Here is a 124,918-nt window from a genome sequence, read left to right as displayed (position 1 = left end):
AATAGAGGGTTAAAGAAAAAATGTTCAGTACTATAAGTTATTTACTTGTAAGAGCAACAATGTCTCATGGCAATGTTACTGTTGAGCAGTAAACTATTCTTTTCATCACACTACTGTTTACAAACTGAGGTCGTAAATTATAGAATGCAAAAAAAGTATTTAATTGTCTCCCAAAGTTATATCTTTCTTTTCATTTTTTTATAAGCAAGAAGCATATAGTATAATTTTTTGCGACTTGACAAAGCACAATTCAACACTCCTTTAATGCAGGAAAATAGGAATACTTGTGTCTCATTGATCGCCGTCTCCAACAAGCCGGAAGCGCAGGGGAGGCTCCTTCTACGAAATTACGCTATGCTTGAATTTTCACAACTTTTTTGATATGAGGTAGACTGCCTGAAGGCATGGCAGTGACAACTTTGAAAGGATTAGTGCAATCCTAGATTAAACAAGTCTAGTGAAGCTAATAATGACAATCCTGAATCCACATGCTCTCAGCTATCTTTCATGCCAACAAATGTGAAGTGTACAGAAAATTAAAGCACAGTACCGATGTAAGATAAGTGCTAAACACCAAACTGTGTTTATTTGAGAGCAAATATGAACATATACCAAAATTGTTTTGCACTTGCCCTGTCTACATCGTTTTTTTCTTTTGTCTGCTTTTTTTATTTGAAGTCGTGCGTCTTTGTCAACCTGCCCGATTCGCCCTTCTTGGCTCTTGGCTTACTGGTAACAAAAGAAGCAACCAGGTATGATTTCTTCAGACAAACAGAACTGTTTCGTATGTGTGAGGCCTTATCTTGCAGTCTCCATTAAAGAGTGCAAAAGGCAAAGAGACCCAAAGGGTCTCTTTGCCTGAATTCTTTGCAGGCTTTGTTGACTGACTTTAAAGTGAGGCTTTGGTATTAATTGTAAAGTAGCTGATGAAGTTCCTATAATTATGGCAGTGTTTTTGTAAAAGCTCCAGTTGCCACTTGTGTGTACCCGAGTGTATTTGACTAACATGGCTTATACATTGTGCGATATTAGGCTTAATATTCTTTAGGGTATCGCTAGACGTGTACATGTGTGCTTTCTGTAAATCGCGCACATGATGTGCATTGCACAACAGTTGGGTTCACAAACTATCAAAGTCAATTCACCGTTGGTCAGCTCGCCTGTGAGACGTCCCCCGCTACGCCACCGATTACCAAAGAGAGGGAAGACCACTCAACCCCTTGTCTATCCGGTTCCCTCTTGGCTATGTGTCTCAATCACTTCTCACATACAGGGATTCGTGCTGGGGCCGGGAAGTAAGAGACGCTACGACCTGTTTCTGTTTACTGATTCATTTAATTTATAACTAACTGCAAACACCGTATACCCGCGTACATCAACCACCGCACAAAATTATAACACATGATCTACACACTCGCGACGTGCGACGCAGGATACATAAGGGAAATAACTTTGACAATGCAATGGTGCGACGATACAAAGTAAACGCATGATGACACAAACACGATGAAGTTATCAGTTACCAAAACCCCGCAATGTCTCAACACGCCACCTCCCTTTCCGCAAAGCTAATCTAAATAAGACGCATAAAGTCCGTCTCACGAAAGGTCCATGTTGACGGGGGCCTCGGAGCTGGCTGTTCGTGTTCGAGTCGGGGCTAAGGGCTTCTTCCTGGGGTCATTGCCCAATTCGTCAGCGTCTTCATCATCTTCGTCGTGTCTCTCAGGGATTTCCATCGTAGCTCTCTTTCGTAACGTTCCATTCACTCGCCTCCTATTCCTAACTTTCATTTCTCATCGTACCGTCCTTGCCCCAGTCATCATCTCATCGCCTCTCATCGCTATCTCTTCGCACCGTTATCTTCCTTTTCCATTCCGTCTCTCTACCATCTCGAGCTTATCGCATCGTATCTCCGACTCTCCTCGCTTCTTCTCGTAGTCCCTTTTAGTAGGCCCCGACTCCGCCATACCGGGGCACCAAAGCAATCGCCACTTTCGACGCGGCATATTTTCTTGTCAGTCGGAGTGTGTCATCTTCGACGGCCGCCCCCGCGGCCCACATCAGCGGAGAACCCTCTCCCAAGCAAAGCCGAGCAAGTAACAATGTTCAAACTCAAGCCTCAGGGAGAGAGAGGGACGAGCCATCCGAAGACACTTTAATTATGGGCGAACAATGGTCCCGATGCTTCCGACAAAGTGCGTCGTCTGTAATGGCCAACGTCCGGAGTTTGCAGTGTTGTGCCAAAATGTTTTCGGCCGAACCAACTGCCCCGGTTTCTGGTACTTGATGAGCCGATGTCCAGAACGAGTCTCGACGTCTCCATGCAGCTCGGTGTCTCTCGCGAAATTCTCCGTAGCCGCCGCTTCTTTGTCATACAACGCCGCGGGTGGCCATTCGCGCGGAACGCAGTAATGAGCCCTGGAGCCACGGAGGCTGACGGAAAGTCAGACCGGACCCGGCACAGGCGCTGCGGCAGGGTCGCATTTCTCGAACCAACAAAAGGTGCTCTGCTGCTCCCCCATGCCACAAATCTGAAGGGTGCGCGTGGATTATTGCCACCGTACACTGTCACACTGTTTGTAGACAACAAGGCGCCGCCCGGTCCTCGTGTTTGCGCGGGGGGGGGGGGGGGGGGGGCGAGAACAGTAGAAATAATCCTTCCAGGTACTCCACTCCGGAATGCCCATTCGTTACACCGAAGGTTTTCTTTTCCTTTTTTTAATGCGTGGGTTTAAGAAACGAGCGTAAACATCTTGAAAGGACCGGGGTTCAGTCCGTGTTTGCGGGGACGTCACAATCCCTTCATCTTGCAGAATTTTCCCAGCGGGGAAATTCAAACACGAGAAATGCGGGCGCATAGCGCCTTCGGGTTGCGCAGCGAAATTGAGACGTTGCGGCAGTCCTAAGAATACGGTAAGCGAACACAACACACTTGCGATTCAGCCCTGGCGGCAGCGCGTCGCTGAGAGGAACCAATCTGTGATTGTCGCTGATCACCCACCACGAAGCAGTTTGATTCCGTGTTTCTACCGCGCACAACACACTTGAAACCTTCAGAATCACTGCAGAAACTCGTGGATGACGCGTGGACAAAACGCACAGTGGTCACAGCTGCTCGTCGGATGGTTTGGCACGCAGCGTTCAGTCATGTGTGCGGAAGGTTCACTACCATGCGAGCACATCACACACTTCGCCTGCACTGTCCACTCTCGGCACAACTGAACAGAGGATACACACATTTCAATACGCTTTCATTCCACACATGCACAAAATTTTAAGATCTTATCGAACATCTCAAACCAAACGAAAAGCGGGATGGCGGGAGAACATAGGTCATACAGGCATCAACATTGAATTACCCTCGCGTACCATCTCCTGCCCGGCCTCTGCTGCACCTGTCGGTGAGGGAAAGGCACCTTCAACGCGAATTGCGTCTTCGGATTGGCTGAGAACGTAGCGTATATGCTGTCCTATGCAACTGTGACATTGGGCGTTGTACATCAATACCGATCACGACGCCTCCTAACGAGGCGCGACACTTCCGTGCGGGGAGACGCCGTGAAACCATTTCAATTTAAACTTTCACCTTGCCTCGTCGATACCGGGGCTGCTTCATCTCTTCCCACAAGCCAGCCCTCCCCGCCTCCTATCGAGGCACGACACTATCGTGCAGGGAAAACGTCGTAGCTTGTCCGTTATATTTCCTTGTCTCATCTCATCACTTGTTGCAGCGTCTATTGGTGTAGCTCGACCTACCACCACGCATAATCCACCTAACTTGGGCCACAGATGCCAGTCACATATCCTGTCTTGCTAAACCTTCTCGTTTCTTAAAACAGTCCCTTTTGCTCATTCCTCTCCGACAAGTGGCGAGATCTCGGTTACCTCACATTCACGGACTCTATGTTCTCCCTATCATTATAGGTGTCAACCGATCTCCGGTGGTACCACTCACTCAGTGATCAACATCAGATACCGTGCAGGACAAAACCACAATAACCGAGTGAACTACCTGCCTCATTTCGAAACACACTCAACAAAGTAAAACAAGAGCACAAGCCAAAACAAAATAAAAAACTGGTGCTTCGACACAAGGTCTCCACTTAAGTAACGAGCACAATGACCGAGCAGAAATCATAGAACATAAAATGGCATACAACATTGCGTACTCTTATGACCCTAGCCGATCCCCTAGCGCTCAGCGTCTACCCGTATGCAGGCCTCTTCCCCGACTCCGAGTCCCGGACCCTCGTTGGATGGTCCGAACTTCCACTTACTCAACTCAGTCGCGGACTGGGGCATGTGAGAGGCTGTCTTATAAGACCACCGCTGCGCATGTCCGGGTTTGGTGCGGTGTACATAGAGTGTGCTGCAGTTCCCCTTTGGCCCCACAAAAACCACCCCGTTGCGATCTAGGCATTCCTCAATCTCACTTACTCTCTCTAACTTTCGGTCTAGCGCCGTGTCGACCAAGACTCCGACAACTGCATCCTCAGAAAACCCATTCTCATCCAACTCCACATCTGCCACTCCTACTGGTAATGCCTCATCGTCTCGTGGGACCTTCGAGGTAGAAACCGCAGCTAAACCGTCTGTATCCACTCTAGCAACCTCGACATCGACAGCATTTGTTTCACCCAGTGGCACCGGCGTGCCAGCGTTCCCCCCAAACACACATTCGCTCAATGAAGGAACATTCCCTCGATCACGGAAATTACATTAACCACTTCCGCACACGGTAAACCATGACTCATTTTTACGGAGCTTGTTTCCTCGCGAATATTTACGACCGCGATTGACCTCTGCGCGTCAACGTCATGAGGAGGAGTTGCGTCTAGGTTTCCAGATTCGAATTTTCCCGCCCTCTCCTTGCCTTTGTGAATGCGGCTGCCACCCGTCCAATTCCACTTTCGTCGTCGATACCGGTGGCATTCTCGCCAAATGTGACCAAACCTGCCACAGTTATAGCACTCGCCAGGATAAAGGAGCTGCTTCGGGAATTCCTGCCAATTCTGTTTCACCTTATTGCGTACTGCCAAGCTCTCCACAAATTTTTCGAGGCGGTCAAGGCGGCTATGCATCTCATGAATATCCGTGTTCTCTTCTGCGTATCGAACGAGTAACGTATGGCTCCACGACACTTTCTCATTCTGTTCCTCCTTGACCACTATGCCAATGGCCTCGTCAAATGTTTTTGGATCCCGAGAGAGAACAAATCTGCGGACCGGATCCCTCAGGCCTAATAAAAATTGCGAGAGTAATTGTTCGGCTAGAATTTCGCGGCACAGTGAAGCTTTCACCGGATCCTGACTATCGGAGCTCGCCAGGGTGGCGGTCCCGAGGATGCGCAAGCGACTTTCAAATGACCGCACCTCCTCATCTGCCCTCTGCCTCGCGTTTAAAAACCTTTCCATTTTAAAGATAAGTGGCTCCGTATCAAACCTCTTGAGGGCCAAATATTTGAACTCAGAAAAAGTTGCAGCCGCAGCGACGTCATCATCCCACCACGCAAAATCGTGCGCCACGCCTATAGCATGTTGCATCGTGCTATGCAGACCAGCTCACTATCCCGCCATGCACCCAAGTGACCAACCTGCTCCAAATTTTTCAAGAAGACCCCACCATCCGGACTCGTATCACCTCTCGTAAACGACGGAACCATGTCCGCTAACATTAACGCGCTCATGTCTAGTGGGTCGTCTCTGTCGGTTATCTTGGTAGCCTGCTCGTTCATTTTGCCGCCTCTCCTTCCCTAGTACGAAGGTGAAATCTCGCACCGTTGCCCCAGCAGTAATCCCACCACTGCCACCACTTGAGGCGTCCCCCGCTACGCCACCGATTACCAAAGAGAAGGAAGACCACTCAGCCCTTGTCTATCCGGTTCCCTCTTGGCTATGTGTCTCAATCACTTCTCACATACAGGGATTTGTGCTGGCGCCGGGAAGTAAGAGACGCTACGACCTGTTTCTGTTTACTGATTCATTTAATTTATTACTAACTGCAAACATCGTATACCCGCGTACATCAACCACTACACAAAATTATAACACACGATTTACACTCACGCGACGTGCGACGCAGGATACATAGGGGAAATAACTTTGACAATACAATGGTGCGACGATACAAAGTAAACGCATGACGACACAAACACGATGAAGTTATCAGTTACCAAAACCCGCAATGTCACAACACGCCACCTCCCTTCCCGCAAAGCTAATCTAAATAAGGTGCATAAAGTCCGTCTCACGAAAGGTCCATGTTGATGGGGGCCTCGGAGCTGGCTTTTCGAGTCGGGGCTCAGGGCTTCTTCCTGGGGTCATTGTCCAATTCGTCAGCGTCTTCATCGTCTTCGTCATCGTCGCCTTCGTCGTGCCTCTCAGTGATTTCCATCTTAGCCCTCTTTCGTAACGTTCCATTCACTCGCCTCCTATCCTTAACTTTCATTTCTCATCGTACCGCCCTTGCCCCAGTCATCATCTCATCGCCTCTCATCGCTATCTCTTCGCACCGTTATCTTCCTTTTCCATTCCGTCGCTCTACCATCTCGAGCTCATCGCATCGTATCTCCGACTCTTCACGCTTTTTCTCGTAGTCCCTTTTCGTAGGCCCCGACTCCGCCCTACCGGGGCACCAAACCAATCGCCACTTTCGCCGCGGCATATTTTCTTGTCAGTCGGAGTGTGTCATCTTCGACGGCCGCCCCCGCGGCCCACATCAGCGGAGAACCCTCTCCCAAGCAAAGCCGAGCGAGTGACAATGTTCAAACTCAAGCCTCAGGGAGAGAGATGGACGAGCCGTCCGAAGACACTTTAATTACGGGCGAACAATGGTCCCGATGCTTCCGACAAAGTGCGTCGTCTGCAATGGCCAACGTCCGGAGTTCGCAGTGTTGTGCCAAAATGTTTTCGGCCGAACCCATTGCCCCGGTTTCTGGTACTTGATGAGCCGATGTCCAGAACGAGTCTCGACGTCTCCATGCAGCTCGGTGTCTCCCGCGAAATTCTCGGTAGCCGCCCCTTCTTCGTCATTTAACGCCGCGGGTGGCCATCCGCGCAGAATGCAGTAATGAGCCCTGGAGCCACGGAGGCTAACGGAAAGTCAGACCGGACCCGGCACAGGCGCTGCGGCAAGGTCGCATTCCTCGAACCAACAAAAGGTGCTCTGCTGCTCCCTTGTGCCACAAATCTGAAGGGTGCGCGTGGATTATTGCCACCGTACACTGTCACACTGTCTGTAGACAACGAGGCGCCGCCCGGTCCTCGTGTTTGCGTGGGGGGGGGGGGGGGGGGGGCGAGAACAGTAGAAATTATCCTTCCAGGTACTCCACTCCCGAATGCCCATTCGTTACACCGAAGGTTTTCATTTCCTTTTTTTTTTTAATGTGTGGGTTTAAGAAACGAGCGTAAACATCTTGAAAGGACCGGAGTTCAGTCCGTGTTTGCGGGGACGGCACACCTGCAATTTAATGAGGAGCATTACAATACTGTGATCAGTGCATCAATTCTAACTATCGCTAAGTACCTCTTGTCATTTATTTTCCACATCAAATGAAAAAGTATATTGATGGAATGGAAAACTAGTAGGAGATCTCAACATTTCTAGTTGTGGGGCTCTCCAATTTTTTATTCCTCTTTGGTCAGCTTAATTACTCAAAATTATGTTGGGAGGACTGCACTTTGATTCGTACATTCAAATTGATAAGTACCTCTAGTTATTTCTCTTCTGAAGCGTGTGAAAAGCATATTGAAAGGGTTCATGAAAAAAAAAGATCGGTGTTTGTATGGATAGAACACTAATATTTATTAGATGTGATTAGGCGATCATTAATTGCCACATTCGCTTTTCCCGTTTTGAAACATTTCAATCTCATTTGCCCGGAAAGTGCGACGTCACCTTCGAAGACGACGGCAGTTTGTATTGTTTGTGTAGGTGATGAATTGATGGGCACGACACGTGCGACAATACTCGGCAGAAATTGGATCACACGTCGCTTACGTGCGTTTGAGCTGACCCGAACCACATATATCTCGCGAATCGACCCTCTCAAAAACCGCAGGTGTCGTCCAGGAGACGCGGCGCGCTATTATCCATTGTCCGCGAAAAAATCCGCGCGGAAAAGTTCAAACGTCGCATATGCGATCGCGCCCCGTGCGCGGCGTGGTGACAAAACAATCGCGCATCCACCCTCCGTAACGCCTGGCTTTTTTTAAAACGACAAAGCGCTCCTCGCGGTCGCTTTATGCAAACGCGGCGGGAAGGCCGCTTGCTTGTTCAGTGAGAGCTAGAGGCCGGATGAAACGGCGCGCGTGTCTTTTTTTCACCGTGGCCTTGCAACAGTCGCTTTACAGCGCGTCATGGCGCGTGTTGACGCAACGCCGCCGCTTGCCAAGGTTTTTCCTAAATGTTACTTAAAACACTATACGTCAAACCTAAAAATTATTTTGTATGCTACATACTTAAGCTAGCAAGTGCAGTGCTATCTAGAAGCACAAACACTGAGTGCAATTGCAATATATTGTTTCAATTTTTGTCAATTTGTAACATATTTTTTGACTACGAGATGGCGCTGCAATCTGTAAGCAAAAAATTTTGACTCTAAATGAGGGCGAAAATTTACGCAGTTTTAGGACTTTGTGCGCGGCTGAAGTGATAGGGTGGAGCCGCCCCGTGAGCGACGTGCTCCTCCTTGTCTCTTTGTCGTCGTTCTGTTCTCGCGCTACAACTATCATCATCGCGACAGCGCACGTTGCGTCGTCGTTTCAGCAGTCCAACGTAGTTGCTGGCAACCGTGATTCTCGGGAGGGTCTTCCCCGCCCTTCTCTCCTCAGCCCTTTTCCTTCCGCTCCACGCTTTTTGGTTGTGATTACTTGACAGGTGCAGAGAGTCGTTCTGAGGCGTGCGTTATGCGCGAGTCGACGACGCGAGCTGCTTCAACAACGCCAGTGGAAAAAGAGCGTCGGAGAAGAAGCATGGCGCACTGCTCGCGCCCATGTGTGTGTAAACAAGGCGCTCGGCGCGGACGCTTCCCGGAGAGCTGAGAAAAGCATCTTCGCGTGGTGCTGGCTCGCGCTAACGACGCATGTAGTGCGTAGCAGCAGCGTGGTTTTGCGTGGTGGTGCGTCCAACCAACAGTGGAGAAGAGCGTGCGATCCAAACCACCGCGCGCGCAGCCCCCCCTCATCGCGCTCCTCGTGGAGAAAACGGAGGCGAGTTTGCGAGCTATCGTGCCCGATCCACCGCAGGACTTGGTTGTGCTCGCGCTGCGCGATCCCAAATGGTAATCGACGGTGCTCCGGCGCTCATCGTGGTTAGCACCAGCTCCCGTGGCCCCTGTGGCGTCGTCTCCAGCGGTGGTGGTGGTCGTCATCATCGGACATGGAAACCGCGAACGGCAACAACAACCACGGCGCTCGCGTCGACACGACGGCCGTGTTTTTGGACGTGTTCGGGGATCGGACCGAGTTTTCGACTTTCGACGAGTTCAGCGAGCTGTTCGTGCGCTTCGAGAAGAAATCGCGCTACATCTTCCGCGTGAAGAATTCGAGCAGTGTCGAGGCCGAGAATCGACGCAGGAAGGACAAGATTGACGCTGCCATCAAGTACTCCGGGCTGGTGCTGTGCTGCGTCAACTGCGGAGACGCCAGCAAGACCCTCAAGAGGGTCCAAGAAGGGTGAGTAGAAACCCCTTTTTTTTTTAATTGTCGCATGTGCACAGCACCAGCGCGGAAGCGCTTTCTTTTTCTGCGCCTGTTGATCGCCCCACACCGCGGAAACGCACCCAACGCAAACGCATTCCGCGCGGTTTTGTTCGTCTTTTCGCGCGCCGCTTATTGCGGATAGCACAGCGCGAAATTCCGGTTTGAGTCACAGGGCGTGTGTGAGCGCGCGCTCCCGCGTGTTGCGTAATGTTTACGGGCTTGGCGCAGTAGATAGCAGCAGGCCCGAACAGGAAGTGTGTGCTTGCGATTGCGTTTTGCTGCAGGGATAGCGAAGCCCGTGTTTTGCCTGCGCACCACCGCGTGCCTTGGAGGAAAAGGGAGAAGAAAAAAAGTCACGTGTTGCGTAAGAGACGCGCATGCAACTAGTTCCGCACTGAGAGGGGCCCCCCCGCTTGCGCCTTCCTTAGTTCGCGCACGTGAGGAACTGACGCGCAGTGCGTCGTTGCAAACTCGTGCCTCGTTTCTTTTTTTTGTTTCAAAAGGGGGGATGTTCGACACACCCGAGTTTCTTTTTCACGTGATAACTTCACCCAATGCTACTCGATCGTTGACCGTTCTGGCCTCGGAGATAAATAAAGCCAGCTCTGCGAAAGCCTCACCGCTGCAAGTTTTAAAGTCTTCGAAGTTGATGGCGCTTTGTCTTACTTTTTTGTTGTTGTTGTTTAGCGTGCGCTCTTCTGGGAAGGGCGGGTATTGCGTGGTGCGCCTTTGCGTTTGGTCTATTTCGTAATTCACTGGGACCTGCCTCTCTCCGAAGAAGGGCAAAAAGGAGGAACTAAATGGAAAACAAGAAAATGCGGAACTTGCAACGCCCCGAGCTTAGCGAAGCTACTCTTGGCGTTGCTTCGCCTGGTTTGGAATGCGCTTGTTGCGAAATTGCGCTGGTATAAGGGAGGGGGGGGGGGGGCTGACTCAGTGTCGGTAGCACGTGGATAAAAAGGCGCGTGCGCTGGCCTGTTCCGCATTTTCTCTCTCTCCTTTTATTCCTCCACTGGCGCGTTTGTCTCTGCATTTCCTCCTTCCCATCACTTCTACCATTTTGTAAGCTTTTGTCCCTATGAAAAAATGTGACTAACACGGCCCGTCACCGCGGTGTCAGCTGTTAAACGTCCGTGTGCCAGGTGTCATGGTCATGGCTACGCGTAACGGCCAAGGGGGGACCTTGGGCATCTTGCGCGGCCATCACTGTGAGCTGGAAAGTATAAAGAAACAAAAAAAAGGCTAGTGCCGATTATATCTCGTGCCGCGACGACTCGGAAATCGCTGGCGCAATCCGAGTTGGCTCGCTTTGGAGGCGCGCGTACCAGGGCGACACGCGGAAACAAAAGACTTTTTTCTCTTCATGGCGTCGCAGCACGGCGGACCACGTGTTTCGAAGTGGTAGCGTGCGCACTTCGAGCGCCGTTCGCAACTTCACTGTACAACGAGGAGTTTTCCGGCGCTGTGGAAAAAAACAAAACAAAAGAAAACGTTGTGACTCACTGCATTTCGCGGAAGTCTGACATTGATTCATGCCGTGTTAACTCAGTTGAGAAAAAATCATTAGAAAACGATTCCCAGATTTTTCCAGGTGAGACGAGTGAGAACAGTGCTACCCAGTGGCTTGTCCTAGTTTATTATTCGTTTTTTCGTTACTATTCGTATTTGTTGAATGGAGTAGTTCCACTATAACCTTGGTAGTTTTAGCATTACAGCTGGAGGCATTCCTTCGGCTTCATTCCACAATAGGGAGTTTTCTGGCACAGCAGAGGGGAAGAAAGTGGTGAATCACTGCATTGATGGAAGTCTCGCAGCAGTACCTGGTGTAGGTAGTACTTTTATTCGCCTTTTCACCAAGCCCCCTCCCCCACAAGCTTCAACAGGATCACTTTGCGAAGAATATACAATGTATAAGTTCACTTAAGCGAAAGCAACAAATCATGATTTAGGTAAAAGCAGTGAAACAATATTGTCAGCTAGAGCGAAAATGACGTACAATAACCGGAATGCAGAGATACTCATCTGTAAGGGTACATCACATAACTATCACAAACGTTACATTAGCTATCGAACAGTGTGTGCGTGATTTAATGGGTAGGACTAACTAGTCGTAAAAAATGGTCGTTACTTCATGACAAAACAATACTTTATGACAAACCTCAGTTTAAGAAATTAAAAAAAGGGAAATCACCGTTTTATTTTCACGTAAAACGAGAGAACGCTGCCACATAGTTGCTGCCGTATCCCAATTAATTATTCGTTTTTCCCGATTTGCTTTTTGTCGAATTGAGCTGTATTCCATTCGCAAATAATGATAATCTTTGTCATTTTTGGCATTGCAGGGAACTGCCGGCGTTCCCTCAGCTTCATTGTACAATAGTGAGCTTTCCGGCACCGTTACAACAGTTGTGGCTCACTGCATCACGAAAGTCTCGTGCAGTACATGACATATGTTAAAAAAAGAAAGAAAATCTTTTTGAACAAAGTTGTTGTTCCCATCTAAAACAAATAAAAGTAACAGTGCTTCGCAGCTGTTGCCTTATTACAATTTATTATTCGTTTTTTACAGTTTGTTCTTTGTCCAACTGAGCCGTATTCCTCTTGAAAAACAACTATCGCCTTTGCCTTTTGCCGTTTCACCCTCCTTGCAAATATCAATCCATCAATTTTTTTTTTGTCTTCCAATTTTTGCGCTGTCTTCGGCCAAGTCGCATTTTCATTGAAAAGATCTTTTGCGGGTGCATTCTTTTAAGCTACCGCGCCCTGCTCAGCTTGGCTCTCTGGTGTCAGTGGGGGACTTTATGATAAATACGTTAGTCATGATAAAGTTCATTTCGGTTGCATTTCTTAATGTGCTTGCATCACACTTTCTGGAACGTTCGTCCCTAATCAATATTTTGAGACGTGTCTTTCAATATCGACATAAGCTCTTAATAGTAACTTTGCCACTTCAGGGATAAGTGACTTACATATCACTTATGACTGCAGATTCATATGTGAAATGAGTGATTTTATAATTACAGCAATCATAAACTTGCTTGTGTGAGCATGAACTGGCTTTTATTCTTTTCTGGAAATGTATTATTATCATACTGTCATTACATTTGCCCCAGCCTACTGTGAATGGTATGCTGGATTGGGCACAACGCTGAATTGCCTTGTTTGCACAGTGCTTGCAAAGCGAAGAAAAATAAAATAAATTGGAACGAACGTTAACTCGTCACATCTGGAAGCGCTCGCTTGATGCAGGAATTTTCGTTCACTCTGTGCCAGTTGGTGCTTTCTCTGTCATCTAAAAAAAAAAAGCGATGCTGAAAGTTAACATTGCTGTCGTAAGCAACAGCTGCATTCCCATTTGCGCAGAGTTGCGCACAAAGCGCGCGTGAAACTCGTTAACCTTTTGTCTGAGATAAAGCATTTATACGGCTATATACTTACCAACAATGTTGGCTACCTTGAACAAATCTGCGTGAGAGCAGTTAGAGGGGACAGTCACTTGACGTCATCCATATGTGGGCTAGTGTAGCCCACCATGATGCCGTGCTAGACCGTTGCAGTTTCACGCGAGTTGTTATGTAAGTCTCTGGTAACACACACACATCTTTATCCTAGCTTGCTCAAACCAAGCAGACATCTGCGGTTCAGCTTGGCCACGACATCAAAGTTCAGCTCTCTGACTTACGAATATTTTCAGTTCGGAAAGGCTGTGTGCGTCAGATTGTAAGTTGGTGCTAGCTATTCAATATTCTCTTGTGAACATCCTGGAAAGCCGCTGGCAAGCTTTATCATGAGACATTCTGATTTAGGTTATTTAATTTAAAAAAATATTTTTAGAAATCGAACTTAGTCTTTTATACTTTGAAAGGCCTGTGCTCCTGCAGCTAATTTATGCTTTTCAACTGTGGGAATGGTACACCCAACCCGAATTAATGCACTGTGGTGAGCTGTAAACCTTTGCAAATGGCATTCGCCCGTGCTTCACGAAAGCTTTTGTGTCATTTACACATCCACAGTGTATTCATAACCTTCATTAGTCAGGTCATGCAGGTATATACACTGACAAAATGTTTCATTTATCAACAGTCTTTGAAAGTTCACCTCCGCAGGCTTGACATTTTAGGAACGAACCTCCTTGAGGTGTGGGTCGTGCGTATCCTGTATGTTGTAACCGTCCCTGGTTTTAGTCCTTGGAATGTCCGCTGGATGGCGGTACTTGTATATGATGAAAAGATGCGAGATGGCGGTACTCGGACTATTCACTAGATGGACAGAGAGACATACAGATAGACGGACATGGGGACAAACATACAGACAGATGGATGGACAGACAGACACACGGATGAATGGACAGACGAACGAACGCGGCCAGCGGATAATCGACGATTTGCCGAACAAATCCTTCGAAGCTTCGCCCCACTCTTCATCATTCACTACGTGGTGATGCTGTGATTTTCCTTTTTCCTCATCAGAAAAATATCTTAGCCTAGCAAGTGCCTGCAACCTAGGTATGCAGTTACCGGCACAGTTTGCCAGGAAAGACATGGATGTAGGGCAAAAAAAAGTTTACTGCACAGATTGTGACGCATACAGCAAATAGACCTGCTGTGCATCACGTTCAGAGTATTCATCTGGAGCTGATCAAGCACATATCAGGCTGTATTACATCATGCTAAATATGTCTAAAACACTGCTTCAGAATACTCGAGCTTCAAGCGCCTGAAAATTGTCTCAAGCTGAGTCAAGTGAGCCGTTAGCCAACTCTGATTGCTGAGGATGCTGCTGATGCCATTACTAAAAGATGTGTTGGATTCCCTTTTAGAAGCTTTTCACAGCAGTTATTGAAGTTTTTTTGAACTAGTATTTATTGCTGAGTAGTTTTTCATGGTGCACTTCGCAGAGCTGTGCTGTTTGCAGTGCGAAAGCGATGGGGCGTTTCCCTCCGATTGCCATGCTGACACAGTGCGTGACGTGCATATGGAAACTCGTCTCCACACCAAGTGATGACGTTCGCAGGCCTGCGCACTGGTTTAGGTCGACACGTGTTTCTTTAAAGGGCGGACAAGTGAATTACCATAGAAATAAGTCAAACAGGTTTCTATGTCTTTTTTTCTTTTCCTTTTTCCATTGAAATATTCCTTGAAACATGCCCTGTTTGTCTATTGTGGCCTTGAGTACGTATTCCAATGCCGATTAGCATTTGTGACGTCACTCCCACCCCCAGCTCGTGCACAGTGGCAACGGGCTCTACCCCCCCCCCCTTTTTTTTTTTTTGATCGCGCGCCCGTCCATTTATGAGATCTTGGCACTGGCGGCAGCAGGCCTACTTGGCATATAGGTATTTTTCTTTTTTCTTCCTTTTACGGTGAAAAACGAGCAAATCCTTCCGGACTTCTCGCGTAGCACTGCTCTTGACGCTAGGCCCAACCACAGTTTCAATAAACCACATGCTCGCGCAAGGAAAGAGCCTGCACACACACACACACACACACACACACACACACACACACACACACACACACACACACACACACACACACACACACACACACACACACACACACACACACACACACACACACACACACACACACCAAAAAGAAGCTTATTGCGAAACGAATCAAATGGTCGGGTCAACAGGAAACCTCGTGTGTGGTTGACTTCAGAGAGCTGGCACGGTGTAGTGGCCGCAGCGGAGAGGGTGTATGGGGGAGGGGGGATGACGAGGTGATGCGAACACCACTTTCTCAGTGCGAGTGTAGCGCACAGAGCAGAAGTTGCCGCGAGGAATAGGTAATCAGGTGCGCATACGTACGGCGAGAGGAGACGCCGCATTTTAATCGTGCCTTTCTTGGCACATGCCCCCCCCCCCTTGCCTGGCAGTCCCGAAGAACTTGGCAACGCTTGCAGGGTCTCTTCTCTCGTGGTGTAACCTTGAGGCTGGATTCAATTGCTGCCTGTAAAAAGGCGTACAGAAGGAGAGTGCCGCTGGGGAAAAGGAAGGCAAATCTGTGTTTTCTTAGTGGTACACCCTCAACGACAGGAGAGGGTGTTGAGTGCAGGGTCAGGGTTTTTTTTTTTCAGCCGTGCACACCTGTTTGGCCCTTTTCCTGCACTCTAGACTGGGTGCTTTACTGGGACAAAATGACACGGTGTAAGTCAGGATGAGGTGTGGGGTAGTTGTCGTAAAGTGCAAAGGCATTCGTGGCAGTGAAGCAGTGCCCACAGAATTTCGGAAAATTTGTGTTTTCGGACAAATGTTAGAAGCATAGCAGACAAGAAGACGACAGCACCATTAGGCCTGAATGAAGCTCAGTTCTAAATGCACTAACAGTGACTTTGTGACCAACACTTAAAAGCGCACTTTGGCCCCGCCGCGATGGTTTAGTGGCTAAGATACTCGGCGGCTGCATTTTTGATGGAGGCGAAAATGCTGTAGGTCCGTGTGCTCAGATTTGGGTACACCTTCAAGAACCCCAGCTGGTCAAAATTTCCAGAGCCCTCCAACTACGGCGTCGCTCATAATCATACGGTGGTTTTGGGACGTTAAACCCCACATATCAATCGAAGGTTAACTTTCACTTCCTGTGAGATGGATGAAAAGCGTGTTTGTTCTTGATGAGCTTCCTTGTGTGGCCTTTCTACGGGGTTAAGCAGCCATGCTTCTCTTGAAGTACCCCGCAAAGGAGGGTGATCGAAAAACCAGTTTTTAATTGGCTACCGGTTCAGTTGGTTTATCTACTGGTTTCTCTCCAGTTTTGGTTTCTGAGCTTGGCAAAAAATGGGTTAACTGGTAGCAGTAGCGAGTTGTAGGACCTCTTTTTTTTTTTCTTGATGCGTAGAAAAAGCACAGAATTGTGTAAGGTCCATTTGCAACACTCTGCAAAGAAACAAGTTAAAAGTGAAAAAATAAAAAAGGAGCAAATGACGTGCTTGTTGTTTGGCAAAGGATCAACTCCAGGACGAGTGCTTAAAAGAACTGGGATACAAAGTGAAAGTTGGAAAACACGGAAGTCCTGGTTAGAGAAATGAAAAAGAAGAAGAAAGTAACAAAAAGACAGGTCGAATCTTCAATGCCTGACACTGCTTTTTCTTTCTGTAGTACGCGCCATTAGCAAAGATACCTGCGAAAGGCGCGCGACGCTGAGGCAATATTAGCCGCAGTCGTCACGCGCCTACGGCAGTGAGGACACTGGTGGAATAATAAGCGATGACCCACAGAGCGGCCGCACTTGGCGAAACGACCCCCCCTACCCTTCGCCTCCGGGTTGGTTGTTTCAGGAAGCTGGCAGCAGGAGCAGTTGTTTTTGTTGCGCACTGTGGAGAGGGGACAAAAAAAGTGAAAGGAGCATTAGCGATAAGGGGCGGCGATGTGCTCGTACTTCCTTGTGTGTTGTAACGCCTTCCTGCTGTGTCTTCGAAGGTCTTGGTCAGGGATACGACGTGGAGGAGAGGTGGTGCTCGAGTCGAGGAAGAATGAAATAAAGGAAATGAAGAAGAAGAAAAGTGGCTGCTTTGTAGGCCAGCCGGGCTTTGCTTCTGGAGATGTTTGCCCTCTCGTCTCGTTTCTGGAGAAAGTGCAGAAATCCTTGTCTTGCACGCGGCGGAATGTTGGCGCTGTTTTAGTGAAGTGGGAAGCACAAGCATGTTTGTCAGAGATATCTTATCTGGGTGAAGGTTTTTATGCTTGTCCCTGTTTGTAGAGTTTAAATGTGAGAGGCTTGTCCACCTTTTTTGTTTCATATCGACTTGTGGTGATAGAAGTGCGAATGGGGCAGTTTCGCTTACATATAACTCATACTAAAAGAGATCTTGAAGAATGAGGGTAAGGAACGGCAACTTTGGAAGTCGCTTACCACGATATCAGAGTGCGGTTGAACACGGATTTATTGAATCGAAGTAGGATCATGACAAGTTTGATATACTAAAGGGACACTAGAAAGAAAGAATGACTTGGATTAAATGCACAGTGTTCACTCTGACAACTCTATTGCCATATTTTTTGCTATCATAGGTTCATTATTAGTGGAGAAAATCAAGGTTGAAGTTTCTTCTTTTGAAATTTCACACTGATATATTCATGCGTGATGTCAAACTTTTCAAAATGCATTTTTTGCTACATTAACTTGACGAATTCTTCTGAAACCTTATATGCAATGTCTGTGGCACCCACAGATGACAATGTACTTCATTTTTAGAAATCACAGGCCGTGTAGGACCCAGTAGACGTCTTAAAAATCTGCGACATCATGGTGTTTGGTGCGGGAATCTTAACATTGCGTCTCCACCCACTTTTCGCACAAATTTCTTGCTTATCAAATGTGTCGCGGTAAGAGTGCTGTTTTCGGGATTGTGAAATTGTACTTTACTAACTTGCAAAATATTGTTTTGCTCTTCAATGTTGCTTTAAAGCTGCATATGTCGAAAATTCGGGGAGATTGTACAACCGTTTGATATATGCAATAACTAGTTATACGCTGTTATATTTCGCTTCTGAATTGTTTTGGTGTTTGCCCCCAAGTTCGTCTACAACATTTACGTTTTATTTGCGTAATACTGTTGTACATGCCAACATGCTACACATGATTAGTGGGAAAAATCAGTATTGTGTACTGAGAAGTCTTCAAACATGAATTTCATCTTGCAGTGCCTTAGCTGAGTGTGACTACAGACCAACACAGCTATACTTTATTCAGCGATTGATCGAACATTGACCAATTCATCAGCGATGTTTGACAGAAAAGGTCTTGAAGGGTGTTAAGTGAAAATGCGAATAATGTTAAGTGCCTTAATCTGTAGAACTTCATGACCAGAAAATTTGCTGCCCTGTATTGAGCTTTAATTTCAAGATGAGTTTTAATCTTTTTGCCATAAGTTTGTTTTAAAGAAAATTTTGATTGTAATGTTAAAAAGACATATGCCTCTATATATTGGTATATTGAAAAGAAAGGCTTTCTTTCCTTCATTCTTTCAAGCACTGATGACAGCTATCACAGCATTATGAGCTGCATAAACTAGGACAACCGAAGCAGGCCAGATCCATACATAATAATAGTTCTGAAATATGTTTGTACGTTGTTGATATAACTATTAGCAACACACTAGGCATCTTGTAGCAATCTGTAAAAAGTCAAAAACGGGTGTATCATAATTTTGTGGTTTATGAAATTTTGGTATTTGTATTAGTCTGCAGATAGAGGGCTATGAAATTTGTGGTTAAATATCCTTTTTTTAAATTTTCAAAATGTAAAAAATTCTCATGAAAGATTTGAACTTAATGAAAATTGGGTTTACTTGCACCTTGTTTATTGTAGAAGGGTACCAGGACTTCCAAAAATTCCAGTTTCAAGCGAGTCAGTATTTGCACATATGCTATGAAACTTGGGGTTAAATATTCCTTTTTTGAATTTCCAAAATATAAAAAATTTTCATGGAAGATTTGAACTTAATGAAAATTGGTTTTACTTGCACCTTGTGGATTATAAAAGGGTACCAGGACTTCCAATAATTCCAGTTTCAAGCAAGTCAGTGATTGTGAATATCCTCAAGTCCTGGTTAGAAAGGTGTTGAGCTCGAATTGAAGTAACTAGGAAAATGAGAATGGGGTGGAGCACATTCGGCAAGCGCTCTCAAATCATGACTGGTATTGCCACTATCCCTCAAGAGGAATGTATGTAACAGCTGCATCTTGCCGGTACTTACCTACGGAGCCAAAACCTGGAGGCCTACAGAGAGGCTTCAGCTCAAATTGAGGACGATGCAGCGGGAGATGGAAAGGAAAATGATAGGTGTAACCTTAAGAGACAAAAAGAGAGCAGAGTGGATCAGGGAACAAACCGGATTTAGGGATATCGTAGTTGAAATCAAGAAGAGGAAATGGACATGGGCCGGGCATGTAGCGCGCAGACAGGATAACCGCTAGTCATTAAGGATAACTGACTGGATTCTCAAAGAAGGCAAGTGGAAGGCAAAAGGGAGACAGAAAGTTAGGACAAATGGAAGTGCCCAACTTGACAATCCGTGCATTGAGGCAGGAAACATAGATTATCTCAGTTGGCGTGATCTTGGCCTGGAGTGATACTTTGCACGAACACATTTAACGGGCAAATGATCCTTCGAATTACCGAGCATAGTTTACAAGGAAGTCTTGTGTCTACTTCTGGAATATCTACGAAACGCTGAACATGTGTGCAAGTAGTAGGATATTTGGCAACTGCGAAAGAGGCGCATGTGCTCAATGCCCGAGTCTATCACTTCGCCTCGATACAGTTGGTTAAACGTTTTCAGGTATGACTTAACGAATGTGATTTACTTTGTCGTGACTTATTTTAATTTTCACTCCTGTAAAGCTCTCTGTTGCAGTTATACTAACACATAACAAAGAAAATTTAGGCACATATTTTTCTGTTCGTAACTCTTGAAGCTAATAAGACACTCGCCAGAGTGAAAATATAGTATAGTAATATGCATGTATTACTTTACTGCATTGTCCCCAGAGGGGGTAGCCTACAGGGGCCATCAGTTAGCCCAGAGTTACCGTATATACTCGTGTAAGGGCCGCCCTCGTGTAAGGGCCGCACCCCAACTTTGAAAGCGGATATTTCGAAAAAAAAAAAAACAAAAGTTCAAAATGTCCCGCCAGAAAAGTGTAGTTAGTTCATTTACAGCCAGATGGCGCTGCACGCTTTTCCGCTTTTATTCTACTTCCGCCGACGCGCCGACCACGCTGTTGACAGCGCGCCGCCATATTTGCCTTGTGCGGCCTCTTTGTTGGCATCGTTCCTAGCATCGTGTCGATACGTTGGCAGCGCGACTTCAGATCGGTGTCGTCGGTGTCACTTTGTTGGTTGTAGTGAACCCTGCAGAAGCCAGCGCACGTGACGGACGATGGGCCGGCATCTGAGATCATTCACTGCAGCATTTAAGCTGCAAGTGATTGACTATGCCGAGGAGCACGGGAAGCGGGAAGCTGGACGAAAGTACGACGTCGATGAGAAGCGCGTGCGTTACTGGATGAATCAGAAAGATGCCCTCGCCGCTACTAACAGGAGCCGAAAGGCGTTTCGCGGGAAAAAGTGCAAGTACCCGCAACTCGAAAGCGAGCTCGTCAACTACGTCGTCGACACACGAAGGGACGGCTACGCCGTATCGACTGACATGATACGCGTCAAAGCCCTCAGCATCGCTCGCCACATGGAAATACCCCCGGCACAATTCAAGGCAAGTCGGGGCTGGGCTACGCGGTTTATGAACCGTAACCAGCTTTCTATTCGGCGCCGAACGACGATTTGCCAAAAACTGCCGCGCGAGTACGAAGACCACGTCATTAAGTTTCATCGCTTCGTGAATGCTCTCAGGAGGGAGCATGAATACGACCTGTCCCAAATTGGGAATGCGGACCAGACACCTGTGTGGTTCGATGCACCGGAAAGCACCACAGTGGATTTAAAAGGTGCGAAAAGTGTGTCTGTGCGCACGACTGGTGCAGAACGCCAAAGGTGCACTGTGATGTTGTGCATCACGGCAGACGGCAGGAGGCTTCCGCCGTACGTCGTATTTAAAAGGAAGACTCTCCCAAAAGAGAAGTTCCCTCAGGGAATCGTCGTACGTGCGCAAGAGAAGGGCTGGATGTCCGAGGAACTGGTCGTTGACTGGATTAAGACCGTCTGGGCAAACAGACCTGGAGGGCTGTTACAACGGAAAGCCCTCCTTGTTTTGGACAGCTTTAGGGGCCACTTGACCGACCGCGTCAAGAACCGAGTTGCCGCAACTCGTACGGACTTGGCCGTCATTCCCGGTGGCCTGACGAGTGTGCTGCAGCCGCTCGACGTATGCGTCAACAGACCATTCAAAGTGGAATTTCGCCGATGTTACTCTGAATGGATGGCTGGAGGCGTCCACGAGAAGACCCCTACAGGACGGCTGAAGCGGGCGTCGCTCCAACAGGTGTGTGAATGGATTTTGAATGCGTGGCGTGCCATGTCAGTAGAAGTAGTTGCTAAAAGCTTCAAGGTAACGGGAATTTCGAACTCCATGAACGGCACCGAAGATGACCGTCTCTGGGAAGACGCGGACGCCGAGGCGAGCTCCTCCGAGAACGAGGACAGCGAAATGGAATCCGAATAAAAACATTTCTGGCATGTCATTTGTGACTCTTGCACTCTGCTACTGTTGCATAAACAGTACAGACCTTTGGCCTGTACTGCCTGTACTAAATCGGCCTGATTCGTGTAAGGGCCGCACCTAGCAAAATTTTCGAAAAAAAAGTGCGGCCCTTACACGAGTATATACGGTATTCAATTACACGAGTTGTGAAACTGTGTTTCAAAATCCAGACACGCAGTTGGCCCGATTTTTTCAAAGTTAGCCGACGTTTGCACCTCCCAAGAGCGGCAACACAAAACACAAATAATGCCTTTAATAGTGGGCATGCAGGTCCACAGGTGGCACGACACTCTGCTCACTCTTCACAAGAGGGCCAATGACGTTTCCAGATTTCGATACATGGAGCCTATGGGGAGTTTTCCAACTCCGATGATTAAATAAGTCTGATTCAGTTTACATAAGCCTATGCGAGCTTGAGTTGAGTAAATACAGTAGGCTTGACAAAACCCATATTCTCTTTAAATGTTAATAAACTTGTAGCGTACATTCCATCGTTATAAGTTTATATGATATTTCCACGTCATAACTTGACATGACTGGAGGTGTCGCCTTCCATTCTATCTCAGGTAATAATTATTTTTTGTTTGTTCATTTATATTCTAACCCACAAGTGACATTTGAAGTCCCATTTCAGTACCAGTAGAATGCGTCACATTCACAAGGGTCAACACAGCGATCTGCCCTTTTTGCCTGCACTTTTGTCTGGTTGTTTACAAACACGCAGCTTGTGTGCTTGCAGTCGGCACGGATGTGCGACGTGATTGAGCGCTCATACGGGTTTCTTTTGTTGAGACTGGTAAACATGGGACTTTTTTTTATTAGTACATAAGAGCAAGTGTGCTCTTATAAATTGAGAATTTATATTTTTTAATTTGTGAAGCTGCTTTTGCCCTAAAACGGACACTGCAGTGAAACGGTGAACCAGTTTAGATGGACAAACTGTACTCTGAGAACTCTGTTGCTAATTATACCATCAAGTTTATTGGAGGAGAAAATGTATGTCGAAGTTTGATTTTCAATCTTGCGACGAAATCTCTCGATGTGATTTCATGGATTGCAGAGATTATTTGTTGTAATTTATGGGCACCGGCTCAGCAAAATTTACTTAAACTTAACGAAGTACCCAGTTTGTGGGCCTGATAGTTGGTGTGGGTTCATGGTGAAGAATGGCTCAAGAGCACGACACACAAACAGAGAAAAAACAAGGAGCGGTGCCTGTCCTTGTGCTTTTTTCGTTTGTGTATCGTGTTTTTGTGCCGTTTTCAACTGTCAGCTTGTGGTGCCCAAAGAGGTCAGTGTACTTCATTTTTGCCGACAAGGAACAACATAGCACGTAGTAGACACCATGAAAACTTGTGCGATTGCGTTTGGTGCAGGAATTTTAAAATGGCGTCTCCACATAGACTTTTCCTTTTTGCCCATTTTCTCGCTTACCAACCGTCTTCTTGCGGCAAGCATGATGGTCTTTGAATTGTGAAAGAGTAATATTCTAATAATATTAAAAGGGCCATTTTCCCCTTTGGTATCCTTTGGAGTAACGCCTTTCTGTGATTTGACTATGTATAATTGTCGTAACCACTAGTGCGCGAAATACTGCATCCTTAGATTGATGCCACAGCACTGTTAAAATGGACATAAATGACAACTGTAGTTAAACTTAATTTTATTTCAGAATTCAATAGTACTTATATACTGGCATCATGAGTACGGTACACGGAAATATACAGCAAAAACATTGTAAATACACAGCAAAGACCACTGCATATGCAGACTGTAGCATTTTTCAGAAATGCAGCTTCCTTTCTTCCCAGAGCAATCGATAGGGCCACTGACGCATTAAACATCTTCTTTTGCCATCGAGATTGCCCCACCAATTTTTCCCGTGCCAATATCATGTTTCTATGCATGTTGGCGCGGTCCCTCAGTGTGACTTTAGTACCTCGTGTTTCATTGAGCCGTCACCAACTTGAATGCCACAGGCATGGTTAGCACACATTTACATTGTATACTCATGCTCTCGGTTGTAGCTGCAGTGAAAAAAATTTTGAACTTCTTTCGAACAACAATCTGTCAGCCTTGCCTTGAAGGGAATACTTAGTGCCTCTAGGCACACTGCGAAGTTTGATCGAATGTTGCCATTACTCAACTAATAAGCAGTACTCGCGGATTCATCGTGACTTTCTCTCTGTCTTTTTTTTCTGCCATGAGAGTAGCTGTTAACTAATTTCTCGTGATAGTCGTGTCATTGCTGCCAATCTAGCGACTAAAGGTAACTTTGGCTAGCTCTGATGCAAGCGTCTGGGTCGAAATCTTGCCAATGTGACACAAGCGGTCAATGCTAGAAAAAAATAGGATGACATTTAGCTAGCCCTACATTTTTGCGCTGAAATTCGTGAGGTCTGTTCACCAGCACCTCGATGTTCTCCTGTAGCTAGGTGCGCTTATGCAGTAGATAGCAAAGTGAGAAGTTGATAGACTATTGGCAGCCGCTTGAAAAGATACAAGTTTAGATAACTCATAAAGTTGTAGCGAACGAGCAAAGCCAGACGAAACAGCGAGAGAAACCTTCAGATTTTTTTTTCTTTTTTGCAGCGCTTCATTCGATGATTTTTCAGTACATGCTGGTCGAGCTCTTCAACTTTATCCTAACCAAAATCAATACAGAGTCTCGGCTTGAAACACTTGAGCCTTTTTGCCTCACTCGAGAAAGTCTCGTGGTCCTGTTAAAGTCCAAATAGGTGTCGGGTTTTATCTCGCTCCTTATCTATCGTATGGCCCCAAATCACTCTTCTCCACAATAGTCGGCGGGAACAGCTCAGGGGCAACAAAGTCGGGTTGTGCAAAAAGTCTTTCGCAATTGCACTTGACACCTTGGCACTAGAACAGCAATTGTAACTTGATGAAAAGAGGCCCTTCCTGGTTGCGCAGTAAGACTTTGAGTTGGCCTCTGTGATCTTATCGCTCCTCGTTGCAGTAATTGAAACGGAAAAACCAGGTACTGAAAGGAGGTGTCCTTGTCTGTTTCTTGTTTTATTACCCGGCCTTAACGTCTCTCAAAGTCCTAAATGTGGATCTCTTTCGACAACATTCTTTCTAATTTTAAAGGAATTATAGCGGGCCGTCTTGAAGCTCTTGGCAGGATCTTGCAGTGGGGTGAAGTTCTATTGAAACATTGTGTATCTATTGTTGATGAGCACGGGGAAGGTGCGAGGGAAGATTCGGACGCCACAGTCCTTAGTTGTCCAACCATATTACTCAGTTGCTGATGCATTGCCAAGATTTCGGAAAGTTTGCTTCGTCCTTCTTTGGGAAGGTTGCACTGAGCTACATCAAGCCTTTGAGGAGACTGAAAGTTCAAGAGGAAGTCTGCCAGGCTACACCAAATCTGTAGCAAGAATTGGCCTCCTTAAGGGGGTGAAATTTTTCACAAAGAGAATCAACAACTTGTGGTGAATCCTGAAGCGAGCCGTGGTACCTGTGTGAGTTTTGCGGCAGCTCTGTCACTTGCCTTACCTGGTTTATTTTTATGGCCATTTTGGTTTGGAAATGCTTGACACCACGCTTGACCCTGAAGTAGGCGAGGTAAGATGTCAAGATAGGCACTCAAGTAGCCAGCTTAGGCCACAAACACATCTTATCTTTCAGTCAAAGCAAAAGAACTACGTCAGCAAACAGGGAATAGCATTAAAAACTGAGCAGAGATAACTTTATCATTTAGGAAATGTAAACTAGGGTAGATGAATTAAGTTGATTGTTATAAGAACAGAGTTTACTATCATTACACTTATTTTTTTTATATGCTACATAAATGCACATACAAAGAACATAGAGGAAATTAGGGAAGCAGGTTGACAACCGTCGATGAGAGGTCATGGTATCCAGTTTACTTTTTCGGTGAGATGAAATAGAAACAGGGAGCTCAAGAAAGGGAAAAAAGAAAGTAAAACTTGTTTTCAGAGCATGTTATTTTTTAAGGCACAGTTATGTACGAACTGTACAATGCAGAAAGAAGACGGAACCTATGCGTCATCTTCTTGTTTTTATTGAAAACGATTGCATGTGTCTCACCAATGTGCTTCTTTTCTGCTTGCACGTTTTCTGCTAGATCTTTCAAGCGAGTTGCGTCATTCCTCGGCTGGCCAGTGCCCCAGCAGCATGGTGGGCATTGGCTTTTCACTTTCTTCTGTTTCACCCCCCTTTCGCTGCTTGCTGTGTGGGGTTAATCTTATCTCCAGTTTACAGAGGTGGAATGGGAGCTCTGCTGAGGGGGGGTTACAGTTACACAGGAGTGCTGCGCAATCTCCCCTTTATCATCGCGGAGGACAACAACACACTGGCTTCTCTGCAAAAAAAGAAAGTAAAAAGCCCTGTATGGGAAGACAGAAGGAGGTCATCTGACGTAGTGGCGTAGTATTGTTGTACTTGACCTTTGGTAGTGGGGGACGAGATGGCCCACCCGTGTAATCACGTGACACCTGTTTACCCTGCCATGGCCATTCTTAATCTCTTCTGATGCACTCCAGGGAGGTCAACACTGTGTGAACAAAAGAGGAATGGAAAGCCAAGAAAGGGCCCGCAGAGTGCCAAGAAGCATTCTGATGTCGTTGTTCGCGTCGGAGCATCAAGAGGCACTGCTGCGCAGTAGTTGCTCGGAATACGTCCAAGTCCGCCTCGATTACAGAAGAGTCGTCGTGCAGTCCTGGCATGGGAATTTTTCTTTCGTGCGTCATTTCCTGTTTTCTTCTTGCGGTGATAGCAGACAGCTCACTGCCGTAGTCGATGCAATGTCTGCCATCTGGGCCGTAACCTGCACCTGTAGGGGGTCATCTCCGCACACCGGTGATGCTGATGACATTTGTCAGACCTGGTGGCGTCACTAGCGTCACCTTTTTGGTATGTTGGGCTAGAAAAGATCAACTTTATGCACCTGTGATGCTGATGACACTGGTCACATATGGCTGGGTGGTCATTGCCACCTTTCCAGTGTGCAGGGTCTGGGGAATGTCTACATGCAGTGTGGGGGAGGGTGATCCACATCACACTGGTGATGGTAGCCTTGGCGAGGGTGTGCTTGTCCGACCCTACTGGACATATATCTGTGAAGGGACTTAACGGGGCTGTGCGGCGTATAACTGCTTTTGTAATTCCTGCCATCATATAACCAAAAAAAAGTTCTATTAAATGTGTCTCACTAGTGTTTGTGTACCCATTTTGTTACCAGAATTTATCCCTGACTTTATAGTACTTCATGATAACACTATCTTAACTAGAAGGATGAACGTTGAAAACTCCCAGTTCAATGGTGATGGCTTCTTCAAATCCATGAAAAGTGAGTGAGTTGTGAAAGTGAAACAAACATTTCCTTTTTGGCCTAAAGTATGCCACACATGCGATTTTCATTCAGCGAGAATAATGGTGATTTTTAGGGAATGGCCCCATCTCAATATCTGGTGTATTTTGCATGGGTTCAGCGTATTTTTAAGGTATTTGCGGATTTTTATATTTGAGCAGTCCATGAGATTCGCACACGAAAGTCACTGTTGAGAAAACAGGCCACTGACCAGTGTCAAAATTAACAAAGAGTGACGTATAGGGATCCATACAGAACCCCCTTCACCTTCATCTTCTATTTTTGATACTGGTCAGTGACCTTCTTTTTCAACAATGCCTCACACTGACCAGATGGTATTCCATCGAATTCTCGACTGTGAAAAATTCATTACAAGGCTTGGTATTTCGGACAAAAGCAACATTAGGGGGGGGGGGGGGAGGGGGACCCTCTGTTGGGTTTAGAAGCTTCATTTCAATACCGCTGTAGCTTCTGCACAGTGTTTCTTTAGCTGGGTTAGCTGGTTATGACTGTCAACTGATCGTGACTATCTACATTAGCAACAGCAATATGACAATCAGATGATTTTTAAATGGAAATGTCAATATTCATATGCAAGGCGGAGATCCAGGAACAACAAGCTGGAAGCAGCGCTATCTGGAGGCTCAATAGAAATCATGAGTAACTTGTTAAATGTGCGAATTCCGGTTTGTTGTTAACTGGTGGGGGTTATACTACATGTCGGCTATAGTAAAGCATTCGTTGAGATCATTCGAACATTACATTCTCGTTCTGTTCAAGGAGTTGGCACTGAAGCGCGAGGTCGACTTCAGTGGTTGTAGCTTTTCTGCACACATTGTGCATGTGCTTCTTTAAAGCGTTGACCTCGTGCCAGTTGAATTGGGTGGGCTCACGGAAGAATAAACGGACAATGCGACGTGTGAATGACCGACTGCGGGCTAGCCTACGTCCCTCCATTTTTGCTTCTTTGTCATTACAGACAACCAGCCTCGTCTAGGAGGAAAAAAAGATAAAAGAAAAGAAAAAAAGATTATAGAATTTTAAAGAATGGTGTGATTGTCATGTGTCTAAACAACATTGGCCGTCGTTTCTATTGTGCAACGGATTTTTGCCCCCCCCCCCCCTCCGCTTAGGACAATTCATTCTTGCCTCAAGCCACCTGGCAATTGTGAATTGCTCAAAACATGCAGAAAAATGTGCATAAATATATAGAAAGGGGCTGTCCAACTGTCTTGACTGAACATTTACACTTTCGGAAGGCATGATCTGAACAGACGGTTTCTTCATTAGTAGTAATAAGTGTTAATATTCCTCAATATAGGGTTTACCCATGCATGCTTCACTCGAGCATACCGCGATATTCCAAGCGAATGTTCCCGCCCCATGGTGGAAGATAATCAGGCAAGATTTGGAGGGGGGGCCCTTGCTCGGTCGCGGACGAAATTCAAGATGGCAGTCACCTCTGAGGAAAATGCACAGCTGTACTTTCAATAAAATGATTTTTTGAATACGCATGCATTCTCTGTTCAGAGTAGAAATTGCCCCCATGGCATTCCGTTGCACAGAGCGGGTTGCGAAAAATTGCGCGGGAGGGGGGATGGGGGACTTGACTGCACAGTGGTCAGTGGTGCAGATTTCAAATCTTTCAAAAAGGGGAAAGGGGGGCTTGCTCAGCATTTTTCGGTTGGTAAGACCTTTCACCTTCACTAGGTAATTTGCACATTTCGTTTAGTGGGAAAGTTTCGAACTCACTCTACGGTCAGGCCTGTTTGCTTTTTAGGATAAATCGATAAAACCGATAATGCAGTCAAACTGTTTTTCTGTGTTGGACTATATTGCAGGGCGAGAGGGAAACTTCGCGTCCGCATGGGGTGAACTGGACCTACTTTCATGGAGAGACACTTAACGAGTCTGATGCGCAGTTTCCTGATCACTGCAGTCACTCTTTGTGGCCCACTTGTTATCAACAAAGCAGAGATATGGCTGAGGCACGGGTGGGAGCTGTTTTGCCAAGCCAACTCTGGTGGGAGGGGAGAAAAAAAAAAGCGCGTGGGACGTCGTGCCAAGCCGATAAAACAGTGGCGCCTTTTTTCACGCACTGTTTGCGTCTCGAGCGAGAGGTAATTAAAGATGTCACGAGCCGTTGCTGTCTTGTCTGTCCCCTCCCTAACGTAACAATTTTTTTTCTGTTGTTTATCGATGTTGAACGTGCGCAGACATGCTTTAACGCTGTCCTTTAATAGAATGGTGGAATGACTCCACAACTGACATCGTCCCACTTGTTGCAAGAGGACGATCTTGGTGGATATTTAGGATCACTTGCACTCTCAAAAGAACTGCGTCTTTAGGGTGTCAGTTTTATTAGTTACATGCACATCAAGTACATAACACTTGTATACAGATGAGGGTGCCAGAGTATATAAATACTGAAAATGGGACCCTCAAATAAAAGCTACAACAAAAGTGAATCAAAAACAATTGGCAGATTATTAGCAGGTGGTTGTAAGGAACACGCACAAGGCAAAACAAGCAGTAACATGCTAAAACAATTGAAAAAAAAAGTCAACAGGCACAATACGAAAAATAATATAAAAAGCAATGCAATCCAAAGTCAAATATGACACGCAGAAGTAATACGGAATAAAAGTAGAAAATGTGCACAAGAAATGCAAATTTTACTCGGGAAACGGAAAAAACACATGAAATAAATAAGACAAGTGGAAAAAGAATATATACCATAACTAAGGTGAGCAATCAGGAGTTAAAAGGAAAGATTTTGATGATGATTTGAAGAGTGAAAATGAGGGCAAAGATCTGCTATTCCAAAGATGAATGTGTCTTTCTGGCTCGCAACAATAGCTGTTGCATGGCTTCCTTGAATTTCTTTTCTCAAAAGCTGCCTGGTCACCACCATTTTTCTATAAAAAAAATGCCGTGTAGCGCCGCACCACTTGCGCTGTTAGAACATAAAGAGTACTTGTGTCTTTCCGTTGCTAGTCATCCTCCCACTTGGTTGCACTTTCTTGTTCGAAAACAGTATGCTTACCCTGACCCCCTTTTTGTGACTTGGCTCATCGAAATACGGTGGGGCTCAGAAAACGTCGCCACTTGCACATCCTAGTTAAAAGTTTGGGTGAATGTATAGATGCTTCCACTGTTAATGGGAACACCTGAGGGCACTGCATGTTTAGATTTCTCTATGTTATGGAAGCATTATAGCTTAGATATGCATAATACTACTGGTGGTTGAGAGTTCTTATTCCTTTTGGCAGACTAGTGATGTACATGAGGATTGGTTTACTTGACCGATTGCTGTTAGAGGGCCAGCAATATGAATGGTGTGCATTCGTGTGTTCCCTTCAACAGTGGACGGTACTGCACATGGGCGTTCCTTCTGTGCGCTACCACAATGAAAGAAGTACTTATGGTTATGTAGATAGGATTGGTTTATGTTACTGAGGCTGGGGATGCGCTAGTGAGGCAGTGGCATGCCTTCATTCATTTTACTTGGCCTCCCACTGTATCGTTTCTTTTGTTTCATGAAATTTAGTTACATTTCACTTTTAAAAAGCGCTGTTTCACACAGGCTGTCTGAGGATGCAAAGTTAAGAAAAGCGGTTTGGCCAAGGAAATTACCTGTGTTAATGTATAACTTTACCTGCAATGCAGGTAAAAAGTGTCGCTTGCGTCTTGCAAAAAAAAAAAAAGAAAAAAAGGACGCCATGAATACAAGCGGTAACATTAAGGTTGCATGTGAAGGCTGAAAGGAGTATAAAAGTAATGGAGTTTTTAAGAAACAGCATATACAAGCTGAAAGGTGTCATCACAGCAATCAGGACAGTGCATTCAGCAAGGCTACTTTGGCTTGCCGTATTTCAGGTACAAACAAATGAAGACATATAATATTGAAACCATGCATTTAGTGACACAAATGAAATTCGACAAAAAAAATTTGCATAGAACAGATTTTTTTTCAGTTTTTTTTATTATGAGCTTTTTGAAAAAACAAGCTTCTTTATTTTTTTTCTTTTATCTAGCTGTGCCTAAGAAAACAATCTTTTGCAGGCATGTTGAAAAAATATTGCTTAATATTGGCACTTCTTGCTTAATATTGGCACTTCTTTTGTAATTTTTGCATGAAGTAAATCGCGCATCAAGGTGCATCACAAGTTCTAAACTTTTTTATTTTGATCAATTTTGCCATTTTTCAGAATATTTTGTTCTGCAGATAGCTTAAGGAAAGCACGGATTTAATTCACTGTATTCCATATTAAAACAAGTAGAAAAACATTTCGACACAACAGTGCGCATTCAATTCGCATGCGAAATCGGGAAATATTGCGACAAGCAATAGTGGAACCCCCCCGTGTAGTCACCTTCAAAAAATTTTTTTGGTGCACTTCGAATGTACCCACAAAATGTATAAAAAAACTGACAAAACAAAAGTATCGTCCGGACATGCATGTTCGATCTCTCGTGTAATTGCCCTGTAATAATATCTAAGCATTTATTAAGAAAGCTAGAATTTCAAAGATGTGTCCGTGCTTCCATTTAGAGTTGCAGGTGTGAGGTGAATCGTGTAATTGCCCTGTAATAATATCTAAGCATTTATTAAGAAAGCTAGAATTTCAAAGATGTGTCCGTGCTTCCATTTAGAGTTGCAGGTGTGAAGTGAAAGACTATTGGAGTGGTTGCATGTGTGGTCGATCCAATTGTACCCAGTCAAGTTGTTCATACTGTGTCGGAAAGCAAGGACAATGAGTTTTGGCATTTGCGCATGGCAAAAAAACCAAAATATTAAGAAGTGTTTTTCGCAGAAGTTGAATAGCACTCGTGGTGCAAGTAACCTTTCGCAAAAATTCGCGAGTTCAGTTTACACAAGCTGACCTTTGCATGAACTTAAATAACAAAGTGTTCGTTGCTAGGAGATGGAATGCCTTTCAAAAGAAAAAAAAAAAACTGGAGACACGGGTGTTGTGAAGCTTCTATTCGGAATTAATTCTGAAACTGCGCAAAAGAAATAGATACTTGGTTGACAAAGGAGCCAAATGCGCAGTGCATTACTTTCTTCTTTGCTGTTTTCTTTTTTTCGTGCATCGTTACACGGTGACGTTAATGCCACTCCAGCGCCGCTGAGATATTCCGGCGCGTTTGTTAAAACGTGCTCGGCGCGACCTCACGTGTGATGCGACGTCATTGTCTTTTGCACGGTAAATGTCACGAAAACAATACGTACTGTCAAGTTGCTGGAAAGCCGTGTGTGTGGGGGGCCATCTGTGAAGAGATTACAACTGTGGTTACATGCTGTGAAAGAAAAAGAAAGGCATGTAAGAAGTCTTGATCTTGTTCTTCGTCGTCCGGAGCTGTTTTGCCGTCGGGCAGCGAGGTGTAAAGAATGCCATTGCCATTAGCAAGGCAGGACTTTATTTTTCTTCGCCTTTTTAGCTCTTACATCGCTGGTGTACGCATGCACTTCAACTCGTCGATATCGGAGCGAAGCGAGTTTTTTTTTTTCCTGTTCTTTATTTCATTGATGACTTTATTTTGTTGAGCAGTTGATAATGGTGTTCTGGGTAGAGGCGTCATTTTACCAGTCCTTTGGTGGTCTCTAAATATAATCTGCAGCGTTGCTACCGCTTTATAAGGAGATGGGATTGCAAAAATTGTTTTTCTCGGCGCTCACCTCACGGAGTTGGATGATGTTCTGTTACTTCGAAAAGAAAAATAATAATAATAAAGTTTAGAAATAGTAGTTGCAAGACATGGATATATTGAGCCTGTCAGTTTTTTTTTAGGTAAAAATTAAAAAAAATAAACTGTGTTGCGATTTTGCATATCACAGTTTTGTCATTCATAAATTGGATATACCTAAAAAAAAGTTGCATACATGAAGTAAACAAACTTCATTTAAAACACCGGCATTAAATTGAGTTGCATCATTAATTTTCGAGCAGGGCCTTTGCAGTAAAACGACTGTCACAACAAACTACTGTATGCTGCAAATTCATATAGTACTAGTCCTATAGATGCTCTAATGAATATAGCTTACTTAACTTCAGTGTTTCTTTTCGGTGCAGATTTATGGACCCGTAAACAATATTCTTCAATTTTCATTCGTTTTGCTTACTGATTTTGGGCAGTTGAAATATAATATTTCTAATCATAAAGGAATAGTTTGCTTCCCACAGTTACTAGAACTTGACTGCTGATAATTTTAAAATTTCACTTTTGGTCAGTGAGCTGTGAGCAGGTCGTTGTGCAATCGTGGTGCCGCTTTTTCTCAACGGGCCATATAAAGATGTAGATGCACGTTTCCGGCTCCGTCGCTGTGGTCTTGTGGCTAAGGTGCTCGGCTGCATTTTCGATGGAGGCAGAAATGCTGTATGCTCATGTACTCAGATTTGGGTGCACGAAAAAAAAACCCAGGTGGTCGAAATTTCCGGAGCCCTCCACTACGGCGTCTCTCATAATCATATGGTGGTTTTGGGACGTGAAACCCCCACATATAAATCAATCAGATCAATGCACGTTTGCGCCTGTGAAACTTTTACCGAGGCTGTGCAGGTTTCCATACATTGTGCACTGGTAGTACTCGCATCAGCAGTTCGTCAATGCACAAGTAAAAAGCTTGTGCCCCCTCTTCTGCGGGCAAGCTGACTAAAGAAACAAAGCAAGACGGGTCGCTATGCAGTTTCAGAAGGTGTCGTGTCAGGGCCTCTCCTTGTTCTTCTTTTGTGCACTGCTTCAAGGTCATTCTGTAGAAAGAAAGTGTTTAAGTAAAAAAAAAAAACTGACAGTTGTACGTAGTGGACGCTGATGAAACAGTGAAGCCTTTGTTTTGCCTATTCTTTTAGCTGGTTGAATTATGGAAGATTCTAAAGAAGTGGGCTTTGAACTAAGTGGGATTTTCGTGAGGGCGGCGAATGGAGTGGTGGAGGTAGTTGTGGTTGTAGCAGTGGGTGGGGGGATCTGTAAGCAGTGTCACTTACTCGTTCCCTATCCACAGTGCCCCCCCCCCCCCCCTCCTCCTTCAAACATGAAAGGCTCGACCATGAACAGCTTCGCCGTTAAAAAAAAGATGAAGAAAAAGGCGAACACAAATGTGGCGTAGTCTGCGAAACTGCACAGCAACTCTGCGTCACCTGTAATGAATATGGCAGTTGTCGTGTAATCGGCCAGTGCTTATTCAAATGAGTACTCTTGAAAAAAAGCTTCTATACGGGCAGAGATGCCTATTTTATATTTTGTTGGTCATTGAGAGGATTCTAGAATTGATGTACCGTATCAGCTAACTCATTTTGCTTAAAGCTGGTTTCGACTGCCTTGTGCATTGTAGGGCAGCTAAGCAAACATCCAATGGGGGGAGGGGGGGAGACCTTCCTAGTGCTCACTGAAAAATATACGTGTTTCCTAAGTGTGGCAAGGATCGGTTGTATTTTCCTATTTAAATTAATTAGCACATGGACCTCTGCAGTCATTTTTACTTTAATGTTGTTTACAGTGATGGGCATTTTGTACAGCTATTACAGCTGTTTGTGCCCACCTGTTTTCTGCAAAGGACTCTCCAGCACGCATTAACATGCCGTGCGGCCCTCGTTATTATTTTTTTTTTAATCCCATGCTCAAAGGATGAATTGCCCTGGGATCTAGTTCCAGGGAATTAAATCTTGACTCATCACTTCTCTCTCTTTTCCACTTCCGGCACTAGGAACGAATTATGGGGTATGCCTGCCTGTTGTCCGTCACAAAGCCTGCAATTCGAGTGAAGGCCGTGCTTCCCCAACCTCAGCTTGTGCGCACTTGTCTGCTTTGTACCAGCGTGCTATGCAATGATCTCTCTTTTTTTCACGTGTGTTACAGCATAGCCACCATGCCTTTCTGTTTTCTTTAGAATTTATTTAGGAATCATGTCGCTGTAGCCTCTAACGATGAGGCTCTTTGACATAGCGATGAAACACGTGTTAGTTCTATGTATCAAGCTGTACGTGGCTATGTAATTATTAAAAGTCATCAATATGGGGAGTTGTAAACAGGTATCATGCAGTCTGTTATCCGAAGGTTATGGGTTCGGTTCTTGGCAACAGTAGGTCCGCTCATTAAAGCCACTAATAATGGCCCCCTATGCTTCCATGCTTTTGCTGTGTTTTGGCCAGGTTAGGTTGCATCTAACAATGAAATGGGCCTCATGAACCATATCTTGTTGCTTCATTCTATTCTACTAGGGCCATTTACAGATAATTGTGGAAAACTGAGTATTTATATCTTGCTTTAGGGTCGCTGCTTGTGTATGCAGAAAGACACCCTACCCTTTCATATATAAAGGGAACGGCCATTATAGATAAAATAAACCGAGGGACCAGATTACTTGGATGTTTCTTCATTTTGCCCCCATCGAAGTGCGGCTGCTGTGGCCAGCACTTAAACCTATTCCTCTGAGGTCTTGTAGTGAAAAAGTATTTGGACGATCTCTTTTGCGATTTCTTTTGCTCTGCCTCTGGTTGGCACGTGTATCTCTTCCGAAGAAAGTCACTTATTTGCTACATTGCTGTGAAATGCGGCATTTTACTTGGAACGTAAACATGTTTTCTCAGAGCTATCTTTCCGCGTTGCACTGTGACGTTAAAATGCCATTGCAGCTCGCAAGTTCAGTAATCATTCACGTTGTGTTTCTGAGCCAAAGGGCAATGTCTTAGTTGCGAGGTGGTTGTTCTATCGTAAGTGCATTAGCATTCAGTGCGCACTCAGTGGCTCGCATTTTCTTAAACAGAGGCATGAATCATATTTGACACGAGGCCTTCATGAATCATAGTGTTTTTTCGTCCACGTCTGGCTCTGTTATTCATGCAGCACTGAAAATATTTTCGTTGCTCTATTGCAGTGGGCATTTTGTTCCTATCATTTTTTGTCGTGATGTGTGGGATATATCGTAAGAGAATTTTTTATGAACGCTAGGCATTTTTGTGTTATCTTTACTTCGGCATGTCTGACGAATTGTAATGCACTCGCGAAGCATTGTTCACGAACACGATTGTTTCCTGGTCAGATCCCGGAAGAATCGGCTCTTATTTAGTTTGCTGCATGAACACTCATAATATGATATGGCGCGAAGTTATTCCAAGCTAACGTTCTTCAAAATAGTCGGAGCATTCAACTTACGATCTGTGCTATGTCGGCAAGCGCAGCACTTCTCTGAACCCGTCATCACAATTCTTGTTTTGCCTGCTTAGTGGTGTTACTGACGTAGCACCTGAGACGTCACACTCTGACACATTTGACATTTCTACTATGCATTATCTTTTTAACTGAATATTCGAAGCCCACGTGTGCACTAAAACCCACCTTCTCAACAGTGTCTAAGGAAATTGATGTTATTCATAGGTTAAAAAATTAAGTTCTCAACCCTGCTGCAACATAGCCATTATGCACACTGTTTTAAATTGAAATTTAGTGCACACCTACCTTTTCTTCATGGTGTCGGGATCAAGTGCAGTTTTTTTTTTGTGTGTGATTTTCAGCTCTTTCTATTTTGTTTTAATTTTTTTTTTGCTGCCGCTTGATCATATGTCGAGTGTATGTGTAACTGCTTCATCTCCGTTTAATCTGTGGTAGTGAAGTGGGTAGGGATCACGCAGGACAGGGTTTTTTAAAATATACAGATTTTTTATAGCAATTCTATTGCTATCAGGTTCCTGTTCCTTTTGCTCACAAACCCTACAAGGCTTGACTAACTTTGCCATAACTGAGGTGACCTAATTAAGGTGTCTAATTAAGAACATGTTAATTACCTTCCTAATTACTCACTTGCCAAACGTAAGAGAAGTGACTTGCCACCTCCTTGTCGAGACACTGCCACGACATGCCTTAATTCAGTTTTGCCATTTCTTTATTAGCGAAAGTTTTGTTCTGATGTAACAGAGCGGCCATGTTTTGCTGCGCGCCGGGTGCGGTCAGTTTTGGTATCGGTCTTTTGAATTCGATGACGAATATTTCAGATTACATGCCACCTTCGTCATTTCTGAAAAAAAAAATAAAAAATTGGGCACTTTAAAAATTACAACAGCCCACAACTTTCCTACATGAACAGTGGCCCCCACATTAATAATTGTAAAGTTAATTATCAAAATTTTGTTAATTATTCCCATCAATGTCATTCTATATAGAAGAAGTTATGTGTGGTTCAACGTAGAGTTTGTTTGCATAGATAACAGTGTCCTGACTGTTACAGAAGTCTTGTAAAAATCTACTTAGTCTTCACAGAGCATAGCCTTGGGCATATTGGTTTTATATTTTACTATTTTAGCACCTTGTTAAACTAGACGGTGGATGGCAGAACGATACGGGCACTGAATTAACTTCTAACATTTTTTTATCTATTTGTGAAAGTCTCACACCAATATACAGGCTGAAAAGCAGTGCACACAGGAGCATTTATAAGGAACACAATATGAAAGCAGCAAGGACTTGCAAACATGGGCACATCTTGGCTTATTGGTTATTGACAATGAATTTCAGATAACACAACAGTCTGTACAATGGTGAGGTCTGGAGGTATGTTATCGCCAGTGCGCTAAGCAGTTTATTAGGATAGGAAAATTTGTCTAAAAAGTCACCGATGATTACGATACCGTCTGAAGCGAATTCTGAGCACAGCTTCATGTCGGGGCGAGGCCAGCGTTGTTTGAAGCTCTGGCTTTCTACAAGGTATGATACCGTCTGAAGCGAATTCTGAGCACAGCTTCATGTCGGGGCGAGGTCAGCGTTGTTTGAAGCTCTGGCTTTCTACAAGGTATGATACCGTCTGAAGCGAATTCTGAGCACAGCTTCATGTCGGGGCGAGGCCAGCGTTCTTTGAAGCTCTGGCTTTCTACAAGGTATCAACTAAGCCAAGCTTAATGATTTTAGTGGAATAGGGTACACTCGCTACAACATTATTTGTGTTCCTGCGGATAAGCAAGGTACCCGCTACACATTGATAAGGTATTTTGCGCACTTTGTTGATGCTTCAGCATGTGGCTGATGACAATGATAAATTATGGCTGAGTACTTTGCAGTGGCTGGGAAACGTTAAACCACACACTCGTGCTGTTAGCATTGTGTGATGACTGGTTGTTACTTTACTTCTTTTGCCACGCTATATTACATTGGTTAACGCGATTCGTTGCCTGACTTGACACCTGTATAAGTTTTTTTTGGCAAACCAGTTTCAAGCGCCAAGGTGACTCTGTCAATTCAATCCTAGGCTTTTTTATTTCTATTGCTCATGCCACTGGTGGCAACGATGGCGGCACCACTGAACGCAGAAACGCGTGCCTAAACGCTGCGCTCTAATTAACACCTTGAAACATAGCGTACACTTCATGGGGCAAGCTAGGCATACAACTATGCTGCTGACCGCTTCTAATGATGAAGTGGACAGCATTCTGCTGTCCGCTTCGTCATTATTTAATGCTATCTCCCACATGTTACAGTATTATTCACTGCTCGAGGATGTTTGCTGTGAACATATGTGGGAAATATCCCAACCAAAAGCCAGTATGCGCTTGTAAATGATATCCCTCTCAGCAGTCCTTTAGATGAAATGAATGTTTATAAACTTGGAACTGTAATATTTACGATTGGACTTCTGTGGGCTACATGCGAAAGGCAAAATTAAGGGAAGAGGAGGTTTGGATCATATGCGCTAAAAGTTTTTAAAGGGCATTAAAGGAGAATGTTGGAACACTACATGGCTGAAACCCAAATTTCACAAATAGCAGCTCATTAATATTCCTGGCAAGGAAACGGTGTACAATAGGTTCGTTTTATTGGCACTAGGCTGTGGGGCAAAAGCTTGGAATATTACGAAGATGCTTTAAAGGGGTACTGACACAAAAACTTTGGCCTCGGGTTTTTCTGCTGCAATGTGTTGCTGGGGGCCTGTTAGTTATGACACGACACATCATTGGCTGCAGCACACGACAGGTAATCAATTACAGGCCCCTCATTATCAATCAGTTTTAGTTTCGGTTTGAGAGAGTTAAAAAAATTGGGTGCAACTGTCGCCACTTAGCGTGCACAGCTCCTGACTACGTCAGCACACAGAACTGTGATGCACTTCGAAATAGGAAACGAGACTGGAATGTTACCAAACACAAAACTATTTAAGCATGCGCCATGGCCACGCATTCACAAACAGCCGCCGAGAAATTTAGACTTTGGGAACTAACCCAGCAAAAGAAAAGTGGTGGCTATGCCATCATCATGACTTGATTTGTTGACTGCAGCGTGGTGACGCGAGGGATGTAGGGGGTCCCCTCGGGGGTTTTGAGGGTGTCTATAGCGCTATGGAATCGACCGCTCACGCAAACTTCAAAATTAATTCAAAATACCTTCCGAGCTATATTTGCTGTTGATATCTTGCGGATGATATACCAATGTTCACGAGAACCTACCCCGCAGGCTATTTCGTCCCCGAAATTTTGTGTCAGTACCCCTTTAAGAGAAAGTGACAATAGCAGAATCTATGGAACAGAAAGTGACAGGGGTGCCATTTGTACACAGGAAACTTTGTAGTCTGGGTTGAAGAACAAGCGGGAAGTAGCTGATATTAACGTGGTAGTGCTAAAGAGCTCATTTCGCAGAAATTATGGAGTCGGTGTCATTGGTTGTGAGCGAAAAATTATCATCTTATGTGTGATCGATAAATCGAGAACGTTGCAAATAAAATAAATAATTAAAAGGTCCTGGGCCAGAGGGGTGACCAAACCTAGGTCTTTTTGGTTTGAGGGGGAATCAAACCGGGGTCGTTTGCATGGCAAGCGGATGTTCTACCACACAGCCACACGGGTGCTTGTGAATACAGTCAAAATTACTTCCTCTGCTTGGAAATGCAGTAAAAGTTACTTTCGTGCTTTCAAGACACGCATGCTGTATACATGCTTCCCAACACAGTGTTAAATATTGCAGTAATAATGCTTGGTACAAGCATACATTGCCATTAGGCAGCAGAACATATGATTATCATAATGACTTCATGGTTTAAACTGGTGACCCACTACAAAAGGCACACAGGTTACTGTGCCTATTTTCTTAAGGTCACGTAGTGGGGGCATAGCAAGTTCGAAAGGATTTCATGCACTAAATCTTTTAAGTATGCACTAGAGACAGGATGTCCCCATCGCGTTCAACTCTTTAAGGCAAAGCTTAGAGTTCCGTGGTTTTTAAATTAAGAGATAGAAGTAGTGATAAGAAAGGTGTCATATTCACTGCTCAGAGCAGGTGATTGGTTAGAATAGGATAGAGAGATTGCTGCATACTCTTTACATACAAATTCTTAACATACACTACATACTCTTAACCAAATTAGGCAAACTGAACTTTCGTCATTCGTTTTTTGCCTGTTGAGTGTAATGTATTACAATGTGATGAACCTTTTGCGCAGAACTACTAAACGTATTATGCACGGTGGTAAAAAAAATGCAGAAAGTCGGCACAAACTAGCATCTGTTTGGTTATATGTCGACATGTATATGCCACGCTCATCACTTCATGAAGCAATTGCTAGTTTGCTTTGACGCTTTGTCTTTTTATCGCCATGCACAGCACGTTATGCATTTGTGCACAAAGGTGATAAAGTTTTACCAATTAGCCCACTTTCGGGTTTTTGCGGTGTGCCATGTGCAGCCAACATAGAAAAGTGTTGAAAATTAAGATGCTGCAGCCCAATAAGAAGAGAACAAGCATTCTGAAACATTATTCCAAAGCATAGTCACAAGTGCAAAGTTCGATGGCTGTAACGCGCATGATTTTATGATGACAGATATGGTTGTTATGCATGGCTCCCCATATGCATTATCTGGGTAGCTTACATCCCTGGGTGAGATCTCGTCTGAATTTTAAATCACGGAGGCGCTTACTTACAGTCGGCTATCGCTGCCAACATACTTTGTTTCTGCTGTTGATTTTCTAGTTTCCCTAACCTTCACATTGCCGTAAAAACAAGCTCTGTGGACTAAAGGTTATTGTGGCTATGATTGAAGTGACTTCAACCGAGCAAACGGCAGCTGCTTTTCTTTTTCTTGCGATGCACCTGCGTGCTGACGTCACCTTGCTCGTGTTTACAAACACGAACAGTGTATTTGCTGATGACTCACATGTTGGCAGAGTTACGTTTCTCCAAAGTAAGGTTTAATAGAAAAACATGTGAAGAAGATTTTCCTGTCCAGAAGCTTCTTTCTAAGTGGTTGAACTTAGACCTTTTCCGTCATGGACTGAAAGGAAATATTGCCGATGTTGGCACTTAGCAAAGTATTTAGCCTGGGCAAGTAATTCGATACCTGAAGATCGGATGCGTGACATGGACAGCAAAGAGTTAGGTGAGGTGATTAAATTAAGCAATTTACAGGCTTAAAAGGAAGTCAGTGTTCCGAGGCCTAGGCATATCACAAGTAGCAGGGGGAACATTCGGGGCCAAATTTTCTTTTTGTAGGGCTGGAAATTTCTCTCGCAGGTTAATGTGGATTTACACATAGCGGACTTGTTTGGGATTTCTCCGCAGCTCACATTCACACGACGGCGGGGACGGATCGGCCCTGCTCTTGCTCCCAGGAGTGTAGGTGACGGCACAGACGGCCGCGGCAGCTCGTCCATTTTCGGCGATAGCCGCATACTGCGCGCACAGTCCAGATTAAAGTAGCGTCGCCTTCGTATTGCGCGCTCTTCACAGCAAAAACGACTTAGATTGGATTGGAAAGAACGGTGGTTGCCAGCTTTTAGATTGGATTGGAAAGAACGGTGGTTGCCAGCTGAAAGCGTTTTGTCGCTAGGAGTTTTGTTTGTTTTGCCAAAAATCCCGTGTGACCCCAACTGCGATTTGGGTTTCCACCATTTCACGAATCGCTCCTCGCAGAACGCAGGAGGAGGGCAGGAACGGGGGACTTATGGTGACGTTGCACGCGATCCCTGGGATTGAATCGAGATTTGGTCGGTCATGTGAATCCAGCAATTATGTCATTACCTAAAATTTAGACTACAGCATTTTTTATGTTATACTGCAAGAGGGACACTTCAGTGTTTATTGTTTATTTGTGTAGTATCAAAAGACTAATAAAAGTGTGGAAGGACAGACAGCAGAACTGCAGAAGATTGTTGAACGGATCTGAGGTTCACAAGAAGTGTTTACCTTGGTGCCTCGATTACAGGGACTCAAGGCAGCTGTGTGACGCGCACATCTACCTGCGGTACCGGTCATCGTCGCGCAAGCTCGCTATCATCTCCTCATCGTTCGTGCACAATCATCAAAGCCAGGCCGGCAATGGCTGTTTCCATCGCAAGCAGTCTGTCACTGAGCGCATTGGCAAGCCTGTGAGTCCATCTGTCCAATTTGTTTGTTGAATGTCCAAGGGATTTCATCACGAAGTTGTGAGAGACGCGTGGATGAAAGCGATAGCCTATCAATTTATATAGTTGATGCAAAGCTCTGGGGCAGGCTGTAGGTTTTCTGCTAAGCTCAAGAAATAGCAGGCCCGACGTAAAACACAAATGCTGTTCGAGTCTTGTACATAGGTACGTAATGACTGCGATGCAATTTCTTTCGGGCCCATATTCGCAAGTGCCCTAGTACCACCGACAATCGGGCAAGTTGGTACGAATGGGTGGACTTGGAACATCACAACAAAGCATATGAAAAGACAAATGATCTCAGAAAAACAAGTGCCGACTCACAACTTAAGTTTATTCAATAGCGCAGAGCAGATATATACAAAACACGTAGCGACACACAATGCAAAAAAAAAAAAGACCAGGCAAGCTATTCAGTGCCACAGGATAAAGATATCGTGTACCTGCATGGATAACTTGTTTTGGCTTTTGTTTGTTCTTTTTACGTAGTATGTAGTCACATGTTTGAATATATCTGTTCTGTGCTATTGAATAAAATTTAGTTGTGAGTCAATGCGTGTGTTCGTGTGAACATGTGTCTTTTTGTTTGCTTTGTTGTGATGTTCCAAGTCCATGCACCCTAATGTCTTTGATGAAGGTGCTAAAAAGTAATTGCTTACTCTCTGATAGTGATTACAACTTATAACTTGCAACATTCTGCAGCGAGACGGTCGGCGCAAGTTCGTCCGCGCCGGTGACCGCATGGGCAAGCTCACACGCCCCATCCTGCCTGCGCCGTCCTTCGAGCACCTGGTCAAGAGCTCCAATGAACTCACCATCATTCCACTGGGCGCCGGGGGTCTCGGGGGCCACCCTGACCTGCCGCCGCCCCTCATGCTGCACAATCACCACGCGGAGGACCACGCCCTGTGCTCCCAGGCCCATCCAGCCCTGATGTCGCCCGCGCAGCTGCTGCTTCCGCCGGGGCTCCGCTCGCCTGACAGCAACCTCATGCTGTTTCCCCGGGGACCGATGAAGATGGACGTGCCGGTCGTGGACGGCTTCTGTCGTGACGTCAAGCGCCTCCGCGAAGACGCAACCGGCATGGTGAGCTCTCGCTTCATTTGCAGAGTGGTTGGAAGAGGCGAACATTAGTATGTAAACTGAATAAGCTCGTGCTCATTTATGGCTGACCTGTACTGCAGATGAAAAGCGATAGATGTAAAGGGATGAACAATCCACGTGACATTGTATGAACAAAGAAAATGTAGTTAGAAAAACAAAAGGACTTGCTCCTGCGAAATTTAGCGTCATTTACTATATACCGTTTAAGTGGTACAGAACCTATTTTGGCTAAAGAGAACCTACAAGCCACATGAAAATAACGAAATTTGTTCCCAATGTTTTCAAGTACGATGTGTTGCTTCATCGTCAAACTCAGGCCATGTTGTTTCTTCAAGAGTCTTGTCTCGTATGCCCCCGTGGTTTCACACTGTGCTTTTGATTTTAGGCGGTGCACCTACTCGCCCAGTAGCGCATTCTATTCAATTCAGCTTTGGTGTTGCTCACCCATTTTCTTGCATTCCATGACGTGATCCACTGTGTAGCTGGTTGGTTTGCTTTTGGAGCCGACGAGCTCCTGGCGTTGTGGCAATTTTTCGTGGTTTTATTCCTGACTCTTCTTGACCCTTTTACTTGGATATTGTACTGTGTTCTAGTTTTTCTTTAGTTTGTGAGCCTGTGTACTACAATAAGCTTGTCCATCTCTCATGTAAGATGCATTTGTAGATAGGCTTAATTGTAGGCTAACTTATGATTAAATTTTTTTAATGAGTCTTGTTTCATGATAAGTCTGGGGTTATTACTCTGTAGACACCACTCTGTAAGTGATGTAGATCCCGTATTGTGAAATTGTGAGCACACGCCTGTTATGCTAGTGGCTAGCTTTGCGAAAGCTGTATCTTAGAAAGCAGAAAGTTTTATCGCTAGTATGTGCGTCTCATATTTTCAGGTTTTAAGCATCATGTCTAAAAAGGCCCTGTAAATTTTTAGAGAGATTAGAGACGCTTGTTAATCCTTGCAAATGTTTTCCGAGAAATTCTCTTCAGCGTACTGTGCCCGGTGTCTGCAACGACCCTTCCTCTCGGACATGGGGCTCAGAGCACATGTGGTCATTCATATTGGCATGCACAAAACCCCTGAAGCTTTAAAGATCAGTGTGCTGAGGTGTGTAATCTTCGAGGCCATACTATTGGACATCGTTGTCCTCCACCAGGTGGCACCATCAACCTGTCACTCGGGACATTGACATGGTTGTAAGAGCTGGTAACCAACAACAGACAGTGTTTAGTATTGTATGAGAAAGGGTAGTTCTAATTTGAACAAATGGTGATTTTTTTCGTGAAATAATAATGTTCCTGGGAATATTTTGTTTGGAATTTAGCCCTTTGTGGTAGCTTATGTGTTGTCTTTGGTATGACTGGACATATTTTTCTCCCACTTACAGTTTAGAAAAATGTAAAAGGTATTACTAACCTTAAAACTTGCTTTTGAGAGCTACTGCGTCTCTCCGGATGCTTCCAGCAAAAGAATCACATCATTTCACCCCCTCCCTCCTTAAAGCTATCATGCTTAGGGGATCTCAGTGAGCTTTCAAAACATCACAAATTGGCACGCATGTATAGTAAAATTTATTCTTCAGCATGTCTAAATGTTAGCTCTAAAGTTTCACTTCGTTTCTTCAAAGATGTAATCGTTTTTTAATGCCAGCTCTGTAAATCTCTGTACACACAGGGGACACACAAGGAGAACTTTCATGTGCAAGAGAAGTCTGGTGAAATCAGTGTCTGTTTCAGAATCCCGCCGTACGGCTACAAGGTTGGTCTGGCTTCACATTGTAAAATTTTAGAACCCTCGTATAGGTGAAGTCAGTGATTTAAACCTCATTGGCTGAGAGTTGTACGGTCTACAGTCATTAATTTGACCCTTGTTGGACCTACAGAGCTGGTCAAACGAAATCTTTACTGAATGGCATCTGGAATTACTGATTTTTCTTGGTGGTTTGCGAAATAAGCATACTAAAACAAACTCAAGAAACAGGTTTCTAGTATTACTAGAAATACTGAAAGTTCATAATGCACTAGAGAAAGTTGGCTTCTCTGCAAGATTTACATTGTTTATTTATTTTATTTTTTTAACCATACTGTCAATGTCATCAGAGATTATGGGCATATGAAAGCGAATATTTGTTTACAACAATTTTACAGAAAATCTGAAAGCTAACATGCTAAGATTGAACGTACAAAACATTTCACAGCAGTGCATTGCATATCGAATCTTTAAATAAGACGAAGTTGAAACTAGCAAACCTTAGCTTCACAGAATAGAAATTTATTTACGTTACCTACGCTATCGTCACTCTTGGACACGACTTTTCTGCTGCCTGCACACAACCGCAGCATGACATTTTCTCTACGTTGGTACATTGCATGTTTATTTATCTGCATTTGAGTAACCCCATTTTACTCATATGGGTTGAGTGGCCACACCAGAGAACCTGCGATGCTGCATTTAGCTAGGTCTAACTGTCTCCACATGGCAGCGGCTCACGGTGTCTCCTTAAGGGGTGGCACTTCTTCAAATCTTTGAATAAAGTTCTTTGTACCATATCTACTAACCACCTCTTTAGTTGTTCCTGTTTCAGAATAACAGGGACATCTGGTTGATTTGTTGCGTCTCGCTTAAGTGTAAATAACCTGCTTTCATTATAGTGAGACAAAGATCATCATCATTATACTCTTTCTCTTGCCATTTATGGTATTCATATAGCGATGACAATGGCAGGCATTGTGGCCATGTCGGTCCTGACATTAAGGTGGGGCCAATGGGATCTTATTTTCTCATCTAATTGCACTTCCTGAGTGTTTCTGACAAATTTGCTTAGAAAAGAGGCTCATGTTAAGATCGTGTGGATGCTGCAACAAATACCTCAGTTTGTAATACGTTGAGGTATTACATGTTGCCATCTGTCAAATTTCATTTATTAAAATTTCTGCAATTCCAGCAGTTTCAAGCATAAGTTCTATGCTTCCAGGTGCTGAATTAAGTGCTTCTAGTCAAAGTTTGCGCATGCACTTCAGTCCAACTTTAGTAATTACACTGTATAATACTAATTTCAGAGCATAAAGAAGACTAAAGAAAACTGCTTTAAAAAAAACACTCCGAATGAACGAGATTCATTAATCTTCCTGTTATGTGCACAGCAAGTTCTTCGGGACTTGTGAGGGGATGACCTTGGGATAAAAACATTGTGGCCAAAATGATCTGCGAGGGATATCCGCCGGAGTTCTTTTGGAAATGATTGAGGATAAGTGAAATTGGGCATGGGGTATTTTGAGGACATTCATGGCATGTCACTGGGTCTCTACTGTTAATGAATGTAGTCGCCATGATATTTTGTAACTATTAAAGACTATTCATAACTCGTCATAAAGATTGGTCCCACATGGAACCAATGAAGACTGCACTCGTATTTTCTGGCACTAGATATCCACATTGGAACATTGCGTGAACAATATAATATAGTAATTTTTCATTGTATTACCATGTGGTGTATCCACCTTTGAATTATCTTTTTTTTATGTGACTAGAGAAATAAAGGAACCCCTTTGAATTGGAAAAATTGTACCTTTGTATTCGAAAAAAGAAAGCTTTACAAGTTGAGTGAAAGAACTTTTATGGTGATTTTGTCAGTTTTTTTTTATTTCATACAATAGCGAAAGTTTTAGTGCCTGCGTAGTGCCTGCGCTGTCCCACAGGCATTGATCCTGCAATTGCAATGTGGTCCTCATAAGCACACACAATTATTCAGGCAGTCCGGCCACCGGCCACGTAGTCTATAATAAGTGAGAACAAAACCTACATTCTCGAGATGTTGACAGTCAAACTACAGGAATGGGAATGTACAACTTCTGCTTGAATGGAAATTGGCTTTGACGTTTACCTAACTGAGTTTAATTAAGAGGAATGGAATTGGGCCAGTGTGTTCTTTGAAAGTGAGTGGGAACCAAATCGCTATTCGCATTCCAATCCAGGCTGGACAGCAGCCTGTTAATAATGAGTTCTGATAAGCTCCTTACTGTTGCTTTAGCCAGGCCTGATGATTTGCATAATGAAGCGACTCGGTGAATTATCTCCTACACTTCAGCGCAAGATCTGTGTGGCATACAACCTGCGTTATTAGCTCCATTGGCCAGTCAAGAACTGTGGACAATCGGAAAGAAATTGAGTTGAGCAAAAAAAAAAAGGAATTGCTGCATGTTACCAGTTAGGGTGCATTATTGAGAAAAATGATGTGCTTGAAAGAAAACATAAGGAAAAGACTTACCATGTGAACGTTTTTTTTTTTTTCCATGCCGTTTTTTAATGCACTCGTGCCAACTTGCCAGACTGTCAGTCCCGCCACTTTATGACTATCTGGTTTTTCAACATGAGGAATCGCAGTGGAGTTGAATAGAGCTGCTGAAAGCGATTCACCTTGAGGGAGAGGAAGACATAGGCCCAATGTCGCATCTTTTTTTACACTCAAACCTCATTATAACGAAGTTGCATCTCACACAAAATTAAGTTTGTTATATCTATAAGTTTGTTATAAAGGTATATTCTTAACCCTAAGTCTACTGTAAAACTATTCTTCATCTAATTCATTATTACTTATATTTCATTATATCTGGGCTTATTATATTGAGGTATGAGTGCACAGTCGCGGACCGATTTTCCGAACCTGGTGGGGTCGCGAAATAGTCCGAAAAATTGAACAGTCTGATAAAATGGTCCAGCAATGAAAAGAAAGTTTATTTAGTCTATCAAAGCGTAAAACGAAATGCCCAATAATGCCACGCTTCTTGCTGTTCTTAGGGACGAGCGAATCTGGTTCTATTTTGGCTACGTGGTAACATCGCTGGCAAGCGCGTTGGCAATTGCTGCCGCTCACCATTGCGGGCAACAAAGTTGGCGGGTCCATGAAACCAAGAAAACAAAACCTGATGCCGGTCGCAAAAGAATGCATGCAACGTCTTGCCTGTTTGGGCGGATTCACACAACACGGTTCGGGCTTCTTCTGCCTGCACCGACAACTCACTGTACGTGAGCCTCCAGCGTTTCGTCACCGTCAAAACGCTACCATCGAGGTCGTGGCGGAACCCGCATGTTCTAGGTCAGTAGCCGAGCACCGTGACCACCTGGAGAGTGCTGCAGAGCAATCGCGAACAGCAGCGAGTGCGTTACGCACACAATGGCTCAAACACATTTGGCGCACCACTAACATGCCCACGTGAGCAATGACTACCAGAAAAACAAACCCCCTCAAAAATAAAAAACAACCTGCCTGCATAATAATGATAATTGTAAGTATGACTGAAAAAGAAAAGTTCTGAAGTTTTGCTAGCCAAGGAAGATCAGGCATTGCCTCCAAAACTGGAAGATTGTACACGCTTTCAAACTAGCCACTGCAAGCCAAATTTAGCAAAGCCAACAAAAAATTCAACATGGCGGCTTTCAAAATCGAGCGGCATAGCTCGAAACAAACGACTTAGTCTGGAAAATTGAACTTTCAAACATAAATTCCTCAAAAAAAAAAAACAGTTGGAATAACACAGTAGTGGAATAGGAACTTTGACTGTGCATTTGTGAAGTCTGAAATACCCAACAGGTCCGAATTTTCAGAGTCCGAAAAATCTATCAGCGACTGTATTATAATAAGAAAGGTCTCGCGAGGGCAGTACTTTTCACCATGGAATTGTGACCACGCTCTGGCTGGCGTCTCGTTGCAGGCTGACATGGGTCGCATCTTCGAGCCGGAGTGCATCTTGCAATGTTACGAGGACGAACACCATGGCAACAGCACCACCAAGATGGAGGAGGAAGAGGAGGAGGAAGACGAAAGAGCAGACAGCGAAGAAGCGGAATGCACAGCCACCGACCTTTCCATTCGTTCGCGCGGCAGCGATGACCGGATGGAGAGCGACTTCAAGACACCGCCGGCCACCGTGGCAACGACACCCCCGGCCGAGGCACCCGAGAACCTCTCGCTGGCAGCCATGAGGGCAGTGGCCAACGCCTCGCGGGAATACACGGTCACCTGGAAGGAGCTCGAACCGCTGTTCCGCTTCTGCAGCCGCTGCGGCGCCCCCGTCGAGAAGACGCGCCACTCACTGCACAGCGTGCTCAGCGTTTCCGCTGTCTGCCAGCGGGGCCATGGGGTATTCTGGACGTCAAGGTCATGATCCGCACTCCGAGCAGCCGGGGTTGTCGCTGCGCCGAGCTTGCGGCGCCGCCCCGTACGATTCGGGAACAAGGAGGCCTCCTGCGGAGGTCGTCTCGCAGAGCACTTTTCGCAGGCCTGGAGACCTTATTCTTTCCGTTCTCTCATTCTTTCTTGCTTTCGCCTTACATTGCTGTGAGCTCAGAGCTCTCATGTTTCGTACTGCCTGTGAGTACGGTGACTCAGCGGATGTGCAGGGGCGTGCAAAGGTTACGGAACTGAGACGTCGCTTGTGTGCGTGTGAGCACTGCCAAAGGCCCCGCTTGTAAACGGCAGTCTGCCGCCACTTTGTGATCCCTTTCTTCTTGCTTTTCCGTGTGTTTTTGATTTTTAATGAATGCCGTGTGCGGTGGTGTGCTGCTGTTTTAGCTTCAGTTTTCTTTTACACACTTATTCCGACGTATTTTTTAAACATTTTTTTCTCGCTTTCCTTTGCTTTCTCTGCATCTGTTGGGTCACCGTACAGACTGTCCCGCATTGCTCAATGCGAGGACTGGGCCAGTTTGGCCGACCATTGTGTTCAAGGCCGCGTCTTCAAGGCGGGCCCAAGAAGATAGAGCACCATCTATGTGCGGCATTCATGTTTCTTTTTTTTTTTTTGGTGGCACCGAGAGCTGGCTCGCCAAGGAGTTCTGGACTCATAATGTGTTTGCCAATACTGTTGTTGTCTAAGGGCTATTTGAATTCAACGATGGGCCCAAGCTTGAGAAAGTTGAAGGTCATTTGGTGCATAGGACCAAGAGTCAAGGCCTTTGACGGACTGAGTCGATTTTAATATAACTTTTTTTATGGTAGGGGACTTTAAGTGGACGTTTCATTTTCTCTGTTCGCGTGGCCCATCTGGATGGGCATTTGTGACTAAGGTCATGTTCAAGGTCGAGGTCGGCCTTTCGTTCGAAGTCAATGTTGGTGTACGGCTCGTGTGTTGTTGCATGTTAACGAAGAGTGTTCGGAGTTTGTGGGCATCCCATTGTTGTGTTTCTCATACATCTGTGAAAGTGGGCCCCTGGTGATGAGATACTGCATTGTGCCAATGAGAGGGTTGACGGTTTTGGGGATGTTAATGGCGGCGACCGTTGTCCAAACGGCCATGGACCACGACCTTGGAACTTTTTGCTGATCTTGCGGTTGTGTTCAAATTGTCAAGAAGAAAACCTGTCATCATCTCGGCACTCTGGCTCCGGGTGGGAGTTTGTGCCTCATACTACGTCGTAAAGGTCTGTTCACTGCTCACGGCTGTATTGGGCAACATTTTTTATCTCGCTCGTGTCATTTAAACATCACTCTCTCCTACGGGACTGTTCTTTGTGTTGGAACTATGGTGCTGCTGTCTTAGGGCTATTGAATCTAGCTTTCGCAAGCACGGTCTGTCGAAGTTTCCACGCTTGATGCCGTCGCAAGGGTGAAAGTTGATAGACGTACTCGTGCCTGGCAAGGATTTCTCAGTGAATGGAAGCAACGTGCCGGGTTTGAAAGTAAATGCGAAACCTAGCAACATACAATTGTGTCTTGGACAATAAGTAGGTTGCGAGGTTGAAAAACAGACAGAAGGAGCAGGGATGTAGAAATCGCAGCTCTGTAGACATGCACTGTTGCCGTAACATGGGAAGCAACATTTGGAACGTTCTTGCAACGTTCGGGCAACAATAGGTACTTCTAGGATTTTAGCCGTATTGATGAAAGTATTGGAAAAGGATTGGAGCATGCATCTGAGGAGGGCATGTTATTCGTAATCCTAGCATGAAATGCTGCGAATGGCTGCGAACGGTTTGGAGGGGCATTTAAAGTGGTGGCTCAAGCTTTGTTTGGACAGATAAATGGCCTTATTAAACCAGTGCCTTTTAATTTTGCTTGCGACTAACTTTACCTGCTGAGACCACGTTGCCTTTTGGCTTTTAAGCCACTATCGAAGTGCCAAAAAAAGAATATAGTTGTTGGTAAATGACTGGTTAGTGTTCTTGGTGATAGATGTATCACGAAGGGGTTCTGGAGGCTGTCAGAGGCGTCGGTTCTTGGTGAACGTTAAGCAAACGGCTCTGATCACAGGCGGCCCGTATTTGTTGACTCTTAAATGTGAACGCACACCCAACGGTTATTGACTGTCGACACTCGCATGTGTGACCAATCCGATAGAAATTTCCAGCAGGAGGCATCCTGATAAGTGTGACAAGCTGAAAATCGTGCTCAATTTTTCAACAAGCACCAAGCGGAAAGGTTAGCTATCATGTTCTTCTGCGATTCGTGATTGCTCACTTGAAATTTATGCTCTGTACTTACGCCAGAAAATTACATAAACGTGAGGTGCGCGCCACTAAAACCGGCAGTACCTCCGTTTTTTGCAGAGTACAGTTAAATTGATAGCTCTTTGGTGATGTAAAAATTTTTTCGAGGAATCTACTATTCGTTACGTTTATGAACTTGTGTGGAAAATGACAGACCGTGCTTGTGAATATTATGTGTTACAATGTATCAACATTTTGAGCAAAGCATGTGCGTGTGCTCGTGACGCGTAGCGAGTCTGGCAAGCTTCTCGAGCTGTCTAGTTCTTTCGTTTCACTGTAGTTGCGAGTTGCACGAATATGTGAATGCATAATTTCAAACGGAAGTGACCTCGAAATCATTTTACATTTATTGCACGTCCTTTGAATGTCGCATAGTTTTAGGCAGAGCATTCCGGACCTATAGTAGGGCTTCGTACAGAGGGTTTTTTTTTTTTTTTTTTTTTTTTGCCAGCTTGTGCCAGCATGTCTATATGGGGCAGCTCAGTGCATGAGTGTCGTGCTTCGGGTAGCTCTTCTTTTACAAAATCACGCCATATTTCTTTTCTTCATTTCATTTAAGACGTTTCAAAGGGACCAACAACTGGCAAGAAATTTGCAATTTAGATCTTGGTGAAAATGAAAAGTTCACAAATTATAGCGACAGATTAAAGTTTGTGTTTTGAAATTTGAGTCAAATCATGTTTTTTAATTACACTTGAAAGTCCTAGAAGACAGCTACTTTGTGCTGCATAGTGAAATTCTGTTGATGTTGCGCTGTGGGGTCGCTTCCTTTACTGTACACATTGCGATGATACTGAGTGCTTAATAATTTTAGAGTATGTATATCTTTATACATCCACGCTCTAATGCTGCTGATGAGTTGTTAAAGGGACTTGGTTCTGAGATGTGGTGCTGCCTTTGCAGCCACTAGAAGAACATGTCAAGCCACGGTGCATGTGCGACGTGGAGCATGTCAGCAATCCACAGTGCAGAAATGTGAACCGCGATAGCACTCACCTCTCATTGTTTGTGGCGTGTGTTGTGTGCACAACTTCATAGGCTCCAGACGGAAAAATGTTGATTTTAGACGTTTCGCGTCATTTTCCGCGTTACAAATACCTAATGAGACATTTACTAGTGAAATGTTCGTTGTGCTAAAGGAAATGGGCATTGTGAAAGTTGGTTGTCAGTCCCTTTAAACGAAATTACCACTTGCGGGCCTCGTTTCATTTCATCTCAGTCTCTGATGCTTTGTTACCTCAATTCTTATTCCTTGAGGCCCCGCATTGAGGCATTCACATTTTCTTTCCTGCTCACAACAACACTCAAGTTATTGACGTCGGGAGTTGCGCTGCATTGGCAAAAGTGGACTCCCTCATTTGCTGCAGTTGTCTGTCTACATTACGGGTTTTTCTTTATTGTTCGCAATTTACGCGAAATTTTATTTGGCGCACAGACATGTATCATCATGGCTTGTAAAAAAACGTCTGTGCATGTAATGCAACTGCAAGCGTGACAGGCCATGTCTTCCAGATTTGCATCATTGACAGTGTACTCACTAAAGGGACCCTGAAACGGTTTTTCAAAGTTCTGTCAGCGTTCAGGCTAGAGCATCGTCATACCACTCGCACCAGAAATTTAGTGACACGTCGTGTACCAAGGCCGCTATATACATTTATAACGTTATCTTCTCCCCTCCTCCTGGCCTCCTCAACCCATGAGGCACACTGGCATCGCTGGTGGTCGCAAAGCTCTGATGGGCGTGCTCGATGATTTGAGCTTTTGCCAGTCTAGACCTCTGAAATCGTGCGCCGACAGGTTGCTAGCAGTCTCAGAGGTCATCACATAGTGTGCCTGGTAGCGCGCACGCTGTCTGACAACAGAGACGAAGATTGTGGAGTAGTTCATATCTGCTCTGACAGGTGCTGCCACCCTACCAGCGGATCTTCCGCACATTCTATAGCCCATGACTGCCTATCAGATTAGCATTTCCGATAGAGGCGGAAATGTTGTAGGCCCGTGTGCTCAGATTTGGGTGCACGTTAAAGAACACCAGGTGGTCGAAATTTCCGGAGCCCTCTACTACTGCGTCTCTCATAATCATATGGTGGTTTTGGGGCGTTAAACCCCACATATCAATCATCATCATCAGCCTAGATGTGGCGGCTGACGTGCTCTAGCCCAGAGCGTATCGCTCTGTTAATGGGCAATTGAAATTGCTTTTGGCTGAGTCACAATGATCTGCACCAATCTGCAGCTATTCACAGCTTTAAATGGTTTTAGTAAATTACACAGTTTACTCAGAGAGCTCCCATCGGTCTCTAAGTAACCCCCGGGACTCGGTCTACCGGCCCAATATGTTTGTACAATATTGCCGAAACCATTTCAGGGTTCCTTTAATGCGGCTTAAAGTTTTGAATGGGTATCAAATAAAATTTGCTTCTGGCCTCATATTCATTTTGAGAATTAGCTTTCAGAAATTTTTGAACATTTGCCTAGAAATTATAGAATACGCTGTATTCAATTCTAAATTAGAAGACTCATATTTTGTAATATTTGTATGTAGATTTGTTCATAGGACTTTTATAGTTCCTTCCACCTCTCTTGGCACTGGTGTATTTGTTAACTGGAAGACTGGTCACTCACAAAGGGAAAACGTGTAACGGGGCAGGGAGCTTCTGTAGTGTGAAATTTGTGCTACTCAAATGACTTATATTTATGACTTGTTATTTGCATTATTGTTTTTATCACTAACGAACATGGTGACTCGGTGAATCTTGTTGATGTTTTTTTTTTTTTCGGTGTTCAATGAGCTAAATGGAACAGTCTTGTCGGAGAACAATGCGAGGCATTGAGACGGGTCTTTGCGCTAATGCCCTGCCTCCGATTTTCGAGGTTTTCGTTACGACGGCGTCTTTACCAAGGCTGTCTAAAATCGTGAGCAGGCGATTGTTCTTTCTTTGGGTGCAAGTCACTTGCGGCCCTTCGGAGGAGACTGAAGTTGTTTTGTTTTTTCGTTCGCTCTTTTGGTGGTTAGCAGGCCACTGTATTTTCTGTTGGCATTACCAGTGTTTAGTTTATACTCCGACCCCATTAACACAGTCCTTCTTTTGCACCAGCCCTTGTGACGTGTTGCATGTTTTTTTTTTCTTTTGTACAGGCATCACAGCATTTAACCATATGGCGCACGTTTGTTCAACATGTGTGTGAAGTCGATGTGTTTGCGATTATGCGCACCTTGTGTTGTCTTTCACCCGAGTAATGCTTATTATTCTTTTTTTCACATCTTTTAAAATGGTGGTTAAAAATTTCCACATAAAAAGCGGCAGAGAAGCTCTGTACGCTTGTGTTTGTTTTGCTGTTGTTGTTTGTGTTGTTGTTGTTTGTCTTATGTTTTTGTTCTCTCTTGACTACATAACTGTGTGTCTGGGAGATGACCGACGTACCTGAGAGCACAAACTTCCTCTGTTGAGGAGGTTGACGAGCTCTTGCAAAGTTATTTGGTTTGTGTGGGCCCAGTTATAACATTGATGCAGGCACTGTAGCTAGGCCACTGAGATCTTTCTTGCTACTTTTTCACTCTGACCTGAGGGGGAAGTTCTAATATATTTCGAACATACTCATTCCCAGTGTTCTGATAGGGACACCATAAATTTCTACTTTCACCGAACGTTCATAACATTGGAAGTAACATTTAACACTGTGAAAGCCAGGATCTATCATAAGCGATAATTTTGCCAGTCTTGTACGACAATTCGACTCAGGACAGGCATTGATAATGTAATCGAATGTTATACTAAACGCTTTTCGTTTGTTGAGAACAAAAGCCAAAATTTTTTGTTTTCCTCCTCTCTTAAGTTTTCGTGTATGGTATGGCATTGTCGTTACATCATAGGAGCTTGACAAAGCTGAGATGGTGGCATTCGATGGCATTACCATGAGACAAACTCAGCCTAACTATGTTGGCCTCGCACATTACACTTAAACGCTTTGTACTTTTATTTGGCTGGTATAAAAGGTTTTTACGGCAATTGAAACTCCTATATGCAGACAAACCTCGATATAAGGAAATATTGGTGATGACGAAGTAAATTAAGAGTAGTCTTGCAGTAGGTACCATTAGGAATATACCTTCATAAAGAAATTTTTGTGTAAATTCCAACTTTGTTATACTGAGGTTTGAGTGTACTCTATTTTCGTTTCACTAGGGGGCGCCCTTGAAACGAAATGTGTCATCGGACATTCTAGTTTGAACGCTGTCAACAGCTGAAGCCGCAAAAGTTTTGCGGATATTCTGTGTTGTTCCAGTGATGTAATAGGAGAATGAAAACATATGTTTCGAGTAAAGTCTATTAGTTATTTCGTGACCTTGCTGTCTGAGTTTTCAGATTGCACCTCTATTTTGTCTTTTTTGCCCCAGCTTTACTGTGTGAAGCTGATGAGCATTTTAACACTGTCGCCAAACAGCAAGGGAGCAAAATAAGAAATAAGGCGGACCAGTGGCCTAGCTACAGTAAAAACATGGAATGGCTAAAGCAGTAGGCATGTTGTTTAAGATGTTGACATTTTTTATAGGGCATTGTTTACCCAGACCTGTTATCAGAGCAACCATCGTTGAAATTATTTAGATGCTGTTGAGAGAAAACACGCGCTCGAAAAAGAGAGAGAGAGGAGCACATTTTATGCTATAGCTGTATTTCAGTGTAACCTGTAACAGCGCAGCATCTGTCTGATGCTGCCTTTTTTTAGACTGTTCAGAAAGTACAAGTCAGCGTACCGTACTATTATAATATCATAGTTTATATGACAATCGTGTCGGGCGTTAGTCACGAGGGTTTTGGGGGGTCGCCTTTTTTTTTTTTTTTTCGTTCCCGCTACTTCGTGTTCTTGTCGCTATACACTGTGCCGCGTTTGTGTTACGTGGATACCACTGTGTGTGTATCAAGCAAATTATCGACGTGCAGTTTTTTCATTATTCAGAGAGAGCGTACTTTTTTTTTTTGCACATTTTCTTGTCATTTGCATGTTTGTAGTCTCCAGCACTCGTAGTCACGTCGTCGCGCCGGCTCGGTGCGCAATGGTTTACCTTCACAGAGATAGAATAGTATGTTATCTTCTGCACCGATTTTTTTTTTTTTTGCTCTTGTTACAAGTTGAGAACCTTGCTGTTATTGCAGAGTAACTTCCGTGCTGTCATGCATCACTCACCTGTTCAGCGACTGATTTTTCTCAAAATCCGACAGAAACAGTCGAAGTATAACTGTCAGTAATCGTGACATCTCGTGTCCCCCATGTCTATGATCGCAGATGCAGAGTTCACAATCTGAAAGTCGCTAGTGCTCAAAAAAGAGAAGAGTAAAAGTAGGCTCGCATTTTGAATGCGTGGCGTTCATTTGGAAATGCCAATGTGAAGGAGGAAGGCATCACAAAATAAGTTACTTGCATTGTGTGCCAGAAAACAGTTAATCCCAGCTGAATTTTCGCTTTTCCTGTTTTGAATCATTGACGTGGGTCAAATACAGTTGTATACATTGTAGTCACTGAACAAGGGAAGTACTCGACCAATGTGTTCTGCACATACACATTTAATTAAGCTTCTGATGTGCCACAATCAGCTTCTGCAAGTCCTTCTTGCTTTGTAGTGGCTAGCTTTACGTAATTTTCTTATTTCAAAAGTCATTAAGGACTCTATTGGTACCGTGACATGGCGTATATATCGATATTCGGAGCTCACAACGCTTTTGCACATGGCACTGTCGCTGCGCCTGATTCTGTGCAATTTTGTGTAATACAAACAATAGAATGCCCAGAGTTGCGTTCGTCTACACAGTATCTGTGCTCAATTTAAAGAAGTGCCGACTCAACAGTTGTGACTTTGTGCATCAAGCGGAGGTCGTGAGCTTGTTAACATTGCCAAATTTACAGAAAAACGGCAGAGCATGCAAATTAACTTAAATTACTAGTTCCTTCGATGCGTGCATTTCAGTTTGGGGTCTGTCATAGTACTGTAACACAAGGGAAAGCTGGGAAAGCTAGGAAAGCTAGTTTCAACTCGTGGCATGAAAAGGTGCAAAAAGGACATTACAAAATAGAAAGTGTTGTACTGTGTTTTCCATTTGGTTATTGTCTTTTTTGTGCTTATTCACGTCGACGTGTCGCAGTCGCTTGCCTTGTTCTTGCACTGTGTACAAGCAGAGCCAAGAAATTCGTTTCGATCTGTACAGGTTTTTTCTCTTACGTGATCACAATCATGCCTTGCGTAATTGTTCCAAATCAATTGCACATAGTCTCATGATGTCAGAGAGCGCCGCTGATGAAAAGTACAGCATTTTGAAGCTAACTTATGTTCAAATAGAGACGTTTCCTAAGCAGGAATCGGCCCTCATAATTGCTAAAAGTAGTAGTTCAATGTGCATATCTGTTGCTTGGAAATTATGCCAACACTTCTTTAAGGACAATGCACAGAACTAGGGTAGGTGTTAAGTGAAACCGATCAGAGTCTTTGGCGGCATTGGAAAAGCTAGTAAACAAAAGAGAAAGAGCAAGCCAAGGGCAGTTAAAGCAAGTGGTCGGAGTGATATAATGTGTTTGGCTTGAGAAACACTTCGATCAGTATTTCAGTATTTAAATCCACTTTTGGAAGCTGCAAGTCAGGAGTGCGATTATGGTGGTGACGTTTGCGCCGCGTTGCTGCGGAGCCTCGCCAGTATTTGGAAAAGCCGGCCTGTGCTTCCGTAACTCCAACCAGACGTAGCCAGAGGCGATTATTAATAAACACACCAGCGTGATCATTCTAGCTGTATTGCTAAAAAGATTATTGCGTGTTTGCGCGTATTTCGCTCACGACTCACGTGTTCATCTTCGTGTTTTTTTTTTTATCTTTGCTGCTCTGAGCTTTTGATAAAAAAAAAATTTAAAAACTCGAGGCCCACTTGTACAGATCATCTCTTATACACATTTTTGTATATGTCAACGTCGACGCAGCTCATCAATAATAAATGTGCACGTCGCTAAAACGCGCACATGCTTCGCCTTGTGGTCGTTTAAAACTCATCACCTACACTATCTCGCTCGTACTAATGTTTTTAGAGCTTCAGTACAATGCTAGCTAGAATGGCAGTTGGCATTAAGCGTGATGAGTGTTTGGTTGCATCAGCAGGAGTATTAAGTACTACACGAATTGGTTATTTGTTCAAAATGCCATTCAATGTTATGAGAATTTAAGAGGGCATGACATCAGTAAAACATAGATGCAGAACCCCGTTCCCTCCACTCGAAAAAAAGCTGCCAGATACCAAAACAAGCCATTTTAGCATTGCCTCCAGTGGATTCATATGTGCAAACTTCGCGCAGCTAGACCGCAAATCGCAGCATGTTTGGTGTGCCGATGCCTTCTTCAACGCCATTATCGCCTTGCACGGCAACGAGCCCGCATACTGCGGGACATGATGACCGGTGACATTTTCTTATAGTTATTATTAACAAAGTATTATTAGTTGCCTATATTAATCATGCACAAGAATGGCGTTTCGAGTGAAGCCTCCACTTTACTTGCGTGCTGTGTTTTGTTTACTCGCGCTCAGCCCGTCTCGTACACAGCGCTCTCGCCATCACAGTCACACCCATACAACACATAAGGTGGGCATTAGCACCCTTCCCTTGTCTGCTGGCTTATCTTTTTTTTTCTTTTTTGCCAGGTCAGATGACGTTGCACGATAGAGAGCCAAGCTAGCAGGCTGTAACACCGCCGACCTTGTTGATGTGTAAGGCTCGACATTTAGTCCAAGGGATGTGGGCCGTCAGTGCCAATAAATGCGCACAGCTAGAGCCTGCCAACATCTAGGCTTGCACTTATGGCACAGGTGTTCAGTGTTGTGCCAGAAAGCAGTGATTGGTTAGGAGGCGACGGGAGTGTTTTGTTTGTTAGTGAGCGTCGGTGTTGTGATTGTTTCGATGCACGTAACCGTGACTTGGCGTTGTTTTGTTGTGAAGTAGTGCGGCACCAGTTTCGCTTGTCTGGTTGGATTTGCCGTTGGCAGTGCCAAGGATTGCAGAGAGAGCGCGATTGAAGAGAGGACTTGCGACATAATGCTCACTGGTTGGTTTTTCGGCCCAGAGTGTTAGTGTGGTGTGGTTTTTGCCTAGGGATCGATGGTGGACGGTCGGTGGACATTTCAAAGCGTTATGTCGTCTGCTTTTGAAACCTTGCCGTTGTCACGGGAGTGGTGTCAACTCTGTGTTTTGTGCAGGCAGCGTGTGTGCGTTGTGTCTGATGCTGCGTGTAGTTCTTGTTCTGGATGTCGCACAGCTGTAACCAGAGATCAGCTACGGCCCGGTGCTGTTGAGGCTGATGTGTAACGTGCAAAGGTGCACTTGTTTGGTAGTTGCGGGACTTGGCTGTTTTTGAAGATTTGTGGTTTACCGGCAGTGTTCTGCTTGCTGTGCTTGTTCCAGTGGTTTTCCGGATCTTGTGGTTTGACAAGTTACACTTTCGAAGTGCACGACCGCCAAATTTATCTTTTTTGCTTGTAAAAAAAGATAAACAGTTGGCAAACGAGGGAAGCCTCATTGTCAAGCGCCATTAAGCTGAATGGCAGCCTCTTCTTGGAAACGAGTGGCATGATGCTTCTGTGGCTGCCTTGATGGGAACAAGACACATTTATGAAACAATGGCTCTGAGTGTGGATTCCTTTGTATGCCAACTATCGAACAATTCAGGCCTAGCATCAAAAGAGTTGACTGTTAGGCGAATTGGTGCTTTAACATAGAAACCATCGTGGGAGCACAACGCAACACGATACACAGCAAGCGACAGAGGGGCCTCTTCTGTCTCTTCCTGTGTGTCATGTCTTTTTGCGCTCTCACAATGTTTTCTATGTCAGGCCTAACAAGTTTCTATGGCTTTTCAATTCATCTGAATTGCACTGAATCATAACAACTTGTTCAAAACTATTTACCAGTTACATCTTCAATGCTTTATGTCACTGGAATGCTGAATTACAGAATAGTGCTGCACTATGACAGTTTCTGCAGTGACTGTACGCTTTGCTGTGTGATTGTAGTATCGATAGCTCCAGTGACTTGTAATTCAACAAAGATTTGTGCTTTATTGGCTGAAGATGCACTAAATACTGTTCATAATGAGTTATTACATGGGAGAAAAGAAATGATCCTTTGTACATTAGTAAGACATACCAATTGAACAAGTTTTAACTTCTGCCAGGTATTTAAAATGCAAAAGAATACAAAAAGCATGTCAAAGGGACACTCGGCACACAGTTGAATGCTAAGCATCTGTTCTACTGCATATTTTTTTGTCACATTGCACTCTCCTGGCCTGGAAATTAACACGTGCTGCTCAATGTCCGCTTATTATATTAGATTGGACAAATCCGTGCCAATTTGGCATCCAGCATTTGAGCAAACTTTATATTAGTTTATGAGCATTTGTGGCTGGTCCAATGCTTGATGTGCCACGACAAAATGCCACTGTGTGAACTGTCAGCATCACTTCTAAAACGTCTTGCGCTTCTTGTTTCGCCATAAGCAGTGATAACCATGTGCGAGCGTTTGCTCTGTTACACTGGAATCGAACATGACGTGCACTGTGTTTTTTATTTGCTTGGATTTCGGTCATTCTCATTCTGTGAAGTGCTTGTCAGAGATAAGGGAAGAGTGGAAAACATCAGCCATGTTGACAGACACATCGCTCTTGTATATAGCCGACCACCTTTGCTCACAGCCATGGCTGCTATTTAATGCAGGACTTAACTGGTGTAAACCTTCAAGTTGCCTATGCTTGCACACATTGTGTGTCAAATTCTGGCTGGGATCTCCTAATGAAGCGTTCCGTACTCATTTCAGTGATTTTGTATGCTGTCCGTCTCATTACGGAAATTGAAACTGCATACACTTCTTAAGATGATACAGAAGTCATACAGACTCAATGGAATGACATGCAGTATGCTTCAATAGACGCATGCCTAGGATACCGCCACTACCAGTCAGTTAAGATCAGGAGGATTTTTTTTCTTTGACATGAAGGTAAAATTGCTTCGTTGCACTGTCGGTTATTTTACGATGAACATCTACCAAGTAGCCCAACTCGCAATTTTGCACCAACAAAAAACTCTTCAGACAGCTCACTGAAGCTGTAGCAACTCTGTCATCAACAGTAGATGCCTTTGTGATGCACAACTCGTTTATCACAAAAGAGTACAGAAGATATGAACTATAAAGTGATGCCAAATGCATGTGTGTGCCGCAGCTTATGTGCTCGTACGTTTAGTCACGTATTGGATTTGCATAAAAATAGACTGAATCCACTAAGCTAATAGTAATGCCAGGTAAACATTTATGATGCCAAGGAGCAGTTGCTGTAATCTGGAAGTTTGTATTTAATACATTCAGCATATTTTCACACCTGCATCAAGTGACATGGCACAATGCCCGGAGCTGTACGATGGAAACGCACTCTAAAATGAGTAGCTTTAAACTTTCCAATGTGAGTTCAACTTAAGAGAGAGAGATAAGGAGTTTCCAGCTTGTATCTTATGATTTGCCCAATATTTTTCAATAGGTTAATGAAAGTTAGAGAAAGAAATGAGAAACACTTATGCTTAAATCTGAAATTCGTTAATTGGTTGCAGCTCAACCAGAGCACAAGAGGGGTCTGCTATCGAGGCATGCTTGAAGCATACGAGCTCTTGCAACTTTTGAGGTAGACTTTTGCATTAATATGGATGTAAGGATATTTCAAGATATGCCTGTTTAGTGATGATCAACAAGTTGACTTGATGACATTGCACGAATGCGAGCATTCCAAGCTGCAAAGTTCAGGGCACTAAGCACTTTATTTTGGAGCGAAATTGCTGATTACATTGAAAACTGTTGTTGCTCAATATGCTTACTATCCGGAAGGTCTATAAGACTAGAAACGTGAACGCACTTTGGGAGAGGCACATTTCATTATATTTGGACCATACTGGGTGTTGCAGTGTCCTGGCATAACTTCCCTGTTTCATTTCATTTTCATTGTGGTGAAATTGCCTGCGCCAGTGTTCTTCTAATGCCAAATACTCATCATTGGTGACTAAGCCCCTGTTTTTGTTTTGGCTTCTGATTCATCTGCAATGTACTCGAAGAAGAGGCAGACGAAGCGTCTTAACCATTCATCAAATCGAAGCACAAATGTACTGTAATACCATCAATCTTTCTCGCTGCCACCAAAACACACAACACACATACATAATGCGCTAGGAAATGCAATAAAAAGAAAAAAAAATGAATCTCAAGTTTCAAAGTGGTCTGTTTGTGGCTTCTTTTTCTTTGCCTTTTTTCTTTTTTTTTATTTGCAAAGCAGTGGATGAATTCTGCCTGGGTATGACACTGTACTTGCCTCTCAGTCAGGTACGTTTAATAACATTATGATTAGCATCATTATAACGATGCTGAATTAAGTGTTTTATGTATCTGCACAATATCCTAGTGGTTATAGGGCAGTTGGATATTGAAGGTGGCATAGATATTTTCTAAGGAGATTTGACCATAGGAATGAGGTATGGTTGCACACTGATAATTATGAATTTGGGAACGTCCTCTGCCCACAGAAGTACACCACACTGGGTCTCTCTGCCTTTCAGCTTGACAATGTAGTTTTCCAGGAGATGCCACTGTCAAAAAGAAAGCAAGTCTCTGCTATGAAAATCTGCTAATGCAGTTGACTGGCACAACTTTGCAAACTCTTTTAATCTAAGCCTGCACACGAGCTCAGATATGGATGTTTTTGCACGTCTTTTACACAGTGGGCTGTCTTCACAGCTGAGTTGCACACAGGGGCATAGCCAAAAATTTTTTTTACAGTGAAAGCTGTTGTGAGATCACAGCACGGTTCATGTGCGGGGCCGTAGTTGTCCGCCACCGGTGTCCCTAACCACTGTCGCACGAAATAAGGAAAAAAAAACTAAATAAAAAACTCAATGAAATTCGAACCCGCGTGCCAGCCAGCTAACAACGGCACAACGGTGCGTGGAACTCCATTTCCGAATTGGCCTTAAACGTGCTTGATGTCTGGAAAGGGATAGCAGTTATGTGAGTGATAAAGGGGTTTAGGCCATAAAAGAAACAACCAGGCGTCACACATTGCGAATTGCGTAACGAGTAGGTCGTACGGTGCTCCAGCCCATTACAAAATATGACAAAAGCTTGCCCTTGCTCACTTATTAACTGTGGCGCAAACCCACTTCAGGCATAATAAGTCTAGCGGATACCATATGGTTCTCCGAAGAACGATGCATAGTGAATGCCGGTCAACTACACAAGAATTACGATTATGGCGTAGTGGGTACCCAGCAAGGGTAGCCTGTTACCCAAAAAGTGATTAGAAGAGGCTCTGAAAGGGCGTCCCTCCTGCTTTCGCTGTGACTGTGCTGTGCAGGCGTGGCGTTTTTTCGGGAGGGGGGATCCGACTGGGGAAGAGGGGGGGGGGGGGGCACAGACATTATTTTTCCTTTGCGACGTGACCATCGGTGGTAGTTTGGGGATATTTCGTACATGTGTATCAATGTCCTGGGACCCCCTCCCCATGCGTATGCTTGTGGAGAGAGCAAGTAAAGGAATCGCAGTAAAGTACAGTAAATGACAGCTACCATGACCGTTCGGAGGAACAGCCTCTCGTTGCACCATTGAATGGAACTAGTCTTCGAAAACGCATCACTGTGACGATCCGCCCGATCGGAGAAGACGTCGTTCTAATCGTCAGTCTCTGTTAAAGCGTAGATGACGTAGTCCTCGTCGGGGCGAAGCGAGAGCATTTGAGAAGTCGGGGATGGCTCCGCTTTAATTACAATGCGGAATGAGAGGTATGCGCAGCAAGTTTTTGTACATCCATAATAACGTTTACGTTTTGCTTAACTTTGCTGAGCAAATTTCTTACTGTCGATGTTTGTTTTACTGCATGCCTATGGGAATGATATTTTATGTTAAGCTCCAGCTGTCAAGCAGCCTTGACGCAGTGATAGCTTTTAGTCTGCGTTTTTTACTGCACGCATCCAAGCATGCTTGCGATATGTGCAATGAGCTTTTTTTTTTTTTTTCGTAAGTTATGCTGCACGTTGGCAACACGATTTCACACCTGAGTACACGAGGCCCATGTATTTTGATTTAGGAGCACGCTAAACGAGCGCCCCGCCGCGGTGGTCTAGTGGCTAAGGTACTCTGCTGCTGACCCGCAGGGCGCGGGTTCGAATCCCGGCTGCATTTCCGATGGAGGCGGAAATGTTGTAGGCCCGTGTGCTCAGATTTGGGTGCACGTTAAAGAACCCCAGGTGGTCTAAATTTCCGGAGCCCTCCACTACGGCGTCTCTCATAATCATATAGTGGTTTTGGGACGTTAAACCCCACATATCTATCTATCTATCTACGCTAAACGAGCACCGACATCAAATTTACTCATGTCAATATTTTTGCGTCGAGTAGCTATCGACCTCCTAGTAGCGATCCGCGACCTATAACGCAACTGAGGGATTGATGACTATTACTTTTATTGATTTATATCACTGATATCCAGCACAATTAAAAATGGGCGGCAATCGCGCCATTTTTAGCGTTGGGAGTGCTATGCCTCGTGGACACCTCCAGACCGCGCTACAGCTGACCACTTCTCCGCAGAGAAGAGTTACGACAGGCCATGCTGCTCCGCAAACGTTTTGTCTGCTAGGCCATGGCTAGGCGCACACATTCAGTCTTTCCTTGTTGCCATCGTCGCCGTTCGGCTAGGGTTGAATACGACAGTCTGGAGATTGGAATCGCCGCGACGTCGCGAATAATTTTTGCTTTGATTGAACTTATGCAGAACAGCAATTCCAAAATGGAAGCCGTTATAGAGAGAGAGAGACGAGAAAAAAGGAAGGCAGGGAGGTTAACCAGATGCTAGTATCCGGTATGCTACCCTACACTGGGGTTGGGGAATAGTGGGTTGAAAGAGAAAGGGAGAGTTCGAAGCCGTTATAAGTAGCAATAAGAAGGTGCCTGAGGATGCATGCTTCGGCCACGCTCGCTCGTGCGTCTAAATTAGCTACGTTGGTGTGTGTGGCGTGCACAGCATTCAGCTGTACGCAAAGGGGCCAATGGAGTAAACGTACTAGCGCAGAAATAGAATAAGTTCCCTGCTGCAAGGTCCTATGCGCCTCCAGATGGCCCCATTTATTCAACCTCTAGAGTTACTGTATATGCTCCCTACGGGAGCAGAGGTGCGCCATCTAGCCTGATTAGCAACCATAGTTAAGCGGCGGAGACATGCTCTGTTTTTGCAGGATTGATTGATTGATATGTGGCGTTTAACGTCCCAAAACCACCATATGATTATGAGAGACGCCGTAGTGGAGGGCTCCGGAAATTTCGACCACCTGGTGATCTTACACGTGCACCCAAATCTGAGTACACGGGCCTACGACCGGAAATGCAGCCGCCGCAGCTGGGATTCGATCCCGCGACCTGCGGGTCAGCCGCCGAGTACCTGAGCCACTAGACCACCGCGGTGGTGCTGTTTGTGCAGGACACTTGCTTAATTAAGCCTGGTACCAATCGACGAAGCGTGTCGCCGATCGCCAGTCGACGTGCCTGGCGTGTCAACGAGCGGCCAAGAAGAAGAAGAAGAAAAAAAAAAACAGCTGCTTTCGGGACTGTGCCAATGGTGTTCAAAGTCATTTTACAGCGAAAGCTGTTATGAGATCACAACTCGGGTCACGTGCAGTTGCATGTTGTCCGCCGCCGCCGCCGGTATCCGTAACCACATCGCGCGAAAGTAAAAAGAAAAACTTTGCGCCAATGACACAGTGGGGAACCCGGGTTCACTGGGTGCCAGCCCAATATTCTACCACTGAGTTACGCCGGTGCCTGTAACTTGTCAAACTTAAAATTGCCTTAGGCAGCCATCACCTAGCACTAATGACACAGTGCCATGGGGCTCGAACCATGGTCCGCTGGGTGCCAACCCAGTATTCTAACACAGAGCTACTCCGGTTTTTTTTTTTCTTTCTTTATTGCCTGTGTCAACACTTAACTACTCCGGTGCTTGTGACTTGTCAAACTTGCCTTAGGCAGGCTTGATGTCGGGAAGCCAATCGCGTTAGTACGACTTATCAAGCGTTTTACAACAGCGAAAGAACAACCAGTCGTCGCGCAATTCGATTAGCGCAACGAGTGGGCCGCGAAATGCTCCAATCTATTACAAAAGTTTGTTCTTGTTTACCCACGTCAGCCATAATTCCTAATCGTCGTCAGCCACTGCATGGACAATTGGCACAAATTTCCTTGCGAGTGTTTAGCAGATACTACGCTTCTCAGAAAAATGACGAAAAATAGCACAGTGAATGCCGGCCTACTACCCAAAAGTTTATTATTAATGCACTAGTGGGTGCCAAGCAAGTATGCTTGCAGTAGTTACCCGATGAGTGTTTTGAAAAGACTCTGAAAGGCCACTCTTCCAGCTTTCGCTGTGACTATGCTGCGCCTACCACGCAGGCCTGGCGTTTTTTTTTTTTTTTTTAGTCTGTTCGGTAACCTAAAGCGCGAATAAGGCTTAGCGTAGGGCCAAATAGCATGTACCGTCCCTGCGGCATGGTCAAGTGGCGCCAGCTATGGAAGATGAGCAACAACTCACAGACACAAAACATAGTTCGTCCGAGATTCAAGAAGCGCCCCACTAAGCCTACAGCATTGTTTATTTCAGTGTGATTTTCGAAAATCGTGCCGTATTCACGCAAATACTTAGCTGCCGAAGCTTAAGGACATTAATATAAAGCAAATAAAATCACCAGTACGTAGCTATAACGGGCTACACAGCACACGACGTACGGTCCTTAATAGAATTACAGGTGGACGGCAACCGTTTTCGGTGGTGCGGCCTGTGCACCAGCTTCTCCGCAGTGCATGGTTGCTAGAGGCGTTGGAAAAACAAGTGCGCTACGCAGCTACCTACAGGTAGCATATACAGTGACTCTAGACGCTGCAATGTGTGACGTCAGATAAAAGTTGAGACTTATTATGTGGTGATAAAGATCTTAACGTTTTCGAATGATTTTTCTAACATGTATTGCGGTGAAGCCAACCTATCAAGGGTATACTTGAATCTCGGAAGTGGGCACAGAGTGACCATCGCTGCAATGTGTGACGTCAGACAAAAGTTGAGCTTCATGGGTGATAGAGCCTTCAACATTTTCGACTGGTTTTAGAGGTATATTGCGGTGAAGCCAATCTATTAGGGGTATACTTAGCTCAAAAGAGGGCACAGAGTGACCGTCGCTGCAATGTGTGACGTCAGCGAAAAGTTGGGCCTTATCATAAGTGATAGAGCCCTCAACTTTTTCGAGTGGTTTTCGACGTGTATTGCGGTGAAGCCAACTTATCAGGGGTGTAGTTTAGAAGAAGGCACAGAGTGACCGTCGCTGCAATATGTGCGATGTCAGACAAAATTTGAGCCTTATCCTGGCTGATAAGAACTTCAACATTTTCGAGTAGTTTTAGACGTGTATTGCGGTGAAGCCACCCTACCACGGAAACATTTAGCTGGGAAGAGGGCACAGTCTGTGGCCGACGCTGCTAGAGTAACTGTATTTGTGTTACTTGTTAGCGATGATATCTGTCTATACGCTACTCCACTTCGACAGCTTGTGGTCGTGTTGGCAACATACGCGGGATGAAAATGCATCTTCGTTGTGCTTTTTCCGCGCTTCGAACCACACGACTGAAACTCGCAACGTTTCCCCAATGCCCTGTCTGACGAGCACGCGTTAAATCATGCTATTTTCTTTCGCCGATCTTTTGTGGGTGGTTCGTATCTTTGTAATCTCATGAAATAATTCGAAGTGGTGTGACGAAGATCAGACATGACGAGTGAGTGCTTTTCCAGGCTTCGGCACCAGGGTAAGAATATTCGGGTCGTAGACGTCATTGCTACAAGCGCATCGTCACTCAGGATGGTATGCGTGGCATGTACCACACTGAACACGTCAACGTTTATAATACTTAAACGTTGGAACACGTAGCACTAGTGTCGACGTCGCAGGGGCACTACATTTCACATTAAGCTTTCGTACGCTGTTTGGCGTCGAAACAAAATAACTTCCACGTGACGGACGCGATTCAAATTTCGCCAAGAGGGCATACGCGCACCGAGCAATCGAATGAAGGGCACACCTCAATTTTTATATTTGATGTCAGTGATCTTTTAAGGAACCCCAGGTGGCTGAAATTTACCGAGCATACCGTGTCCATCATTATGATAATGTAGGTTTTGAACGTCAAATCCCAACAATTATTATTATCTCCACACTATGCCGCGAACAAAACAGTGAATGGAGATGACGACGTCATGGGGTTCCAACCTTTGCTAGGAATTAAAACTTTTAAGTGGCATCATGACAATGCCTTAAGAGATAGCAGGCGTTAATTCAACACGAAGTCCTAACTCTTTAGTTGACAGTGGTATGAATGGTATCATTACGCATGTATAACCGAGGGCGTCCTTTCGCTCAATTTTTACAATGAGACGTGTCATACATGAAGACGTATGACCGTTTGATGCAACGTACGTGTTGTGACCGACTTAAGAGAAAATTCTCGGGCCATCCAAACAGGTTAGGGTCAAGACTAAGTTTGCTAATTTTAAAGAGAAGTTGGTGACCTAATTTATCGCGGAGGCCTTGGCGAAGCTAAAAAATAGACAGTCAGTGGAAGTACCTTTTTTAAGAACAAGATGGAGCCTATGAGTGAAAGGAAGAAGTTGTGTTTCGCAAAACGTTTTTTATTTAATTGGCATGTAGGGTTGAACGACCCGAAACAACCACGTGATTATGAGAGACGCCGTAATGGAGGGCTCCGGCAATTTATACCACCTAGGGTTACTTAACGTGCACCCAAATCTGAGCACACGGGCCTACAGCACCCTCACCTTCATCGAAAATGCAGCCGCCGCAGCCTGGATTCGATTCCGCGACCTGCGGGTCGGCAGCCGAGTGCCTTAGCCACTAGACAACTGCGGCGGGAAAGACAATTTTTTTTTCGGACACCATGTCATGCTTTCGTGAAAAATGAATTACTGCTTTGCTCTATACAGAATATGCTTGAGAACCTTGCATAGAATGCTCGTGAGGGAAATGGGGTAGTACTTGAGGGGTGAATTTCTGCTGCCGGACTCGTGAATCGGGATCACCTTCCCGACCTTCCAGTCAGCAGGTAGCTGATGGCAAATTATCCGGTTACTATCACATTTGTGCCATTACAGCTGGGAAGACTGAATGAATAATGCGTGGACTATGAACTGCGAACAGTGGTAAGTGCTACAGAAATGCTATAGCGGGTGCAGTCCGGGCATCACCATAGAGTTTCTTACAATGGTATAAAAATCTATGCAAGAATCAGTCCTGTTTGGCGGCAGTAGCATGCGTGATGACTGTATGGGACTTACCGCACTATATTGATAATGCGAGTCATTGTTCGCGGTTCATTTGACAGCGATGTTACTGATACCCCTTAATTAGCGTACCTCATAACAGTCACAAACACAGTCCCGCCACGATTGGCCGTGATTCCTCATTACTTTTGCTTCGTTTTCTTGCTTCTGCCTATGAGTGCGTTGGCAATAATACCATGTAGGTGCAGTCTGACTGCAATGATGTTGACGTCATTTTTACGAGCGAGCATCGCAGCGATTCTGCGTCGGATTTCACACGTGTTCTCCCTCTTGATTGATTGATACGTGGGGTTTAACGTCCCAAAACCACGATATGATTATGAGAGACGCCGTAGTGGAGGGGCTCCGGAAATTTAGACCACCTGGGGTTCTTTAATGTGCACCCAAATCTGAGCACACGGGCGTGTTCTCCCTCTGTCCGACGAGTTTAATATAGGCAACAAGCCCTTCTTTTAGGCAGACTTCTTAATAATCATCGTCATCTTCCTAATAATTTGAGCGTTTTACTGATATATCTTCTAAGCCGTCAGTAGAAGTCTACTTTAGTAGGTTTGTAACTGGAACTTGAAATACCACTGTAAGCAAGATTTGAAATTGAAATACCACAGATACCGCTATGAAGGCAGACCCGGGTTTTTTGTTGTTGTTGTTGTTCGCCAAGCGCAGACCACGCGTCATTTGGTCAACGCATGCGCATGGCGGGCCTCGTGCGCAGTTTCAATTGCATGAATTGAAATTCGAACTCGAGCCTGCGAACGTCATCTCTCATTGCGATAAAGAAAGTAAGCGCAGAATGATAAGGGCGGGTGGTGTTGACATTGCGTCAGCGATCACGAGGGCTTCCAAAACTTTATTAACGCAAGTTACTGGCAGCGATAACCGCCCAACTTAATTCCTCCCAAACTATTTAGTGTTGATCTTGTATTCATCCGCTTCGGCTTCTGCTACACTGAAATGCCACTTGAGCTCGTCCATTCAACAAGCACGGACGTGCGCGTCAGTCACGTTCAGTTTTTTTTTTTTATTTTGTGCCATGGTTCTGAAAGGGCTGTTCTTCACAGCATGTGCAACAAGTTATGGGCCCGATTGAATGCAAGTATGTTTCTGTGGAGTAACTGTTGCGCTGACTGACAGTTTGCCTGCAGACCGTTCGATGGACGCCTCGCCTTGCGAGTGGAACGCTCTCAGAACTTCTTTTCTTCGAGACGTAATCAGTGATTCTAAAACCGCGATTCATAACTTCGCTAACGGAAGGGTCTCGAAAGAGGCGTTAAGAATCTTAAATAACTTTCGCGGAGAGCGCGACGTTTATGTTATATGGACGCCCGCCCACTCCTCCCTCCCGGGCAATGAAACCGCACACACCCTAGCTCGAGAGTTAGCGAGCCGAGCAGGGGCAGGAATGACGCGGAGCCCGCGTGCGGAGAGAGACCGCATGTTCAGTTACAACGAAATTACCAAGCACTACAGATTAGGGAGGCAGCACTACCCGCCACCACACTCCTCATTAAGTAAGCAGCAGGCGACAGCGTGGCGCCTATTACAAACAAACACGTTCCCAAACCCAATCGCTTATAATCATTGTTACCCGGACCTCTACTCAGACAGATGTAAACACTGCAATCAGCGGGCGGACCTCAAACACATTATCTGGGCTTGCCCCAACATCGTGAAGGGGCCAAACACATACATGAATACGGAGCAGTGGGAGACCGCGCTGCTAAGCTCAAGCATCGAGGACCAACTACAGGTCATCAGGCAAGCCGAAGATGCCGCTAGGGCCCAAGGACTCCTAGCTGCCATCTAAGGGAGGGGAGTCAACTCCTCTAACACTTGCCGTTTCAATAAAAGTTGTTTCTCTCTCTAGAGACGGCCGGGCACGACACCTTGATGTGTGGTGGCTTTTCTTTGGATTCACGGATTCGTATACACCACAGGTCTGAAGGTGAGTTAATTTTCGTAGCGTAGCACTCTGTATTCTCGTTAGCCATGAATTAATGGATGGGTGAACTTTATTAGGTCTTCCGGAACGCGCTTTAGCACGTTGCGGAACGCTCCCACGTTGGAACAGAAAAATTGTTTCTCTGCTGCGTCGCAGGCCCCTTGGACTGCCCATAAATGTTGTTCGAGTTCGGAGTTGGTAATAGCACCTTCCCATTTGGAAAGCGTGATGACTTCCCCACAGCGTAACGCGGGGCACCGGCATAAATAATGAAATAACAAAGAAAACTAAACATGTTGCGTACGTTGAATCGCGAATTGCTTCGGCGACATGTTTCAGCATTACGTATAACCGCTTCATTCTTGCAGAATAAATTATTTACCTGTTGAAACGTCAATGTAGACTATAGTTTTCGTTCATGTTTGCATGAACGAAACTATCTTTATTACTTGACCTATATAATCTTTATTGGCCTTATAATCTTTATCGTGGACCATATAGCGGAGAGCGTCCTTGACATTGTAGTTTTTACGACCGACGAGCACATAGTGGACCATAGAGCGGAGAGCGTCCTTGACATTGTAGTTTTTATGACCTACAAGCACAGCCGCAGAGAAAAAAAATCACAGCATGTCCACGAAGAGAATGATGATGAGAGGGGCGAAGCGTCCGTCCATCCATCCGTCCGTGCATGCGTCCGAGAAGGCAGACGGCGCGTGGGTAACACCGACGAGACGCGAGCCAAGGAAGCCGAGCGCAAGCGTCTTCACTGCACCCGCCGCTCTGCTTCGTTCTTGCCCTACCAACGATCTGCCACGTACGGTGCCTATCCAGGAAAATGAGAGAGGCACTCGTTCTCCGCGTACCCAAGCACAGCCAGCGCAGCAGCCAATCGGAGAGTAGCGGTACAGCGCCATCTAGAATGTACTCATTCAACGACAGTTTGTATGTACTTCTATAAGACAGCGCCGTCTATTATACTGTTCGGGATATACTTGTCTATTATACTCTACGAGAGATACTACCTTCTTTTCTTTCTCGTCTATTCTCTCGGTTACGCATGGCGTATGACAAGGTTATACTTACAGGAGCTTCGCCTATGAAAAATTAAGCTCCTAAACAGCACAACCGTAGAAAATCGCGCTACTTAGTGACGTTCTCGCACTCGTTCTGTGTTTGGGGGAGGCGAGTTAAGGCAGTTGCGAACGGAAGTTCAGTTATCAGATTAAGATAGCGCGCCGAACTCGTCGCCAACATCGCAGACGCGCTTCTCGGGCCCACTGCAATAGCCTCTCCTTGCACCCACCAGGTGCTTATCAGCACTCAGACCTTGGGACGAGTGCAACTTTGAAATGCGAAACGTTTCTTAGCAAACTTCGGCGAGTTTGGCCGTATCTATCTATCTATCTATCTATCTATCTATCTATCTATCTATCTATCTATCTATCTATCTATCTATCTATCTATCTATCTATCTATCTATCTATCTATCTATCTATCTATCTATCTATCTATCTATCTATCTATCTATCTATCTGCTGATGAAGTTTCGCTCTCCTGGCTGTTAGGATAATGGGATTTATACCAACATTGGTATGACATAACATGACTGTACGACGAGCATAAGTGACTATATCATAACACGAAAATCATGCCACGAATGTCATGGTTTACATGCCAGGGTCTTGCTGCTCCTGCTGTGATTTCGTTCACATGACATCGCAAAACTGGTATGGCATCACATGACTGCATGGCGAACATAAGTGACAGGTCCTCTCGTTGTAATCATGAAATGTGTGTCATGTAAAAACATGACTGCATGCCACGAATATGGTGCGCTCGCGGTCGTTGAACCCACGTCATGAACCGGACGGCCGTATAGACCCCGCCTTCAGAGGAGGCTGCAGAGGGCACAAGCAAGACCTCTTTAGTATAGTGGTAGCGATCGGTCGCAGTGCTTCGGACCAAGGGCCAGAGGTGGCGCCAGCGAATATAAGCAACTATATGTGGTGTTGGTATGGTGGTGTTGGTGGTGTTTTATAGGTGGTGTTGGTATGGGGTGTCTTGACAGCCCCTTCCCCCCGCCCCGAATCCTGGCCTGTCAATGGAAGACAGTGGCCCAGCAAGGGTGAGTTCCGATAACGTTAATTGACGCCATGTCTCATCATAATGTGACGAGGCATGAAGAGACTTGCTCGGACTAGATGGTAGTGGGAGAGGGCAACGAGAAAGGGCATCAGAATCTTTTTTTTTCCTGATTTGTACACGACGTCAAATGTGTATTCTTGTACCCGAAGGACCCAGCGACCGAGGCGTCCAGACAGGTTTTTTTACGACGACAACCAGCACAACACGTGGTGGTCCGTTATTACGGTACCATGTCGTCCGTAAAGATATGGGCGGAATTTCTGTACGACCTAAACTACAGTCAGACATTCCTGTTCTGTGATCGAGTAGTTTCGTTCGGGATCCGTGAGTGCGCGACTGGCAAAGGTGATTACTCTTTCTCGACCAGTTGTGTGACGTTGTACGAGGATGACACCGATGCCATGGCCGCTAGCGTCGGTGTGCAGGCAGGTAGGGGCATGCTCGTCGAAGTGACCGAGGACTGAGTCATATGTCAGCGCTGCCTTTAGGGTGTTAAAAGTAATGTCACAATCGGATGTCCAAGAGAAGGCTGTTCCGGACGCCAGAAGCTTGTGTAGTGGCGATGCCATGGAGGCAAAGCCGCGAATGAAGCGGCGGAAATAGAAGGCAAGACCCAGAAAACTTCGTAGCTGCTTTGGATTGTTGAACTGAGCGAAATGCGTAACAGCCTTCACCTTGACAGGATCTGGTCGAACGCCATCTTTACTAACACGGTGACCTAATACTATGATGTTTTTGCGGGCGAAATGGCATTTTTTTTGTATTAATTTGCAGCCCAGATTTAAAAAGACACGTCAGAACTTCATATAGCCACTCAAGATGCTGCCGGAAAGTGGAAAAAAGAATGACGATATTGTTACGGGGAATAATAAAGTATACACTGGTGAGCAAATGCGTACTGGCGAATATACTGGCGAGCTAATGCGTACGACGCTGCTGCAGTCCGAGCACGTTCCCGTTCAGCACTTCGTCGTCGTCATCCTCGGGCATCTACTTAGCCCGTGACATTACTTGCCGGCGGCAGAAGCACCGTCCCGGTGCGATCAATTCTCGAGGCGTGAGAAGTATGGTTTAAGCCGTGAGACGTGCACTATATCGGTCGGTACTGACGTGGTATGGAGTGGAGCTATCTCATAGGTCACGCCGGTGACCTTGCGTATGACGCGGTAGGGGCCAACGTAACGGGACATTAGTTTTTCGCTGAGACCAACACGACGTGATGGTAACCACAGCAAGACGAGTGACCCCGGAGAGTACTGTACGTCGCGGTGCCGGCGATCGTAAGCACTCTTTTGGTTAAGCTGCGAGGCACATAAACGATCCCGGGCGACTTGGCGGGCGATGTCAGCTCGGGCCAGGGCATCACGAGCATAAGCAGTCGATGAGGGGGCGTCAGATTGGAGCATGGTGTCCATGGGCAAAGGCGGGTCATAACCGAACAGTAGGTAAAAAGGGGAAAATCCAGCTGTATCACGACGTGAACTGTTGTATGCGAAGATAACGAAAGGTAAGTGGATGTCCCAATCTTTGTGATCCTTGGAGACGTACATCGCTAACATATTCGTCAAGGTACGGTTGAGGCGTTCCATGAGGCCGTTGGTTTGCGGATGGTACGCTGTAGTGAACTTGTGGTGGGTAGAGCAGGATCGCAGGAGCTCGTCGACTACTTTAGATAGAAAACAGCTGCCGCGGTCGGTGGTCAACTGACGAGGAGCACCACAACGATCGGCTGCGGGGCTGACGGATCTTGTTGACATTGAGTAGCCTGGTCAGTCATCGTGGTAGCTGCAATGCGCCGTCCGCTGCGAAGATCCAGCTCGTTGGGCTGTATAGCGAGTGGTACCCTGCACCTTCCACCAATGATGTTACGGGGAATAAAGTATACACTGGTGAGCAAATGCGTACTGGCGAATATACTGGCGAGCTAATGCGTACGACGCTGCTGCAGTCCGAGCACGTTCCCGTTCAGCACTTCGTCGTCGTCATCCTCGGGCATCTACTTAGCCCGTGACAATATCATCCCGATAACATAGACAGGTTTTCTACTTAAGGCCACGATGAACGGTGTCTATCATGTGCCCAAATGTTGCTGTAGCATTGCATAAACCGAAGGGCATTACGTTGAACTCATAGAGGCCATCGTGTGTTGCAAATGCTGTCTTGTTTTTGTCCGCTTCATGCATAGGTATTTGCCAATACCCTGAGCGGAGATCGAGGCTTCAGAAATATTTAGCGCACTGGAGGGAGTCAAGTGCATCGTCAGTTCGTAGCATCGGATATACATCTTTGCGCATGATATTATTTAGAGCTCGATAATCAATGCAAAATCGTACCGAGCCATCCTTCTTCTGGACCAGCACAAAGGGCTATGACCAAGAACTTGACGATGGCTGAATCGTGCCACGTTTTAGCATGTTAGTGAGATTTTCCTCGATGATATCGGGCTTCGCGGCAGACACGCGGTATGGTCGCGGCGTACAATGGAATTACCCGATGTTTCGATACGGTGCTCTGCGACGGACGTGCGCCCGAGAAGGTTGGCCTGGACGTCAAAAAAAAGCACTGTGTTTTTGATGTAGTGCCAAGAGAGCCTCCTTTTGCACTGCAGAGATCAGGATTTATGGTACCAATTAAAGCAGTGGTTGTCGCATGGTCTTCGTTTGCAACAGTCGACACTGGTACATCGTTATGAAGGAGCATGAGGGCAAGAGGTTCGGTGTCAGTAAAGCAGGCCAACCGGGTACCTTGAGGGAGAAGTGGCGAAGATGTAGGGTTACGGGCAGTCATCAACACTCGACTGTCACTAAACCTGACCAAGCTAGGGGTAATAACGATCTCATCATATATCGAGCGATCATATGGAGTGCGAGAAACACATCTCCATTAATGATCGTATCGGACGTTAATGTCAAGACGTTCTCGTTGTCAGGTGGAATGGGAGAATCGGCCGCCGAGACAAAATGAATTTGGCAAGTATCAGCATCAGATGAATATTCCGTAGACGTCATATGACCTACCCAATGATGGCAAGATATTACGGCCGACGCTGACGAAAGGAAGTCCCATCCTTGAAGTGCGTGTGGACATGATGACAGCACTAGAAACGAAATATGATGAAGAATGCAATCGATAAAAACTCTCGCTGTGCACACACCGACGGGCCGGACAAGTACTACATTGGCACACCGAAGAGAAGGACCAGTATATGGCGTCGTCACTTGGTGCAACCAAGAACACAGTTCAGTACTAATGACAGAAAATGCCGCACCTGTGTCACCAATGCCTCAGTCCATACGCCTTGAATACATACTAACATGGCATTTCAGGGCTGCTGTGGAGGAATTTAGCTTGTCCTGAAACATGAAGCTTTCCCTCCCAAAGCTGCACGTCTTAGTTTTCCAGGCGGTGCCCCGGGTAGAGGTAGCTGGTCGTAGAGGCGAAGAGGAGGGGTGCATCGGTGACGGAGAGCAGCGACGCAGGAAACGAGAAGGATCGGCTCCTTCGAAGCTCTCTGAGGACAGCAAGCAGTGCTCGTACTGTCGGTAGGGTCAACTGTTTCATGGTATTGGACCAGGGCACTCGTCTCTTTCATAGTAGTCGTAACCCCGCCTTTCATCCTGTTGACGGAGTCGGCAAAAGCGGGAGATATGACCACGGATTTCACAATAATAGCATACAGGCCGAGGTGGCGACCAGGAGTTTGGAGGCGGAAGCAACGGTCGTGGTGAGAGAGCAGTCATCTAGCCGTGAATTGGAGACGTGTGGGGTGGTGTCTGAGAAGAAGGCGCCAGCACCGCAACTTGTAAATAAGTTGGGTGGGGTGGTGAGAAGAAGGCGCCAGCGCGGCAACCTGTGGATAAGTTGGCATCAGTACAGGGTCATGCCTGGGGACTTCGGTAGACCTCATGGCGACAAGTTCTTTTCTGATGATGTTGCGGAGGCTGCTGCCAGGCTACGGCATGCGGGGCTCAAGAGGGGAAGGCACAGCTTGTGCTTGAAGTTCCTCTCGTATGATGGTGCGGATCAATGCACATAGCTCGCTGTCAGAGGGTGCGCTCAGATGAAACGTGTCAGGTTGCAGACATAGCAGATATGGGTCATAAAGGCACTGACATGTTGCGACAATTTGGAAGACAGTAGCGGGGGTTCTGTACCGCAAGTGCGTTGAATGCCGCAGCCTCAATGCCTTTGAGGAGATGGCGCACCTTGTTGGTCTCCGTCATTGAGTTGTTCACTCGACGACAAAGGACGAGGACATCTTCCCTGTAGGACATGTACGACTCGCCGTTTTGCTGGACACGCTCCGCTAGCTTTTTCTTTGCAATGTCTGAGCGAATGGAAGCGTTCACCAAAATCTTACGTAGCTGGCGTTTAAATGAAGTCCAGTCCAGAAAGTCCAGTTCATAATTAAAGAGCCAAGTTTTTGCGACATCGGTCAGGTAAAAGGAGATGCGCTTGAGCTTCGCATATTCATCCCAGTGGTTGAGGACAATCACCCGGTCGTACTCCTGCAACCAGTCATCGACGTCGTCACCACGAAGGCCGGCGAATACCGGTGGATTCTTCTGCGGCATGGTAATCAAGCAGGAAGGAGGTGTTGTCCAGGCAGACGTCGTGGGCGCTGCCGCGGAAGAGCCCTCGTCTTGTGACATTGCCGAGGTCGGTTGGGGCAAACGGCGACCGGAACGGAGCTCCAGGGGTGTATTGGAGTTAAAGGCATAAAGGCAACGGTAGAGCGAGAGGACTGGGTGACCGGACAGCACAATCCGCCACTTGAGAGACAATTTTCAAGCCTCCAAAACTCTTCTCTATTCACACTTGAGCCGAAGCCTTTCTGCCTAGACCCAAGCGGTGATGATGAGTATTTACAGGTGAGAAGGCGAATAATATGAATAGTGCTAACAGTATGCATAGTGCTCACTATATATAATAAAGGAAAGAAGAATGTGCATAGGGGCTCGTTTTTTCCGTGTTTTGACACAGTATTAATGAGATCTAACAGACAATAATGCCAAGGAAAGTATAGAGGAAGTTATTAGACCGAATTGTAATGTAGATGTGAAGAAAGAAAAGTGGGTGAAAAGATAACTTGCCGTGGGCAGGAACCGATTGTGCGACCTTTGAATTATGCGTTTGATGCTCTACCACTGAGCTACCTCGGTGGCTATCTTCCCAGCCACTTTATTCGGTATATGCAGAGTTGCTAGCTCAATATCTGTGCGTCATGTTTAACAAATCACTATCAACGTGCTCTTTACCTGTGGAGTGGAAAAAGGCCAAAGTTGTTTCTGTGCATAAAGGAGGAAGCGGAAATGATATATCTAACTTTAGACCTATATCCCTGACATGTACAATCTGTAAAACCTTGGAGCACATAATTCTTAAACAAATAACTGTTTCCTAGAAGAAAAACGTATATTATCTCCCTATCAGCATGGCTTTCGCCGAGGTCTTTCAACAATAACCCAATTAGTGGAATTAACACATGAGGTATCCCAGAGTATTGACAACCAAAAACAAACTGATCTAATCTTCCTCGACTTTGCCAAAGCATTCGACAAGGTATCACGCAAGAAACTACTTTAAAAACTTGAGGCCACCTTAGGAAATTCTACTGTTCTTAACTGGATCAAAAATTATCTTACTGATCGTACACAGTATGTGGAATTTATCGATGAATTAATATATGCGAATTTTAACGTGGGAGTGTCAGTCAGCACCCTCAGTAGCCATGGCGGCGAGTGTGCCACACTCCTTATGAGCCTGTGTGAGGTGGGGCACCCAACCTGAGCCTGTGCGGCACCCTACCATGCACTTTATTTTGAATTTTGTTTTCATCTCTTTAACGTGAAATTGAAATGCATGCTAGGGCAGCGCCCTTGTTCTGGAGGCACGCGACTGCAACTGGAAAGACAAGAGTGCAGTGTTAGGATGGTTTTACCCTGTCTGTTCTTCGCCGGAAATGCACCAATAATACATTCACAACGAGGCCCCAACTACAGAAATGATCCTTGGCGCGATACGAAGGATCTTCAGTAGCCCACGACATGGGGCTATGGAAGCAGCTGAGTGCCGGAACGATGCACAGGATTCGTGGGCTCTGCAACGGCGCGAGGTTGCCGCTATATGTTTCCTGAGCTGCGGAGCGTGTGGGCAGTGGGCGACTGAAGCCTCTGGTAACCACCCACTCGTCACACAATTGACATTTTGCGACGCCTGGTGTTGCTTTAACTGTTTTACCATGCTACATTGCACATGTTAACGTGATTTTCTGCCCGACACAACGCTTCTACAGGACCTTTTGCGAAGAAGTTTCAAGTACCAGCATAGCTTTCTGGAGCAATACTCGACTGCCACCGAGAGGGCGCGAGTACAAATGCTGCTTGACCCTGTTTTTTTAGGGGCAAAGCTCCTGATGGTCTAGGCTTGTCCATTGGCATTGTATGCCATAGCCCCGAAAACAACCAGGCAAATGTGCCCAGACCTTGTCTTGGCAGACTTCAGGCTAGATTCAATACCACAAAGCTGTAATAAATGAAGGCAAAACGAAATTCACAGCTCAACACTATATACTAGCTATGATCAATAAATATTGCATATAACTGTACACCACTTGGCACTCATTTACATGATTGAATGGCCAATGTCACGGCTGTTTCACGGCAACACCGAACCATCCCACTGCTTCGCCCATTTATTATCGTTCACTTCGTGGAGATGCCATGATTTTTTCTTCTTTTTTTTCCCCTCTCATCGTCTGCGATATGAGTTACCGGCACCGTTCGGTGGCACTGCAGATAACTATGCCACTGAAATGTGCTGTTTCGATCTCCAACAGCTTTTGCTGTAACGTATACATGGTTCAGTCAACAGCAGCTAGGGCTTTGGCGCTGCCTTTTATTTCAGCCTGTTCCGACAAAGCACGCAGTTTGTTGCAGCTAAACAAATTAGTCCCTTTTGTATCATTCAACACTGACAGCACCGGCGAATTATTGCGCACGGCTTCACCCGCAGCTGTGCTGCAAGCATCTTGCTGGTGCGAGTGAGTGCCTCTTCTCATTTCCGTGGTGGAGGCCAGTCGAGGTGGATCTCCTGCATGTAAAGTGGAATTCAGGAAAAGGGAAGATGTCACTTCGAGGGTATACTTTGTCAAAGCGAGACAAGAGCTTAACAAGGTAACGTAATGGAGGTTTTCAGACTAAGCGTTCGGGTGCTGGGTGTTTTTGTGCAGTGCGCAAAAGCTCAGTTCCTTCAGAATTATGAACTGACTTACGAGTCTTACTCAGACTCTTGGCTTGATCAGAATCCGAGTGACTCATCCCGGTGAGTCTGGTTGAAGAAAATTTTTGTGAGTGCGAGACCACACGAGTCTGGCTCGAAAAATATTCGAGTCTGAGTCATAGCGAGTCCAAAGTGCAAGGTATACTTCTTGAGCGAGTCTGAGGGAGTTTGGACTTTCTTTTTGCCGACCTAAGTTCAGAGCACATAACCAGGTTTTTACAGCTGAATGCTATAGGTGCTACACCGCCTAACATTTTGCGCCCTTACAAACTACAAAACGTAGGAAAAAAAACGACATGAAAATAAGTGATACAGTGAGTGCTTGTTGTAAAAGTCTACAAAAGCAGTGCAGCTTCAATAGTTTATTAAGGCTATACAAATGCCATGATGTCTTTTTTCTTCTCTTCCTCTCATTCTTATTCTCAGGTTCTTAGTCTTCTTCATGTTTGTCGTCTAACGGAATTAAACAAATCCTGAATTATCTAAATTATCAAGAGAACAATAAACAGATGTCTGTGACATTATTGCACTTCCATTTTTTTAGGAGCTGGTGAATACAGTAATTAATTTACATTAGAGCAGTGCAAAAGCCACAATTTTCTTCAATTTTGATTTCAACGATCCCCATGTCTTAATCCTAAACACACACTGAGCCAATACCTTATTAGGTACCGCCAACACAATTGTGGATGGCAATCGCAGCTTTCTGAAAGCCCACGACGGCTCCGACTGTTTGCGGATGTCGCTTTCACACCTGTGTCATTTACTTGTGATGCTCGGCGTGCTCCGAGGAACATCTAGATTAACCGGGTTGCGACCGAATGTGACCGAATCATATCAGGTTCTATGACATTACACAGTGCACGTGCTGTAGGGGACCACAAAACCTGTTCAAATTATGCGATTTTTTGAATGAACAAGCGCCAAATTTATGAGCTTTCACTGTACTGTTATATCCCAGTGCCTAGGCAACATATATTCAGTAATTGTAATATAAACCGCATCTGGATGTTTACAGGAACGGCACATAAGGTATAATAGATAGGCAAACCGAGGTATACAGACAGTTACACTGTTAAAGGGAACAACTGTGTGCAAGGCATGCCTGAATTTTGCTCTCTTCCAAGAGCATAGTGCCTTTCTTTTGCATAAGAGTATTAGTGGTTGACAGCTGAGACTCATTTCGACAGAACAGTGCCATACATAAATGATCAGTCTGTATCCACTTCTCTTTAGGGGACCAGTATTACGACGGGTGCTCATTTGAGTGTTCCTTCCAACAGTGGACCATACTGTACATATAAAATTCACGGAACACTTTTTTTTTTCTTCAAAGGAGCAGCATCAGCCCTGTATGTGTGCTTATAATTTGTGAATATGTAACCTAATCTTTGAAACCCTAGCCTCTAGCCATTTGATCTGTACGGTCAATTAACAAAAGTGGTTGCACCCAAATTATCTATATGCAGGCAAACACAACGTGGGCATTGCATACCTCGACATCCAGTTCCAATATGTCCACGTCTGCGTTGAGGCAGCTTCCCAGCGAGGGCACTGTCCTGCCAAAGTCGCCGTGGACGAACTCCTTGATGTATCTGGGCACTTTTAGTTAGGGGCCTGGGATACTCATACACTCAAGCCTTATTTTAACAACAAAGCTGCATCCCAAACGAAAATAAGTTCGTCATATTTTAAAATTCGTTATAAAGGCATATTCTTAACCCTGTAATTCGTCATAACTAATGATTCATTATATACGAGTTCGCTATATTGAGGTTTGATTGTACCTGCGACACGGACTGTCCTTGTTTCCCATTTTTCATATCTATAGCAGATGCAGAAGGATGATACCTCCACTGATCACCTTGCATGCAACACCAACAGAATGGAAACTTCATTAACATATGCGTGTCTCACTGCTCGGTACTTCATGATCCACCAGAGCTAAGCGTGAAAAATTTTCCACAGAGGACAATACTGAAGACACAGTCGCAGCATACAGGTTCTGTCCACGTCTGCATCATCCTTTGTTTTAACTTTTTTTTCTGCACTTAACACTGGCGCATCATAGAATCTTTATGGCTGAAATAGTAACGCGCAACGGCCGAGCTCCCTTCCTTTTCCTAGAACACAGAACTATCCCTCATTACTCATTGACTGTTGTGAGCTCCAGAGTTCACCACACTGCAGTGTGTTGGTGAGATGGAGTCCAGCGTCTGATTACTAGCTCATCTCAACGGCAGAGAATTACTAAGTGCATTGACGTGAAATACCAGAGCAGATTGAGTCATACGACTACAATCGGGGGCCAAGGAATTCATCGACACAAATGATATTCGCACCCATTGGCGTGTCTCGCACGTGGTCACAATGAAATGTTTCGCAATGGATCTCATTTGCAACTAGTGCACTTACATCATCATTTAAAATATTCAAGCGCTAGCGTATCTTATTGCACCCTTTTTTTAGCGTTTCCTCGTCATGCTACTTCTGTTACCAAGATAGCAGCGTTTCAAGATGTGTTCATCTGGAGTGTGTCTGCCTTCGAAAAGCACCGACACAAAAATTTTGCACAGTGGTATTTATTAGTTACAATACGTAGCTTACGACCTACCTATCATGGCTGGAAGTCTCGTTTGTGCGAGTGCACAGCGGTTATTTATTTAGAGATGTTTCTAAAGCGCTTTGTCTCAATTTCAGTTTTAAATAGCACCGAGCCAGACAGAAGCATTTTCGAGGGCAAAGTGAACACAGCTGCTACGTGACCACGCAAAACGGCAACATGCGTGCTGCAAGCGAAAGCTTGCTTGAGCACGTGCCAGCAACTAGCCAACACAGTCTCGTGATGTCCGAATTTTTACGTTGCCCCCCGCATCGATATCAGTGTTGTGGGGGGCTCTGCATCTCGCCGAGTCGCGCGACGTACAATTGAAAATGGATTTTAAATGTGTTCTAGGCTGTATTTACCAGCGATAGCTCGTAGATGGTGTGTATGTCTCCACAAAAATTCATCTTTCTAACTATAAAGTTGTGCCTGGTTAGCCATATACAAGAGGAAGAGGAAACGGCGAAGGAAAGAGGAAACTAATACGCTTGCATGCATGTCAATGTTCATCGCACACGCTCTGAAGGTCCCAAACTATAAACTGTTAAAATATGTTTCAACTGTGACCATCTCGGCTGAAGTACACAGCAATCCATAATCTGCCTTCGGGACAACATTAATGTGCAGTGCCAGAGGTAAAAGCCCGCTGCCCACAGCACTGTTGTCGTCAAGGATACGTGCCGGCCTGAGTGGTGATGTGGAGGTTGAACCTGTGTCCTCCATCTTCTCCGTCCTCGAGCGGTTCCAAGGACATCTCGTAGACCGTCCGTTCACGTTCCGCCAAGTTTCGCCTGCGGACACAATGCACCATACGGAGCTTTACCGACTGCAGAAACGGTGGGATTGCCATGTTTGGTGACATGATCATTCAGACTACTTGTCATTCTTCGTTGCACACCAAGATTTTAGCGCACAGGCATCGAACTCGTGAATTTCGACTTCACTTTATTAAATGTTGGGTAATAACTGCGTAACATTGCAAGGTGTCTAATACACAACTTAGCTTCAGCCAGTAATTTGCTTTAGCATTATTTGCTGTTTTCTAGCGGTGTGCTTTAATGATATCTTCTTAGCTCAACCTTTCTTTAAGCATAATGATGACGAGAGGGTCAGTAAGCACAAGACTAACAATGTTTGGTTCGGCATCATAAACTACACAAACAATAAAATTTAAAAACAAATTATAGTATTTTTGTGCTCCAAAACCAAGAACCTTCCCCCGCTCTGTCACACTTGTGTATCCAATGTTGCCCCTCGCCTTCCTTTGTCAGTATGGAGGAGAGAGTACGAAGTGTAAACACGCTGACGCTAAAGAAATCGGTTCTGTTGTAGCCTTGAGAAGACAGGTCCGCTTGTCGACACGTCAGCTTGACACAGCCCCTGTTTACAGATTTTTTATTGTAAGTTTCCATTTTCACCTTCCTATAGTTTTTCGGAAAACCAATGCGAGTCATGCTGTCGTGGGAGTCATTTTGCAGCCATCAAAATGTGGATGCTGTAAGCGAGGAATCAAACCCGTGTCCTCGAATCGGCAGTGTGCACCATAGCCAACAGATAGAACGCTTTTGAAACGGCTCAAGCTGGAATTCTAGATTCTAGTTTCACTGACCATCCGGCATGTGTGGTCAGCCAACTGACTGATTAGAAACGTTTGGGAATATTTACGAGAAACTTTTGAATACCCGATTCCCGTAAGACATTTGATACAAACACAAATAAACAGATAAATGAAATGAAATGCCATGCAGTAACAACATTTTCATACAGTTATTCTACTATTGAACTTTTTGGTGCCCGGTCTACATTCAATCGAAACAGATAACACCTTGAAGCTCTATACAACAAATGTAATTACAATGAAGCAAAACTGTAATGAGCTTGTTTACAAGGACGCCTTACCATTAATGCAATGTTATTATTACAATACCTTTATCAAGAAGTTACCTTCTGTGTAAGATAAAACTTGGCTGTAATGTGGTTGATTCCACTTAATAATTGTAAATACCAGTGTACCCTAATGTAAAAGACACTGACCGAGTCTGGTGTACAATGCTCGTGGATCAAAACGAGACAATGCGGGACTAAGTAACACGCATACTTTCGTTTCCACTGTTTTAAGTTAGGGTCATTCGGTGCGGTTATGACTCGAACGCATAGACCAGAACCAGCACTATTTTTAGAGATGAGATTCGTCGCGACGTGACGTGGTTATCTTGAGCACTTGTGCGCACCAGTTGTTATACACTCAAACTTCGACACAACAAATATGGATATAACAAAATATTGGTTATAACAAAACTAATGAAGAATAGTCTTGCAATAGATGTAGTGTTGGAAATAAACCTGCATAAAAAAACTTTCGGATATAACGAACCTATTTTCATGTAAGATGCAGTTCTGTTTTATTGAGGTTTGAGTGTACTCAGAAATGTGCTGCATTTGAAACCGCGAGTACTGTACGAAATAAATGCATAATTTAACCGCTACGAAATGAACAAAGTACCTGTGCAGAACACGAATGGGCGTCTTCTGCTTTAGCGTCACATTCTTGAGCTGGGAGATCATGGCCGTGTCGTCGTCTGTGAGTCGCCTGTCAGCGCAGCACAGCGCCGTGTACGTTTTTTGCTTCAGCTCTTCACCGTCCTTCAGGACCTGCGTCATGTCCCTGAAACGCAAAGCGTGTTGCGAGCTGAACCTTTTGATTTTGTCAACAAATTCAACGTCTCAACATCTAAAAGACTGTTCTCATTCGGGAACAACGTTTCTTGGGGAAGATGTGGAACTACAAAACCGAAATGCATGCCTGTTAGCACACCAGGCACAAGTAACATTGGCAATTTTCACACGAAACTGTTTTACACTGGATTCTATCAAGGCTTCAGTGATGCCATTTCCGTCACTGACAGGGCATCGGCTCTGGTGCAGCGAGAGACATTCCAGCAGGCACTGGAACATACGCTCAACCCTCGATGTAACGAACCTAGATATAACGAAATATCAGTTATAATGAAGTAAACAAAAAAGTTGCAATACATAGTAATAATAATATACCTTTATAACAAACTTCCGGATATAACAAACTTATCTTCATATAAGGTTCAACTTTGTCATAATGATATTTGAGTGTATTTGTGCACCTATTGCTCCAACTGCGAGCTCTAACTCTTGCATATCTGAAGCTAAGTGCAACCACACCACAACCGGACCAGCTTCTCAACACGCCACAAAGCTGAACCAAAACGAACTGCTTCAATGATGACAAGTCTCATTTCTATGTTATGCTGATTCCATATTAAAGAGGTATCAACTATGCATTTTTTTCATTTGCCTTGCTCAAATAAATGCTCATTTTTTTCTGAAACTAAAAGAGTTACAAAAAGACACAGGCAAGAGAAAGGTATTGTTAGATTTTCAAGAATTTCTTCTTTTTTATACATATACATTGCTACGTTAGCTGCACGCCTGTCTTACAAGGTAAACATAGCTTTCTCGTAAAGTGTGCTTGCCCATGTGCGGCTGCAACATGACCGATTAGTTCTCCGAGAAAAGTGTACTTACAATGTGTTAATGAAATGTACATCTAACAGTTGAAATGCCTCTCTCCCACTTACATTTCTCATGTGCGTCTTCTCAACGCATTAACGCTGCGACCAAGCAAACTGCAGCTGTAACTGAAATGAGCCGCAGACTGCCGTACTCTTTGCAAAGTACACTCAAAACTTGGGTATAACAAATCTGGATATAACAAAATATTGCTTATAACAAACCTTTATAACGGATTTTCGGATATTACATTCTTACTTTCCTGAAAGATGCAACTTTGTTATAATGAGGTTTGAGTGTAACACAAACGTGTAGGAGCTCCGCCATCATGGGCTTCGCTCGACTGCCAAGCTTTTAGGTGACTCGGAGTCTAGTGATGCTTTACATATATCTCTGCAGCAAACGAACAATGAAGAATTTGATGAAGTTCACAAACACTCACTTTGAGATGACCTGCAGGTCACTCACGCTGATGTCCTTTGTGCTTGCGTTGATTTCCTGAGAAATCAATCACATCGAAGCGTCAGGATAAACTGACTGCTGTTGGAGCAATGCAGGAAATACAGCGAGCACACACACCTGAATGCTTCAAAGAATTACAGGAAGTATTGCCGGAGATAATCGATCAACCAACCGGTTATCATTGTGCAATGTGTAGATGAAATGAGCAGTTATTATTACACAGCTATAAGCCTAGAGCCCTTTTAAGGGCTGTTGCAGGGATATTTTTTTTTAATAGAAGTAGTTATTGTTGAGCCACTAAGGCAAATAAATATATATAAAAAATGCAATTAATTACTAATGCAACTATAGCTTCTTTACAAATTCAGAACGTTTTATTTTTTTATCTCAAGTTACTGGCACAAGTTATGTAGATGAATGCGAACAACCTCCCTATATGAGCGAAATAAATTAACATATAATAAAAATTCTCGGGAAAAGAAGAAAAGTAGGCATTCCCCAACTTACAAATAAAAACTGCAGAGAAATAAAACAAGACACAATAAGGTTGCAAATATATTGCTATTGTAATGATACTTTATATTTACAATAACGAACCAATTTTGAAGCATAGTTAATTATTTATGTAATACATACTACATCAACTATAATTCCCTTCAAAACTGCTGAGGAAACTAGCAGAATACCTGGCAAAGAGCAGTGGCTGTAAAAATGAAAATAAGAAAAATGCAATGAATCACTTGACACCTTAATTTCTCTTGAAAGAAAGAACAAGATACCTCTGAGAAAAAGAAAAGACTTGAATTTAATCAGTAGAAAGAATCTTTTACATAGACTTCAAATGTGTTAACATGCGTGTTTAAGACTTATACTACTGTACAGAAAATCTGGGAAAATGAATTAAAAGAAGATTGCATAGAGCGCACAAACCGGAAGAGCGATACCTACAGCATTGAAGCGATCAATTTTACACATCAGAAGAAATGAATGGATTCTCGCAGCATGTGCTAACAGCGTCAAACGAAACCCAAACAGTGGTAAGCATTAGTTACGGTATCGTGGGTACCCCCATGTCATTACAACTGGAAGGCTCAAAACATCCGGTATGGCAGTACTGCACACATGTGCGAGTGTTCATAGTGATAACTGCATAGCGCATCCTATACCATTGTGAATGCTTGCTGCTGTTACAGTTTCATTCGACGCTGATAGCACAGTCTGCACCTTTGCATACGAAATGGCTCATAAATCGTAATTAAATGAATTGCTTTCAATCAAGTGAGAACCTTTTCAATAGTCTCCATGTCGGATATTGTGAAGACGGCCCTCTTCGCCTTGAATATTTCCAGGACAAATGGCCGCCCTTGAAGCAATAATGATAAGTGAATAGAAATTAAAGTTTCACAACTTCTAGACAGAGAAGATTATACTCTATTAGGCTGGGTAAAGTAGCACTGGCAATTAGGGTAATTAAAAAAGGTAATTAAGTAAGAACAAATTAACTTCATGCCTAATAATTATCATTTAATAACAATTTACATTAATTAATAAATAACAGTACAACCTTTATTAATAACAACACACAAAATGATTAATAAACTAATCATTAATAGGTTAAGGGGCAGACTCGTCTTGGATATTTTTTGTTCATTTCTTCAGTGATCTTGAACAAAGTGCATAGGCTTATGCAGTTCTTTCTGCTGATTTTGAATATGTAATTACTTTTCCTGTAACGCAATTTATTCCTGAGATAACTTAAGTTTACCCCCTATTGTTTAAGGCTACTATAGAAAAAAAGTTTTTAATTAAAAGTGATATTTAAGATATAATGACATATGCTAATGACTAGAGATTGAACGTATGCAAAGTTTTCTTGTTTTTTGGCATTTTTTGGTTACCTTACGGTAAAATGAACTTTCCATTTTGAAAAGCATTTGGAATTGTGTAATGATTTTGATGAGTATTTGATTAAAAAGGCTTGTGCTCTAAATTCTGCTGCCATACTTGCATTCAATGCATGTACAGGTTTTTATTGCAAAAAGAATTATTGTTGTGCCTGCCCTAGCTGCAGAGCTATGGAGGCCTCAAAACTAAAAAGTCGTAAGTTTACTTTTCTGAGAAAAATAGAAAAAAACTGATACCACCCTGTTTCTTTTAAAAACGCCAATCACGGTGTGCATGTTTTGCAATGCTCATAACGGCGCTCATACATTGGTAGTAGAGCTTCAGACACGGGTGCTGGCCAATTATAAAGAAGCCTCGAAGTAGGTTCCCAATTTTTTGCAGGTTCTGCATTGTGCTAGCACCATTAAACTGGGCAGTCAGACTGACATTGCAAAAAAATTACCACTTCCTGGTGGGTGAAAATTTGCATAGAGATAGAAAATACCTGCAGCATGCCAATTCTAAAAAATGCATTTTTTTCGGTCACTTTTCGATCCCAGTGATCAGTCTGCCCCCTAAATAAGTTAAGTTTATTAACAAGAGCAGCACCATGATAGCTCAATACACAATTTCTTCCCTCAAATTTTAAAGTAAAGGTTAACAAGATTTGAGGCATTCATTTGATTGATATGTGGGGTTTAACGTGAGGCATTCATCCAAACTTGCCTTTCTTACTTGTCTCGTGTGCTCAACCATATCAGCAATTGATAATTATATTAACATATTTGGTAGGACATCCACCCGCCATATTCGACATTTGGGTCACTTTAACAATTTCAAAACCAGCCACCAATCCCTTGATTCTCAAGCCACTCGGTGGTGCGTATGTTACCTGGCAACTAAAGCAAAATGTTGTAATTACATACGCTTTTCTCCATGCACATGGAAAGGCAATGAAGCAAGTGACTGAAGTTCCAAACTCAAATAACAAAAATTAAACAGAGATCGGCAGATTTCAGTAGTGCCTCTTCTACTGAGGTCATTCGCTGTTGCAAGAGTTTTTTTCACACGGCTTGCAACTCCAATTTCGAAAGGAATCGTTTCCTACTGTAATACATCTAATGCTATTCTCAGACCTCAAAATGAAGAGCTCAGATACAGTGCAGTCCACTTATAACGATACCACATATAACGATATATCGGTTATAACGATGGGTCGACTTAACAGTCTCATTTTATGCATTGGGGCTATGGGGAAAAAAACCATATATAACGATATGTTATCCACCGCATATCGGATACAACGATGAAAAGTTTGCCGTGAACGGCATGTTTCATTCAGAATAATCGTAACATTTAGATTGATAAGTTCCTCTGAAACGAACTATGCCGAGACAAGACGAAAAGTTAAGTGCCAACCACTGGCACGCGTTCGCTCGCGTCTACGCGTCAAAAGCGTCAAATGCGCCTCTCGGCGTCGGCTTCGGAGGGGAATACGCGAGCAGGCGCGAGGGATCAAGCCGGGCTTGATATTTCGCCTCGCGTACGCTACGTCACCACGCGTACAGCGGCGCCAACCAACCAGAGGCCGCGCGCCAACCAACCAGAGGCCGCGATGACTCCGAATGCTGTGCCTAATGGCCGCCGCTTCGAAGGCACAGCCGAGTGCTGAAAGCAAGCATGAAAACTACTCCTAACGTTCCTGAATGACCGCTTCGTAATCTAAAACGACAACGAAACGACGAACGACTGCGAGTGCTACCAGCGTGACGCGGTTTCGTGCCGAGTTCGAGCGACGCCGACAAATCCAGCGAATGCCGGCCGGCTATGCTAGCGCCGGACCCCTGTGCGATCGTCGGCCGAGCGAAAGGAGCATGTCGGTGTTCTTGTGCTTTCATCTGTGACTTTCTGTGCTAAAAACGAGTGCGAACATACTTCGGAGGTTCGAAGGTTTGAGCGTGAGCCCTCGCCTACCGCGGAGGCAATTCAGATCGGTGTCATCTGCATCCAGCGCAGGCCTCTACCATCTAGTTCGTATGAACCAGCACATGCGAGGCACATCGGCTGAAAAAAACTCTACGGTAGTTTCCGTCGCAACATAGACACCATATACGACGACCGAAATATCGCGTAGGTGATACGGAGGAGTTTTTATCTGCACTGTGTTTGTGTTTGTTTTCAACATCAATATTCATCATCGCTGAAAGCGAACCTCGCACTAGCCAACACATTTCCGTGATGTGAAAACGTACGTACTTATATAAGTGTATTCGCGAATTGTATGACGCGGAAACATTCGTTGGCTTCGGTGCTAATCGTTTTTGTGTGTTGCCAAGCTAATCATAAGCGTGCGCTGGTTGGTAGCAGTGAGATGCGACTTCGTGTCGGGTACCAGCGACGCTGACACACTGGGCTGTCAGCGGTCTCATTTCCATTCACGTACAAGACAGAAACTCGAGCGTGCTTCGCTGTGGTGATCGAAAAAGAAAGTTGCATGATTAAGTGCTGCTGGTATTGCCTGCTATTTCACTTCTCGCTTCTTCTGCTTCTGTGCTACGCTCAGTAGCACATACGTTGTTTGGAGGCATTCTAACACACACATTCTTAATTTGTAGTTCATTCTGATACTCATAGCTATAGGCATACAATGGCGCTTCTCCGTCATTTTACAGTTTACTATAACATAACGCGCGATCTGTTTACAGCTGGACAGATAACTGAAAACCTTGTGAGAAGCACCTGATTTGAAATCAGCTGCACGATGACACGATTGTGGGAAGAGAAGATCACCACATGTATGCACAGAATGAATGAAGGTACACTAGTATGGTACTGCACTTTGTGTAGAAGAAATGCAAAAAGTACCTCATGTGACTTATGAGTCCTTTCAGAGCTGTGCTTGTATTTATCTGTGCCTCCAGACTGTAATGAGCTCAATATATTCGATGGTTCTGAACATTGAATATTTGTATGTGTTTCCAAGGAGTCCTTCATTTCTGTTCGGTTTTTTAGTATATGCATTAACTTGGATTATATATACGCATTCACTTAAGCATATTCTGTGTAGTTCTGTTGGAAAACTTGCCAAAACTTCTGTACGGTGCTCTGGTGCAATCCTTTGATCAGTATCTGTCCCATCAAAAATTTTTGGCATGCTTTATTGCATTATAGTGTATTTTGACAATTAATGACATGCTAAAGCCACAGTGCTTGGCTGTAATCTCAAAACCAATGTCTGTCTCATCAAGAAGTGTCAGATGCATTTTGTAGATGTTAAAGGATATTTAAACTACCAGCAAAGTGCTGAAGTCTTCAACACAGCACTGATCCGCAATCACCACCCAGCTTAGAAGTCATTTGTAGAGTTCTCTAACACGTTCAAATAAAGTTATCAAACACTGGATTGATCTACTTGGTTTGATTCCTAATCCCAGTGTGTCTGACTTTTTGGAGGCACTTGTATTATAATAATGTCCTATTTCTCTCATTTATTACAGGGGTGCACTCAAGGGTAGTGATATTTGTTTACCTTGGCACACTTAATGTGATATTACTGTTTATATTCTTTCATTTTGTATATATGTATGCCACTTTTGCAGTAGCCTCACAGTGAGCAGCTGTATTTGAAAATAAATAAATATACCATCCGAAAGTGTTCAACGCTGTGCTCGGTTCCAATCTAGTCGCTAATATCTGTTGCATCGTGATGTGTCGGGTATATTTATTGCATTGGAGAACATTTTGGCTGCCTTCCATGCAGGGTTCAGTTCCAGTATTATGACTGATATCTGTGACTTCATGAAGAGTTAGACGCGGTTTGTCGTTTTAGAGAATACTTTAACTACAGACAACATCCAGAAGTCTTTCCTACAAGGTTCAGTTGCAGCCCTATGGCCAATATCTGTCTTATTATGAAAACTTCAAGTACAGTTAGTTGCATTAGAGCATATTTTGACTACAAAAAATGCCCAGAGGCATTCTACGTAGTGCTTGGTTCCATTCTTATGACAGTATCTGTTGTATCATTAAGAGCCAGATGCGGTTTCTTGCATGACAGGATATTTCCAATACGCTTATCATTCAAAGCCCTCTGAACAGGGCACAATTACAGCCTCATGACCTAAATCCGTCACATCATGAAGAGTAGGGTGTGCGTTGTTTCGGCTGCGGACAACGTTCATTTTGGCTGCAGGCCATTTCGGCTGCAGACAACGTTCAAAAGCCTTCTATACAGGGTTCACTTCCAATATTATGACTGATAACATTGACTTTATGAACAGTTGGGTGCGGTTTGTCATTTTAGAGAATAATTTGACTAAAGAGAACGTCCAGAAGTCTTCCATACAGGGTTCCGTTCCAATATTATGACTGATATCTGTGACTTCATGAACAGTTCGGTGTCGTTTGTCGTTTTAGAGAATACTTTGACTAAAGATAACATTCAGAAGTCTTCCTTACAGGTTTCAGTTCTATAATTATGACCGATATCTGTGACTTCATGAACAATTGGGTGTCGTTTGTCGTTTTAGAGAATACTTTGACTAAAGACAACGTCTAGAAGTCTTGTATTAAGGTTTCACTTCTAATATTATGACCGATATCTGTCACTTTATGAACAGTTGGGTGTCGTCTGTCGTTCTAGAGAATACTTTGACTAAAGACAACGTCCAGAAGTCTTGTATTGAGCTTTCAGTTCTAATATTATGACCGATATCTGTCACTTCATGAACAGTTGGGTGTCGTCTGTCGTTCTAGAGAATACTTTGACTAAAGACAACGTCCAGAAGTCTTGTATTAACGTTTTAGTTCTAATATTATGACCGATATCTGTCACTTCATGAACAGTTGGGTGTCGTCTGTCGTTCTAGAGAATACTTTGACTAAAGACAACGTTCAGAAGTCTTGTATTGAGGTTTCAGTTCTAATATTATGACCGATATCTGTCACTTCATGAACAGTTGGGTGCCGTCTGTCGTTTTGGAGAATACTTTGACTAAAGACAACGTCCAGAAGTCTTGTATTAACGTTTTAGTTCTAATATTATGACCGATATCTGTCACTTCATGAACAGTTGGGTGTCGTCTGTCGTTCTAGAGAATACTTTGACTAAAGACAACGTCCAGAAGTCTTGTATTGAGCTTTCAGTTCTAATATTATGACCGATATCTGTCACTTCATGAACAGTTGGGTGTCGTCTGTCGTTCTAGAGAATACTTTGACTAAAGACAACGTCCAGAAGTCTTGTATTAACGTTTTAGTTCTAATATTATGACCGATATCTGTCACTTCATGAACAGTTGGGTGTCGTCTGTCGTTCTAGAGAATACTTTGACTAAAGACAACGTTCAGAAGTCTTGTATTGAGGTTTCAGTTCTAATATTATGACCGATATCTGTCACTTCATGAACAGTTGGGTGTCGTCTGTCGTTTTAGAGAATACTTTGACTAAAGACAACGTCCAGAAGTCTTGCAGTAAGGTTTCAGTTCTAATGTTATGACCGATATTTGTGACTTCATGAACAGTTGATTGTCGTCTGTGGTTCTAGGGAATACTTTGACTAAAGACAACGTTCAGAAGTCTTGTATTGAGGTTTCAGTTTTAATATTATGACCGATATCTGTCACTTCATGAACAGTTGGGTGTCGTCTGTCGTTTTAGAGAATACTTTGACTAAAGACAACGTCCAGAAGTCTTGCATTAAGGTTTCAGTTCTAATGTTATGACCGATATTTGTGACTTCATGAACAGTTGATTGTCGTCTGTGGTTCTAGGGAATACTTTGACTAAAGACAACGTCCAGAAGTCTTGTATTGAGGTTTCAGTTATAATATTATGACCGATATCTGTCACTTCATGAACAGTTGTGTGTCGTCTGTCGTTCAAGAGAATACTTTGACTAAAGACAACGTCCAGAAGTCTTGTATTAAGGTTTCAGTTATAATATTATGACCGATATCTGTCATTTCATGAACAGTTGGTTGTCGTCTGTCGTTCTAGAGAATACTTTGACTAAAGACAACATTCAGAAGTCTTGTAATGAGGTTTTAGTTCTAATATTATGACCGATATCTGTCACTTCATGAACAGTTGGGTGTCGTCTGTCGTTCTAGAGAATACTTTGACTAAAGACAACGTCCAGAAGTCTTGTATTGAGGTTTCAGTTATAATATTATGACCGATATCTGTCACTTCATGAACAGTTGTGTGTCGTCTGTCGTTCAAGAGAATACTTTGACTAAAGACAACGTCCAGAAGTCTTGTATTAAGGTTTCAGTTATAATATTATGACCGATATCTGTCATTTCATGAACAGTTGGGTGTCGTCTGTCGTTCTAGAGAATACTTTGACTAAAGACAACGTCCAGAAGTCTTGTATTGAGGTTTCAGTTATAATATTATGACCGATATCTGTCACTTCATGAACAGTTGGGTGTCATCTGTCGTTCTAGAGAATACTTTGACTAAAGACAACGTCCAGAAGTCTTCCAGTGCAAGGTTCAGTTGAAATATTCTGACCAATATCTGTCACATCATGAAGTGTCGGGCACAGTTAGTTGCATTAGAGCACATTTCGGCTATGGAAAATGCCCGAAGGCATTCTACGCAGTATTTGGTTCCTATCTTATGACCAATATCTCTTGTGTCAATAAGAACCAGGTGTGCTTTGTTGCATTAGAGGATATTTCGAACACACACATCAACCGAAAGCCTGCTACTCTGGCCTCAATTGTAGTCTTATGACTGACTTAAATCTCTCAGATCATGAAGTTGCAGGCGTGATTATTAAGTTGACTGATATAAAATATGTTGTGTAAATATACTGAAGGTACCAGCATATACAAGATATTGTTAGTAACTTTGGTAGTGCAGGTATAGAAACCCGGTGGTTTGTAAACCTGATCAGGAAGGCAGCCACGCCTCATTCACCGCAGAGAGGAGGGGGGGGGGGGGGGAGCTCAATGTCAATTCCATATATTTACATAATAGGGAGGGGGTGCTAAGTCAGCCCTGGGGAGGGGCACTGGGACAAACTTTTGCCCCCCCCCCCCCCCCCCTTAAGGAGAGCCCTGCACACGCCTATGATAGCCGTACAGTATGCTAGACGCGAATGTTCATTCGCGGGAGCGGCACACGCACCGATGTTGATTTCTGGTGCTACCGCTGTAGTTACTTTGGGCACTGAAATGTCAATTACCTCTAAAATAGTCTAAACTGTGGTGGTTGAAGCACTATCAACTTGTTAACGTGTTCTCATATCCTCTGAAACATACATTCCCGCTCCAGTTGAGAACGTGCCGTTCTGTGCTGAACTTGGACAGTTCCAAGCCAAAAGATCAAGCAACATTGCGCATCGGCCTTGGACGCGTGGGCGTCAACGTGGTCGACGCGTGCCAGTAGTTGCACGCCCTTTTCCTCCACAGGCGCGACTAGACGCTTTTGACGCGTAGGCGCAAGCATACGCGTGCCAGTGGTTGGCACTTTAGCGTAGGCGAGTACCTGCCGCCACTGCAGCGCAGCACCGGAAGCGCGTCCCGGCCGTTCAAAAAGCTGAGGAGAGCATCGCGAGTTGGCGCGACGCGCTACAGATGGCGCCAGCTGTGTCACGTTTTGTGCCTCGCCGCGCGTCGACCGCGGAGAGGCTGAGAGAATTAAAAAAAAAAAAAAAAACCGAAAAGCAAAGCGCCGCGCTCCGCGGCTCCCCGCCTTCTACAACGGCAAGCCGGCAAGCTACTCGTAGCTTGCCGAACGAAAGCGGGAAAGAGAGAGAAAATAAAAAAAAGCGAAAAGCAAAGCGGCGCGGCGGCATCGGGGCGGGGCCTCGTTGGCATTCCGGCTGTGTACCCCTGGCTGTGCTTCTTCCTCCCACTGCTCCCACCCCGCCGTCGGTCAGTCTCTCTTCCTCAGCGAACCCGTGATGCGTTCTTCGGAGTAAGAAATAAAGTCTTGTTTTTGACATCCTACTATCTACAATATTTATTAATTGGTGAAAATAGCGAAATGAAGCCTGGAGCTACAAAAGGTACGTCCGGCGACGATTTTTTGGCGGCAGTCCAGATATAACGATCACCGGTTATAACGATCATATTTTTAGGTTTTCTCGATATCGTTATAAGTGGACTGCACTGTATAACGAAATATCGGTTATAACAAAGTAAATGAAAATTGTCTTGCATTGATATAGTTAGGCATATATATTTATAACGAATTTTCGGATATAACAAACTTACTTTCGTGTAAGATGCAACCTAACTGTGATGAGGTTTCAGTGTATTACCAACTGTGATCGCTGAATTTGTGCAGCAGTGTCACCAGAGTGGTCAGTATCACTTATAATAAATGAATCTGGGCTTCCGTTCCCTCATAGTCGTTTGAAGAATTTTTCAATTACTTGTCACGTTTTTTTTGGGGTGGTGGGGGGTATATTTACATGTTCCCTGCAAATGGAAGTCACTCGGTGCTCACCATGTTCACTAACAGTGCGTTTGTCATTGTATTTGCACAGTTGAACGTTTAAACCAAACGTACATTGGCGACATAGCGAGTAACGTTATTAATACACAGGCAAATGCATAATTAACAGAGTGGTGACCACCCCGGAGACTACGTCAATATCAGTAAATATAGGCTTTCATTCGCAGTTGGGCATAATCTCGTGGTACGGTATAACTGAAGTTATTTTTTGGCCTTCCCTTCATGGTTCGGTGACATTTATCATAATTATGGTATAAATGAAGTTATTTTTTCTGCCTTCCCTTCATACTTCACTGACTTTCATTAGAATTAAATATATTTCCAGGAGTGAGAAAATTTATTAAACTCTCTATACTTATGAGCATCTTCGCAAATGTAGCGCCAATTTTTCGGGGCTTCTTTTGGGGTGATTATTTGCTTGCCGTGACATTTTGGAACTCGGCTGAAGTCTGTGTGGAGCACTAAGTCTTACGCAAATTACTAAGCTCAAATGTTGCACAAGTACATAAAATAAATGGGAGAGAAGTACAAGTCCTACCTCTTCCCAGCATCCGGACGTCTACGTCTTCCCTTCCGGATGACGAAAACATGATTTCTGAAATGTTGGCAACAGCAACTAATCACAACACTCGCCGAATGTCCTGCATTTTACGCAATTTTCGGAGCGTCTGGTACATCCTTATGCCGATACCAAAAAAAGGCGCACTTTTCTTTTGAGTTGATCTAGACTAGATCTTCAAAGACACTGCCAACAATGACCTTTATGAATGTCACTACACATATCATTCCTAGGTCAACATTGTACGTGAGCATTACATACAGCCACAGGCTCATCGTGACCAGTGATACCAGTGATTTAAGTTAAACGGCTGTGGTTTGATGGTTCTTCATTCGTGCCTCAAAGGAACCAACTGACGTGCATAGTTTCAGGCTATTGAAGGACTGCTCCGAAATTCTACCTTAATTGGTTCTGTGGAAGGCGGTTTGTTATTGCCCGCAATGGTTGAGGTCAAAATTTCTTTGTCATTTTAAGGCAGAATCGATACAGAGCCAGTGGCTTGATGCTGAATCGCACACATTTCAGGACATCGTTTCATATCTGTGCTGTTTTGTTGCAGGACAAGTTCTCAAAGCCTGTTATGTCAACTCTTTAGCAGTACTTTGGATTGCACTGTCCTATTCTTTCACTGAGAAACAATCTGTTAGAGATAACGAGGACCTACACAACACCACACAGCACCTAGCTGATGTAGGTGCATTCATCAGCAAATGTATGAAGGACGTGGAAATGTTGGAGAAAGCTATGTTCTATTTATGTCCAGGAACATAATCCCCAAATAAATATTCTAGCCTCCAGTATTGAAATATATGCAGGCACGAGATAGATTAGAAGCATTATGCAATTGTAGTACATTTCGCTCTTATGCTGGAGCCAACATCGCGAAACTTTCACTGTTGCGTGTACATCATGTAGCACTATCATACATAAAGAGTTTCCACACACTGTTTAGTTTAGGTTATCAAGCTTTCTTAAGCTAATAGCTGTTGACGAAGTGTCTTTTACTAACACAGCTTAACCTGGCCTTACTACGTGAGCATTTCTTGATGTGAATGTTGTAGGTACGGCACAACAAATATAGGGAAAAAAACAGACTTGCTGCACTGTACCTTGCACATTTAGCATGAATAAACTCGCCCAGATCAAGCTTTTGTTGGCTTGAATGCTCAAACCTTGATATAACGAAATATTAGTTATAATGAAGCAAACGAAGAACAGTTTTGCAATAGATATAGTGTTAGGGATATGCCTTTACAACATATTTTTGGATATAACAAACTTATTTTGGTGCAAGATGCAACTTTGTTATAGTGAGGCTTCGGTGTATTCACTAACAGTAAGTCAAACAGCCCTCTCTAGCTGAAATTTAAGAGTCGATATTGGGCAAAATAATGACACTTCGCCAGACTTACTTTCGTTTGGGATGTGCTTGGTGACCACGTCGGTGATGAGCTCCTGTACGGATGCTTCCATGATTCTCTTGCCGTTGAGAATCCAGGGTGTCTGGCTGAGAAGACGCGAGTACTTGCAGTAGCGACCTGTACGTCGTGCGGCAAGTTGTCAGCATGCGTCGGCAGGCATCGGAGTATGCGAAACTGGTTTCTCTGAAGCGAGCCTACTAGAAGGCCGCAACTGCCGGCTCATAAACATTGGTGCTAAATGCAACAAACTCAAACCACCAACAGCAGTTTGAGTGCCTCAGTGCTGGCAGACATGGGGCTATAGAGCCTAAGAACTTTAGTACCAACTTTCTTCTTTTTCATTATTTCTCCTTTATTAGTTCTACATAAGTAAATATCTGTCTTCTCGTACGAGCGCCTCTCCTCTCTGCGAAATTGGGCGACGGGTCTGATGATTGGGGCGCCAGCTACCTACGTCGAGACCTGCCAGACCCAGGTTCCCACTCATTGGTATCAGCACAGAGTTCCTGCTAACCATCGGGTCGAACAACAGGAGGCAGCAATGAGACGTGGCTAGCTGTGAATTTCTAATCACTGGTGGAAACGGTGGGACGAGGGTAGCCATGAGTATGCAATGAAGGTGAGCCACATTTCTGAACGGAAATGAACATGGGAGGCAGCGATCACGTTTAATTATGCAAGCTCGAGGTTGTTGCGTACACTGACAAAACGTTTCCCCTTTCTATAACTCCCGGTGTAGCTTTTGATTCACTCATCTCGACAAGAGAGGAGAGAAAGTGCTTAGAAGAAGTGACACTTCACTCATTCTCGACAAATTAAAAAACATTTAGCAAAAATTGTTTTACGAGGCGATGAACTTGTTTATTGATATTGTCAGCCATGTGCCTCTTCGCTGTGATTGACAGACCTCAAGTGTGCAGTATCCATCACACTACAGTTATTCTACTTGCCGACACTGCGTGATCACCCTCTTGCATATGTGTGACAGCGATTCCGCTGTGACGTACTTGACATTAAAATAAACTAACAGAGGAATGTGACTTTTTCACCCATGATCAGTATTATCAGGCCTTTGACAGTTCCATAAAAATGATGACAGGGCAGTAACCACTCTATCAGCACTACATTACGTAGAAAAGATACACTTAAATGAGCATGCCAATATGAGCTTTATTATCTTCGAAGTCCTTCAGCCATGATGAACTGAGAAGTAACAAGCCCCCTATTTTACAAGATGGACGTCACATGCCAGAATTGGTATGGAAAGCACTGTCATGCATCAGAAACTAAGAAATTTTCTGAGTAACATAGGCAACACCAAGGCAAGCTTGACTTTGTATGACAAAAAGCCGACTGAAATGAGTTACCTAGACAGACTAACGTACCTGCAAGGTAGATAGGTGAGTGGACGCACGAGACTTCAACTTTGGATTCGATTTTTGGCGGTCGGTCTGGAGGGCATTTGTACAACCTGCAATGGCACATGAAAGCTCGTTGCAAAGGCTACACTGTTGCAAAAGGTACCTTAATGCGAAAACCCCTCCCCACTCATATTTAGTCGTATATATATGGCCATAGTGATGTTGGGCAAGAACTACTCTGGGAAGTGATGTCACAAGCACGAGGCTTATATTAGCTAACTTCAAACATGTAAATTTAGACTGGTTACAATACTGCTGGATGAACATGCCATATAGTGATCTAAATAAAGCTACGAATAGTATCAATTGTTGGCATAACACGTATGGCTGTTCAAAACAGGTGCAACGGAAAACGACTTCTGTATGCTGTCGGCAGTGTATCAAATGGGTACATATCGCAAAATACTTGTTAACAGCCCAAACATGCACAACAGCCGTTTCTCGACACCTTTTGCTGAAAAGTCTTTGCGTAGAAGAGACCGTTGCTCTGTGCATTTTTGTTTTAGAAGACCCGCAGAAACTTGCATCATTTTTGGAATTAAGCAACACCAAGCACCACCCACTTTCTGAAGTCTTCGTCCGAGATCTTTCGAAGCGCATCCAGCACAGCACAACGTGTGAATATCTCGCGGCACTGGTGCTGTTGGCAGAAGGAGAGAAAGAAAATAAATAACTGCGATAACTCATGAGGGCTGACTGCCCTGCTACTTGAGACAACTTACCTTTCTCTGCTGTCGGTTTGGAAAGGATTCGGGGAACTTCCTCAGCCTACAGAAGGATGGAGACCAAAATCACCAATGGTATTAGTTTGGGCTATTGGTTTGTGCTATTGGCTGTAATGTTGAACCAATAGCGCTGCTGTGCCATTGGTTCGCTATTTCTGATACAGTGGCTGTTTAGATGCACAACACAGTGGTGACACAGGGAAAGAATAAACAACAGTAGCCAACGATTAACCCCATCTCTGTTCATTATACCGAGCTTTGATTATATGGTCCCCAAGTGCACGCGTGTGAATGCGAGCCCATTGTTGTTTATCCAAGTTGAAAAAAAAAAAGTGAAAATACATGTGTCAAAGTGGTGGTTATTTTTGTGCCATTTTTAACTATAGATAAGTCTCGCGCCACACAGCTACATGAGCAAGGCTCGGCCTTTTTCCTGCAATACAGCATTGATTAGATGTGGCCCACATCCAGGAGTAAAGTTAACGATGACGACAAGAGTAATCCCTTGACTTAGGTGATAGCACGAATTAGAGACACGACCACGAAAAAAAGAGGACAATCACTGCGAGCAGTATTTAAGGCTATGAGCCAACTAGGCCTGCCATGATTTTTATTAAGGAATGCTTTGGCAAGACTGAATACACTGTTCTAAGACCCTTCGAGGAAACTAACATCTTCAGCCTAAACTATAGCAACAGGACAGGTGCAGAATGTGCGAGCTTACAGAAACCCGCACTCCTCCTCGGCGTTTGGCGACGGGAACGCCACTGAAATCTGGAAGCCACTCGCGGCGGAAAACTCGACGCCCAAGTGGTCGGCGAACATTGGGCTGACGATGTACTTCCACACTTCCTTGGCGCTGACGAATTCGATGTCGCTGCACTCCTTATAGGATTCCCTGCAGGATTGAAAGAAGGCATGCAGCAAGAAAGAAACCAAATCAACAATATGAATAAAAGAATTGTGGAATATTACAAAAGACCACTCGGGACATTAGAGGGATACCGCATCATTCGACTGCAACACGACCATGACAGTAAGTCGAGGGGTGACTTTTCATTATGCCTAGAAAGATGAAATTGTATGTTTTTCCTTCTATGTATTCCACTATCCAACTGTATTGCCAGTGTTCATTTAGGGCTGAAAAACTAGAAATTAACTAGGGTTAAATTTGAGCAAATACGGTAACAATCGCAAGTTAAGTGTGGATGAAAGTCTTTGATTTGGAATCCTAAATAGCAGGGTAATTTGAAAACTGACTGATAGCCTGACAGCTGAGACCAACTGATGTACAACAAAAGACAGTACACAGTATACAGATACGACAGAGCCCCATGTTTGTCATTCTTTGATGTTTTTTGTGAAACCTAATTATACATAGCTGCCTAAGTTGACCCCATTTTCTTCATTTATTATTTTGCTTTGCTAGCGACACTGGGGCCAACTCTAGTTCATTAATCTATTGAGTTGAATACAGAAATTTAGAGGCATTCTGCCCAGGTACACAGTAAACTGAGTGCAATAAAATTTGCTTCCTCGAATTCCATTGACTGCAAGAAGTGAAATTTCGATTAGAAAAGCCAGATTATTGCTTTTTTCTCAATCTCGCAAAAAGCAGCGAACAAGTCTTTCACATGTGAGCCACTATGTTTACAACGCAACAAGCATTCCAAAGGAACCAACCTGAATTTTTCTTTCAAGTGCGTCACCATGGCATGCTAGAAGTGCAAAAAGAAGGTCTTGGGTAACCGCAGGCACGCCTTAAGGCATACTTTGTCTTTCAGAAGCACTCTACGATAGACCACTGCCTTAAATAACAATAAAACATTGTTAAACGTAGCTCAATAAACAAGAATAGTGGAAAAACCTCATTGTATTGAACTCCCCTTGAACTGGGGCACAATCTTGCAGAACATTCACTTTTGCCATTTGCGACTCGCCAAGACCTGTGCAAATGTCACAAACAGTGAGGAAACATGTGATGTGAAGGTAAACATGTTTGACAGAGATCTGTCCAACAGGGTAAAATTAGACGAACAAAGTCAAACTGCTTTATAAGAGGCACTCATATGAGACAAATGGGTATAAGAGACACCACAGTGCCTGTAGCAAAGATACTGGTTGATAAGAAAGTGCAGATAAGGTACCTTGGTTATAAAAAGGCATCTTGAATGAAAGACAAGAAATGCTGCACACAGCATGCCTCTTATAAAGAGTTTAACTGTAAACACACTAACCAGGCACGTTAGATCTTCAGTTTTTTTTTATTAAAAACTGGCTCTACGTTTTCAGACCCATTCGGTCTCTTTTTCGGGGGGTGATTGTCCCGCCAGCTCCAAAAATTTTTAGTGGTTGTTTCCTTTTCCATCTTTGTTTTTGTTATTGTTACTGCATTGTTTTCCCAATTGGCTCCGGGGATCACATGCATACAAACTCGGCAGGGTCTCGGTTGACTGGTTTATATATACAGGAGTTGTTTGTACATGCCAAGATTCTAAAAATTACCCTTTGGTGTGGCTACTTTCTGTTTGGATAAGCTGGGCTGTGTCAAAGTCCATGCGATGGCCCAGCTTCTCGCTGTGTTCTGTGAGAGCATGTTGTGCTGCATTGAAGGTACGCTTCAAAGCTCCCGTATTCTTTGTGGAAAGTTTTTTGTCTTGCTGATCTAAGTGACATGGCAATCTGTGCAGGGAACTTTGTAGACAAGCCTAAAGAATTTTTCCTTTAGCAGCCAGTCTTTCAGTTGCGGCAAGAGTAGTTCTATTGTTGATGCAGGCTAGTGTGCTACCTGAACACCCTCCTTCCTCAATACCCTCGACAGTTGCTCGCTTATTCCCAGGATGTAAGAGACTGTGATGCAGTAGGGACACTTGAGGGAGGCTTCACTGTTTGTGCCACCCTTCCCAGCTACGCGGAGGAATTTTTTTTTCAGGTATAAACCACAATGAGCGTATATTGATTTCATTAGCATGTAGATGCACTTTTTCGATGAATGCAATACTTGTGTCTCTTAAACAGCACACATTAGTGACTTTTTAGCTTTTTTTTCTCCATACAACTTTTAATCTCTAATGCCTTAGCACACGGATGGGATAATGCACAGAGTGTATTGAAATGCCAGTAATTTTCCCAGATCTATTGGTGGACTAATTGTCCGATTAACTGATTGGCCGACCGATCCATCAATTGAACCATCAACCAATTTAGCAATCAACCATATGACTGACGTACCTACCTACCATATAATTAACCGAATTGCAACCAACCAATTGAATGATCAACCAACCGACCGAACGACTGACGTGCCTACCAACTGACTAATTAATATAATGTTGCAGGTTTATTACAACTTATAAGACATACATAAAAGGGTCCCAAAGTGCATGATTACAAGCGAACTAAGTGGCAAACATTCCCACAGAATTAGTCGCATCAGCCTGCTAGGTGTGGTGGATTACAAATAAGCTTCTGATACAGTTTACTTTTCCTGCTTTTTCAGCAATAGCACCAAGACAGATGTCCTTGAATATTTTAATACAACGGTAGTGCTGAATGATAGAGTGAAAAAGAGTAAGGACAGAGATTAAAAACTACCCCTTCTTATAACATATACAAATAGAGCAAGACAGAAATGTCGTGTTAATGCCAACGCAGGCTGTTTCTTGCCTGCACTGTTTACAAGACTACAATCTGCCAACTCACATGACGAAGTTCAAGCGTCACGGGCACCGACAGCTGGAATGTGAACTTGGAGAAAACACAGCCACTCTCCTTGACAGCTGCTACAATCTGAAAGTAGAAAAGAGACAAAACTGTGCTACAGGCTCGAAAGCCGCTGGCCTGCCTCGGTGAATATTAATACTGTAAAGTTGTTTCGTAGGATTTGTGATGACGGAAAAGTAAAACACACGGAGCACATGGCGTGCAATGCCTTGGATGCCTCTAACGTGGAAGAGATGCTACAATCTGGGCAGTGGCCTGCAGCATCAGTGTTAATGATAATTAGCAAACAATAAAGACAGAGAAGGTATGGGGAACTCCGGAGCTGACGGAGAAAACAACACAGTAACTTCTCTTAACATCCCCTACACTTTCCCTGGCATTGTTGTCTCCTAGTTCTCAATAATGTTGTGTTTAACACAAATTTATACTTTCCCACAGCACCCCACCGTGGTGGTCTAGTGGCTAAGGTACTCGACTGCTGACTCGCAGGTCACGGGATCGAATCCCGGCTGCGGCGGCTGCATTTTCAATAAAGGCCAAAATGCTGTAGACCCGTGTGCTCAGATTTGGGTGCACTTTAAAGAACCCCAGAATATCGAAATTTCCGGAGCCCTCCACTACGGCGTCTCTCATAATCGTATGGTGGTTTTGGGATATTAAACCTCACATATTATTCAATTAATCACTTTCCCACAGTATCAAAGTAACACCTGTCAGCCACAGTATGAGGTGGTGGATCGAGCGCTTTTCTTTACAACCTAATGAGACCAACAGACAATGCAGCAAAGGAAGGTGTAAGAGACATTATATGCGGTACAAGAGACAATAACTGTAGTGTAGTAATTATGAGTTGAAGGGCTCCTAAACCACCTCCAATCATTTTTTTTTAACATTTTAAGTAAACGCGTGCTTCGTGCACAGAATGCCTCAGTATCAAAAGTGCCAAATAATACGCAAAATTTAACATCACAAAACTGCGATGTGATTACCAGAGACGTCGTAGTGGAGGAGTCCGAAAATATTTCTTTATTTTCTTTCATGTGCGTTGACACTGCACAGCACACGGGCCTGTACCATTTCGTCTCCGTCGAAATACGACCGTTGTGCCCGGGATTGACCTTATGACCTTCGGGTCAGCAGCGGAGCACCGCAGCCACTGTACCACCAAGCCTGACCAACAGCGCGAAACAAAGCAGTGCTACGAGCTGCGAGAGCCCCACAAATTCTAAGAAACAATCCCTTCTCTTCCTTCGCCTTCTCTGCAGTATTCAGCTCCTCGATGTTCGCTGTGATGTCAAGTTGTCATCTGCTAGTCGTCTGCAAGACCTGTTTGTCTGCCTGCCGGTATGCGCGCTCTCAGCTTTTTCTCCTCGCACTGTGAAGACGAGCACTCAGCCAGGAGGAGAGACGAGCCGACAAACCAAAAAAAAGCGAAATGAGCCAGAGACTTTTTTGTATCGCCGAACAAGTGTCGCTCCAACTGGTGTGGTGTCATTTTGAAAAATTACCACAGCTACGTTGCCGTTATGGACTCGTGCACAACTGCAAGACCACAACTCAATTGGTCTACGTGGTCTAGCGGCCTTTCAAGCAGAATGGAATCAAGGTGGATGAAAAACTGACTTTGCTCTGGTAGGCACAGGACCTACAACTTCCAGTTAACAGGTCTGATGTTATAATGGTTGAACTAAGGTGATAGTCACTTCTCTATTTACATTTCTTGTTTTTGTGTAACCTTGAGAGTGTTGCCACTGTGCACAGCTAGGACGGCGAATGAGCAACTCTTTTTTGCTATATGGTGTCACGTTTCACGTGATTTTACTATGTGCTGGCAGCTCATGATCAGATCACATGCTAAATTCAGAAATTCATTTCCATTTATGTCACAATCAGTCGAAAAAAGTTAAAACATGCAAATTGTGTATCTTGTAGAATATAATCGTGGTATATGACAAAAGGTTGCCCTGCTCAGCATAAAGTAGGAAAATTGGTTATCATGCAGCATCATAATCACAACAGTACCGGCAGCATCATAATGACATGAGCACTAGAAAAAGCACACTATTGTAAATTCAACTTGAAAGGGCTAAGCTGAAGCATGCAATGTCGCTCTAGCATGGTCCAAGAGTATATAGTTTGAATTTTCAACGCGACAACAGTGTCAGTTACAGAATTCACTTTGGTTAATGCGCCACACTTCCTCACACCTGCTGGAAAGATGACTTGAGGTGTTGAATCTCGAGCAGTCCATAGCAAGCAACGCAACCGGTGTCATTTGCGCTGTTAACTCCATCTTCCTTGCTCAAAAGGTCACATTTTCCCGACAGTCCGTCTTGGCAGGCATTGTCGATGCTCGCCGACTCGCTGATGACTTCGGTGGCCAACTTTGGTCGCTTCGGACTGGGTTCTTCTGGTGACTTTTGGTTTTGAGGTTCCGATTCACCGTTGCTAACATCCTGTAAGAGAGCAAGTTGATTAGCAAAGCCCAGTGCAAGCATCACGATTTGAAACTTGCAAAGCTTGATTTTTTTTGTTTTTGTTCTCAGCAAGAACCTCACCGCAGCTAGAGCTCATCGATTCGATCAGTAGTGCATCGAACAGTGAAGTTGGAGACATTGAGATTACCGTTTCAAGCTCTGCATCTGAGTTTTCTCTGCGAGCACACACACATTTGGTGCGAGTTACCAATTGTCACTTTTGGTGAGGGATTTTGCCTGATTTCACTTTCATTCATTCATTCATTCATTCATTCAGAGTTGTAGACAAGAGCACCCAACACAATATGCTTCTAAGCGGCAATTTCATAAGTTTTGGCAAATGAAAGTGGTTTTTTTTTTCCTTTCTTTTTCTACTGCATGATCCAATTTTTATGCGTTGCGGTTACGTTTTTGAGATGTGCACAATCTGTGCACACTAGTGACCCGCAGCGGTGGCCTAGTGGTTAAGATGCACGACTGCTGGCTCAAAGGTCGCAGGTTCGAACCCCACCCGCATCTCGAGTGAGACAAAATGCTAGAGGACCATGTGGTTAGATTTAGGTGCACGTTAAAGAACCATAGGTGGTCGAAGTGTTATGAACACATTGTCTCTCACACTCGTATCGTAGTTTTGGCAGGTAAATCACACTAGCTTTATCACTAGGCACGTAGTAATACCACACACTTTTTTTCTTTTAATTATGGTGTTTCACTTCCTTCAAAATATCATGGCCGGCAGTCGAACCTACGACCTCGTGCTCGGCAAACGAGGTGGATCAAGTGAAGTGCATTTACTGAAAGTGCGGCCGCTAGCTCCTCGAACTTCTTGTAATTGTCGTAGTATCTCTCGCCGGAAAAGCGCTCCGCGCAAAACTTGCAGCATCCGATTTCCTTGAGGTGTTCGAGAACGGAAAGTCTGTCAGCGTCCGTTAGCTTTAGAGGCATATCAGCACTACTGACATCCGCGATTCACAGAATTATGTTTCTCACGCCGACGTGACAACCGCGGCACATTTTTTAATTTCACGTGTGCTGTATCGGCTTGTTGTGTGCTCCGAGTGGCTACTGTCGGCTGACGTACAAACAGATGTGCAAATTAAGTACACTTTATCTATCAATTTAACAAATCTAACTAAGCAAAAGTTATCTTTAAGCAGAGCTTTTCAATGCTTGAACAAGGTTGTCAATGAGCCTTGAAGGACTTTGCTTTCAGTTTTTCAGTAAAAGTTTTTAATCCTAAAGGCTATGTTTTGGTATCGTAGCCTGCAAGCTTTGACACCAGCAATGTCAGGCAAGAAATCGTTACGTGAGCGATAAAACTTTGTAAAATTAGTTCAACTTACATGTTATTTGTTTAATTGCATTCGCACAAACAACTTCTAGCTGACTTCTACTACACTGAACTTATACGACTTCGAAAACAAACAAGGCTACCGTTTACGGCCAAATCGATCCGTAATCCAGACGCTAAGCAGACACAAGATGGCTGCGCGCTTCGTGCGTGCGAGTGTGTGCAGTTGCGTTCGCCTTCAAGCGACCCTCGCGGGCTCGGCGAGTTCCCGTGGCCTGTCGACGTCCCGGGCGCTCTCGGTGCGAGGCACGAAGCTGAGCGTCGAGCGGGACGACGAACGTTGTGCCGTCGACGACGACTTCTACGGCATCTCGGGCGACCACGGTGTAGTCAACGTCGACAACCCGCTAGGTGACCCTCACGAGAGAATTCGCCGTTTCTCACACCTCACGCGACGCCGCGATGCGAAGGTTTCGGACGAAACCGTCGTGGCTGCCGACTTCGGCACGATCCGCTACGACCGCGACAACCGGGCCCGGTACCACGGGCAGTACGAAGACGACACGCTATTGGACGAGCTCGTATTGGATACCTACAGCGGGGAGTCATCTAAGCCCGGTCGTGAGGCCCCGGATGAGGGTGCGAACAAATCGGAGCTGCAGGATGCGCGTGAAACAAGCATTTCGGCGAGAAATGGAGCCAGAAAAAAGAAACGGTCGCGTGATAATGGCGAGGGTGCGACGCCGGTTTCCAGTGACGTTCAGAACTCGTCGAACGCCGCGGTGAAGTTGTCAGGAGAAGTGGCACGTTCCCGTCCTCCTCGAGCTTTGCCCGTTGATGATTGGCAGTTGCAGTTGTCCAAGAAACGACCGTCTGCATCGGCAATAGAAAAATGCAGTTTCAGGTCCGAGGAAACAGGCTCCAGTACGGACTCACTGGCACGTAGCAGTGAACAGAGCAGTACGCTTGGTAGCGACCACCTGGAAAGCGCTGTGAGGGTGTTTTCGCCAGCCAAAGCGACTGCAGACAGAAGCAAAAGAACTGCAGTGCATGCCAAAGAGCAAGGCGGCAAGGAATTGAGCAAAAGTGAAGCTTCGTCTTCGCTTAAAAGCTCTTCGAAAAGTTTTGTGACAACTGCAAGAACAGCTGAGGAGGAGGACTGTAAAAGTTCAGTGTCCAGAACCAGAACGAAAGCACCAAAAAAGCCGAGGTCAAATGATATGCTTGAAAGTGATAACGTAGGAAAGGCGGCGCGCTCCTTCCTAGAAGAGCCAACAACAGCGACCGCTGAGTTTGAGCTGAGCCAGTCATCATCTTCCACCATCCAAGATAGTTCCAATGCTTCCCAGCACAGATCCAAAACCAGAGCCAGGAAAGCGAGCGGCGAAGCGATTGTCGACAACTCTTCAAATGTCCCAGACACAGGCAATCCTACAGCTTTCGAGTATGTCCGCAAGCCGCAGCAGTTCAGCCTCAAGCTCGACAGCAAGGGCTTCTTCATTCTGAAATCAGAGGTTAAGCCTAACCTAGCCTTTATGCTACGCTCTGAGGTGGTAGATGTGTTGAGGCAGCGTGTCCTGCACGATGGCAACGACGTACTTATTCTAGACAAGCCATACGGCATGATCTGCCATGGATCCGCGAAGGGTGTCCCCGACTCTCATGTGTTAGTACGTCTGTTACCGGACCTCTCTGCTGCCCTGTACCCAAGGGAAGACATAAAGCTGTACACTGTGCACCGTCTGGACCGCGACGTGACGGGCGCCATCGTGCTGGCAAAGACGCAGCGAATGGCAGACATGCTGCAGACACTGTTTGAGGAGCACAACATCTCTAAGACTTACCACGCGATAACATTCGGGGTGCCCGACAATGACTGTGCAACGATCGACATGCCTCTGGCGGAAGGATCTGTTGGCTTGGCCAAGCGTATGGTCATCTGCCCGAAACTGGAGCCTGAGTTCGAGCGGCTTGTGCCGAAGTTCTCAAAGACATACGAAGCGGTCACGCATTACCGCGTGCTGAGCTCCCATGGCAGGGCAGCCTACCTGGAAGTGAAGCCAGTGACTGGGGTCAAACACCAGATCAGAGTGCACCTGGGGTTTGGGCTGCGCTGTCCCATTCTGGGCGACCACAAGTACTCACACCTGAGAGAGCTGGCTCCGCAGAGGCTCTCCGGAGACCTGTTGGCCAGGCTGAACGTGAGGCAGACCAAAGTGAGGCACATCCCCATGCACCTCCACGCCAGCTCGGTCATGATCCCCGAGATCTTGGATGGCAGGAACTTATTGGTCAGGGCACCACTTCCGTACCACTTCTTGCAGAACTTGAAACGACTCAAGCTTCACAGGCACTGACCTGCTGGAAGGAACCCCATCTTGTACATACATTTAAATCAGTGCTGTAGGAGCACGTCAGTAATAAATGACTGTATGGTTATCCCAAGTGACATGAAAGTCACAGTTTTAATCGGGGCTTCGATGGCTGCATTTTGATGGAGACATCGAGCTATGGGTCATGTACTGTGTGGCGTCAGCTATGGCGTGCCTTGTAATCATATCACGTCGTGGTTGTCGCATGTAAACCCTAGATATTATTAGATGTTTTCACAGAGTGGTGAAGATATAAGAGTAAGGCTTGTCTGCCGTTAGATCCAGTGGGCTTCAAGCGGTAGCAGCAGGCAGGTTGGGATATTTTCATTTCCAAGTTCTTGGCTGCTGTTCTGGTTTTGTCTTTCCGCATTGTGAGAACTTTTTATGCTAAGATTTCTATTACAGTCATTATTCATGTGTTTATGGCAATACAGTTTCATACCTAAAACAATGACACAAGTTTTTAGGAACCATATTTGACACAAAATTTATAAGAAACTCAATGTGCTCAAAGTTCTCTTGCGAGAGCAGTAACCCTTGGACCCGAAACGGCACCTATGTATCTATAGTTCTTCAGTACCTGGCAAATGGGCTTGGGTTCTACTAGACAGTTGCACCTTGAGTAACTGGATCCTGTTATTAAAGCAACAGCCACCTACAGAACATTAGACCCGGACTTGAGTTTCAAAATGAGTTTTTTTTTCTCTCTCTTTACAGAACATTGTCCATTTCTGGCCCGTATTACAAGAGCAACATGCTGTCTCTAGGTATCACATGAACACAGCTAATGTTCAGTCATTCTTAGATTTCGTTCCATCAGCTGATTATACATGTATGGCACCATTTGCTGTGTTGAATGACTACACCATGCAAAGAAACAAGAAGTGATTAGATTGCTCCTAGGTTTGGGGAAAAATGTTAAGGGTCCCTAATTAAGGGCCATGTGGCCAAAAGATTATCTAGACTAGATTCTTTGAATAACTTTACAAGTTTCCTTGAATTTTTAGAACATTTTCAAGACTAAGATACCCCACATAAGTATATAATACACTAATCTCACACAATACACTGATATGCCTTGGAGATACCTAGCTGTGGGCGCTGAAGGCAGTTTGGCTGAAGAAACATAGCATGTAGTAAGACTACCATGTGTTGTATCAACTTGCACGACCGAGTTCTGTCTTATAGATGGAAGTACAAAGTATTTTGATGTCTTAACATTAAGTGCAATGTTTCTGAAAAGATAAAGAGAAATAAATAAAATGAAGAGACAGGGAGGTTAGCCTAGAAGAACTGGTTTAGGATTGTTTGGAATCCCAGGGTCATGTTCTTGACAGCGCTACATCTGCTTGTATGGATGGACGGGTTATATCGGGCGGCGGCTAACGCCACTTAGCCGTAATACTTAGTGAACCAACAACTAGATCTATCTTCATTTCCCCCTTTAAATAGTGAAGTTGAGGACCGGTACTCTGCAGTGACAGATTTAATTTTCACTCGAGCCTTGATTTTAGCCACGAATGAAATAACCTCCTTCTAGTTATTTCTATCTGTTTAAAGTCTATTTTTCCCTCGCTCTCCCTGAATCCCAGTGCTTTGAAAAACTCTGCGCCATCATCCTGAACTATAGGTTGAAGCCCTGCCCCGCCGCGGTGGTCTAGTGGCTAAGGTACTGGGCTGCTGACCCGCAGGGCGTGGGCTCGAATCCCGGCTGCGGCGGCTGCATTGTCGATGGAGGCGGAAATGTTGTAGGCCCGTGTGCTCAGATTTGGGTGCACGTTTAAGAACCCCAAGTGGTCGAAATTTCCGGAGCCCTTCACTACGGTGTCTCTCATAATCATATGGTGGTTTTGGGACGTTAAACCCCACAAATCAATCAATCAGGTTGAAGCCCTTTACAGAACATTATCAGGTGTTCGGCAGTCTCCTCCTCCTCTCCACGCGCGCGATACTCCAGTCCTGGGAACGACCCTGAGTATTATCACAGATCCTTTCCTGGGCAATTTCCTGCTTAAAAGCTTAAAAGTTCTATAGATCTATAGTGCAAACTTTTTATTCATGCAAATTTTCAAAAAAAAAGCGTCATATTTGGCGGCATAATAGAGTGCGCAAACCATGGACGGCCGCGAACGAGCCAACGGCTGTTTACTCCGGAATCCGACGCAAGTCGCGAACTTTGTTGTCATGGCCGAGAATAGGAGAAAGGCGTGAAACCTCGTTTGACGCGGAGCGACCTTGTTTCGAAAACAGCCGTGACGTTTCGCTTTCCTGAAAGGGTTTTCTCGCCGCGCGCCTTTTCTCGGCAAAAGCGACGACGACAACCTTCTCGAAAGCGTCAGGGGGGCCGACGACCGAGGTGTTCTGTGACCGAGTGCGCTTGTGCCATGGCTTCTTCCAAAGTTCGGGAACAGGTGGAGTCTTACTTTCGCGACCTCAACTACGCTTCTTCGAGGATCGTCGAGGACATGTCAATCATCCGGGATGCTCACGGCGAAGACTGGGACCGCATACCGGAAAAGGAGAAGACCGAAATCGCCTGGGACGCGCTAGTCGGCCCCGACATCAGGGAGAAGTACAACTACTACCCCAAACAGTACGCCGAAGTCGAAGTCTTTCCCGTCATCGGACTGAACACTGGCGACAGAATGGTGTCTGACGAAGACGCCGCGAACGCCAGAACTACGAAGGCAGGGGCAAGTTGTTTACGGAATCGCATGCACTTCGTTTAAATCCACCCCGCTAGACTTTCACACTCGAAACCCCGCCGCAATGGCGTTTTGGTTTCTACGGCTGACCACAAATATCGCGGGATTGAACGAATCCTGGTGATCGCATTTCGACGGTCTAGTTAGGCTAGAGGCCCGTGGGCTTAGTTTTAGGAGCATGTTATAGAATCCCAGGTAGTCTAAATTTCCGGAGCACTCCACTAGGCGTCCCCGTAATCGTGCCATTGTTTTGGGACTCAAAACCGCTGCTAGTATTATTTCTGGTTCGAAAGCACGCCTCAAAATGCATCGTGTGTCATTGCTCACTTTGCAGCGACCGTCGGATGTGTACAGTTGCTGGAGTAGCAGCTGTGCACTCCCGCGTTTTGCTGTGGTTAGTGCAGCCGCTGAAGCATGCAAAATCTGAAGAATATCGAGTATTTAATTGCTTAGTCGACGTTTGAAATAGTCATTTCGACGGCAGTCTAGTAAAGCGAGCAGCACTAAAGCCACGGCCGCATGGACAGCTGGCTGTTAACCAACTGGAAGTCGGCCAGTCCTACATTCCGTCAGCCGGTCTTGCGAAGCTCAAGGCCGGAGCGGCGGAATGATATTTCGATATCGCGTCCTCTAGTTTGAGGGCGCCTTCAAGCAGCTGCGTGACCGCTCTCGTTTCGTGTAGCGCCGTATGTGTAATATTCTTAAAGCTTACCTGTAGAACTCTATTCTCTTTCTTCACAGGTAACGTTGTTTCCCTGTACTTTAGCGCGCTAGTACGTGTGCCCGCTTTAGTTTCTTCTAGCAGTACCTGCTTTTAATATCCGTTCACATTATCGGCTTTCTATTGGTTGACATAGCTTTGTAAATGTTTTTCATAGGTGGTGTCCTTTTGCTACAGCGCATTAGTGTTTGGGCGATCTTGAAAGTAAATCTTATGGTGGTTGTGTTGGCTTCAAGGTGTTTGCAGTTAATCATTGTGTAATACTTATTTTAACATTGCAGTGCTGGCGAGACGAGCATTCTGCACCCTTCAGTTGGGAAACCCAGGTATGTCATCATTTTTTAAAAAATCCTAGAAACATTGAAGCGCGCACGGATGGGAACAAAATAGGAAAGCCTGCTGACATAGTGGCGTGTCTTGTGTTTCATTCTTTTCTCGCCGCCTGTGTGATCAGTAATGTTTCTAAGCTGCAGTACCAACTTGCTCATCAATTCATCCTCATGGACAGTTTTTTCACATTTGCGTGAAAAGTTTCATTGCGTGCAGTTAACTAAATTGCCCTAAGTTCGACAATTATTTTCAGAGCCAGTTGAATATGCGCATCTGTGATGCAGTCGACGAGGTCGACGGGAAAGATAACGCGGAGGACTCAGTCACCAATGCAGCGACTAATGAGGAGCAAACTTGTGTCATGCTCGCTTCTGAGCAAGCTGCTGTTGTCCCGACCCCGGCTAAATCTAGAGATCTGGCAAGTACAGCCACTGAGATAAGCAACGTTGTCAATGGAGTTGGCATTGCAAAGACCAGCACCTTCAAGCCCTCCCTGGTTAGCAGCAGTGCGTCCGAACCCAACGTTGGCAGAGTGGCCGGCCTGAAAACAGACACCTCGAGCAATACTCTAGACAGCTCCACCCTCAAGCATGTCAAATTCAGCAACGGCGTGGAGTCCAGAGTACCGCCGGCCGCTCCAAGCCGTGCCGAGACGAGGGCCGTAGTCGGCGGTAGCCTGCCGAGGGTGATCCACGCGGATCCCAAGGTTCCGGTTGGTGGCAGTGCAGTTGAGTGCAAGCTGCCGGAACTGAGGCCTCCTCCGCCGTCGAGGTCGCAGGAGTCCGTGTGCTCTATTGCCTCCCGAGGATCGTCCAATCCACCCACTCCCGTGGAACGGAAGGGGCGCCGGAGGGCACCGACATCCCCCAAGGCTCCTCCTCCGGATCCGCCCCGACCAAAGACGGCACCGCCCAAGCCACCAGCCGCACCACTTGGACATAGCCAGGTGACAATGTATTGCTTGCTTTTTTATTAATATATATTGTAGATACTTAGTGCATAAATATGCTGCCGGCAGCTGCATTGCTCACGTGGTGATTGAGAATACACCCCACAAATTCTTGCAGTAACAGAAGCAGCAAGAACTGTTAAATCTGTGTTCTCACAGTAAAAAGCAGTATTCGGGGAAAGGTCACTCAAAGGTGTGTGTCAAACAACATTCTCACAGTAAATTCGAAGCATAAATGATGTGTTGCACATACAGTAGTCACCTGGCAGGGTGATAATGTAGAAGATAATAGCCATAATGTGGTGAGATCTGAAATGAAATCTTCGAAGTTATCGTCATTGCGCACTAGGCGTGATAGCGACTCCCGCGAACTATTGCACTCTTTCGTTCACTCGTCATTCCTGCTATCTAATTACAATTATATCGTGTATGTTGTCTAGTGCGCTGCCAACGAGACTAGGTCATAATCGTAACATAAAGCCATTTTTTACACTTACCAACACATTCAAGTACAGTTTTTTTTTTCCAAGGAGTATTGTTCACTCGAACGATGTACCTGGTTCTCTTTGTAAAATGAATATGTCATATCTTTTTGAGTGATTCGAGTGACATTATCTTTTCTCTCATTCGGTACCCAGTTGTTTTAAGGAGGCAATGATATCTGATCTGTAAAGAATCTGTTGTGATATTACTGTTATTCTTTGCTGTTGTATTTATGTACCTTCCTTTGGCAATAGCCCTGCATTGGGCTGCAGTATTTGAAGACAAGAATAAAATGAAACGGATCATAGTTTTGTAGACTAGTGGCTGGGAAAGTAAAGATTTATTCACCTTTTGATGAATTGAACCTGCTGAATTTTAAATATGTCTTCATTTAAATTCGTATTGCCAAGTATTGCTGGTGAAGGCAATGTGATAGTCAAAGAGTAGTTTGACATACGACCTCTTGTGAGTCATGATAGAAGTATAATTCTCCTGTGTTTCATATGAACACAATAAAGAAAGAACTTACCCCGTGTTTCAAGCCTGAGATTTGATTCTATTTATGTCAAAATGAGGCCACTTGTGTTGAAGATAAATAGATATGTAACTGCGATTTAATCACTAGAACCTATTATAACCCACATTAATCAGCGCATTATGACATTAGTTTTCCCCTACTGCAGTGTATGGTAGTTATGGTGTTCAACTGCTCATTTGTAGGTCATTGGCTCGAATCCAGTGATGGCGTCTGCATTTTTAGTGAAGGTGGACTTTGCCTAGGATATCTGTTTAGATTTAAGTGCATGTTAAGGAACACCAGATTGTCAAAATTTCTGGAGTCCTCCACTGCGGCGTCTCTCATAATAGTGATGTGGTTTCGGGGCGTTACACCCCATCAATTATTGACATTATTTTTGTTAAAGAAGCAATACTGAGTACTTTGAAATCACTTGTATTTTGATGCATTATGAAGCAATTCTTCGTAAATGACACCTGAAAGAGACTAATAAGAACATAACTGGCTGAATAATTGCCAGCAATGGGGCTGTTTTCTAGAAAATGTATTAGCACCTTTGAAGCGTGTGTCTCACTAATGTTCTGGCTATTTTTCTTCTCTATTCCAGTGACTTCTTCTTGTTGATGTTCATTCAGTGGTTGCTTGCTTGTGATTGGTGTATAACAAGTGTTAGGCATGTGCTATGTTCTGATGGGCTAGTTGCTGAGCAGTGATATTGTGACATTGATAAGCAGTGCTTGCACCGTTTCACTCACCTAACCTTTTTCTTTTTTACTTAGCTTCTCACTCGTTTTGATGTGTATCATCATCATCAGCAACAGCCTGACTACATCCATTGAAAGGCAAAGGCCTCTCCCATGATCCGCTAGTGAGACCAATTTTGTGCTTTCTGCTGCCACATTATACTTGCAAAACTCTTAATTTATCTGCTAACCTTTATTTTGTCTCCCTCTCAAGCATTTGCCTTCGCTTGGAATCCAGTCGGTCACCCCTAACGACTAGCGGTTATTCTCTCTATGCTCTACGTGCCCTGCCCATGTCCATTTCTTTTCTATTTCAACTGCGATATCCTTTAACCCCGCTTATTCCCAACCCACTCTACTCACTTCCCGTCTCCTAACGTTACACACTTATCATTTTCCTTTCCATCTCTTGCTGTTTCGTTCTCAATTTAAGTTGAACCCTCTTTGTAATCCTCCAGGTTTCTGCTCTGTAGGTAAGTACCGGTAAGGCACTGCCGTTATATACCTTCCTCTTGAGGGATGGTTCAGCGCAAAGTTTTCAGTGTCTTCTTTTGTGAACATATTAATTGCATCTGTGTTCTTGGTTGTTCAAGGGCTCTCAATAAGTGGCTAAAATTCCAGTTTGCTGCTGCCTTCCCACTATGCAGAAGCCTCCTGAAGCTCCCAGAAAGCATCCATCAGTAAAGCCACCTGCACCCCCCATACCCACAGTCAAGTCACCCACCCGAGAGGCAGCGCCCAAACCGATTGAAAAAGAGACTCCCCCAGAGGCCACTCCGGTCCGACCTCCAAGGCTTCCGTCGCCACCAAAGGATGATCCCAAGGAGAGCGAGAAAGCTCCCAAAGAGGCTGTGGCAGTTAAAAGCCCAGAGGTAGGATGCTGTGTCAGCTTGCGCAATTTTATGCGAGAAGGTTCTCTGTATGCAAGAGGTTCATTAGGTCAGCATATAGTTGGGCTAAATGTGATTAATTGTAAAGATATCATGCACGGCACTGAGTTTCTCCTAAATTGCAAGTGAATATGTATGACTGCTGTCAAGCTCAAAAGTTGTGAATTCAGGCCCCATCATATTTATTGTGTTATGTTGGACTGCACTCAGGTTAGTCAAAAATAATCTGCTGCGTTTCAGTCTGTGGCATTTAAAAATGTTAAACCAGTTCACTTGAATTTATCTGAAAAGCCTTTCTATAGCATCCATAGTCTTCAGCATTTTGAAATGCTAAACTCGATCATTCAATCAGTTGGATGTGCATTAATGCTTCTTGACTGAAATTTTTGGTGTGAGGGCAATTTGAGTGTAAATAGGGTAGTGTCTGTCACAGTGCATTGTATTCACTGTAGCTAGTTTAAGGAACAAGGATAAAACGGGCTTTCTTGGTAGCACACACGTATACAGACATTCAATAAATGCACAATCTACTCGTGTAAGACACAATATACACAAACACAACACTTGTGTCCTTCACAATAAGTGAAGACGTGGTACCTGAGCACTTCACAGTTTACATAGTATATGCTGTGGGGTTGCATCCACAACCCCTTGTCTTCACCGTGGTGATGCCTCGGCTTCACCCTACGTTTGCACTTGCAGCGGTGAGAAAGGTCGTAGGAGAGGGAGCACCGTGCCGCTGCGGTAGCCCTTCACACCTTGCTCCTTGGCTGTAGCTAAGGTGCCCCGTTTCCTTTTTGCCCTTTTCTGCGGAGGCTCCTCTCCAGACCCCAGGAACACGCGTTGCTTTCTTGGGGGGTTCGTTGTTTCTTTTACTTGGGGAGCCGTGACAGGCACAGCTCGATCTAGTCGGAAGCCGGTTAGCCGCCATCACCTCCTGCGCACCGCCCGGTTCCCTGTGGGTGACCTACTGCCCCAGAGCCGGAGTTCAAAGCCGCAAGAGGTGAGTCCGAGCATTATCGCTCTCTCTCTCGTGTGCTTCACATTTTGGTGCCTTCTTTTCATGTTCTCGTGCGGAACTGATCCGCCGCTTCGTCCTTGTTGTCCTTGTCGTCCGTATGTTGTTGTTTGTAGCTGGGGATTGACGCTGGTCAACAGTGTCGAGCAAAAAACCCGTCTCTACTACCACTGGCCTGAAACTCGCCGTGATTGTGACTCACAGCGAACCGGGGGTTATGGGTCCAGCTCTAACTGATAGGGCTGCTGCGTAGTGCCAGTAACGAGTGACGAACGCTCTCCTATCGCGTGGTGTGATTCAAAGACGAGACAGTTTCGCACGCGTGGATCTTTTTGCTACGAAGTAACGCCTATAACTCAAAAGCAGAAAGTTGGTGCACATGACTGTGCAGCAGGCAGGAACTTCTCAGAAGTGCTGCTCAGGAGTTGTTGCGGCGGTGCTCGAAGCTCCATTGGAAGTCAAGTGGCTAGGCGTGTGTGTCATGAATGGATGCTGTACATACATCAAAGCACGACAGAAGTGAAGTTACACTGCTGGACAGCTTACAAACTTGTGTCCCCCGTTTAGGGCCATTAGCACGAAGAGAGAGAGCACCATCAGGGGCCAGGATTTCGCCCCTTCATAGCTGCTTTTTCTGCTATTCTCTGCTCTTCCCGCCCATGTGCTGCTCCTCTTCTCAGATTCCACCGCAAGGGTTTGTCGTGTCTCTTTTCGCTGTCAGCGTTACCGTGGCTCAGCAGTCTACGTCAACAGCGTCTTTGTCGTCTCCACTTCACCAGTGTTTTCACCCGCACCACATGACAGCGTCTCTTAAAGATAATTATTGCTTAGCATGTAAATAATTTTGGCATATCGTATTTACTCGATTCTATCGCGCCCTCGATTGTAACGTGCACCCGATTTCCACAACGAAAAAAAAAAGTAAGACATCAATTGCAACGCGCACCCATTTTTCTCGCTGGCCCGCACGATCACACCACTAGAAAAAACAACTCCTTTCAGGAGGGAGCATCTTCCATTTAAATATGAGGTACGGGGGAAGCTTGTGCCCATTTGACGTGTAACAGAGCATTGCCGTCACTGTAGTTTTACCGTGGACTGATGTCAGCACGCGAACTTCCTTTGCCCCCTTCTTCTCGACGGTTGTGGTGCCAGGCATGTCGAAGTAAAGAGGCGTCTGATCGGCATTCCCGATTTGCCCAAGCAGGTAGCCGTTGTTGTACTGCAAGTTTAGGACGAACCTCTGAAAACTGTGAAGCTTTTCATCATACTCATCCGCAAAACTTTTCGCATGTGCATGTTCCCCTTCGGAGGGAAAAGCCTTTCCTCTTCATAAAGTTAGTTAGCCAGCACCTGCTCGCTTTAAACTGGCTCCACGTTAGACCTTTTTTTAAGGCTATTTGCATAGCCCGCACTTGGAGCAGTTCTGTCGTCACGGGCCGCTGTGCCGCTCGCTGCTTAAGCACATACTCGCCGAGCAGTTCTTCAATTTGCGGAAACCGACCCTGCTGTGGTCCGCTGAAGCCTTTGCGTAAAGCTTTGCTGTCGACAATCTTCTGCTTTTGTTTCCGCCAGTCCCGCACGCACATTTTGGGAATTCCGAACGACCGCGATGCGGCCCGATTTCCGTCCGTTTCTGCACACACGATGACTTTTCTTTTAAAAGCGGCATCGTGGTGCACTCGAGTTTTTGGAGTCGGCCCTTCCATGCCCTCGGTGCTAGTGCACTACAAGATGATGAACTCCTCAGTACACGTACGAAGTGCCGCACATGGGAAACACATAGGCAGAAATGGCCGACGCGCCATGCCGACGCACGTAGGGGGCGGCCATTTTGGAAATGCCGATGGCAATAGAATGACCGTATTCATTTTTTTTTTTTCGTACTTGATTCTAACGCGCTTGCGATTTATGAACTCGCTTAACCAGAAAAAAGGTGCGCGTTAGATTCGAGTAATTACGGTACTTCACACTGATAATTTAATAATTTTAATAAAGGTAATTTTAGTGATGTGAAGAAAGAAAAATACACGAAAAGATAACTTGCCACCAGCAGGATCCCAACCTTCGACCTTTGAATAATGCGTGCAATGCTCTACCACTGAACTACAGTGGCGGTCATCCTCCCTGTCCACTTCTTTCTTCACATTTACCCTACAGTTACTGCTAATAACATTCCCTACACCTTCTTCGGCATTATTGTCTGGTCTCATTAACATTGTGTCTAACACAGAAAACAAGCCCTCAAGTTTACACCTTCTTTCATTCACACTAATAAGAAGCATAGATCACATATTACACTAACATACAGCCATCCTAAATTTACATGTTGTACTTGGTGCGCCTTCGCACCAAAATGGCCCTACCTAATTAGCTCGTGAATCTTCAAAGCTCTTCTGTACAAGTTAGAGTCAATTGGCACTTCTTCTTGTTTCCCAAGAACCCGACTGTGGGCTGCATCCAACTGACTCTCTTTGGCATCGCTTCAACGCAGCCGTAAACCAACCCATAGGGTTACGTTCCCTAAAAATCTTGGGTCTGACCCGGCTTTGCCACAGTTTGAATTATGCTTCAAATCTGTCGTGAAACTTTACAAGATTCTGTATTGAGGTCGAAGCTGGAATTTCAGTCACTTCTCTGCCTTGTTCTTTTTTTTTTTGCAGGGGATCCCAAAGACTGGATTTGACTTTCTCGACAACTGGTAACCCAAGCTACGCTTATCTTGGGCTGAAAAACAGCATCCGATTGAATGGACTCTACATTTTCTTTTGTGTTCAACGGCTTTGATGTTATCTCTTGGTGCTGTGGTTGCTGTGCTTCTTGCAGTGGTGGTCAGGATCTGTTGGTATACTCGGCTAATACTGCAGACTGCTCGCCGTACTCCCCCAAGTACACTCAAACCTCATTATAACAAAGTTGCATCTTACACGGAAAAAAGTTAGTTATATCCAAAAATTCTTTATAAAGGTATATTGCTAACACTATATCTATCGGAAGACTATTTTTCATTTATTTCGTTACAAACATTTCGTTATATCTGCGTTCAATATCTCGAGGTTTGAGTGTATACCGGTTTACGAAAATGGTGGCTTTGAAAGACGCTAGTGTGTCTTAGTTGGACTTAGGTTTGGTTTTAACGTTTAAGTTGGGGGCAGGTGTTTCTTCAGGTTGATCATATTCAAAGCAGAAAATTCTAGACTCAAGTTTTGCTGAGTGAACGCAGCTATGTTCACATGCACTGTAATGTGGTAATAAGTTTGAGAATCTGGGATGCTGCATATTAAAATTACCAATATATTACGTCTGTTGTTCGCTTGGCCATCATCACTATCAGTGGGACCATCTGCTTTGTGTGAAGAAAGATGGTAACTTGCTAAAATAACATCACTCAGTACGTAATGTGATTTTGGGTTGCTTGTAGTTTTTTTTCATAACAGCCCTTGAGGGTATTGTGTGGTGAAGGCCTAACATAGAAGCAGTGGGCTTTGCTCGAAACATCCTGAGGCATGTGCAGGAAATGAACAGCAACTAATGGTCACAATAAAGAGGGCCCGATTCAAGGTGCCCAATTTTCGTCACAATTTCGATCAAGCCTCTCTCATTTATGCTGA

General features: G+C 44.7%; 4 protein-coding genes across 6 annotated transcripts; 3 read left to right on the top strand and 1 right to left on the bottom strand.

The window, feature by feature from the left end:
- Positions 1–8,704: 8,704 nt before the first annotated feature.
- On the top strand, positions 8,705–63,454 carry LOC119164505 (uncharacterized). Of its 2 annotated transcripts, XM_075871886.1 has the most exons (5): positions 8,705–9,674; positions 42,393–42,555; positions 43,294–43,677; positions 45,364–45,447; positions 49,401–63,454. In XM_075871886.1, the coding sequence occupies exons 1-5, from the start codon at positions 9,379–9,381 to the stop codon at positions 49,851–49,853; spliced, it is 1,380 nt and encodes a 459-aa protein (XP_075728001.1). In that variant the 5' UTR covers positions 8,705–9,378; the 3' UTR covers positions 49,854–63,454. The 2 variants fall into 2 exon arrangements, with proteins under 2 accessions (XP_075728001.1, XP_037272599.2); XM_037416702.2 differs by lacking the exon at positions 45,364–45,447 and having other exon boundaries at positions 8,706–9,674.
- Positions 63,455–81,591: 18,137 nt separating this feature from the next.
- On the bottom strand, positions 81,592–110,339 carry Pus10 (Pseudouridine synthase 10). Its single transcript, XM_037416701.2, has 16 exons — positions 110,084–110,339; positions 109,019–109,267; positions 106,791–106,877; positions 104,772–104,806; positions 103,813–103,986; positions 103,086–103,131; positions 102,927–103,003; positions 102,328–102,413; positions 100,934–101,059; positions 99,501–99,557; positions 89,892–89,968; positions 88,586–88,641; positions 87,104–87,265; positions 85,278–85,391; positions 83,491–83,590; positions 81,592–81,806 (listed from the first exon to the last, which is right to left on the bottom strand). The coding sequence occupies exons 1-16, from the start codon at positions 110,231–110,233 to the stop codon at positions 81,771–81,773; spliced, it is 1,632 nt and encodes a 543-aa protein (XP_037272598.2). The 5' UTR covers positions 110,234–110,339; the 3' UTR covers positions 81,592–81,770.
- A 410-nt stretch (positions 110,340–110,749) lies between these two features.
- LOC119165443 (uncharacterized) lies at positions 110,750–113,035 on the top strand. Its single transcript, XM_075871885.1, has one exon. The coding sequence runs from the start codon at positions 110,771–110,773 to the stop codon at positions 112,934–112,936; it is 2,166 nt and encodes a 721-aa protein (XP_075728000.1). The 5' UTR covers positions 110,750–110,770; the 3' UTR covers positions 112,937–113,035.
- Positions 113,036–115,150: 2,115 nt separating this feature from the next.
- Positions 115,151–124,207, top strand: LOC142769055 (uncharacterized). 2 transcript variants are annotated; one of them, XM_075871884.1, is made up of 5 exons: positions 115,151–115,644; positions 116,659–116,703; positions 116,961–117,653; positions 120,047–120,271; positions 123,971–124,207. In XM_075871884.1, the coding sequence occupies exons 1-5, from the start codon at positions 115,336–115,338 to the stop codon at positions 124,010–124,012; spliced, it is 1,314 nt and encodes a 437-aa protein (XP_075727999.1). In that variant the 5' UTR covers positions 115,151–115,335; the 3' UTR covers positions 124,013–124,207. The 2 variants fall into 2 exon arrangements, with proteins under 2 accessions (XP_075727999.1, XP_075727998.1); XM_075871883.1 differs by having other exon boundaries at positions 115,203–115,638.
- The last annotated feature ends 711 nt before the right edge of the window (positions 124,208–124,918 follow it).

Source organism: Rhipicephalus microplus, chromosome 8 (assembly GCF_043290135.1).
Source record: "Rhipicephalus microplus isolate Deutch F79 chromosome 8, USDA_Rmic, whole genome shotgun sequence".
Classification (NCBI taxonomy): Eukaryota; Metazoa; Arthropoda; class Arachnida; order Ixodida; family Ixodidae; genus Rhipicephalus; species Rhipicephalus microplus.
The sequence above is the reverse complement of the archived record's forward strand: the minus strand, read 5'-3'. Positions and strand labels throughout refer to the sequence as shown.

Coding starts and splice junctions, on each gene's coding strand:
- LOC119165443 (XM_075871885.1), top strand. CDS start 110,771: ATGGCTGCGCGCTTCGTGCGTGCGAGTGTGTGCAGTTGCGTTCGCCTT.
- Pus10 (XM_037416701.2), bottom strand. CDS start 110,233: ATGCCTCTAAAGCTAACGGACGCTGACAGACTTTCCGTTCTCGAACAC. Junction 109,268..110,083: donor AGCTAGCGGCCGCACTTTCA/GTAAATGCACTT, acceptor GCTCTCTTACAG/GATGTTAGCAACGGTGAATC. Junction 102,414..102,926: donor TCGGACGAAGACTTCAGAAA/GTGGGTGGTGCT, acceptor GTGCCATTGCAG/GTTGTACAAATGCCCTCCAG.
- LOC119164505 (XM_075871886.1), top strand. CDS start 9,379: ATGGAAACCGCGAACGGCAACAACAACCACGGCGCTCGCGTCGACACG. Junction 42,556..43,293: donor CTGAGCGCATTGGCAAGCCT/GTGAGTCCATCT, acceptor AACATTCTGCAG/CGAGACGGTCGGCGCAAGTT. Junction 43,678..45,363: donor GCGAAGACGCAACCGGCATG/GTGAGCTCTCGC, acceptor CTGTACACACAG/GGGACACACAAGGAGAACTT.
- LOC142769055 (XM_075871884.1), top strand. CDS start 115,336: ATGGCTTCTTCCAAAGTTCGGGAACAGGTGGAGTCTTACTTTCGCGAC. Junction 116,704..116,960: donor CCTTCAGTTGGGAAACCCAG/GTATGTCATCAT, acceptor AATTATTTTCAG/AGCCAGTTGAATATGCGCAT. Junction 117,654..120,046: donor CACCACTTGGACATAGCCAG/GTGACAATGTAT, acceptor CCCACTATGCAG/AAGCCTCCTGAAGCTCCCAG.